The sequence below is a fragment of the Leuresthes tenuis genome, unplaced genomic scaffold, assembly GCF_036924035.1.
Source record: "Leuresthes tenuis unplaced genomic scaffold, fLeuTen1.0.hap1 SCAF_13, whole genome shotgun sequence".
NCBI classification, from domain to species: Eukaryota; Metazoa; Chordata; class Actinopteri; order Atheriniformes; family Atherinopsidae; genus Leuresthes; species Leuresthes tenuis.
In genome coordinates this window covers 15310312-15441734 of record NW_027325367.1, presented here as the reverse complement: position 1 = coordinate 15441734, position 131423 = coordinate 15310312, and the positions used below count along the sequence as shown (strand labels likewise).

The window sequence follows — 131423 nt, the reverse complement described above, 5'->3', positions numbered from 1 at the left end:
TATTTAGCACTTGATGTTTTTGCCAGGGTTTCAAAACGTACTGCAGCCTGAACATTGTTTCACTTTGGTTACTATGGTTAGAAAATGTCAGCTAAATCACTATATGTAAATGTTTAGGAACAGATTGTTGTTTGGACATGACAACGTAACCAAAAGAATGAGAACGGCGGATAGTACATGTCACCCTGGTAAATGGCAATAAGTCAACAGCTGTTGAGACAAAACATTGCATTTAGTTGATGTTGCCATCACTAGAGCCATGCTGACATTGGCTAAAACAGTTGAACCACATTTCAATCAATATATGTGAATTCCATCTGTTGTCCAGAGTGAAACTCCTCATTATAGACATATTCTTAAAAGTTCCAAGTTCCAGACTGCATGGATGGTGAGCCTCATTGGTGTGACTGTGTCTTCGTGCTACAGGTAAACAGCTTGGTGTGCTCCTTTTTATAAGAGTTCTTCCTTCATGCCGCAACGTATTGCTCTGCTCAGACCAGTCTGAACTGCCCCTCGCTAGGACACAGCCGCTTCGGCATCAAACGATATTTTTAATCAAGTGGTCAAAAGCTATTGCACAAACATTCTAAAGTAGCTTAGGTCAACAGTGTCCCAGAGCCTGTTCTGTTAGCTGGAATGCTCCTGTATGCTGCGAACAGGCCTCTCTTTGTGTTTCAGTCCAGCAGCCTCATGCCACACCACACTGCTCTGGAATCCTGTTTGTTTTCTTTCAAATTTCTCAAGCTAGTGCACTTCGATGTAGAAGCGCTCTGTACTGCATGTGTATGTGCTTACTGTGTTTTAAGGTGTGCATCTGTGTTTGTATCAATGCAGCAACAGTGTGGCTCATTGAGCATGTGCTCATTTTAAACCGGTGCCAAAGTTCACAGGCTTTAAAGTGGAACATACTCAAAAGTGAAAAATATTATAAACTTCCAGCCTGTGTAAATCCAGCCAGCCCCAGTAGGTTGTGAATGTGAGGAGTAACAGATAGATGCTTATTGGACTGAGACTTGGTTTTCTGCGGCCCAGGTTTTAATTAGCTCTGGTAATTTCTTGTGTCTGATTGAAATCGCAGGGTTTCTGAAGTCAAGATAGCAAAAAAAACAACAAACTTCTTGCATTGTTGTTTTGCATATCTGTACACCCACACACTCATTTCTAGTCAATCCACTTATCTAACCAGTAATCTGCAATTATACACAATACAGAGTTCCTTGTTAACGTCCTCCATGCTGACTGGACAAGCACCTCAGGCCTCCCCTCTCCCTATTTAGGTCCTCCTCCCCCTTTATCCTCATATTTACTGTTGGTTGACCAAACCAGATGAATTCAGTATTCCAGAAATCTCACAGAACAGTGTGAGCACAACAGGCACCTCCTGACATGCAAATATGTCAAACAAGTGGCCCGTTATTTTTCCTTCTGTTAACTACTGTTGTCTGTGCCACATGAACTGTCACCCTGGTTATCGGAAAGCCCTTAATTATCTCAGCTAGCCTGGACCTGCATGAGAAACGGTTTACAGGTTTGATTCTCACTATAAGGCAGATAAATATAATCCATTTAAAATTGAAGACATTGGAATATCTTCATCTTAGACATTTTCCCCAGGATGAGAATACTTAAGGATCCTTTTCATATTTCAGAATAGATTTCTCATGAAGGATATTCTTGGTGAATTACTTTTCGGGTTGGCTCTAACATTGAGATTAGGATTTGCATTCAGGCAGTTTAAAGGTGCCAGTTAAATAAACCTGTGCATCTGTCAATTTGACTTTGTACAGAGATAGGTAGGGATCATCAGATCACTCAGAACAGGTTGGTCAATAAATAGCACAAGGGATATCTATACATAACAATATCAAATCCATCCATTTTCTATACCCACTTTCTATACCCCACCAATCTAGGGTTGCAGGTTGTGGGGGGCTATCACAGCTGCCACTGAAATATACTTACATGGAGTTTAAAAAGTTACATTTTTGAGGATAGTCACTAGTTTCAGGTGCTAGCTGTTGGTATTCCTTCTTCTATTCATCCTTAATGCTCAAAATGTAAAACACTTCCTTAAAGGTGCCATAGGTTTCCCCTGGATGTCATTCTGGAGTGGCAAAATCTCAGTCTGAAACCAACAGCCACAACTAAAAGTTAAAGCTAATATTGTAGTGGTTGTGTTGCATTCTGGTAGTTCTGGTTGATCAAAGTGAACTGGGTTTTCTTTTTCTCAACCTGCCAAAAAAAAAAAAACTAGAAACAGGAAATCAAAGTTAATTTGAAAGGCCGAATGTTTTCTTAATTTTAAATGATTAATTTAGCTTTTACACACATTGTGGTAATTTGGTCCAAATGGGTTAACCATGCATAATAAGATGTTTGCCAATTGGGAAACACAAGATTTTATTTGCATATACGGCATTACATGATCACCACCAGAGAGGACAAAGCATGCAAAATAACTGCAGGAGTTTTGGGAGTAGAGGGTGAGTAAGCAAAATATTTCATACCACTGAAATAAGTGACTTTGGCCAACTAAATGTAACCCTGTTCAGTCGAGATTACAATAATCTTCTCCTCTGAAATGCCCTTGGTGTGACACCAATCCCCACGTGAGGATATAGAACCGTCCCCACAGCCAGAATGCAGCACATGTACATCTGGAGGAATCCAAGTGCTGCGCACCAAGATGCACACAAGGCCAGGCTGATGAGCTCAGATTACAACGTACAAAGAGAAAGAGTGACTATTTCCCCTTGTAAGAATGCCATTACATCACAATATCTGTGTTCTTGCTAGCTGCAACCTTGCTTAAGTTTTAAAATATTGGGTATTTAATTATGACAGTTGCAACCAGTTTGTAAAATGGTTTTCTCTGTCTAATTTAAGGAGCACAGCTATGTGTTTGATGAATGAAAAATTAATAAAACTAAGAAGAGAGGAATATTACTGAAAATATGGTGGGAATAAAATACTTAAGCTTGTTTATGAAGCTGTTAGCTCACATGTTAAGATCTGGCATCCATCCATTTCTGTTGTCATTAAAACATTTCTTACTTTGACTTGTTTGACTCTTATTCAAACCCTTAACTTCTCTGTTTCCAGTAAGGCGAGGAAATGCCTTTTCTGGGCTGTCCCACTATATGCCACATATAGGCGGGTCCTTCTAATACTGCAGGATAAGCTGCTCTAAAAAGCACCTCTAAAATACTCTGCAGGGCGGTGTGCCCTGAATGTCCTGCACCTGCACAAACACATTGAGCCAGGAGAGCGGCACGCCGCCCTGCCACGCACACTAAACCACATGTCCAATAGGCAAGAGAATAACATACCTGGGAACAGTTACCGTGAGAAGCAAAGGTAACACAGGATACAGTTTCCCACAGAAAGGTAGAACTTCCAGTTTATACATACTTAATTAAAGTCAGTTGGTTGAGTTAACAAAATACTGTATGCCAAGTACAAAGCACTTCCCATGTGTGACATGTAACAGAGATGTTAAGAAATAAGAAATAAAAAGCCGGATGGGTGGAGGAGCTAGAGAGAAGAAAAAAAGTTAAATCAGATTGGGTGAGAACAACAAGTTGGAACCTTTATGGATAATTAAGTACATACGAGCATGTGAAGGATAAAAGGAAAAATGTGTTGGGACCAGTGAGAGTGAGCAAGGAGCTCCTGAGACAGGCTACAGATTGACATGCTGTGACAGAACACCTACCTGTGAGACGTGCCCGTAAAGGCTCTTCTCACCAGGACAAGGCTTTACATTCACCCATCACATGACACCCTGTGGTTACGTAACTGTCGCACCCTTCAATCATTGTAAGTGAGACCTCACAAGGGGCCCTGGACACACATACTTTCATAGCACGAGAGCTCAGGTTTCAGCCGAAGGGCCTCCACATTAAATTTTAGAAATGTACCTAAGAAGTGATTAAGTCTAACTTTACGTCTTGTTTCCCGGGACCATAAATATTTACTGTGCATAACAAATCACTTTTGACCTCTGGGTTTGCTGATGTAGTAACCAAGACTACGAGGCTAAGAGGACATCAATGATATCAGAAGCTGCAGTTTAATACAGTGAACTGTGATTAAGAAATGACTTTAAAAGCACTAAAATGCATTACATCAGTTGTTAGAAATCCTAGTTTGCTGCCACCAATTTGACAGATACCTTAGTGATAGTTTCTCCCTGCGTCATCGCATTCTCCACCTCTGCTCTGGTAAATTTATGCCAGAGAGGACTGAATGCAGCTGAACAAATTAGAAAGCTCACAACTGATAATGAATGACACACATTTGGTTCTTGCACATATTGATAATGATGTTTTTAAGTGTCTTAAGAATCATTATTACTAGCAATCCTCAGAGAATAAGGTTGGCGTGTTGCATTTTGGCTGGTGGCTGGCAGATGTCATCATGTTATTGGTAAAACCGCAGATCTATTTAAATGGGATATTAGTTTTTAAGTAAAATTAGATTAAATACATTTGCACAATAATTATTAACAAGCTGAGCGTCTATATAATACAGTGGCCCTGATGTGCAAAATTTAACAACAAAAAATAAAGCCCAACAAAATCTCACATAATGCAACATCATTTTTGTGTTAGTTCTCTCCGGCTACTCCGGCTTTCTCCAACCGCCCAAAAACATGCATGTTAGGTTGATTGGTGACTAAATTCTCCCTAGGAATGAGCGTGAGTGTGCATGGTTGTTTGTCTCATTTGTCTCTCTGTGGCCCGTGATGGACTGGTGACCTGTCCAAGGTTTATTAAGCGGGTATAGACGATGGATGGATGGATGGATGCATGGAAGAAATACTGGCTGCTGAGTCCTGGCCCCTTAGCAAAGCACACAAAGGACACTGAATACATGAAACACATGTCCTATTGAAACACTTTGCTCTAAAAGTCACATTGGGCCCAAAGTCTTCTGTTTTGTGACTATTTCATGGTGTTGTTGCTTCAAGGCAGGGCTGGTTAGTTTAATCATGACAAAAAAAAAACAAACTTTAACTGTTGTTCACCAAGAAGGCTAATGATTGCCAGCATATTTTTCTCAACACTTATTTATTACTACATTAACTTTTACATTGATGCGCTGATTCACTCGAAGCCAGAGTGGAAAACATGTTTCTCGCTGTCTGGACTGAGGTAGCAGAAACATGTGAAACTCGCGTTGTCTGCTGCCGGTTTGGCAGCTTGTTGAGTGATAGCTCCCTCCTGCGTCATCACTTCCTCCTCACTTTGCTGAGGAATTCACCTTCCACTGTTCCAGCTGTGGAATAATCCATGTTGTTGTGAAGAGGAAGAGGATGATGGGAGAATAATATTTTCCACTGTCAGTTTGCAGTGAGCTGGCATGCTGCAAGGTAAAGAGCCCTAAGTCAGCATGGGACAGATGGAATTTTTTCCTTACTCATCCGTTCTTATTTGTTTATGCACCAGAACTTCTTCTTCTTTCTTTAATTATTACAAGTTGAAGAATAAGTGCAGGTGCAGATTACCTAGTTTTTCTTGGTCATCATTTTAGAGACATAAGATAACAGGTTATGCAACAGAGGCAGCCATTTTTAGCAAAGGTGAGACAAACTGTGGATAACAACGGAACCAGCTGTGACCTTCCAGTTCGTAGACACGTAGACAACCAGAAAGATCTGATTGCCACCAGACCGACAGACAAACAGACAGATGTGAGGCGAGGGTGTAGGCTGCAGCCTGACCTTGCAGCTCGCAGACAGATGGAGAGAGGCCTTTCGTTCCAGAGGTACAGGCAGACAGGGAGGGGTCGTGTTAGCCACTGCAGAAACTGCATATCTGGAAACAATTAGCTCCAATGTGAACCCCAGCCAAAAACGTTTCTATAGGGCACAGCACAATTCTTCCAAGAGCTTATTGGGAACAGTTTGCTCTACTTTCTTCACCAAACTCCATTACTCGCAACAGAGCCATTTTGATTACAACGCCATTTCTCACAGCTAACAAAGCTGTTTTATAATCCTTTACTTCATCAAGCACACACTAAAAGTTTATTCTAAGGGAGAGACTTTGAGAAACAATATTTTCACAGCCTTTTATGAAAATGAAGTTGTCCTTGAACTAATCTTTCATGTTTCATCTTTTGTCCCTTCACATTAGTCATATAAAAACTGTGCTCCCTTCGGCACTGTTCATCACTGACAAATCTATCCATTGTTGACTATGAATATTTCTACACTCCAAATGTTGCAAAGATGTTTGTTTTTTTCTCTCTCTCTTCTTCTTCTTCTTTTTATTTTAATGCCAGGTTTTACTGGCAAAGCCAAAAGCCCGACAGTGATGAGCCATTTTGATTACAACACCATTTCTCACAGCTAACAAAGCTGTTTTATAATCCTCTACTTCATCAAGCACACACTAAAAGTTTATTCTAAGGGAGAGACTTTGAGAAGCAATATTTTCACAGCCTTTTATGAAAATGAAGTTGTCCTTGAACTAATCTTTCATGTTTCATCTTTTGTCCCTTCACATTAGTCATCTAAAAACTGTGCTCCCTTCGGCACTGTTCATCACTAACAAATCTATCCATTGTTGACTATGAATATTTCTACACTCCAAATGTTGCAAAGATGTTTTTTTTTTTCTCTTCTTCTTCTTTTTATTTTAATGCCAGGTTTTACTGGCAAAGCCAAAAGCACGACAGTGATGAGAGGCACTTTTCACACACATCCCTAATAAAATAGTTTGTGGCTTGAACATTGTTCTTTCTGTTGGGGGATTTTTTTTCTTTGTTTAGGTGCCAGGGTAGGAAGCTGAAACTGTGTTTGCTGATTTTGTGTCTTAGCCACACACAAAATTCTTTGAAGTTCGAACTTTATGGGGTTGAGTCATAAGTCATGCAGTTGCCAGTCATGCAGTGTTATTAAATTTTTTTGTGTGTTACATAAGGGAAGTAAAATAAGTGTCTGTCCAAAAGGTACAATACTTTTACCTCAACAGTAAAATGTCATTTGAAAGTTGCTCCCTGTTGATTTTCTGCATGAAGGTCAGGATCATGGGGAACACTCTGAGCGCCTTCATCAGTACTGTTGAGACCATGTTTATTATGTCTTCTACGTGTCTGGAGAGGTTTTGTCAAGTCTTACAGAATTATCCCAATGATGATGTAATGCTTATCTCAGCTACAGTTTAATACCAGAAAGCTGGCCCCACAAATCAGAGCTGTGTAGTTAAATGTGGCTGCTGACCAAGCAGGGAGGGTCTAACAAAAATACATAAAATGCAAGACAAGAGAATGTAGGTTAAGGTATTATTTAAAGTTGAACCTTGCAGTACTTGGACTCAACTGTATTACTCCTGATCATTTTAAAGATCAGTTTCATGAACTAATTTTCAGGGTGGATGGTGGGGAGAGGAGAAGGACCATCATGCAGACATGGAAAAGGCAGCGGGTTGTAGAGTAACTTAAGCTGATTTATTTTAAACTATAACAAAAAGTGCAGCCAAGCTGGAACACCATAAAATGAAACTGTGAAAAAACAAAATTTAAGAACTGAAAAACCTGACTTTGACTATAAACTTGGACATGAGCATGTAAGAACTGACATACAAACCATGGAGTTGTGGCAAGGATCTGACAACGGCCGTGAGAACACAGACAGCTTAAATACTGAGGAGAACTGATTGGTGAATGGTAGCAGCTGAGAAGATTAAACACAGGTGAGAGAGTGGTGCTAATGACCTGGACATGGAAACTGAGGGAACTTTGAGTGAGAAATGCGAAACAAGAAACCTACATGACAAAAAACAAGAAAAGACAACAAACTCCAGAAACAAATTAAACAATAATAATAATAAACAAAATAGAACGAAACCCAGAAAAAAACGATACAAAACCACAAACCCTAACACTACCCCAACATCCTAAAACTTTATGAAAGATTGACAGGAAATCGCTTGAGTGCCTCTTAAATATTAGTTCACATCTTAGCTGTTCATGGTCTTTTGGTAATATCCCACCATAGACAACAGATTTATCCAGCTGTCTTGGAGGTGTAAATATGGAAATCCTAATTATTTTTTTGTAATAGTCCAATGCAAATGAGGCTAGAATAATTTTGCTGATGATCGTAAGGGCCCTCGGAAGAATGCATTTTCTGCCAAGATAAATGTCCTATTTTGCAAATCTATGTAAAATTCTGATCCATCCTGAGTTCAATGTGTTCTTCTTCAACTCACCACCAAGTTTCTGGACATTCAGCACAGAAGAGTTGGTATAATCTTGATGACAAATAAACAAACTGTTGTTTGATGGGAAGACTTTTTATACCTGATTAATCATTAAATTACTTTGTAAGCAAAACACTGAACATTTGATACACAATTCTCATTCCTGCAGCAGCTGCTAAAATCTGCTCAATAGAAATGTTTTGTACTTGCATTTCTGAAGCTTCTGTCCATCTTAACGATGTCAAACTAGTTTGACATCTCAGGTACACTCAGTGTACCAAAAAAAATTGCTTGAACTTGAATGAAAGCCTTTAAAAGTCTAATGACAGAAAAACACAGTGAGTTTCATTGATGTTGAGAAATGTTAAGGTAACATCTTGACCTGGATTTCTACACATCACAGAGTGAAACACCTGTCTGGGAAGCAGTAACCCACATAGAAAAATTTCTGTTTTTTTTCTCAGCTTTAAGAAATATTTACCTTGGCAGCGAATGAGACAAAGCAGCAGCGTGTGATTAAAGCCCATGTTTTTATTCAAGGCTTTTACAGGAAGCTAATTAGCTGAGGTATGCAGTCGTGTGCCAAGCTAATAGGGGGGAACTGCCATTCCTGCAGGGAAGCAGTGGCCTCAGAAAGCTGCATAATATGTATTTACATTCAGGGCCTGCTCTGTTTGAGCCACAAGACATTCAATTCAAACTACTCAAAACTCGGATTGAGGTACTGAAAAAAGTTAGGGTGTGGTCAGGCACACTAGACCGCAGGATGTGCAAATTTGAGAACACAGAATTTATGCCCAGGCATGATAAAAGTCACTTGGAAATGAAAATAATACAGCACAAATAGATATGAATCCTAGAGTTCCGTAAACACACTGCTACATTTAACCCATCCAGGTAAAGTAAACCTCATTGAGTGAACTTACTTGACTAGTTTAGTGATTTTAAAACACAGGCTTAAAAATTCAGGTGAAATTCCTGTTCACAATTGGAAACAAACTATGCTCCTGATTAATGTAGCTGAATGTTCAGCAGCATATGGTATAAAAAACTTCTGAACTCTGTCACAGTGCATAGATCTGAAGACTGCAGACCCTCCTTATCACAGTAGGGGGTTCCTTCTGAAAGGAAGTGTGAGTGACCACAAATGGCCCAGATACTGGCGTATTTACCATGTGAAAAACTCAAAGCATACTGTAAATGAGACATCAGGAATTGCATTTTTTTCATAGTCCTGCTGCTAGTTTGTAACCTTTTAACATGCCCCTAATGTGTTATGGTTACAAGATATATAGTGTCTGAGGATTAGCTGCTACGCTAGCTACTGTAGCCACGAGGAGCCAATCTCTTCTTACTGGTTGAATTCCTGGAGGAAAAGGGATGATGATGACTCATGAACTGCATTACTACAGTTGCTGGCTAGGAAGCTATGACAACATATGTACAAGAAAAAACGTTGTTTTCATGTATACAGAATGTTTTCATGGTTTCAAGCATGACAATACATGAGATCCAACCCTACATATCGAAGCCAGAATCTGATCCTGAATATCAAAGCGAGCAGCCTGATGAATCATCACAACAAAGATTACAGCCGGCGTCTTTGTGGTAAATATGCTTAGTACCTGCAATTGTGCATTTGCTTGCGTAAGTAACTCAGAGTTTCTGAACAGTTGTAGAAGCAACAAATGCATACTTTTTGTTGTCTTGTGTACACAAAGTACCGTTATCCCCCTTAGCTACCATTCAACTCAGTGTAACAATGACATTTGTACTAAAATAAATTCTTCCATACTTCTAATGCCAACATAACAGAGACATTTGAAACAGTTTCCCTTAGACTCGGTAACTCCGGTCGTCAAAGGATTGTCATCTAGCAGTGCCTACAACACACACAAGACAATCCAGACTCTTTTCATGTGTTGTTCCACGATGGTGGAATGACCTACTGAGTGCTACAAAAGCAGGGGCGTCCCTATCTATCTTCAAGAAACTCTTGAAGACCCAGCTCTTCGGAGAGCATCTCCTATCCTAGCACTTACCCTGTACTTCCCTACCCCGTCTGTTACACTTTCTATTTCTGTACTTCCCTCTATGCCCACACTCTATTTCTACAGTGTCATCCCTGTCACCTCTGACAGAGCATGACTAGTGTTTTTTCCTTCTATCTAGCTTATTGTTAGCTTTGACGTTCAATGTAATGTTATATCCTCATTTGTAAGTCGCTTTGGATAAAAGTGTCTGCCAAATGCATGAACATAAACATAAACAGTGCCTGCGGTTCAGACTTGAGGCCTTTTAGTGTTGGAACAGCTTAGATATGCTTTAGTCTCCCCGCAAAGCCAGCATCGAATGGGGTCTTGTTCGTATGTTTGTGCTGCTGGCCAGGAAAAACTAACCACATCTACTGATCCAAGATTGCTAGATAATTGGGGAAGCTGAAAAGGATCAACTTGCACTCACAATCAAAATCATATTGTCTTGAAGACATCTCTGAAGAAAAAACAAAGTACTGTGCTCTGAAAAGTGCTAGCAAATCGTTTGTTCTCTGTAGCACAATAATTTCTGATTTATGTGTGGATAATACCTGGAGAACTCTACCATAAAAGGAAGTCCTGCCTTTCACTCACTGACATGCGAGTGAAAATGCAGGAGAAAAAAATTCTTGCGAGCGAGACTTTGAGACTACTGGATAAGTATTAGTTATTTTATCATAAAAATACCAAAACATGAGAAAACCTTTTTTTTTTTTTTAGCTTTGGGTGACGTTTAAAGTGATATTACATTATTCCAAGAAACAAATAAGTGCATTTGACAATTTCTCAACTTTTTTGATTAAATAAAGATATTCAGCAAGCTTCTAAATGTTTCGAACAATTGGAGACCTTCATTGTATGACACAGCCCATATTATGATAAGAAGCCATCTATCCCTCCATTTTCTATACCGGCTTAATCCGTCGGTAGGGGGGCTGGAGCCTATCCCAGCGGTCATCGGGCGAGAGGCGGGGATACATGACAGGTCGCCAGTCCATCACAGGATAAGAAACCACCATTTGGAAATTGCAGACCATCTTTGGGGACATAGACACACCATATGTGTTTAAGAGGTTATTTAGCAGCAAGCTTATTTGGATTAGAAAAGTTGGAATTTATCAACAGTGATTGTGCAAGGATGATATACAACTTGCTCATTGAAGAGGAACCATTATAGTTCAGTGTGAGGTCCAGAGGAAGAGGTTCCTAGTGTGAACCACGCAGACAGTGTCCAGGATTAGAAACTTCTTTGACTTCCAGTTTAGAGGTAACGGAAACAGAACCAAGGCTGTTGTGGACCTACATGCAGTAGTGTTTAGGAAAAAAGACCACCTGACTTCCATAGCCATGTGTGTGGCAGTAAATCTACAGCTGAGATGAGTTTCTGTTGTTTGTTGAAAGAGTTACGGCCCCAAATTCTCATCAGTGTCTCTAGTCTAAACAATTTCCAGGACGCAGGATTTAAATAGGCAGTTTCCACTCTCCCTTTCTGCTTTTGACAATTCAGCCACCCATCAGTCCCCCTCATTATATCTGTACAGATGTTCCTAGGCTTTCAGCAGTCTATAGCTAGTTTCCACCTGTGAGCTTCTTTTACAACCAGTCAAAAAAGGCTTTGTCCAAAGGAGATGAAAGTGATATCCCCCTTACTTCCCCCTAACTAAATGATTTATGTGAAAATTTGGCCAAAAATGCAATCCTCCTTTCAACAATGCCCCTCTAGCAACAAAATATATAATACCTCAGCTCATTAATCCAAGTAATCTTATACCCAACTATTTTGCGCAGGCTGCTCTTGAAAAAGATTGGATCTCATGCATGTTTCCAGGCTGAACATTTTCCACCACTGTGGGCTTTAAATAGATGCACTTTCCATCTTGACAGTTCATCTGCCCACCAACCCCATTGTTAAATCTCAACAGATCACCCCAGGCTCCAAATCCATTATTAGTTTCCACTGCTTGTCTCTTCATAGACGGGACTCAGAAAGTTTCCATCAGCTTCCAAACCTTTCATCTGTCTGTGACTGGCACGTCCCTCTTTCATTGTTAAATGTCCACAGATCATCATCCAAAACATTAAAAAATTTTCCCCACAAGTGTTTTTGCAGACTGGCTCCAAACTGTAAAAGAAAGCAGCAGTTCACTTTCCCAGCATGTCTTGATTAGCCTGTTTTGCTTTGCTGATCAAACTCAAATATTGCAGATGACACAGGAATGTTATGAGCTTATTCTACTGTCTTGGCAGACCTGTTCACTCATTCTGCATTCCTTATGAGTGGTGGGTTGCCACACTGAAACACTAATAAAGACAACTGAAATGCCTAACATATTAATAAATTACAAAACAGTAAATTATATGCTGTTTGCAGCCATGTTGTTTTCAATTTTTCCACTCTTACCGTCTCTCAGCAGGCAGCCAAAAAGTTCAAAGAGGCAAAAATATGCAGGCAGGAAAATCATTTTGAGATCTTGGTTTCATGTTCAGTTTGCACAGTGGTATATAGATGGTTTGTTTGAAGCCTAAAGCCATGGAACATTCTTCAAATGGCCTGCCAGCTACCACTAATAGAATTCAGTCTAATTCGTCTGAATATAGGTAACACTACTGAAGCTTCAAATTTGGAGCCATTTAGTTAAACCCTATGATACACATAGACATATACCTGTACATATACATCACATATACATCTACATCTGTAAAGGAATCAACAGTAGATCACAAGCTTGATTAAAACTAGATTTATTGCAGAACTATTTTATTAGACTGCCTTCGATTTCGCCAGATGTATTAAATAGATTGGCAACAGAATGCATGAATTTCACTAAGTACTTCTGCATGGCTTGGATAAATGCATCTACTAAACCGCATGCTTTTGCCAAACAGCATTAAATGGATATTAAACAAAAGTAAATTAAAGACAGATGATTTCTGGGGAGTTATTTTTACTAAAAATGCCCACAGAGGAATTCAAGTCTGACCTAGTGTTGAACAAACATACAACATCAGAACAGAATGTTTGGAGCGACTTTTAATTTCAATGTTTATCTTGCTGTTTAGTTCCGAAAGTGATGGGAAGGTATGACTGCAGCTCTTATGAATACAGGCAGTATACGGGAACCATGGAAACGGTGACAAGATTCCCCCTGCCGGACACAGAGGACCACTCTGTAGCATCAGCATCAAGTATGACATCATCAGCCATGCTGTGATGGAACACACACACAAGGTGTCTGAGAAAACTGTGAGTCATTTCCACTCTCTGAGCCTGAAGGAGAGACTAAATGAGGAAGGTGTTGTTACCAGGTTCTGACGTGGGCATGTGAAAATGCAGCCTGCTCAGACACTGAGTCTGTCTTCTCCACAAATCCTAAAGTTGGAAACCTCCCAGCTCACAAGCTTCTGTGGGCTTGTGATGTAACACACTAACTATGGAAGGAGTCTAATGTGATGAGGCTATAACCGGCAGGTAGTAACTGTGTAAATATGGACTGGAGAAGGAAGCTGGCCTTGACCTGCAAATGCTGTGTAAGTCATATGACCTCAGATGTCACTATGACCAGACAGCTTTATTAGGAATATCCCTCTATCGGTTTCATCTCTTGGTAAGACTTCAAGTGTTGAAGATCATTTTAATATGGAAAAATAATAAAAGCAATGAAACCAAATAGAAGCATATTGTTTTCATAGATACTGCGGCAGCTAACAAGACAGATGCCAGTGTTTAGGCTTACTCCAAACAACAAGTAAACTCTTGACCCTGTCGAGGGTGTATTGAACCAATCCGAAAAGACTTGGTTTCTCACTATTTGAACTTTTACTTGTTGATAGAAATTTCATGAAACTTAATTTCAAGTAATACAAGGACATTTCAAGTCCATCTATCCATCCATCCATCCATCCATGTGGACTGTCTCCACTGACTCAGGTCAAGAGGCACAGAAAAAATCCACTCTCTTCCTTATACCTCAATTTAGAATGAATAATCATCCAATATGCAAACTAATGTGCTTTGTACAAGTACAAAACTACATGTGCTTTGTACCAGGGTTCATTGTTTATATCCTATATGGGAAGATATCATTTTAATCGAGCCTTTGTTGGCAGAATCTGATCTGTTGGCATCTTTAGTTTTTATTCAGTCTCACCACTCTTGCCAACTGTCTTCTTATAAAGTAATTAAATCGCTACATACACAGCACCATATGACAAAGTTTCCATAAAGCCAGTGAACATCATGTAGATTAAAGGGCAGATATACTCCTCGGAAGTGGAGAACAAAACACATTTCAATGTGAGTATATCGGTTTCAACTGTTTCAAAATTAGTTTGTCATTTCGTTTGTCATACTCTGTCATTTGATCGAATGTTCATTTATCTCATATAATGGAATTGGTTTATTGGCTTTTCTTTGTGAGGGCTTTATTTGTATTTGCTCTAAACTGAGATTTCTTATGCACCCACTGGAACAAAACACTAAAGTTGTAGTTTCACACGGATCAGATGAAGTCACATGCTGCTAAAGAAGTAAAACTCTCATTAACCACATCATCATGTATACAGCTAGCTAACAAGGTCACACAACAATTTTGATCTTCTCTGTGACTGTAACAGGCCTACATAGACGTAGCACAATGAACAACACATTTTCCAGTATGTTAAGAGGTCAGACAGTTAGCTCACACATGTGTTTAATAACACTGATGCCAACAAGTACAAAGCTGAGCAGACTCCCCTGATATTGTAACACCACCACAGCTCCATTACTGATTTTAACCCGCAGCAACTCTCGAAGACAAACATCTCTGTCTATACTTAGCCTTGACATATCTGAGCCTACCACACACAGAGCTTTATGTTTCCATTGGCCACAGCTATCCCATCCACACATCCAGATCTGCAAAAACAGTGAGTATGCAGCCAGTCTGCCTGCTGATATTCAGCACAGGAAAGCCTGACTCGCACAGGCAAAGCTTAGTCATTCAGTCTGACAGCAAAACAACGAGCATCACAACAACATCCAGGGAAACGCTGGCTTGTAATTCAGATGCCGAGTTTTCTCTCGCAGACAAAACTGACCTCAAAGTAATCAGTATTCACTTTGTTAGAAATCAACAGTCTGAGGTGCAAAGAACGGCATAAAGGTGACATTCACAGAAAATACAACAATAGAAGAGAGAAGACATTGATTTTAGATGAAACAATGGCACTCGTGAAAATACAACAGCAGAACAAAAATGTGTTTTGTTTTTTTTTTGTTGTGTTTAATGAAATCCTCTAAAGCTTTCCAGTGGTATTGTGTCCTGCCTGTTAAGGGGTTACGAAAGAACATTTTGAATTAGCCATTGCACAAAACAACAGGATGCCCCTTTTATCTTTAGATGACATTCACTAAAAACCTTCTGGAATTTTCCTGTGATGGCAGATGAATTCATTTCAACAGCCTGACTACTGTATTTTACTCGACTTGTGACATAACAATGTCAGCTATGTTTGAGTGTTGTTTGCTGTGTGGCAGGAGCACGTTCCTCCATCAAGCTGTTTCCGTTAGATATCCTTGAACTTAACTTTGGGTCAGAAGGCTGTAATGACAGACAACACACACATTTTTTCTCGTCAGCTCTGAGACATAGGACTTAACACACCACCACCACACTTTCACTCACTGCTGTGGTCAGATGGTCAAGCAGGAGTTCCTACTGTACTGAGCCAGCATAGAGAGAACATATCCTTATTAGGAAAAGAGCGTACACCCTTATATGGGGAAGCTTCCTCTGTAGTAACAACCCAGTCTGCTGGCTTCTCACTCACATTCCTTCTGCTCCAGGTTTCTCTGGGAGTTTTTCATTTCCGATTTGCTGGCTAGAGAAGGAGCAGGGCCGCCTTTCATAAGAGTCTAGCCTGGTGTGTGATCCCCCTTTTTTTTCAGAAAAAAAAATATACACAAACCTCCGTCTAGCCCCTTTCCTGCAAACCTCCACTTTGGGTTTGATGTTGTAAAATAAGCCTGGCCAGGGACAGGGCACACCTGGCCTTTCAAGTCCATCATAGACTAAACCTCATTAGGCAGGTGAGAAGTTGAAGAACATGTAGGCTTTGTTCTCATCATATCTGCCCCAGATGCTTTCATGGGTTGGGCTGCACTTTCACTGAAGTCCACTCAGAATTTTTAATCATCATTTATTCACACCAAGGCTTGACAGAGTCAAGATGTCCTGTTAGATGTGAGATAAGATATGCTGTCTTTCCCTTAGACAGAACCTTTTTTTCTTTTGATAAGTAAGAAAAACTGCCTAATTTTCAAATCCCAAGCAATCATTTGGAAAAGTAAAAACATTCGTCTCTAGTCGGTTACCGCAGTGCTGGACATACCTTGGCTGGGCTGCTTATTCAGTTCAGCAAACTCGTGAGACATTCTACCATTCGTGTACTGTAGACATATACTTCTAGTGTTCTTATGAGTTAGGTGCAGATCTCCTTAAAGTCCAAAAAAGTCGTGAAGTTGCACTTTAAGTAGACCTACAGTACCTTACAGTAACTCGAGCTTTATATTAAATACACATGAAGAAAACTTCAGGGCGTTCATGCAGTATAGTCATTGTACTTTAAGTTTTCTGAGAATATACAAAAAGCATACTTTTGTGAACTAAAAAGTAGCCTAAAAGTACTAAAAGCAGTACCTGCTGATTTGTGTATTGTATCATTCATAGTATATCATATAATTAAAAAAAAAGAACTTACAGGGCTGCACGTTGGTGTGATGGTGGTTAGCACCGTTGTCTCACAGCAAGAGAGCTTCCAGGTTCTCGGCTGGGGCCTTTTTGTATGGAGTTTGGATGTTCTCCCCATGTATGCGTGAGTGCAGCTTCCTCCCACTGTCCAAAAACATGCATATTAGGTTATTTGGTCACTCCAGGCTGTCCCTGGGTAAGGCTCCAAAAAGTTGGGACAGGAGTCAAAAACCTCAAAAAGTGGAACATGTTCAGAAAAAGGTCCCTCAATGTAAAAAATTAAAAGGACTTTTAAAAGGATTATTTAATTGAGAACGGCACATAATATCATCACAAGATCCAAAGAATGTAGTGATATGTCTGTGTGCAAAGCACATCAAAACTGTCTGCCAAAGATCTTCAGGCTCTCACTGCATTAAAAACAGGCATGGTTCAATCAAGGCAATCACTGCATGGATTCAAACACTTCAAACACTTCAATGCATGCACAGCTATATCATGCAAAGAAGAAGTCATATGTGAATGTGAACCAGAATAATCTTTTCTGGAACATTTAAGATAATTCAAAATGGATTGAGGAAACATTGAAGACTGTTCTGTGATTAATCAAAATCAGTGCTCTGTTCAAATGTTTGAAATTCTAATTGCATGGGGTTCCATTAGTGCCTATTAAACTGATCATTTTTACATCTTGAAAGACACCATGCTGGAATGCTGGAAGGTATAAACACATTTTCTCCCATCCAGGTGCCTTTTTTAAGAGAGGGCCTTGCATATTTCAGCCAAAGAAACAGCATGGCTTTGTCGCAGCACAGTGTGATATCGTATTACAGTATATTCATGCATCTGTTGTAAAGTAACAAGTAGGTTTTACTTTAACCATTTGCAGTGGAAACTTTTAACTTGTCATAGAATATTGTTTTATTTTGGGGTAACACCCAAAATACTTGAAGTCACTTAAAGGGGGCATGTGTAGTGTAAGATTTAGTAGCCCCTAGTGGGGAACTTCCAGATTACAGCAACTGAATCCTTCCTCTTTCTTCCCTTCCTAGCCTGTTGGAGAAACGTTGGTGCTCATGAAAAATTTGAGAGTCAGTGTTTGGCTACAGAAACATTGTGGATCTAATGGAAGAAGACCTATTTGTAGCAAAAACAATTACTCTTATTGTCATGGGATCCAATACTAATGCAAACCATATTCAAATCATATATATGAACTTTAAGTAAAGAATCTAAATAGCTCTTCATTTTATACTTCTTTGATGATAGTCTGATAGTCAGTACAAAATAATCTAAATATCTTGTGCATCTCATTAATAAGCATTCATGCTCAGAATGCTTCTCTCATGTTACAGAGATCATAATGTTTTCATAATGTGCTTAAATGAGGAAAAGTCAGTGCAGAAAAATGCAACCGCAGTTTCCCAGACATAAGCACACAAGAGCAAAATACAAAATTACAAGACCACAGTTGCCAAGTCTCAGTGCTGGAATGAGCACCTTGATAGATAACCAGCTCAAGTTAATGACTCTAATAATTTCCTTTTCCTAACCGCTCACTGTTAATTTACTAAAGTACATACTGTCTGTTCACCTTTGAAGCCAAGGCTGTGGAATGCTGTTGTGGGCTTAAAGTCTTAACCACCTGTTACACATCAATCTGTTTATTTTATGATTGTGTGCATTTTAATGAGCTTCTGCATTCTGTTTTCTTTTCTTTTATGTAATTTGTAGCTTAACTTTCAGACCATGTTGCCTTTTCCTCTTCTTTCATTCTTTTTTTAAATTTAATATTTATAGGTACCGACTGTCTGTTTGTGAAGTCAGTCTTCAGGAATTCCCAGTGTGGGGTCCCAGGCCTCTAACCAGACTTAACCTTCCTTTCCAGATGAAAGCTGCTATGAGAGAGAGACGGTGTTGTTTGGCCAAGCAGCAGAGCCTTGCCTTCAGACAGCAGGAATGCGGGATGTCTGGAGTGGGGGTCAGGAAGCGAGGAAAGAATGCCAACTATGTCCATGTTTGTCCAGGGCTGGCTCTCCATTCAGCCCCCAGTGACGTGCTGCGAGGACCAGCGAGTATAAAGGGAGCTCGACTCTGCAGTCAGAACTCAGATCAACTCCTCTACTGAAGCTAAACTCTAGCTTTCACCAAGAAAGAACAGAAAGACTCTGACCGGAGCAGCAGATTGAAACTCTAAGACGAACGAGACAAGAGATCAACTTGATCAGAAGAGTTCTCAAGCTCAAACTGTGAGACTAAAGGAAGACTTTCTGCACGACGGTTTTGGAAGAATCTGAATTTATTACTAAAAACTAGAAAAGATGTCTGCTGGAATGAAAAACATGATCTTGCTGCCTCTGCTGTGTGTCATGCTCTCATACATGGTAAGCCAAAAAGATTTCATTTTTATGCCTGATCCTAAGCTTTAATCATACCCTAATTTTATAGATAATGCTTTCAGTCTTTATTCTCATCAGAGTATAATTTCTACTCTTAAATAACATTGCTGTCAGTGTGCTGGGCGTATATCTATGTCTGTAGTACACTATGTGTGCATTATATTTACCCGGGCATGTGCCTCTGTGTGCCTCTGTTCTTAGGCTGCAGGTCAGGAGTGCAGCAGTCAATGTTCGTGCCCCTCCACCCCCCCTCAGTGCCCAGCAGGAGTGAGCTTGGTACTGGACGGCTGTGGCTGCTGCAGGGTGTGCGCCAAACAAATGGGGGAGCTCTGCACTGAGAAAGATGTTTGTGACCCACACAAGAATCTCTACTGTGACTTCGGAGCACCCAGCAACAGACGCATAGGCGTGTGCTCAGGTGAGCTGCTGACAGTTTCCTCGTGCTTACCCTCCATCACTCTAGATGTCTGTCTTAAATGTACTCAATGCATGAGCCAAATTGTGACCTCTAACCTGTAATTTGTGCTCAACAGCTCAAGATGGAGCCACCTGTGTGTTTGGAGGCAAAGTTTACAAGAGCGGAGAGAAGTTCCAGAGCAGCTGCAAGTACCAGTGTACCTGTCTGGATGGAGCTGTGGGCTGTGTCCCACTTTGCTCCATGGACATTAGACTGCCCAGCCCAGATTGCCCCATGCCAAGACGAGTCAAAGTACCTGGGAAGTGCTGCGAGGAGTGGGAGTGTGAGTCTCCCTACAAAAACACCTTTGTGGGCTCCGCTTTGCCTGGTGAGTGTGTCTCTTGAACCAGCAAGGAGAGCTTCTCTTTTGTTGTTCATACAAAAATAAGATGTTTACAGGATAGTTTAAGTAATCATGTGCATCCTTCTGTATTTACAGCATTCAGACAAGAGGAAATCTATGGCCCAGATCCAAATATGATGAGAGAGAACTGCCTGGTTCAGACTACTGAATGGAGCGCCTGCTCTAAGACCTGTGGCCTTGGGATATCTACAAGGGTCACCAATGATAACCGCGACTGCCGCCTGGAGAAACAGACCCGGTTGTGTATGGTGCGGCCATGCGAGTCACAGCTGGAGCAAAGCATTAGGGTGAGTTCTAGTAAATCAAAATTGCTCAGAAACTGCAAAGATAGAATAACAGCTTGCAATTATCAAAGACTGCCTGCTAAAGTCATTGTTTTTTCCCCCACCGTCTCCCTGCAGAAAGGAAAAAAGTGCATCCGTACCCCCAGAGTTTCCAAGCCCATGAAGTTTGAGATCTCTGGCTGCACCACCACAAAGTCCTACAGGCCAAAGTTCTGCGGTGTCTGCCTGGATGGCCGCTGCTGCACCCCCCACAGGACCACCACTCTGCCCATGGAGTTCAAATGTCCTGACGGGCAAGTCATGAAGAAGTACATGATGTTCATCAAATCCTGTGCCTGCCACTACAACTGCCCCGGAGAGAACGACATCTTCGAGTCCATGTATTACAAGAAGATGACAGGCGATATGGCGTGAGCCACTGAGGAACAATCAGAGCTTATGACTTGAAAACAAACAGAACTCCATCTCAATTTGCAGCTCAGTATATATATGTATTTACGTTTGTCATTTTCTCATTGTAAAAGTAGCCCAGACACTTGTCTGTGTATTTTTTATGGCTGGTGCACGTCAGCCACATAGACTCAGACAGAGGGTTGTCTTGCAGCCCCAAGAGATTCCTGCACTATAACTTTTTTTTTTTTTTTTTATCTTGACAAACCTACTGTCAGGTTTCTGCCCATTCCCCCTCAAAATCCTTTTTGCAAACTCGTCCATTTTACTGTACGAATTTTTTTTACACCGTATCTAAACGCTGACCTCCTCTCGAAATGAGGTGTCTAATTAATCCCTCCACCCTGAGTCCAAGACCAGACCTGTAAACTCAAAGCAGCTGTAAAAAGGGAGAAGGCAGACCACAGCGAGCCAGTGTTTCACTGTCCAAACAGGTCTGAATGTGTCCTTGTGTTTGTGTGTGTGTGTGTGAGTGAAAGCGCGGGCCTGAATGTTGGCCTTGTCTGTGTGTATGCTGTCCACTCTGCTTACAGAGTAGAGGAAAGGTCAGAGTTTCCGTCCAACATGTGGATGAGAAAGCAAGCAGCATGCTGAGTTTAGGGTTAGATATGGAACACAGTGGGCTTTGCCATGGCACTGAGAAAAGAAGAAAAAAACATGTGTGTTGACTATTACCAATTCAGGTCAGAAAGAAAAAAAAATCTATTTTGTACAAAAGTAGAAGAACAGACTGTAGGAATTGTAATTTCATTCCTTTTGTATTGTTGATATGTAAATTGTGTATATATTTGTACAGCTTAAGTTAATTTAAAAAGCCAAGTTTGTTCTGTGCTTCAAAATGTATCAATAGTGTTTTTGTTTTTTTTTGTTTTTTTTCATCAACAGTATTTTTTACTATTTTATTGAGAAGTGTGACAAAAAGCGTTACATGTTTCAGTTTGTAGCTGGAAATAAAATCTTATATTTTTATACAAATGGATTTTCAAGCTGTTTTCTGTCCTACTTTTGAAACACACAATAAATGATTGAAATGTGGCCCCGCACCCACTTACAATAAAAACTGCAGTATTCATATTGCCTTATTTTATCACTCTGTGGGGGAAAAGCATGTACATGTCAAATACCTGCATCGTTCCATCATGTTTAACCTGACATTTTAAAGGTTTCAATTAATTAACATGAACTGTCTCAGAGGAAAATTACGATGCAAAGAAAATCACAAGTTCTTATACATTAAACAACTATTAGAATATGCACAAATGGTGTCCAATGACCAAATCCATTGTAACACTGCTATAGACATTGTGTATGCATTTGTATTTTTCAAAAATCCTGAATCTTGGTTGCAAAGAACAAAAAGTTCTAACCTAACTCTGGTGCTCTGTGTCCGCTCCCCTTTTGAAAAGAGGACTGCGATGGTCTAATGTCGCCATCTTGTGCCAATTCTATGTCATCAACATGAATATTTTACACCTCCAGCACTGAAAAACATCCCTTTTTTTATTTAAGTAAAGATATAAAAATCTAACCTAATCTTTAAGATAACTGATATCTACACAACCTATTGATAGTATTTTAGTAGTTTGTTGAAAGGCTTAAAGATTTGTTCCAAACTGTAAGCAGTGTAACCACTATTTGATAGAAGTGTCCACTGTCCACTCTAAAATACCCACTTTTAAATACAAGGTGCTGAATTTGCTGTTGTGTGATACAAAACCAACTAAATTGACATTTTCTACCTTGTGTTGCTGCTTGAATTTTCCAGCTTTTTGTTAAGACAGTAGCTGCCTGTGTCTCTGCCCATCTTTACAGTACACACTGACAAAGTCTTCAATTTTTAACCACTCTCTTGCTGTGCTCACAGTTACTATATTTACCCAAGCTGCCAAATTAAGCTGAACTCTTGGACTTCAATATCTTTTCTGCCCACAGTGCTCAAAAGCAGAGGCTCTCCACACACAGTTATTTTGGCAAAGCAAGAACTGTCAACACTATGCTTTCTGATTGAAATATATGCGTGACCTTTCCAAATACTAACAAACACCAGAGAATTCTAATGTTGATTCCAAAACTACGGTATGAAGCCTGTTTTGGAGCTGAATAGATTGTGTCAACAGCAAATGTGTCATGCCGATGATTCATATTGTCAGCTTTCTCGCCCACTAACAAGTGCAAACTGCATCTACACTTACAAGTTTTGTGTTTTTCCAGTAAGACACTAGTTTCACTGTGGACCATATGAGTATATACTGTATAATGTTGGAATACAGTGTATACTCTAAGAAAATCATACAAGTTAAAGGGCTCATTAAGCTACGGTAAGTTTATTAGTATGCTGAGTTTATTACAAACATAACTTGATTTACAGGGATTAAAAGGATTTACCAAAAACAGAGATTCCCAGACACAATTTGTTTATTTTCTTACATAAATTCAGTATAGCTTTAGATTACAACCCAGTCATTAATCTGCTAAAAATGTTCACTTATTGCCTTAGGTTGATGAGAGTCAACTGTGTCTATCACAACAGGCAAGCATCTACAATATGTCTTCTTTTTCTTTAACTTTGTAAGCAAGTGAGCATCCCAGAAAGAGCTTTGTACACGTTTACATGCGGTTACTGTACAACCCCACCCCGATGGAGTGTTTATATACCTGGATTAGCCTCAACCTTTCACTTAAATCAATGTTTAGTGTTAAAATATTCTGAAAAACAAACAAGACACATGTGCAGAAATGGAGAGATGATTGTCAAAGAACAGAAATATTTCTTAAGCGATCCTCACGTGTGTTCTCTATACACATGAATGCACTGCCCTGGTGCATTAGTACGGCGTTACTATGCAAGTCTAGCTGCAATCTAATGTATTCTACTCTATGTGAGGGACATAATGTCACAATAGAGGCCGCGGCATTGTGGCATCCTCGAGAGAAAGAGCGAAAGATAAAACCTTGTCACACAATCACACAATCTGTCTGTGGAAACCGGGCATCTGGTCAAGCAGAGGAGGACGAGGAGGCAGAAAAGGCTGCGATGTCAAACTCATGCCAGTCTCTGTCTCTCTCTCTCAGCCTCGCCGCAGCTCGTGGAGTTTCTGGGCAACATTTTCCAGCTCTGACTCGATGGCTGCCAGGCTTTCAATTTCAGGCTCCTGCAGATATAATGAGAAGACAGCATGTCAAGAATGAGATACCAGCAGTGCTAACAATCTCATGTACGGTGTGTGCTGCTTCCATACATCTCTGTCCAATGCAGCATTATATTCAAAGCAGCTTGTTTTGACCTCGTCTTTATAATGGCTGCTAAAATTGCAGCATTTGGTATCTCACATGAGCCTACACATACATACATATGGATATATGAATGTGTGCATGTATATATACATATTTTTATATACCAGCCCAAGTGGGAACAGGACCCCATTATGTCTTATATGAAACTAGGAAAAACAGGAACACATAGGACATCAAAAATCCGTCACTTAAAAAATAACAATACACTTATAAGAAATGTAAAGCACACCTCTGATTTTCTACTTGCACTTCCTTCTTCTTCAATCCCCCTCCTCTCCTCTGGTTCCCTGCGAGCAATCATCTGCAGCTCCTTTTCTTCTGGACTTCTCTGAGCAACTCTTTTCTTTTTCTCCTCCTTCTCCTCTTCCTCTATGATCTCTTTTGAATGATGAGGCACTTCATGCGAGCTGCTAAGCTGTTGCCCCTCCTTTCCAGACGCTTTTTTCTTTAGTTGCAAAGACTTGGCCCTCTTGGCCCACCGCTTTAGGCCGTCTCTGCTCCCTTTTTTCATCCCCTCCTCCTCCTCCTCTTCCTTGTGGCCCTCGTGTTTTTGTGAGAAGAGTGCAGATCTTTTCTTGTTCTCCTCTTCCTCTTCTTCATCAAACTTCTTCTGTTTTGATTTGTTTCTGGAAGCATCTCTCTCTTCATCAGACCCATCACCTTTAAGTATAGAAAATAAAAGTATGAGGCCAGACCAGGGGCAGAACAGACTCCACCATCAGCAGGATTCCACTTCTTGTAATGAACTATTTCTTGCCAGCTGGCAGCATTGGCCCCAGTAGTGCTAGCTGTGCTTTCTGGGAATTAACAGCATAACTGAAGCAATCAGATGACTTGGCTAAAGTTCCTTTTTGTAGAATATAGCCTGGGTATGCGTATTTCATTGTACTCAGAAAGTTCTGGATATAGAAGCTACATCTTCACTGCAGTTTTGATACAAGTATGATTTCCAGATTCAAACATGTGCACCAGCTCATTTGAATTTCAGGGCGAGCAGGTACTTAATCACTTCTGTTAGTGTGCTGTCAGTATGCCAGCTATATTGGCTACAGTCTCCCTCTGGGGAGGGCCGAAATTCATCATGTAGATGGAAGTACTTCCATCAATCAGCCAGTTGTGTAGTGGCAGGCGATTCCATTTACAAGGCAGTTTTTATGCACTCTCCTCATCTAAAGATTCAGCTCTCCACTTTTAGTCATTGTTCTGACTTTAAATTTGAAAAGACGTCCCTTATTCTTTTTAACCAAAATAAATCTTAAAATAAATTGAGTGAGTGCTAAAAAAGACAAGCTCTAAATCTAAGCATGCATATTTCATAACATCTGCCATTTCATAAAAAATGCTAAACTGATACGTTTCAAACACAGATAGAAATATCAGCTTGCCTTTCTTATCCTTGGTCTCATTTTCCTCCTCTGAATTCCCCTCTGAATGTGCTTGTCTCTTGTTGTATTCCTCTTCCTCCTCCTCCCTCATTTCAGCCTCGCCCTGGTCCTCATCTTTTTCCCTCTTCACTTGCCCCTCTTCAGCTTCACTGTCCTCCTGTGACTCTCCATCTTCCCTGCTCTCTCCCTTCTCTTCGCTTCTACCTCCATTTCTGGTCCGCTTCCTCTCGGAGAGGATGGATCTTTCACCCGGGCCTCCCAAAGCCTCCAACATTGATTGATCTGAAAGCAGAGAGGGGCTGGAATTTAATTTACTTAGAGACATTGATTTTCCACTGATTTTAAAAGACAGTGCTTATACAAAAGCAGAACAGTTTATTACTGGGCCAATCCTGTGTCATAACAGTCCAACCTGTGTGTTTTTGATGGATAGAGAGCGTCTGGAAAAAATTCCAGCACTATGATACAGATTTCTGACAGCTGGTGCATTTAAACGTCTTGGCTAGATATCACATGTCGAGAGTTCCTTATTAATCTAAGTTTGTGAGAAGACTCACCAGCATTATCATCTGCACTGTGAGGAGCTTGTGTCATTGGGGTTGGAGTGTCAATGGGTCTCTGCAGCTTGGCTCTCTCTTGATCACCTTCAATTGAAAATAAGTTGGTCAAGCTTTCTGTTCACTCCGCCTTCTTCATCTGCACGTTTAACCATGCACATTCAGCACACAAACAGCTCTGAGTAATCGTTGACTCACCTTGAACGGCAACCTCCTGCAGCTCCCTCAGAAAGTTATGATGACGAAGGATGCTAACGAGCCTGTCATCTGCACAAACGTACAAACACACGTTGAAATGCAAGCGGCTAAGTAGCTCACTAAAAAAAGAACAGATGAAAGGCAATAAAGCGATCCTGCAGGGGTTTCAGCACAGGTGCGTGTCTTTTCCCCTTCACGTTTTTCAAAGGACTCAGCGATTTGCTTCATCAGAGTTAATTGCTCTGGAATTTACTGCTTTCAAGGCAAAAGCGAAATTAATCATTTGGCTCATAGTGACTTCCCCCAGTAAATTACAGCAGCAGTGAGCAGTGGACATTCTGCTGACCCACAAACAACATTGCATACTGTAGGAGCAGTGGCAATAGATGTCTGCTGTACTGTTCTGTGCTCTTATGTCATTCATTTCTTTTCAGCTTTACTCCCCCTCTCCTTTAGTTCCATCCATCTGATGGTGTCCAGTTTCCCTCTTTCTCCTACAGCACCCGCTCAGAAGCAGACTACGAATACTGTTCTGATTGATTTTATTATTATTTTTTTTTATTATAGCAAGGACAGCATCAAGGTAAAGCAATGGCTATGTAACTGAATAGTCTTCGCTAAGTGCTACCGACCCTGCTGTAGATAATACTCTGCACCAGGTTTTTATCCAGCTGTCACTGCACCAATCCATTAACCTTATGATGAGAGCATGGTGCGCTCTTGATGCCAGTGTGTAGAGGGTCTCTTTTCGAAACACAGTGTCAGTTCAAGTTTCTGTTCCAGCACGACAGTGATAATGATGAGGAAGATAACAATCTGTGTAGAGGCCTTTGCAATGGTGTTTCTATGACAATTGCAAAAATCAATAAAAAAATAAAAATATTTAGAGAATCGTAACATTTGCTGAGTACAAATGCAATTTAAAATTTTTAAGAAAACTTATGGCTGTTAATATGCAGTTTATATGCTTATAGTATTATAAAACTAAATCTAAAAATAAATCAACAACTCCCGCAGGAGCAAGCACTTGGCACCAGTGGTGAGGAAAGTCATTATATCTGATTATATCCTCGGATTAATAGAATTTATGAGTGGAAGTGTACAGACGCAAAGGAAACTAATCAAACAGGATGCCATCAGTATTATCCACAGTGACGTGTCAGTCTAACTGTCAATAAACTTTAGCTTGAATATTTTATTTTTACTGCAAGTACTACAAGAGCAGAGTTTTAGGTGAATAGTGGGACTATTTTAGCATAAAAAGAGGAAAACTGTCATTATTATCCTCCAGGGCTTGCCTAAGATATCTTGGTCTGTGAAATATTTTAGACAGAGAGCAACATGGCAAGGGAGACTCATTGGAAAGAAGTTAAGTATTAACGCATAAAGTCTCTCCAAAGTCAAATGTTTCAGTAGCTGGCTGTGTAACGTCAAATAGTCCTATTAAATTTGCCAGTTTAAAATTAATCCATACTGTAAACGCCAAACGATCAAGCTCCATGACATAGTGTTCCCTGTGGTTTCCTTATCCTGAGGTTTCGCACATATTATCTTGTTGAGTTTTGTGGATTTGGCACATTCAGTAACAATTACACACACAAACACATTCATTAGACATTGTAATGCATTCATAAAGCATTCTACAACTCCATGTAAGTGTTCTGATGTTTACATCATGCATGACAACTTCGAACAAGGTTTATATAGCAATGTTTTCCTGAATAATTGCAGTACTCATGATGCTAGTTGAGGCGATAACAGTGTTTTATGTCTGTGAATCTTGTAAGACTGTCCTCTTGGTGCTTACCTGTCTTCAGTGTGACCAAGCACTCCTGACTGATGGGCACAAGGTGTGGCCTTGATAACACATCTGCCAACGCTTCCACAATGCATTTTATCACCTGAGAACACAGACAACGCAGAGAGGAGCTCAAAAACCTTTACCACCTGTGCCAATCTGAATTTTTCAACGATTGCCTAAATAATAAGGAAATGAAAGAATCAAATTACTTTTACTGGTCGAGTCAAGTCAGTGAAACTCTCTAAGCAAATGAGAAACACTCCTGGACTATTAAAATATGTGTGCTGCTCTTTGGACGCAGCTCATTGGATTTGCCAACTAATTCAAAGATATGAAAACTCCTTGGATGAGAGATCAAAATCAGCTCTGATTCCTTTGTGCCTTCAGAGCCAGCAAATCCCAGACGCTCAATGTTTTTTTTCACTCCTGTTTAAAAAGTGTTCTCATATCTGCTTGCCAGACCTTTGAAGTTCTCACTCGTTCTCATTTCACAGCCTGTCCACATCTCCCCATTTTGTGCTTGTCTACTTTTTCTAGAACAGTCTCTCGTTCTGTGAAATGGATCCTGCTGCGCTGAATCCTGGAGGTCAAGGCGCTCCACTGCTCTCAAATTGGTGCATATTGATTTGAACAAAGTCAAACTGAAACAACCCCCCAGTGGAGAAGACACTTAGATCTAAAATGCAAGGATCGAGTATTCCTAATCACAGCTTGGCTCTGATGTGCAATAAGTAGAAAATCTGTAATTTGTAAATGCATTTAATTGATCAAATTTGGAAAAAAAACATAAAACAGAAGCAGCTTGTCTAATATTAACCACTGTTTCTTCTGTTATGATATTAAAAACAAGAAAATCTTACCTCTACGTCTTCATTCTCCAGCTGACCTGAAGTCACTGGCAATGAAAGAACTGCAAAAAAAGAAGGAAGAAAAGAGAAACATGAATTTTCCGTTGTTTGCCTGCTGTATTATAATCGCCCCCCCACCCACAGCTCTAGTGTTTCTTTTTGTCCGTGTTATTAAAAGTGATAGTGACAGGACTGAATGTGCCAAAGGGTACAGGTGCATTAACTCCATCCTTCGCCGAAATTAAAGATGTGCGTGTCGCTGTCCTTGGTGCTGAACCTTCGCAGTCACATCTCTTGATGCAGATTTTTCTCATCCCAGTGTCGGTGCCGTAAAAGCGCTAAACTTTGACAAGGTTTGGCGTTTTCTTACCGCAGCTGGACAAAATAGTCAAAAGGATCAGTCCTCTCCCGATCATCTTGGAAACGAGGCGAATCGAGCTCTCCAGGAATAAAACAAAAATAGCCAAGCTTTTATCAGAAGGTCGGATTTCCCCCCTTTTGAAGAGAGAGAGGTGGATTATGGGCGCATTCTGAACAAAACTTCGCCGCCTTTCGGTATTTCTGGAGAGCTAAATCTTCTGCATCAGTGACCCGACAGCCTTCGTCCTCCCCGGTCTCTCTAGCAAGACCTCATCGCATCAGCACCGTTTTTATAGGGCGAGGTGGGGGGAGGAAATGACATCATCCTGGGACAAATGACTGCTACTATACCTGATCAAACGCTGGTGGTTGTCAGGGCGTGTACAGGTTCAAAGTAGCTCAGGTGAGGAAGTGGATAGGTTTGATTCCCGTGTTTGATCTTTCATGTCATTTTAACATGTTTGTGTACAAGTTTCTTTTTTTTTTATTTCTTTTTTTTTTTCAATTCAAACGAGGTTTACATTATCATTAGTGAAATTAGAAAACTACAGCATAAACAGTCACTTCAAAGAACACCAACTCCATTCCATGATAAATGCTGGCTTTGTTATCACAAACAGGAACACTTGATACCATTTGGTGATAAATGTGATACATGCAAATAACCCAAGATGACATTTTGCATTCAACTCCCAGCTGGGTCCTTTCTGTGTGGAGTTTGCATGTTCTCCCCGTGTGTACATGGTACTCCGGCTTCCTCCCACCGTCTAAAAACATGCATTTTAGGTTAATTGGTGTCTCTAAAATTGTCCTTAGGAGTGAGTGTGAGCGTGTGTGTGGTTGTTTGTTTCTGTGTGGCCCTGTGATGATGGACTGGCGACCTGTCCAGGGTGTCAATTAATCAAACAGCTGCCTGTTTGTCCAGGACTGGTCTGAAATCTTGAATTTATTCATATTATCTGCAGTTAGCTCTTGCAGCTGTTGATTGAAAGTCTCAGGTCTACAATCAGAAAGAGATGCCAGGAAAAGCTCTTGGGCCAGTCTTCATTGTTCATTGGCGACATTAACAAAGACATCTTTCTGGATAAGAAGCTAATTTCAGATATGATAGTGATGCAGTATGAAAAACTTATTGAATATAACATGAGACCACCTGTCTAAAAGCTGGTGTTAACCAGGGAAAACAAATGGTTAATGATCCTTAACACAGTGACAAATTCCCAGAGGAGTGGATAAAAAAAATAAGTGAGGAAACATGAAATGGCCAAAACCCACATTTTAATCTCACTGAAATGCTGAAGACGGTTTTAATGGACCTTATCTGTAAGAAAATCTGTATGAAAACCAGAGCTAAAGACAGTTTGCATATCATATAGTATGCCTTCAAAAAAAAATTCTGCCCATTTCTGAGTAAAGCTGGTTCCTGTCAACAAAGATGTACATCATTGCTCTGCAAAGACATATCTTTGGTATTTTTTCCACATAGATTCTTTTTAACATGAGTGTATGTTTCATAGGAAAATGTATTCACAACAAAGGGGCTAGACTGAATAGATCCACAGATTGTATCTTTGCCTCCAACACGATGCGTTTCTATGCAGTACAAAGCTGTGTCATCGTACTGTGTTCACCAACTGTATCTCTAGATGGCCTGCATGTGTTGCTAAGCGACAATTCTTTTAAAGTTATTCTTGTGATTGTCATAGCCCGTTTTGTATGATAGAAGCAGCATAATTCAAAAATAACTAGTTAATAAGAAGCCGTTACTGAACAGACATGACATTATTTTAGAAAGCCTTGTTGCAGGTATGATTGAGGACAGGCAGAGAAAAAAAGTGCAGGTAAAACTTCAAATATAAGCTTAAAACACACAATGACAGCAAGACATGATCATAAAGTATTTGCTAACCTTTATTAAATGGTCACACTAACCCCTGCTCTGATAGAACATTGCCCAGAAATGTACCCTCCTGACATTGGTGAACAACTGACTTTTCATACAGCACAAGTTTCACTAATTCTGTTAAATATGTTTAAACTCAGCAGGAACGACTGACTCAAAATCTGGTGCAGATGTTCTTATTTTGCAGGATTATGATGATGGATGAATGAATGAACGTGAACCACGGAACACAGTTGAGAACAGCTACATGACCCAATGAGCTTCATTCATGGCACATTTGTATCCCATTTACAAGCCAGGGGACGTGAGCAAATATTTTCATCTTCCTTCATTACACGCGTTTGCACCCTGGTCATAACTACAGTAAATATGACAGCAGTTTCATTAAAAGTCTTTTCACTAAATTAATTAATACAAATACATTTCTGAATCAATTTAAACAATATCATTACATCAGGGCCTCTCTGTTTGTGTGGAGCAGATGTATAAACTGCGAGGCAATCTAGAATCGTTTCTCCTCTTGTACCTTTCCAAGCGCTGACTCACAGGTGTACAAGGGACTATGAGGAAAGTCTCTCTTTTGTTAGCGACACATTCATTAAAATAAATTACAAAGAGGTTTCCTAGGTGGGGGGTGGCCTGTTTTGCCCGCTTCGTGTTTCGCCCTGCGCCATCCATTGAGATCCCACAGATCTCATTATGCTTTCAGGGAGACAATAAAGACCAATCTGCGTCAGAGATGGATGCATATTGTCCGGCACAAACTGAGCGACAGCTTTGTTTAAACATGAAGAGGGTTTTCTTTGAACGCGATACGAAGGTTGTTATGAAATTTGACAGCCACAAGGATCGATTGAAATTCATCCTGCTGAAACATCCAAGAGCGATGGAAGAAAACGGGGACAAAGGAAAAATATATTCTAGATGCCACAGTGTATCAAGTGATAACCAAAATGTTCTGATTCACTGAACAAAAGACATAATCGATGGGGGCTTCTACCATTCAAAGTCAGTGTTCAAAACAATTTTCAAGCATTTCTTGTTGTAAGACATGTTTACTTTGCGGAAAAACATCCCATTCTTCTCTTTATAGTTCAGCTGTGGCACGCTAAAGGCATAATGTATGGTTTTCTTTTACATTCGGGAGCTAATGTACAATCTCTGAGCTGAGCCATGTAACATGAGATAAGCTTTAAATAGCTTCCACCTGCCTTTACAATAATAACCATTAAGGAAAATTAATACATTCTGCACTGTGTGCTCTGTTTACACAGAAAAATAATGGATAGAACAGTCATGTGTAGTAGAACATTAAATACCACAGCTATTTAAATAGCTGAGTATAGAGTATATAATGTGGGCACAGACTCAAATGTGTATAATCAAGTAGCTTGTGCTCCTACTCATTGTAGTGGCTGGCTTTCTGTTTGAAAGAGCTCAGTGCAGGTACCAGAGGAGAGAGAAGTGAAAGTGGGCCGGCAGCAGCTTGAAGATGACGACCAAAAGTGTGACTAAGACGACTCCTGCTTAAAAAGTCAAAGCCCTCTGGGGAAATATACGGTGGATGAGATGAGTTACACATTTCCATATTCAAATAATTTTTCCATTCATGAGAAGGTACAAGATCTCAAAAATGGATCAGAGTATCGGAAAGAATCAAAGATCAGTGACTGTGCCAGCGAGCAGAAAGACTGATCACATTCACTAAGCTTCAGGCTGAGGTCCAAATAGTTTATTATATCATGAATGTATAAATTTTACATATAACAATTCAAAATTGCTTCTTTTTGCTTTGCTAATTACAACATCTAAAATGGGTGTAAAGTAATAGAAATAATTTATGCTGCACAAGGCAAGACTTGTAATTAAAATATGCACATATACAAGCAGTGTGGATCCAATGTTTGAGAGAAGAACAAACGATCGTCCCTTTTATCACGAATGTGTGGTGCATCATTGAATCGCAAAAGCAAACTGTAATACTTTCTGCTAAAGATAAACAGTCATCTCCCAACCAGCAGTGACTAAAACTCTCCACCACCTCCATCTCTGACAGCTGCTAGAAATTAAATGTTTTGGATGCAGCTACTCGTCACATCATCTACACATCTTCCGAGGGAATGCCTCCGTGTTGGTTATTTTGGGCCACAGCTACTCACAGTATAGAAATGACTCACTCGTGGCTTCTGCGCTACCTGCCTCAGCAATAGCCAGAGAATACAGCAGCGGTGGACTTGTTCACTAGAAGAGCAATGCCAAAGCTACATGCATCTAAGGTGTGCTAGACCCACATGGAGTAAAAGCAGCAGGAGGATGGCTGCCAGAACTGGAGCATCAGACTGAAGGGGAGGCTGGCCTGACATGGCTGCAATCGGGCGAGTGAAGATGTATGGGTGTTCCTGCAGGTGGGGCACATAGAATCATCACTGTGACACGATGAAAACTAATGGAGGACAAATTACTGTAAAAGTATGTGTAATACTGCAGACCATTTTCCAAAGCATGACACATGGCAGATTTTACTACTCATTTCCATTGATTCAGAAAGCTCTAGATTGCTACGCAATTAAAACAGATGATTTGGCCTGGTAAATAATGGAATTTTTAATATTATAACTAAAATTGGCAGTTGCACCTTTCTAAGCCAACTACATTGGAGAATGTTCAGAAACAAGAAGACTCACCAGGATCTCTCGTTGTATCTGAGTCACTGGGTTTTTCACCGCTCAAGTGCCCCCCAAGTTACACGATCCGCATATTTTCTGTACATGCTGATTTCGAATAAGTCACTATTCAAATGAGGATAAAATCACTGTTCGAGAACCTGACTGTGTCTGGGTAGCACAATCTTGAGAGATCTGCCAACACACATACTTCTTAGTAAAGGAAATTATAGATATATGATGCAAATAAAGCCTACCTGTACTCCGATTTATTCATCTTTCCAACACTTGTTACAACTTCTAATTACTAATAACTGTCATTTTGTGTGTAGGGGTTCTTTGACTAACATTCTTTGGGGCAATAACTTTAACTTCATTGGCAACCATCAATTTACAGTCAATATTACATCCTGAAAGCTTTAAAGATGCCGTTTCCATGTGCAGCTCTGGAGTAAAAACATGACTGTGCTTTATTGAGACTTACCACTGGTGGACAGAGGAGAGGGATGGGATCAGAGAAACTGCTCACAACCATCTTTGCTCCCTCAGGCTGAAACTGTGAGCAGGATACAGAAACAAGAAGTCAATTTTCAGAATCACCAATTGTTTTCCAGCATTTGGGACAATATTTACTGTAGCTTTAAATATTGAATGATGTGGGTTCGGAACAAAATGTCCCGATTTTAAAATATTCTCCCAGTATGCTTGCATTCTATGGGAGTTCATTCTATTTCACTCCTTTGTGAGCACTGGGGTTACATCATCCCCTATCCAAAGTAAACTCTTCTGAATAGTTCGTTGACCTTTAAGCTATTGTGCCTTTAATTGTCAGCGTAAGTATTTGTTCACCATGTTGTTCCACAGTCCCTTGGCCAGCTCCTCATGACCCTTTATGGTGAAGTGGAAGCAGTCGTGGGTGAAAAAGGTCATGTCAATCTTCCCGTTCTGCTTGGAGAGATGAAACAAACACTTTGCAGATTTACTAATGGAGTGTGTTGTTGGTGACACGTGACTTTTCAGTGTGTCAGCCTCGTGTCAGCAAAGCCAAAGGCTACAGCTGTCACACTAGGGATCCTAATGAATCAATCCTGACTGTGCAAAGTTTCACACTGATTCATCTCCTGAAAGTCAACACTTGCGCCACATTGACATGATCATATAAGGCCTTTGCAGAGAGAGAGATTACCGGGAGGCGAGGAGGGTCAGCGTGTTTCAGAAAGGGCTGGAGAACAACGGCAAAGTCTCTCTTGAAGAAACGATCGCTGTACAGCAGCTCCTCAAGTCTTGTCTGCACGTGAAAGCAACATTTAAAGAAATCAGTCTGCCATTTTACTCATTTCTAATAAGAGCAAATACCAGCAACACAACCAGGCATTATTTATTGAAAGAATCATTTATCTGTCAATTCATCTTGTGAACAGTAAAACTGAAGCACAGGTGCCTTTTTTCCCCCAATTCATTGTTCCCAGTGGAAATGTCACTCTCTATGTACTCTCTGTTGAATTCCTTTTTGTTGATGCTGTTCATTTAAAAAAAAGAAGGGGTTTAGTTGAGTTATCTTGTAACAGAGATCATTCTGTTTGGTAGCAAAGAGAAGAGGGTCAGCATTGGTAAATATCTTGAGACTCGGGCCCTTACAATCACTGACCAAGTTTGTAACCTTGGAGTGTTGATAGACCCAGATCTGACTTTCAGCAGCCACATCAAAGCTGTCACTGAGGCAGCTTTTTACCAACTGAGAAACATCAACAGAATTAAAGGTTTTCTCTTCCAAAAAGACCAGGAGAAACTCATTCATGCATTCATCTCCAGTAGACTCGATTACTGTAATGGTCTTTCAACTGGACTTCCCAAAAAGAGCATTAAACATCTGCAGCTGATCCAGAACGCTGCTGCTAGAGTTTTACCAGGCGTAAGAGGTCTGAACACATCACACCAGTTTTAAAATCTTTACACTGGTTCCAGTCAGTCACCGAATAGATTTTAAAAGCCAGCTGATGGTTTACAAATCCCAGAACGGTTTAGGCCCAAAATACATCTGTGATATGTTCAGAGAATAAAAACCAAGCAGAGCTCTTAGATCCAAGGACTCAGGTCAGCTGGTCCAGTCCAGAGTCCAGACTAAACATGGAGAAGCAGCATTTAGCTGTTATGCTGCAAACAAGTGGAACAAACTGCCAGAGGAGATTAAACTGTCACCAAATGCAGACATTTTTAAATCCAGGTTAATAACATATCTTTTCTCATGTGTCTATGCATGAAATCTGCACAATAGCTTTTATCTAGACTGTTGCTTCCTTTAATTATATTCTTTTACATATTTCTAATGCTTCTTTCACTCCCCACTGCAATGCCAATAACAATTCTTTTGCACATGATATGTGCTATACAAATACATTTGACTTGACTAACAGATATCAATGTAACAGTCTAAAGAACTACATACAGTTATGTAAAGTGAAAGAAATAAAGGGCACCTGAAACTCCAGATTGACCTCCACCAGCTCCTGCAGCTCAGGAGATTCAGCCACTGGCTCTATCAGGCATGAGCAGAAAGACCTAAAACAGATTTAAAATTCTTCTAATCAATTAAAATCTTGAATTTACCACATCCTCAGGGATCAGAACATGGCAAGATAAATGGTGAAGATACTTTATAATACTAAACCTTTTAAGATAATTGGCACAAAAACAGATCAGACTGCACACATTCAGTGCCATGTGTATCTGTTGCAGATTTCAAAGTCCTCTCTGGACATATAATAACAGTCTAAAAGCAACAATATTTTTTGGTTGGAGGGAGGCCTTTAAACCTCACATTGGTGTCCCTGCTGACTAAGACAGGCTCACCTCTGGAGGAGACACCCCGGGGTGGGCTTCCGCACCTCCCTTAGAGTTTTCATTGGTAGAATCTGAACCACATTAACGATCATTCGGGGAACCTACAGCATGGAGACCCACAAAGTGACATTTTAGGAGTATGATGAACCCTTGCTGTGACCAAATCCATGTAATGTTTTGTTCCTTTTTTTTTTTTTCTTTACCTCATTCATGAGCATTTCCAGAGAGAGGGTCACATAGTGAATGAAGTTATCCACTGAAAAAAGAGCCTAGAAGGAACATGAAGACTCAGCAAAGGTAGGTAGAGAAAGCTTGTCTGTCAGCACACACAAGAGAGGAAAGCTGACCTTATCTTTGCAGTAATCACAGATGTCATTCATTCCCATGAGAATAGTCAAAAGTTTCCAGTCCTCCTCAAAGTTCAGACCCTAAAGACGGGGAAAACAGAGGGTTCTATGAGAGAGTCCATAAAAAGTCAGTCCCATTGACACTTTTCATAGGTCTGTATCATGACTGTACATTTCTGAAGCACTACTGCACCTCATAACCTCTCAATGTGTCAATCAAGTGTCTCGTCTGGCCAGGGAGGTTGCTAGAAAAGAATAACATCTTTCAGAAATCTATCGCTTGTCAACAGCAAATCACACAGCATGATGTCTTGGCCGGCCTGAAGCCAAAGAAAACCTTCAGTGAAACAAGGCCGTGAGTCATGCTTCTGAATGAGAAAGACGATCAGATCTTACAAGGTGTTGTGTCCGGTCACAGCCAGATTGAAGCCCGTTTCACTGATATGAGCCTGCATCCCATGAATAGTCTTTCCAGGAGCAGCACCAAGCAGATTGGGGTTGAATATCTTTACAATATCTAAAATGAACAATAAAAACAAGTTTAAAAAAAAGACTGCAAAGGGTTTAAATTTGACTTGTGTGAAACGGTTACGTTAAGAAATAGCCGACATCTTACTTGCCAAAGTTATGACATCTTGAAATGTCCCGTAGCCTCCAATACTTTAATTAGAGAGAAACATAACATTATGTCTGAAATGTTAGCGTGTCATTTGTCATAAACAAACTTTAAAGGCCTGTTGAATAACGATTATGAACCGTAGATGTGCAGGAGCTCTACAACAGACTCGCTTCACATTGTGCGCGACTTCCCTCACCTCCATGACACATGTCGAAATTCAATAGGGATGCCGAGAACAGTGGTGGCATTTGCACCTATGGCTGTCTGAAAAGAAAGGTCACAACAGCGGATCACTTTAACTGACCTCAACGCATTTCCGACATTCTTGCCAATGTTTTGAGGACCTTTTGTGTCATTAAAAAGGCCCAAAATAAGTCAGTGGGGATAATCATGGTGACTAGACTTCTGTCACCCCGACATCTGGCTATCATGATTTCAGTTTTGTTATTTCCGGGACTAAACACATATCTTAAATGAATGATTTAGAATTCAAAAGATGGACATTTCAAATTCTGAACAGGTTTGATTTCAGATGTAGGAAAATTGAACTCTTACCGTTAGAGAATCCCCCAAAGCAGCGATGACTTTGATATCTGCTGCCTTCACAAATTCAACTGAAACACATGGAGGGAAGGAAACGCAAACACACAGTCAGTTGAATCCAGTCAAGCTCCAATTCATGGACAAATAAATGGATTCGGGTTGTTTTGTGGGACCTGGACAGACCTGAAGAGGGGACAGAGGGAGAAGGGCTCATGTCAGGGCACTGGAACTCAGGATGTTTGAAGCTCACAGGACGAGTTTTCTCTGGAAACTCCTAAACCGGTAATGAGAGAAATTTGATGAGAAATAGTCAACTTAATTTTCCTAAATTTGCATGCCTTCCCACAAGGACTCGTTAACTTCAACATCGCGTTTAGCTTCTTTGTTGTAAACTAAGTTGCTCTCGTTTCGCTTGAAGTTTTGAGTGTGTTCATCATGCTTGTTCTGCACATTGTCTGCATGCCTTCTGCATGTGGCGTGTTTTGTTGTCACCGCATGGTGAGCCTTTCAGTCTTTGAACAGGGTTAACTGCTGTTCATTCATATAGCTTTTTGTTGCTCATTTGTGTCTGTTCAAGCAGTATGTCAATCAAGTCCTGTTTAAACATTTAACCACATGTAAATACCACAAAGCTGCGGTTTGCTAATAGCATTAGATTTTTTTTAAGCTTCTGTCGTGACAATAACAACCTTAAAATAGTAAAACCAGGTGCACTGTACCTTATTGAGGGCCTCCTTGCTGTAGTGTCGTATGCCTTCTTCATACTCCAACCACCAGTTGTTGCCTTTGAGAGATGGATTGTATTCTAAGCGTCCAATTGATGCTCTTTAAATGGTCACACAAGCCTCACCTTTATTGAGTTACATAAGTACACTTCCAGGAGTACACAGTAGGCTTTCAATCGGTCTTTATTTTGGTCCTATGACGTATATTTAATTTTTCATAAATGCCTATCGGTTACAAGTTAATATCTGAAAGCATTATTTTAAAAAAATGCTATTACAGGGGCTGTTGTAACAACAAATACAGATTCACCGCCCCTCGTGTGATCTGCCCTCCTGCTTGTTCTAGCACTTACCTTTGACAGAGCAGGACGCAAGCACACATGTTGCCACGGCGATCCAAAGCCACTCCATAGTAGAGCGTATGGACCAGTCAATAGGTCACCCCCCACCGACTGCACAATGTGATGTTGAGTTTTTACAGCTCTGTCACTTTGTCTCATTCTCCATCAAAAGCTGAGTGACAACACGCGGGTCCAATGGGAGCCAATATGACTGTATCAACATCTGCTATGTGTACTATTTCATCATTAAATGTTGGCAAGTAAAACACACACCTCAATTCTCTTGCCAGCTATAAGTCTACAAAACATTTGACACATATTTTGGCGATTACTTCAGAGATTCAGAACGACAGTTAAAGATCCAAATATCATTTATTAATTTCTTTATAAACCTGTATTTGGGATGGTAAAAATGCAGTCTCCTCCACCTTGACCCGATTATTAGTCGTCTGTGCGTCGATGTGTAAATCCAGGGGAAAAAAAATGTTCTTATAAACCTGCTAACAGCCCTGTGAGTTCATACACTTCATGCAGATGTATGCAGCATTTGAACTTTGACAATGAGCCCATGTCGTGGAACTGAACAAACCCTTTTAGAGAGTAAACTATGAGGGGGAAAAAAAAAAAAGTTTAAAATTCTCTTGGATAAACACTATATGGCCCAACCAGGGCTTGATTTTGTTTTTTATTTCGGACTCCGATTAACAGCCATCTGAGCTAAAGAGCGCGGGCAGACATCCAATTTAGCCTTTTGGTGCGGGGGTGGACATTTTCACAAAGCTGAAGTTGTGTAACATCCATTACATGTTTGTAAGATTGCTCTATTTTCTGCCTTAGCTAACAGATGAGGGAAAACTAGTGGGTTTTCTTCCCCCCAAAACAATTCAGTCTCAAACCAGGCATGTTGATGAAAGTATAGGACAAAAAAAAAAAAAAAAAAAAAAAAAAACTGAAAAACTTTCCACTTGGTTTCATCGCAGTTTCCCATCTGTCATTTATGATTTTCTAAAAAATAAAAATTTAAAAAAAGCCGTTGATTATGATTTCAGCATCCTTAGAGTGAAAAGAAAGAAAGAAAGAATTCTCAAACAGGATTTAATTTTGGTGCCAGCTAAGTTTTTTTTTTTTTTTTTGACCGACTTCAGAACTGTAACAATCATCAACCTGCTCAGAGTGAACTACAGTTATTATCCAGTCCAGTTTCTCGGCCATTTAAAATCCAACTACTTCACACTCCTCTACTTATTACAGCACGTGGTTTTAGTATATCATAGCACTGTGACTGATGTCGAATGAATTACAGGTGGGCAAAAGGTACTGCCCTGACAAAATGTCTACTAGACAAAAAAAAAAAAAATGAATGAAAAACTGCATAAAAAATGAATGCAAAAATTGTTCACCTTGTTCAAAAAGTGCCTAAACTGAAAGTCTGCATAGGATCAGACAACACATGCAGAATCGTGACTGTCTTCAGCAACTAGATAAGATAAAAATAAAATTACTTCAATTCACATTGTTGTGCCTTATTCTTTTTTTTTTCTTATTATAAATACTGCAGTAAATTAGGATTCAAGCAGTTCAACTCAGTGTAATTTTCCCCAAACACACAAAAAAAAAAAAAAAAAAAAAACAGAGGGTGGGGGTGGGGACAGCTGACAAGAAACAAACGCACAAATCAGATTCCATCCCTCTAAGCAGAAGAGTCTGAAACGCCTTTGATCTGTCAACTACGAGACCGTTTCCATGGTGACGACACAGGTGCTTCTGGCGGTGTCCCGAGTCACAGACTAACCAGTCCCAACGCTGCGTCATCAAAACAGCTCTGTGTCTTTAAACAACTGCAATGTCTTGTTTAAAATCACCTTTCGAATGGAGAAAGGCAGTTGTGAGACTGACAGTTGAGCAGCCAAAAAGAGTTTTCTAATATGTGGAGAGGAGCAGGCAGGGTGTGAGAGATGCTTCGAGTTGCAGGTTTTCAACCAAGCACCGTCTGCTTCATGCAGTGGGGCGAGCAGAGCCACTTGTCTGTCTTTTACTGCCCTCACCCCCTCCGGTTTCTCCTCACTGCTGCTCCTCTTCCTCCTGGGCAGGGCCCTGGGCTGGCGTTTCTTCCTGAGCCTGGGGCTCAGCCTGGGCTTGTGGTTCTTCCTGAGCTGGTCTGGGAGCAGGTGCGGGGGCAGGTGGGCGGGGTGGCACTATGATTTGGTGTTGACGCTGTCGGTAAGCGATGACTGTACCGAGCAGCAGGGCGATGACGGTCATGAGGTAGAGGTCCCACTCTGGGCCCAGAAGCTGGTCCAGGTCTACCTGAGTAATCAGCTCCTTGAGCTGACAGAAGCCAAAGACACATATGATTATTAGAATTGTTGTCTTTATGTAGTTTTATTAAAGGCTGAAGTGACAAATTGTAGCACTCACATTGAGATCCTGCATGTACTGTAAAGTGTACATCAGGCCCAGCTTGCACAGGGCAAGGAAAACTGGAACCTGAGCATCAGGACTGGCTTCAGCGGCCATGTCGTAGAAACGCTTGGCTAAATGAATGTCCTGCAGAAAACACACAAACATTTCAAATAGCAAATAATCAGAGCAACCGGATAAACGATAGAAAAATACACTGTCCAGGAAGTAGTCCAGACCCACCTGTTTGATACCCAGACCTTTCTCATGCATGTAGCCCAAATTAAACATGGCCTGGGCACCGTTCTGCTGCTCTGATGCCAGTCTGTAGTGAATGACAGCTGTCTCATAGTCCACATCTGTTCCATATCCGTAAAAGTGATAGTCTCCTAGTTTTATCCTTGCCACAGTGTAACCTTAGGAGAACAAGTAAATATATGGAGGTTATGGTGGGAAATTGTATTTCTGACCTATTTTTCCATCACCTTGTAATACATTCTGATATACATGACAATAATTTGCATTACTTCTGATCCATATGGCAGAGAGGCTGCGCTGTAATGACCTTTTTTGTTTTATTGTATACCATCTATAATGGATTCAACACCAAGTGCTCCAGGTGCTCGATGTATCCAAGAACTGAGGGGCACGGGCAACATATTACACAATCCTGTGTGGGCATAATTAGCCCTGCTTGGCTAATGTTAACAGGAGCAGAGAGCAGTGCTTAAAGCACAGGTATACATCTCCACAGCATCACAGATTCAACTATAAAATCAGCCAAAAATCATACCTGGGCTGGACCAGGACACCAGTTGTTCAAATGGATGGTGAACATGCTAAAAATCCATTCTGCACACATTTAAAACAGATGAGAGAGTGTGTGGACGTACCCTGTGCTGCAGCTCTTGTCCAGTGGAGAAGAGCTCGAGGGTAGGTCTCATTCTCAGTGAAGATCTTTGCTCCTTCTGCTTGTTACAATCCACAAAGACAGAAGGACACATTCAAGATGATTAGAGGTGATCCACATTAACTCATTGGTCAAAGTTAAAGTCTCGCAGCCTCCTGGTTGAGACGCGAACATCTGTTTTCTTACTCTGATCCAGAATAAAGGCGACGTTGCTCTGAGCCACCTCGTAGCCCTGCTCCGCCAGCAGCAGATACTGAACCAGGGCTGCGTCCGTCTCCCCCTCCTTAAAGCTGCTGTAGGCCGCCATCAGACGTTCGGACCAGCGGCCGCGCTCACACACGTTCTTAAAAAGCTGCAAACAAGATCGAGATGCACTAATGAAACTGGAGCCGCTATAAAAGGTTTGGAAACTTTTACAAACATTTTCCAACTCGCGTGTCAAGAAATATTACAACAAGAGGACAAGAATCTATTATGTTAGTTTAGAAGCTGTCATGTGTGAATCATTTCTGAACAAGGACAAAGGGAATGTCTTCACAGCTCCTCATTTTAAAGGTGATGCAGAGAGAAAAGCAGCAGCTCGGGGGTGGCTCACCTCCACTGCAGTGTGGCAGGAGCGCATCACACCTGTTCCAGTAGCATGCATCTGAGCCAAGTTGTAAAAAGCCAGGATGTGGCCAGCTTGAGAGGCCAGGTTGAAGAACTTAAGTGCCTGTTTGTAATCTCGCTTCACACCAATGCCATCTGGGGAACAAGAAGAAAAGGGACAGAAATGTGATCATGGGGTCGAGAAGGATTATGAGCTTGTCAAAAAGAAAAGTCCTAGATGGCATATGCTGTGAGACAGTGAAGGACTGTATGAACAAGCCCACTTTGTTTCACAGTGGTGCTTACACACCCTGCCCACAAGACTCACTGTAATACATGGTGCCCAGCTGGAGCTGTCCATCAACCCAGCCCTGCTCTGCTGCCTTCTGGAAGTATTTCAGTGCCAGCTCGTAGTTCTGAAGACAAAAAAAAAATCCTTTAAATGAAAGATCCAATTCAGCATGACTGAAAGCTTTTAATCTGCTGCGAAAATAAAAGCTAAATGGCCTGTTTGCATTAGTTTATTTCAACTCCTATGTTTAAAAGCTGAAGCTGCTGTGTTTACAAAAGACAAAGAAAAAAAAAAAAAACTATGTGGAGATTATTTAAAAAGCTGCGCAGAATGTGTCAAACAAGTTCATTACCACTGGGACGCCCCTTCCGTACAGGTAAGCCATGCCCAGGCCGCTCTGTCCCACTGGATTACCCTGGACAAAAATGAAAAGAAATCATCCCTAAACAATCATTTCAATTGAAGTTAAACGATGCTGAAAAAGGACAAGGTGTCAGAAATCTTACTCCGGGAAAATGCGCCGCTTGCTCTTACGAAAGAAATGCAAAGAGATGATAATAGAATAAATTCCCCAGCTGGGATTTGTCTTCCACTTCATACTTACCAAATCAGAAGCCTTCTTAAAGTACTGCAGGGCTGTCTCATTGTTCTGAGGGAGAAAATCACTGCCCTCTGAATACATCTGAGGGGAGGAAATTCACAAAGATAAAAACTTGACTGAATGCCTCAAACGCCTCTGAAAAAAAGGCAATGCCAAGTTATCGGCTTTATTTATTTTGGATTGACTGCAGTACAGCTCTCTGCTCTCCAATTTCATGACAGGATGGACGACATGTCTATAATGTTTGTAAACCATAAAGTAAAAAAAAGAAAAAGAAAAAAAGATGGAAATAAAAAGAAATCCAAGTCTTTGTGAAATTTAGCTGGGCTTCCTGTATACAGCAAGCTGATAAGTGGAAAATGAATGAAAGAAAGAAAAAAAAAGAAAGATGTGCATGACAGCAAACTGCGAGATATCAGACAATGAATAAAGCTCATCTTCCCCACCTTTCCAAGGAAAGCCATAGCGTGAGTGTTCCCTGCATTTGCAGCCTGGTTGAAGTAGTCGTACGCCCTCTGTTGGACAGGAGGAGCACAAGCACATTTAAAAAAAAACAAAAAAAAAAAACAACCTCAGGAATACAACAAAAAGGAAAACGGGGTAAACGTCACCTGGTGATTCTGCTCTACTCCACGTCCTCCGTGAAGGTGGAGCTGACCCAGACCCACCTGTCAACAGAAACAAAGCAGACAATTCCCTTTAGTCCTCATGACAACCAAACATTTCTCAAACATTCAAACCACTTCCTGTTTCGCACGAGGCAAAGTGGGCAAACAGAAAGTGCGACGACATGCAAAGAAACCTCAGTTCATTCTTAAATAAATGTTCATGTTTCTGTGCTGCAATTTTATATGCAACTAAAGTGCTTTCTAGACTGGTTTTATAACTTGTTATATATTAAGAACTGTCCCGGTTGAAGCTACGCTGTCCATGTTTTTCAGGTATATCTGTAGGAAGGTGATATCTTCTCCTAATACTGGTACTGACACAGGTTATAAATGAGGAAAAAAAAAAAAAGTTTACTTGAGCTTGAACGTCTCCTTTCTCAGCCAAAAACTGGTAGTACTGGATGAGGTCCTCCTCCAACATTCCACTGGTGGAGCCGGGGTTTTCCACCTCATCCAGCAGTCTGATCCTCTGCACGGCAGAGCCTCCTGTGAGGGACACGTCACTGGCCACTGGCCGTGGTGAGGAACAGAGCGCAGTGAGAAAACATAGAAAGAGAAATAACCTTTGTTTTTGTTCTTCTTCTTTTAAACAAGTCATTTGCAACCAAATATAACCAAAGCATAATCCCTTACCGTGATTTGCCACAAGTCTATAGTGTGTTAGAGCTGACTCGCAGCTTTGGGGAACACCAACACCTCCCCAGTATCTATATCCCTAATTAAAAATAAAAAAATTAATTATTAATTCATTCTGCAAAAACAAAGCATCTATCAGTAAAACAATGTCATCAACAAGTAAACCCACCAGAATCATATGAGCGACCAAGTTTCCACCCAGTGCACCGAATGTGTAGTAAACTAAAGCCTGAGAATCAGAGAACATGGTACAATCTGAAAAGTCACTGGCAAAGCAGACGTGCGTAACTTTATGATTAACCGATTAGGATTAACATATCTGTAGAGTGAAATAAAAAAGTACCTTAGCTTGACTTGAGTTTACTCCAAGTCCTGCTGCGTACAGAAAGCCAAGAGCCTAAGGAAAAATAACACACAGCTGATTTTCTGCACACAACTAACCTGCGTGTTTAATAAGACATCAGGTCAACAGGGCTTCCAACGTTCTTCTCAAGTGACATATTGTAATTTTAAGGGAGATCTTTACCATCTGAGCTTTAGGTGAGCCCTCCGTGGCAAGTTTCTCAAACATTTCTTTGGCCTTGGTGACATTTTGGCTCATGTAGTCTCCAAACAGCATGGCGTACGCCACCTTCTCTATGGCTTTCTGGTGGCCTTTCTCTGCTACTTTCAGCAGCTTTTCATATATTCTGAAAGAGAAACGGCACAGGTGAAGCTGGACTTACAAACGCACGATTAATAAAATGCCAAAGAGTGCCCTGATGTCTAAAGCAAATAAGGATGTGCAAAGCAGCGTCACATGAGCACAGGCTGGTAATAAAATGCAGATGGAAGTATGCTGCCATACTAAAGCCACATTTACTGTCATTTCAGATCTCGCCTGTTAGGTAAACACGAGCAGGGAAGCTGCAAGATAAGTGGACTGTCAAACGTGGAGATTGCTCAAGATTTAAGGCCAATTATAAAGTCTGTGTGAAAACTGATTCATTTTAATCACATAAAGAAATAAGAACAACAACGACACATCGCCATCGAAGTACTTTCTGACTAAAACACCATCTTCTTGACAGGAGTCTGAAAGCAGGATGGCAATAATCCAGAAAATAAAGCAGAAGTTAGAAGCTCACTCTTTTTTCTGGGTCTTCCTGGTGGTGGCATTGAGCATGCGCAGGATGTTCTGATACTGCTCCTCAGCCTCCTCAGCCTGCAGTCTCTGCTGTGCCTGCTCCTCCGCTGAGGGAGAGACGGGGGAGAAAAAAAAAAAAAAAAAAAACAGGAAATAAAGGTTTCAGAACCTTAGAGGAAGTTGTGGGTGAAACTAATTCTGGATGTGAAATCATGATGCATTTCCATGCTGGTATTCATCATCCCTGTTAAGTTTTACGGTGAGAGTGTATCTTTACGTTTGTTTATGTTTTCCTTTTTCATCTAATAATCTGTCTTTTTGTTTGTATTATTAAGTTGATAAGCGAGATCCATAAAATATTTAAATCCTATAAGTAATATACACATTACTCCCTATGATTACAAACATAGCTTACATGGAATGCCAGATACCGAGCTGAAAACTTACTCTCACAGAAACCCCATCGCTTATCCTGGTCATAGTCATAGGCTGTAGCGCACCACAGCCGACCATCCCCCCTTCCGTCAGTGGTACAGTCTGAGTACTCCCTCCCCTGGAATAAGAAAGGGAAGAGGCAGGGCTCTCCGTGGGCTGTGCCTCCATTCACCACAGGAACTGAAAATAATAATAATAATAAAAAAGAATCCATTAACAACAAAAAGCCAAGTAAAAACAGCAAAATACTCAAATTGGATTTTTTTTCTCTGATAAAAACAACGACGTTGCATTTAAAAGTGCATACACAGGTTTTATTCGTCTCAATACATCTCCATCTTCATACAAGATGACGACAATGCTAGTCTGAGTAAAGTGATGTAACTGACTGCAAGAGAAGCCACAGGTGTAAGACGCTGCTAATCTCTCATGAGGTTTAACCGTTAACCCAATGAAACCCCACCGCACTGTAACCACATGAGCCTTGGCTCAGAGTTGACAAAAGAGAAAGCAGGTCAACGCTGAGAATCAACTCAGCTTACAGCAAAGGGGAGGAAATCATGATAAAAGATGAGGTGAAAACCTGATGACTCAGTAAAGCACATAACAGATACCCTTTCTGCTCACTGTAGCAAACTATAAACGTAGCTTTTCTTATGTTTGTATCTTCAGAATAGATATCTTTGAAAGAAATCTCTAAAATTTCCAACCATTTAAACACACTGAAATGTGTACTTCTATGAGTCACATAGAGCTGAACAACAAAACATTTAAATGACTTATAACACCTACTCTAAAAGGGCCAAAGTACAAACCTTAACCTCAAATCCCCCTTTTTTTGTATTATAAAGTCCTTCTACAAATACTATTCCTGTGGCGGCTGATTTACCTTTTCTACCCACGTTCTTAATGAACCTGTTATAAATCCATTTAAACACTTTGTTTAGTCAAATGATACATTTTGTGTGCTGTACCGCGTGGAAAGAAAAATTCTAAGAAAATCTAAAATAAATTAAACCTTACTACTTACCCTCTTTAGCTTTCTCCTCAACAGGAGGAGGCTGCTCAGGGAGGTCCTCCTTCTCCTCTCCTTCCAGAGGCGACTGCATCTCCTCTTCTTGCTGGGAGACTTTGTGGTGAGTCACCGAGGCACCCGCCACAATTTCTGATGCAATACGAACATCTTCCTCTTCAGATTCAGGGTCATGGTAGGACTGCAAATAAATAATAGGTTATTGTGAAGGAATAGTTGATTGAGCAAACTGACGTACTTTATACTATAAATCTACTGAATACACACACAGAATGCAAAACTATGGGCAGCTGACTTGCAATCTTGATACGTGTTGTACTTCTATTTACCAGCTTAGCAAGAAAATACATTGTAGAAGGGAATGAGATGACAAATATGCTGAAAATACAGTCATGTCTGCTTATTCTAGTATTGTGCAGCTCTATTATAAACATAGCATGTGGACACATTTAACTGTGAACTAGGCCAGGTTAAACTAGTCACACGAAACACTGCAAGGCAAAGAACAGCAAATGAATGAACTGAATTAAACTTTCTGTTTTTAAAGATGCTATCTTATGACACCACGCACCTTCAACTCTGGTCCTTTGTCGTGGTGTTGCTCTTCATCTGGAAAAAAATAAAACATATCATATTGTAGCAGGAAAGACACTGCTACCTTGAAATGAACAAAAATGTCCACCAAGTAGCAACAGCTGCTTGCATCAGTTCAATACACCGCTACAAATGTAAGCCCTGCTATAAGAAAGCAATGCAACAACAACGACATTTCACACTTACCTGCTGATAATCCTTTGAGGAAGACGATGAGGAGAATGGCCACAAAATAAAGCTTTCCCGACGTCTTCAAACCTCTCTTACAGTTCATTGTTGATGTTTCCAAGCTAACCATTTGCTAGCTGATGCTATTTCTATCACCACACATTAAGTTACAGTCTGGTCACACTACGAAAAGTAGCATAAACAAACTCACAGACGCAAGCGCGACCAAACGGAGCGATATTCGCTCTGGATACCAACCTGATTAATATTAGCAAATGTAGCTGTCAAACAAGCTAACAAATTCCAGTGCAAAGCTAAGCTAGCAGTGTAGAACAGCTGAAATGACGTAAAGCTAGCAAGCTAGTTTTACACAACCACATAAGAACAACAATATGGCGCGATATCCACCAAAGTAGCACTTCCTTGATCTAAATATACAATTTACGAGTAATTGCAAGTACGTTAAGACGTTTGACTCAATGGACGAGATTCTGACGATCTATATTTTGATGTGATATTACCTGCACACTACTTAACGTAGCTAACCATGTTAAGCTCTCACTACTGATAGACACTTCCTACTCTAGCATTTCTACCAATCACAGGGCGCTCAACATGACAAGAACCAATGAGAGTGAACCAAATATCCTTCAGCGAATCAGATGCATACACAATTATATTTGCAGTCGATGGGCTTGTCCACGACACCAAAGCATGCAAAAGAAGATGACAGTAATCTGCAAGGTAGTGGGTGGCTGCTTCTTTGTCATGTTGGTTTTGCAGTTACACAAGTAAAGTTGCACTGCTTGCAAACGTGAATGATATCCAAGCAAATTATTCAATAAATGCTTTACTTTTACAACAAACGATGTATAAGTGAAGCATGGTTTCTGTTGATAAATTATTATGTATTACTTTTTACATTCACTGGGTCTTATAAAATCTGGGGGTTATAATTATTAGTAGGATTAACACAGAAAATGTCCATTTTTTTTACTGGATTGAGAAGATATATTGTACATATTCTCCTCCAGTAAAGTATTTCTTTTTTGTTTAAAGACTGCTTTGGCATGGCTGGCTTTTATTGTAGGAACAGAGCAGGTGTCATAACATGCAACAAAGTGCGGCACAGGTTCAGGCTTGAACCTGGGCCAGGTGCAAAGAGGAATTGCAGGTTGGCTGTATAATTACATAACTCCAGCATAACATTTAACAATAACACTTAACTAAATAACTGAGTCCTGAACTTTAAAAAATCCCAAACAGTTAAATCGTTGAATTGAGAAGGCTTCCGAAAGTGCTGTTTGAAGCCAGAAAACATATTGCATAAGGATATACACCAGATTACGTTTCTTATGCATTTTTAAAATTGATATTCTGCAAAAGTATAATGATTAATATAAAGATTAAGAAAAAAAAAAAAATCAGCTGTTACAGTGGATGTTAAGAGTTTGTTTCCTGAACTGAATGAAGCTGTATCATTGTTGGATGTTACTGTATTCATATTATTGAAGACTTCACATTCTGCCACATGAAGTGGTGTCTCAGTTATGTTTGGTATTTGTATCTGTCTGGTATACCCTGGCTGAAGCCCTTTAACTATTTCTGAATGACTGCAGCAAGATTACAATCAAATTTAGTTAAAACAGCAGTAAAAGTGAGCTGCATTCAAATGAAATCTTTACAGTGTGCACGCTCTGTGTTGGAATGTATGCATACATAAACCTCATACCAGCAGATGTGGTCATTAATAACTGCATGTTTATTTACAGGCAGTTTTAGTGGTCATTTCACAGGCAGCCAGACAAAGATATTGTTATTTGGAAAAAAATCACAGTAAACAAAACAGTACAAGACAGGACAGGAAATGACAGTGCCTGTTCAAAAACAATTTGAATATTAAAAATAATTCAACATTAATTTGTGGTTAACACTCCAGAGCTTTTCAAAGAGAAACATTTGTGAAGCTTAACTTTGCAGTGCAGATGACATCCTCGACAGGATTTTAAGACTGAGAAAAATCACAAAGAATCCTGTTAAGCTTTTATGAAAGAAGCAAATATGAGACAAAAAGAAAAAAAAACAAGCAGATTTTCTTCTTCTGGCTAACAGGAACTTTTGTACTATCAACATATGACCAGTCTGTGAAGGAATGCTGAGCCAAAAAACAAAAACAATGAAGCCAAAAGGATTAATGTCCAGATGGTTTTTGAACTCAGTATGTGCAAAAGTATAATCTCTTAAGGTTGGAGTCCAACTTAATCTTTACAATGACGAATACACCTGGCACAGAACTACTTGATTTATTCTGTAGTTTGTGTTCGTGCACCCGCTACTACTGTATATGTATAAAAAAAAAGATGTGAGGTTTGGTAACATTTGTATAGTGATGGAGCAATTTCCGTGTTCACTCATTACAACACTCAAACATGCATTGTTTAATAAATTTACAGAACATGAATGTACCCAAAAACCATCGGCGGCAGCGTCACCTGCCCACATTAGTGACAGCATGATCACAAAAAACCCCAGGGAATCCATGTTGATTGGTTTACGAACAGTTATACTTCAGATGAAATAATGTGGCCATATACTCTCCTTTTAGGACTTTTAATAAAAATGTGAACAGATGGATTTATGTGACTGATTAGGGATTTAATCATTGTTATATTTCATTGCACAACACTATATTTTAATCTAATTGTAGACACGTTAAAGTGATTAAATGCAGCAAATCACAGTTTTAAAACAAGGATAATTTTTCCACCAGTGCACAGAGATGAAAAAGTCCTTGAAGAAGTGGTTTTCTTTTGCCAGACGACCTCACTGGACTGTTCTTTAGGCAGGCTGTACTTGAGGCTCAGAATTCCAATAAGCGGCATAAGGCAGCTTGGGCAAAGTTGATTAAGTTTGTATTATACTATGTTGGTTTTGTACACATCCTCCTAATTCTCTTTTTCTCTCTTCTTGGAATTCAAGTAATGCAATGCACTAGACAGAGATAAACTTGCCTTCCATCAATTAAAGTTGTTATAACCTCCTTTTGGACTCCTTGCATTTTCTGATAAGATTTCTGGAAACAGTAATTGTATGTTTGCTACACATTAAACAGTCCAAATGCATCCAGATACAGCAGAGAGCACAGAGAACCAGCTGTCGTGTCATCTCGGCAGGACACAGTGTTGAACATTTGGAGCAATCTAAGATCCAGCGGGGCATGATGGGAGATTATTGCTGTACAGCTTTGATGACCCATTCCGCTGTCGGGTTCAGCTGAAAGAGGTCTTTCATATAGGTTTCCCCATCTAGGCATCTCTCCTCTTGGAGAGAAGGAGGACAGGAAGAAGAGGATAAAGAGAGAGACATTTAACAGATGCTCATCATGAGCTGTAGTAACAATGACTATGAAGGATCTTTTGGCTTTTTACTAGCAGAGGATTCAAAATCTTAACTGTGTACATTCACTTTTTGTGGGGGGGACTTACTGATGTTTCCACCAATCTCATAGAGACACAAATCTTCTTTCTTCACTGTCAGCGAACTGTGAAGACAAAGAGAGAAAGAGCACGGGAGAATGCAGAAAGAGAAAGAGTTAGGGAGACATGGCCAGCTGACAAGTCTTAATATAGCCAAAACATTTGCTTATGCATGTCGGCATTACCTGTCTTGGCTGAGGAAGCGTGCTAATACATCAGCAGCTTGCAACTCTTCGGTAAGCTGAACTGCCATGGAAACTTTACTAAACTGAGGTGCTTGGACTCGAATAAATCCCTGCGAATTCTCCTGGTTGTAAACACAAGCATGCGGACCCAGAGAGGCGAGAAAAACAGTCAGTCACACAATTACAAACACTTCAGTCAAACAAGGTCATCATCCTGAACACTGTCATCACCAACACACACACATTAGAATGTGGACTTGAATAAAGCAGCTCATGTGTTTAAAAAAAACCTCAAGTCACTGTCTGGCGTCACAGCGCTGGGGTCGAGTGTTACTGTAGTTACTCATTCACCAATAATCTGTTAAGAGGAACGGATCCATTTCAGGATGCTGACTCTGTCTATAACATGGTCAAAAAAAGTAAAACATCCTTCAAAGTATTCCTCTGTTGGCAATCAACCAACCATATTACAGACACCTGAGCGGACAACAAACAGGCTGCTAATCAGATACCCATCCTGTTCTGAAGAAAGAAAACCACAATTTATTCCAAGTGTGCGAAAATTTCAGATCATTCTGGATGTTTAAAAATAGCGCAAATCACTTCACAATATGTACACGTTCTTCCATGTATTCTTACACAGCACCACTCGATGTCATCTTTCCTCAACAGACTGAATATACTGTAGAGAAAAAAAATGACCGCAGCGGAAAGATCTGCTGCAATCAAATTGTGACCATACAGATTTTCACTGTGATTTACTGGAACGTAGTGGTGCCATACGGGATTGATATGATTAGTAAAAGACGTGAGGAGCCGTTTTGCTCCACTCTGACAGAAATGCTGTTGCTTTAGAAAAAAAACATCTGCTTATTTTTGACTTGATGCCAACATCTTTTAACAATGCTGGAAATGAGGCCTGTTTATCACGGAGTCCCATCAGGCCTTCTTTTAACAGCAACCTGTAAGCATGTCGGTACATTCACTTGTTTCATTTTCAAGAGTACGGTGTTTTCCCATTCTTGCTATATATATATATATATATATTATGTATCCTGTATCAAAAAGCTTTTGGTGAATATTTCAACTTTATATTCTGACCAGACTCTCCTGGGGGTCCCAACCTGAACTAACAAAGTTTATTTAGTGTTTTTGTTCATTTCTTACTTGTGACTGATTATTCTCAGGGAGTAACTCTAGAAGGTTGAGAACCACTGCTGTAACCGATTCAGCTCCCAAATTCTTAGTGTTTTTACACTGCATCACAGGCACCACACAACACTTGCAGTATCTATTGTCCCATCTATTGTCCTATTCATTGTATCCAACTTTTTTTAAAAACTTGTTGCGTGCATCAAATTTCAATTAAACAGAAAGTTTCAACATTTGATATGTTGTATTTGTGCTGTTTTCAATTAAATATGAAGATTACATGACTGCAGTCTGACTTCGCCCACATTTTACACAACCTCCAAACTTTTAATGAAAATGGGTTGATGGACTTTTAACAACAATTTCTCAAAACAGGTCACTGACCACTGCTCAATCTGAAATTTAAACCTCCCCTTACCTCCGAGACAGGTTTGTCAGTTGCTTTGTCAGTGGTTATCTTCTTCAACAGCTTCCTTACAGCTCTCTCTTTATTTTGTTTCCGCTGATTTTCCATGTTTTGATGTCTGACCTGGGTCAAAATGAACTTGGGGATCTAGGTGAGATGGTGACAGACACATTCAGTACACGCTTAGTACAAACTGCACCGTTCACCATGTTCCCTGGAAAAAAAACATTGTGGTTTGGCGATTAACCAGGACAGATTCAGAAAAAGTGTCTTCTACTGATTACAAATGAGTTTATCTTGTTGTTTTGTTAGCTAATATCTCAGGGTAGAGCCAACTTTTTGATCTTACTGTCCACAGAAGATTCTGGTATCTAATCAGCAGCCGGACAATGTTGGCCGTTCTGGTTGCCATGGAGAACTCCTGCTGCTCTGTAATCTTGGACCGAAAACCTTTGAACATGAAGATGTTGGGTGCCATGACAACAGAGACATTGTTCAAAGTCATTTTATTTTTGGCCTGATGGTCAATGACGCGCTGGAAAAACTCCACCAATGCCTGCAAACAGAGATTTCAATTAACACAAAAATGACTGCCAGCAATGATTTACTGACGGGAGAAAATGTAACGTATATCAAAGGGAATGCGCAGCTACCTTCAAAGTGTCCCGATTGGCCTCAGGTAACAAAAGGACCAGCAGGTTCAAAGCCTGTAGCTGCTGTTTTTTTGTGGGGAGCTCTGTCATTACATACACAGAAAAGCAAAGTAAAAAAGTAGCTCAGCTCACTGTCTCATAATATTTATGTCATATTAAACATAAAAACCCCATGAAACAGATCATATACATACTGTTGACAGCAATGAATGCATTGAGGTACTCCACAGTTAGCAGTGGATGGGGCAGCTCCCTGATGAACAGCTTCAAAAGGCTTGCAGCATCGTGCTGCTTCAACTGTTGCCATGGAAACGTCCCATCATAGAAAGAGGTCTCGAGCTCCTGGCACAGTGACTGGATGGGGAGCAGATTCACAAAGGCCAGCATGTTTCAGGAGCTGTTATCAGCTTATCAGTTTTACTGTTTCACAGTGTTTGTTTGGGGGACATACCTTCACTCGTGTGGCTGCTCCAGGGATCCGTAGCAAGCCCTCTGTTTCTAATCCCTCCTCCTCAATGTGACTAAAGAGCTATGATGATCAGAGGCATAGACTGAGGTTAGGTATAACTCAACAAGCACAAAGTGTAACTATGACAAAGTCGCACATAGTGGTAGCAACTGTCGGTCTCATGGTCGCACAGTGCAAAGTACATAAAGCTATAATTCAGCACATGGCTGATTTTGGATCAGTTATTATTACAAGATCCCCCTTCATCAGCATTTGGACTTTGATATTGTCCATGTCTCAAAGTGACAATGTGACTGGCTGCTGTGCTCACCCTCTGCAGTATAAATGGCACTTTAGTACCAGGAGCCCGTCTCTGGTCTAGATCCAATAAGGTGGGAAGAGGAACGCCAAACAGACCGCTTTCTGCACACATAAAAGTACCGAGTGAAACAGAGATGTCTTCACACACACTTTATGAAATGAATATCTTTGTATGAAACAAAGATGCGTCTGTGTAAATGCTCTTGTTTTCATTTCTTATTTGACTACCTTTGGTTTTAACTTTGACAGCTTTATGCGCCTTCAGGTCGATTCCAGCGGTGTCAAATAGAGCAGTCATCTCCACAAGCACGACTCTACGCACCTAAAAGGTCATCAAAACCAGTCAAAAACTGTACACAGAATGACATGAAATCGTAAATAATTTTATGAACAAAACCAACTTATCTCTTATACTGTAGGTTTGCACACTGACATCTACAGAATGTGTTGTCACAGAACTTTACCTTTTTCATATCCAAAGGTGACAGATCTCCTGCTCTGGTCTGACCTGTTTTATCTCGATGGAGCTTAAAGTTCTACAAACGAAAAATAGAGCAGGAGAAGGGCAGAGGGCTGTCGTGAGAAAACAGTTCAATTTGGCACTACACCAGATTTTTTTCTGCCCACATTTAAATCAAACTGTGCAGCCTGCAGAAAAATAAATCGCATAATGTGAGATACAGATTTTAGTATATTTAAAAAGGAGGCAAGGAGCTGTGGCACTCATCCGTCATACCAGCTCATACCACTAGATGTCACTACAGATCATCACTTCTCCCAAACCACAAACAAACTCCCTCTCTGCTAATAAGCCATGCGGTACATTTCTGAGGTTTAATCTAAATAGTGCGTTCTGGATATTTTTTTTACGCAGCCAAAATGCTTTTTTTGTGATCACATTTGTGGAAAAATTAAACAACCAAATTTTCCACCAAACTATGACGTAAAACACAGCCTACAAAAACAGGCTGTAAACCAATCCTGTAATCACAATATAAAGAAACTCTGATTGGGGAGCAGTGAAAGAAAAAAAACCCACAGTGCTGTTTAATTCTTATCGCTGCATATATCCCCTTACTATCTCTGTCAATAACCGACTGCAACTATTCCGAAGACAGCAAATCAAAATGGCTTCAAAACATTTTTGCATGAGAATGTGTCAAATCATTTGCTTCATTCACCACACCTCTGCTTATTGTTTCCTTGTTCAAGTATAACGCAAAAAAATGTGCACACCGCAAGCCTTTATGTACGTGTGACTCACTGGGAGCTTGTCGTCTGTTGTATTAGAGCTGGAGGTAACCTTTAACCTTTGATGGTTTTCCCAGTAAGAGAGCGCCTGCTCTGAAAACGCCACTTCGACGTCCAGTTCTGTCTCTGTTTCTGCGGAGACAAATATATAATAAATGAAATATGACACTGCAGGTGGTGCGGCTGAAGCCATTCAGTGCTGGCAAAGTGCAAGTACAAGGTAAAGAAAATGACAGATACATGTGTTTTACTGTTGTTTAGGCCCACAGTGTATTAGTCACTGCAGCAGAAAAAGGAAGTCAGAGGGGACTGTTGAGTTTTTTCGCTCATTTAAATAATCCGTTGGTGAATGAACCCACATTTTTAGGATTTACCTACCTACCTACTTCCTCTAAAATTCTGCAGAAACTGTTGCTCTGTTGTTTCATTTGTAGTGTTAGAACTTCATATCAAACTAAATAGTCTGCACATACCGGCTGGGGTCGAATCTTTTGGCCTGTCGTCGCTTCCCCCTTTAAATTTGTGAGGCTCTTCAACCTGTAATAAACAACGAAACACAGAGAGTGTCCAATAAGTCACAAATTTACAGAATACCTTGTTACATATTATCTTGTGTGTTAATTAGTGGACAACAGTGTGTTTAAGTGAAAGACTCTTTGCTCAAAGAGGTTGGACAGGCAATATTACACTTAAATCTACTAAAATAATAAAACATTTTTGATCTATTAAATGCAAATCCAGTAGTGAAATGAAACATATCGATGAGACGTGATTTTGCAGTAATGACATGGAACTTAGTGGTGTAATACCTAAAGCTCAGTAACTGGTTCCTGAAAACAACCAGACTGTTACTGAAGCGAATACAAAATTCTGACAACTTCCTTTGCGGGAAGGAAAAAAAGGGAAATGTTGAGGTTGTTCTGGAGTGCTGTTAAAGTTAAGTTATCAAAGCAGACAGAAAATACAAATGTCAGAATCAACGCCCCAATGTTCTTTGTCGTGTAAGTCATCCAACAAGATAAAACTGACTGCTTACTTGCAGTATATTCTGTGACAGACCGCAATTAAAACTACACTGCTGGGCAAAAGAAAGAGGAAAAAAACTAATTCCCCGCTTGGATTTAACCAGGAAAGTAGATGAGAGCCATCCATTCATTTTCTACACCCGCTTAATCCAAGTCAGGGATAAAGTTGTTTAACCTTGTTTAAAACACGTCCTGTGGTCGAAGAAACCTTACATGTGGAATCATTGGTCTGCATCAAGCAAACAAAACACCTAAAGACACTGCTGAAACTAATACATTTGTTTTAGGGACATTATCAAAACCTGGAGGGATTGTGGGTAATTTTGAGGTAGAAATGTGGTTGGAAATCTGAGCGTATTGTAGTTTATGCAGCTATTTATTTGCATTATAGTGAAAACAGTTCTGATGAAACAGTAATAAAATAAACAAGTGTTAATTAGTTTGTGTTCATCTTCGCACCTTTTCAGGAGGTCTAAATATGTCTCGAACATCAGGCAAGTGTTGGCGGTTGCGTCGCCGTTGCGTCTGTTGCACTGTTGTCACTCGGCGCTCCACAGCTGCGGCCTGCGCTCTTGTGAGGGTGGACAGGAACACTGCGCTGTCTTCTTCCTGCCAATCGATCAGGATCAGACATGAAGCGATAGGTTGATCAACTTACTATTAATCTGTCCATCTAACTACTCCATTAATCTGTCATTACAGACATGGAAATCAGTAAATGTCTCAATCTGAATTCACGTTTCACATAGAAAAGAAAAAAGATATAAACTATTGAGACCTGGTCCTGGTCATCAGCGGCCACTGAACCATCAAACAGCCGTGCTAGCCCTGCCTCTGTAAGCCACGCCTCCTCGTGCTCTCCTTCTGAATGAAGCAAACAGAAAAACGTGACTGACAAGCAAAGAAGGTTAGTGTTTTCATATTTAGCTGCTGAGATGATGGATCACAAGCCCAGTTTGTGTTATGAAAGGAAGAAAATGATCAGTGAAAACAAAGAAAAAACTGTTTGAACCTCTGTTTGTCCCCAAGCGAGACACTTAAATAATTCTTCAGGTGCATTAAAAGGAAAGGGAAGTGTGGGACTACATACAAAAGTGGACACAAAGGTTATACAGGAAGAGCATGTTTACGCCAGAGAACAACAGCCTTTACAGAGAGGCTAAATATAACTTTAAAAAAAAAAAATCGTACACAGTAATTGCGTTATTAATGTGCAATGCAATGGAGGCACAAGTCCGGGCTGGCTTTGATTCTTCTGATAAACTGCATTTACATGTTGCAAGCAGTCAGACTTCTCAGCTTCAAAAAAAATGTGGCCTTAAAAGTCTCCCAAAGCAAAGAGACATCTGACATCTGAGGGTCCGACAAAAGCGTTCAGCCGCGGTGTGTTTGTTCACTAAGCAGAGCTGACGGACTACAGAACCCATGCCCCCCCCCCTCACACATGCCCAACTTCTGCTACTGCAGACATCTTTCTAAATCCCTCACTCTGAATCAAGACTGATAGGTAAAGGAGGATCTTTCCATAGATACGGGGCATCCCACCTTCAGGAGTTTTCTGCTGCTCCTCTTCTTGAGAATCTCCTTCTCCCCTGCCTGCTTCTCCTCCTTCACTCTTGATATTCTCCACCTCCTTCCAGAAAACCATCTCCAGGTCATCCAGAGAGTCCTGCAAGATGTTTGGGATCTATTCAATTGCAGTTCCATGTCCTCGTTCTTGATTCTGCACTGGTCTTCAGTTTATGCTCATTAGTATTTTCCAAAAAAAACCCAAAACGCTGAGGACATGATGCCAAGAGATAATGAATAACAACACTCAGAGCCCGTTAGGACAAGTCTCAAAGGCGGCTAGAACTGGCAGTGCAGTTTTCTCAGAGCCATGAATCACTTATTTGAGGGGCAGCCATTGTTGTTTGGGGTCATTTTTGTTTCACGCTTCAGCTGCTCATTGCTATTGTTATCTTATGTGTGATACATACAAAAAAATAACAGTGAAAAAGTTAGGTCCAGCCATTCTTCATCGCATCCTTCAGAGCTTACCTGAGAATTGCTGCGCATCGATGTGGGCGATGGCCTGGACTTGATATTCGGAAGTGATGAAAAGCTGCTGGATTTTGGAGTACTGGCGGCCGATGGAGAATCACATTCGTCTCCATGTCGTGTGTTCTGGTTCTGTTGAACAGTGTAGTGGCCCGTTCTACGGCTTAGGAAACACACAATAACGGGTCAATCAGACGGTTTAGTATTCGTCACCATCCCGAGAAGTTCAAGCAACGTCTCCCAAGAGATACTCAGGTCATTAAACTGAAACTGAACTACTAGTTTCACTCATGACGTGATTTTGTGATTGGTGTCTTGTGCATAAAGTTCTCATACATCTTTTCCTGGATTATAAATACTGCCTGAGAACTGTTTATGCTACAGTAATATTTAAATGGCTTTTAATAGCAGCGCAAGTGGGAGATGACACAAGTATGTGAGAGTGAGTCAGACAGACACAAGTTGGCCAAAGACTCTGACTAAAGACAAGCCAGAGGCATGTTGAATTCCCAACCAGTTGGCTAATGAGGGCAACATCTGCCGGGACTAAGAATAGCAGCTCTCCTGCACTTTGAACTTCACTTTGCGAGATAAACACGTTTAACACAGTTCATGACGGCATATTGCTGCTGTTTGATTAGCAGAGAATGACTTCATTCAGTAAGTATAATAGACTAAGTATATATTCTGCTGATTGCATGACAATAAACTGCGTAATAAGGATCTGTGCAGCCATGATGTACTTCTAAAACTGAGAGGGCACAAATGCAAGACAGCAGTTTCAGGCAAACTCAACTGGGGAAAACAGTGACAGTACATTTTATAGGCAAACCACCAACAATTAATGCCAGTAATAATGAATAATTCTGAAATGGTGTGCTATAGTCTGATATTTACCTGTGTTTCAATCCCACAAAAAAAATAAATAAAATGCTGTAGAGAGAGGTGCATCGAAACTGACTCACAGGTCGTTTCACATATATGTGCCATATTTTAAGACACAGAACGTATTAATCCTTTGTGGTGCGTTTAATGGCTCTACACCACAAGTCACACGTGGTGACATCAGGAAGTGACACTACTGCTGCAAATACTGCAATTACTATATCGTCATATAACTGCAAATAGCGATGGGGGTCTAAGTAGTTCAGCAGGTCCTTCTTTCTGCTGCAATTGGCTCTTATCATGGTGACAATGTGGCTGTAAGTAGGTTTGTGAAATCACGTATATTCTTTAACAGTCCCAAGATAGTGTGGCGAGTCCACGCAGCACGTTTGGTGTCAACACATGGAGCAGATGCTGATAAGATGATACGATTCCGCTTCCTGTGTAGCGGATAAGCCATCAATTTTGTGAGGCTTGAAATAGAAAGCTGCCGATGCAACTTCCCTGCTTGTCCCTCAGTCGTCACAAACCCAGAAAAAGTGAAAGATCACACCCCCAATAGCAGTAAGGCTTTGGCTTCGTAAATCAAAAGATTTACCTGTCTCTCAGTCTTACTTTCCAACTTCAATGTGCATAGATATAATGGAGTGAGCCGCTTCAGTTTTGGAGTAAATGGCAAAGAAAGCAGCTTCTGCTGAACTTCTGCATCCATTTGCGAATCATCAGAGTACTGTCACACATCTAAGCACATCGTCAGAATAAAGAAGCTCACAGAGCTGTCAACTTGTCAGTGACACTGTGAAAAAGGAAAAGACCTGACGCAGGAATAACTGACACTGAACGCATCAGTTAGACTCAAGTCACTACTGCAGAAACATTAGAACAAAGTGACCCATGCAAGCATTATATGATGAAATGGAACAACCGTCAGGTCAGACCGAGCAGCTTTGACCAGACGTACTTTATTAATTCATTTGGAATTAACAGCAGAGAGCATTGACTTGAAGGCCACATACCACAGCAGACTCGATGCCACACACACACACACACACACACACAAACTGAGTACATGCTGACAGAGCAATGAAAACACTGCTACACACACACACTTTGATCAGGCTTTCCAGCACAACAATTACCTCCACTGCTCTCTCTTTTTTTCTTGTTTCTCTCCCCTCAATCTCCTCTTATCTTCCTACCTACTCCTCCAGTCCCACAACCTCACGTAGCATTTCGGCTAACATTTCTTCTTCGCCTGACACTTGGTGTCACATTCTTTCCCTTTGCATTCCCATCTTCTCTCTCTCTCTCTCTCTCCTTTTGGTAAGCGAGTTTCAGCTCGATGTGACCACACTGAAAACCCTTCCTCTGAGCGTACACTCTCCCCCTGATCGGCACTCTGGAAACTTCGCCAGCTGAAATGATTTAACTTGTGTGGAATTCTAAAAATGTTCCTGTTTGACTGATTTACTTCAGGAGGTTTGGTTGAAACTAAGCAGACTCACTCACTGATGAGTTAATAATTGACATTCACCTACAGTTGGAGAGTGAAGAATAGCTTGACTAAACATAGATTAGCAAACCCGTGTTTGTTAATGTAGATTATTAAACTTACTGAAGACATCAAGTAGTGCTTGTTTTCCACTCAAGTACAGGAGATACACATGTATTCTACATAAGCCTGTAGAGATTTGTCCTAATGGATCTGGTGATCATCTCGTCTTTCCACCGAGACTTTATGTAGTTTATGTAGACTTTTTTTAAATTATGATGAAGGGAAAAACTGTTTCCATTTGTTAAATATTCAGTTTTGACTTGTGATGACATCTTGCAATATCTGAGAGACTTCTAAGTGTTTAATGCCTTATAGTTGCTGCATACTGTCTTTTTGGTTAAAGAAAGAGAGCTCAGTCAGCTAATGACCAGCTAATGACGAGTCACCAGTAATGACTCACTCACACAATGCATGTGTCTTCAGTATTCATAATGTCTCAGTTGCAAAATGTTGCGTTGAGTGTTAATGTTCAGATCACTTTAGAAAAATGTGCTTTTAAAGTCACAAAAGCCTAGACTGTCATCCGTGGTTCTAACAGCTGCTGTTCTAAGTGTTTTCTTTGTTTGTTTTCCGATGCTACCTGCCATCTAGGTCTGAGATAATGAAATGTGTTTAATAGATTACGTGTTTCAGGCTAATACCATAAATGGTTGCGTGTTGTTGGAACAAGAAGCCCAGCAGAGCTGGTATGGAGTGACCCAAAAATGGTAGAGATACAGAGTAATGCATTGTTACCACTGTTTACTCATCCGGCTAATAACAGCTTGCCTGCTCAGTGAGCACAACAATGTGCAGTCTTACTGGTTTTCGGACTTACGACCAGGTCAGCTGGGATGCGACAACATTTCCTCCAACAAATTCCAACTTCTGAGACAAATGGAGTACAGCATGAGGCCCCGGTACCACAGGCACCTATTCTAAGAGATCTGATTAAAAGAGAGACTCCAGAAAATAAATTAACAACCATGTTAAAAATTAAGCTTTGCAGCATCAATGATTAGTCTTTTTTTATTGACCACCCAGGTAACCTGACTTTCTCTGAGACTCAGAGAAACGCACGAGTGCAGGCGTGTCTCCATAAGTGGAACTATCCCAGTTTCTAAATGTGAAAGTCAAGGCAATAATACCCACACAGCAATAATGCAAAGCTTTGTGCATACATTGTGACCGCGCTGTCTTCCACACACGGCGGAGGGCTGTCCTTGTGAGTAAAACAAACACACTGTCTTACAAGCAGGCACGGACGACCTTTCAATGGAAAACAGAGCTGCAGCGTCATGTGCAATTGTTCTACTCTTTGTACCCTCGTGTACACGCCTTTTATCAGCTGCTTAGAGCCGCCCACAAAGATGGAAGGTGTGAGGTGTCTGAACGTTAAACAGGTTTACAAAATAAATCCAGCACTGCAGGGAGCAAACAGGAAAAGGGGGAGACAGTATCTCCCAGCAAAGAGCAAGTTCAGCACAGATGAGGTGAGCATGAGTCAACATCTGAGGAAGTGGACTCGACCACTTGAGCTCACATGATCATGTGTGTGTGTGTGTGTGTGCTTATTGAGTGTGACACCTGTGACAAAAAACACAAACTATAAGCTAACAGTGTGGATTTACATCCAAAATCATTAGCACTGATTTTATTGTTGATGAGACTGCATGGGAGGAAATCCTTGGATTTTATCTCACTATTCTTATCACTTTATTTCTCTAATTCGCAAAATTTCAGAGGGAAGTATGGTTGACATATGGTTTTTATTCCACTTCGTCTATTCGCCTGCACAGACATTCCTATCAGGATGGAGATGTGACACATAAAGCGTATAATCAACATAGAAAATCCAACCCGATTTCCAGAAAAGCTGGAAAATTTGCTAAAAATGCAATAAAAAATTAAACCTCTGACTCATCAGTTGGTTTAAAGTCCAAGGAGAAGATGATTTTTACTGTTTTCACTGGCCCATCTTCTAAATGCCAGCAACACAACTCAGAAGAAAAGAAGAGTTAGTAGAAGAAAAGTTTACAGAATATAACACCATTCTTGAGGATTCTACACTGTGCAGATTTTGGGGTGTCAGGATTGGGTATAAAAGGAGCAACTTTTCTGAAAATAAACTTTGTATAGTTTATTGTTACATACCACAGGCCTGCTGCAGTAATAAAATGCAGCGAATACATTAAAGATCTCACCAAACTCTTTACTTTAGGTGACAGCCCAGATACATGACTTATTTTTACATGGCGGTGTTAGGAAGTTATTTTCTGAGCTGTGTTTCGTTGCTGAGGGTGAGATAAGAAGCGAGGAGGTGCGGGTGGAGAACAAAACAGAGAACAATGGGGTCCACTTAGAAATCTAAAATCACCACAAGAAAAAGAAAGAGGAAGGGGATGAGAGGCGTTTGTGCATGTGTGTGAATGTGTATGTGTGGCATTTCCATTCAGGTCTACAGATGTCAGCTGGCCTCTCACAGTTACTGCTCTCAACAATGACCCACTGGTTGAATACATTGTCTGCCCTTTATTTCTTATGAATAAACAACATGCAATACACCGCTGTCTGCTGGAATATTCCTCATCTGTCTCTCTTGAGTATGTTATTTCATGTGCGCCTGCTTGTTCATCATTTCCTTTTACGGTTTCCTGGCGTGAGTCTCCTTCGCTCTAAAAGCCTCCAAATCAATAGGAGTAAGTTTGCTCGATGTCGCACAAACCCCGCTTTTTTTGTTTGGTTTTTTTCAGCCGGAGAAGCAGCAGCTGCAAACAGGAGCGTGGAAAACAAACCCACACCGCAGAACCTCTGACCCTCCTTCCATTTGTAATACAAAGACGTCAGTGTGCAAGACTCCCAGCGAACACGCAACCCAAGGTTCCTGAGGTCAGATGTCCACTTCTGGTTATGAGGCCAGCACCATACAGTCTGTGTCTCTCATTTTCTGACTCGGGAGGAAACAATGACCACAAAACCGAGCCGGCACAAGTCAACCTAGACAGGATGCACACTCTGCTTTTGGAGGTGAGACAAAGGAAGACTGTAATATGATGCTAGCTGTTTTTTTTTTTTTTCCTAGCTCGCTGGACAAGCCATCTGGAACACACGCATCAACAGTGCATATACCACACACACACACACACAGACACACACAGTGTGCATCTGAGCACCAAGCAATTGGGGTTATTTACCTTTGGCACACCACAGCTGTTTGCTGCTGCACGGGTCTCACAGCAAGCTGAGCCTGGACGAATACACAAATCCACTATGTTATAAATAAAAGGGTGTAACTAAACAGTCGCCCCACTTTGAGGTACGTTTGCATTCAGCACTGTGTCTGTGACGGCGAGGTAGAAAATGGGTCTTCTCCACATTATAAGAGCCTAAAAACAAGGGTGTAATGCCACAGAAAACAATGAGTCTTAAACAAACGTAAAGACAGCAAGCCGACTCTTTCACTTCGATGAAGTAATCCAGGTAGAATGTCTCTTTTGGTGGCATTTGGTGCATAAAGAGACAAAAAAAAAAAAGCTGAGGAAATGAATGGACAAACTTAGTTTATAAATCACCAGATCTCAAGCTAACTCAACTTAAGAAGATTTTAGTCTGCTGGCTCTCTCAACACCCATCATCAAAACACCCAAACAAGGAAGTTCTTTGGGACTGAACATGTTCTTCCTCCAATGAGTGGATCTGGAGACACGAGAGAATCTATTCACTTGACACTTGTGTTGTGGTGTGTGTTTACCTTGCATGTGGTCTGCGAGCCAAATGAATCATAGTGTGGTTCTGCTAAAGGAAGCTGTGTCTGCTAAAAATGACTGTCCTTTAGACTGGCTGTTTTCTTGACACCTCTGAACAGACAGCTTTTTTCCAGAGATGCAAATTCATTAGCCGGTCAGGAAATAATGACGCCAAAGTCCAAAAGCTCCCACGCATATCCAGTCAACTAAACGCACCAATGAGAAATAAAAGCGCTGTCTGCCTTTAACAGACACTGGTGTTATTCTGTGCAACAAAAGACAGAAAACAGCTTATTCTTAGATCTCCATTGGTGCAGAGGATTTACGATTTAGTCGCCAGTGTAAAATCTGAGCTGGTGTAACAAAGGCAAGGTGAATCTGCTGATTAGTAAGGAGGTAAAATAAATCATAACCCAAGGCCAAGGGTGGAGCTCACCCCACACAATAAGATAAAGCTGCCCTCCAGCTGTTACCGCTTGGTTTTAGTTCCACTGCAAGATACGGTTTCACACTCAGGGGAGTGGGTTTATTCAACTTTTCTGCTCTGTCAGCACAGTCACACAGCTCATGTTCAAAAGTGAGGAAAAAGTCATGATCACTGTGACCTTTGCCCACTTACTCATAAACACACACACACATACACACACAACCTCGTTTAGTTCTTGTTTATCCCATTTTAGAGGTGCTTTTTAAGGCGGTATAACACGCACACACACACAGCTCGACACTCCCCACCTGGGCACGGCGGCCTCGGGGTCCGGGACCGGCGGACAGCTGGAAGCACACAGCCCCGTTTGCGACAACAGTTCTGCGTTGCTGTGGTAACCCGTCAAAACCACTCCCTGGGACTGCTGCTGTCGGCTCATGTTTCTCCTCCTTTTCTTCTTTCTTCTCTTTCACTCGCGACTGACATCCAAGCACTAATCAACGGGCAGTTTATCAGTCCACCCGTGTGTCTCTCTGCCTGTGGCTTATTTCCATCGCTGAACTATTACGTTACCGACTCATGCTGGCATCAAACTCTTCTCCCGAGTTTCGCTCCGTCCCTCTTCCTCCCGTTCTCGTCTTTCTCTTCAGTTTGACGGAGTGCTGAGCCGCACACTGCAGGACAGGGGCTGGATTACACGCTGAACGCAGCCCAGGGATTGGACCAAACCGCAGGTCAAAGTTTCAAAACTGGCAGCGACCTCAGCTGTTTTAAAACGGTACTGACTATTTCCTGGCGCAAAAAAAGTAAATAAATAAATCCCTTTCCCAAAGTCTAAAGAAATTATGAAAGAGTCCTTGCATACATTTTTAATCAAGCAGGTGGTGTCATTTGGCGGATATGTCAGTTAAATTGCATTTCTTTGTGACGTTAGTAGATACGGAACCTTTGATTTTAGTTTTGAACTCCAGCACAGTGCATTTAAAATCAACCAGTGACTGTGGTTAAAAATGCTTGAGGCCTTTAAACCCTCAAGTTATTACAAATGATCAGTAGATTTCTACCTGCCACAGATTATCTGTAATACATCAGTTATAGTAATATCATGAATATTGCTTCAAAATACACTTTAAAAATTTAGATCCACCGTAAAGGATAACTTTATGAATTACAGATCTTTAAAATGTATGTATATTTGGAAACTGGTAGTCAGAGGAAGTCTCGGCTCAAACGAGGCCATTATTAGGCTGCAATCGAGCCTGTCAACTTAAAATGACCTGGACATTCAGGGAAGGTAACAGTGATGGAAATTCTCTTGCATAGAAACGAAAAACCCTCACAGCTTCCAACCAAGTGAAGAACACTCTCCAGGAGAAAGACACGGTGTCACAGTGCAGGTACACAGCGTATACCCACTTATTCTTTTAGTCAGCTTTCAGTATTTCCATATCTAAATCCCCTCTGATGTGCATCACATTGACCTATTGATTTCTGCCTGTGGCTGTTTACAAGTTGTCGGGTGGCTGAAGCAGACTTCCTGATATCAAAGAGGGGAAGTTACACACATGCAAATACAACCTGCCTATTTCTGAGTATACTAAATATAGCAGAGTAGTCTGAAATGTTGGACAGACCATTTAAATAAATCTTAGAAATGATAAGTATACCTAACTTCTCATGAACCATAATGCCACTGGGTAGACATTATTATTCAAGTCTAGCATAAAGCGAAGACTTTAGACAAGCACAAATACAGAAAGTTTACCACAAGGAGCAAACTATTAATGGTGTGACTGAAACAGAGAATGAGCACCTGCCTCTCACTCTGCCATTTTCGACCAATTAGCTGCCCACTCAGTTGGCCTTGCCTGCCAGGAAGGAAGCCTTAAAGAGAGAAGAGCTCAAATGAAGAATATTCTGATGGAAATGGATGTGTTGCAGAGGTATGAGGGGAAAAAATGTGCTTTTTGACAACCACAGCAGGTACATCTCTTCTTATAAACCCCCAAAAACAAAGCCACGTTTACTGATTCATTTACAGAAGACAGATGCAAGTGGATGTCTATACAGGGATACACCATCTGCTCAGATTAAGGCAGTCAATTCAAGGGATTTCATAGCACAGATAGACCCAAAATATACTGTAAAAGCAACCAAAAAAAGCTGCATTTTGCGCTGTGATGAAAAACCAAAGGGGGCAAGACCCATAAACCCACAACAAATGAGGACAGCTCCAGTGAAGCTGCAAAGCATGACGGCCATTATTCTAAACTAAAATACCAACAGTATCAGAGACCCTAAAAGTGAGGACTGTAGATATTAAAGAGCTGTCATTTCTTAAGAAAAAAAGTTTGTGGTAACCTGCTGCAGTCAAGAAAAGGAGTACAAACCCTTGCTTTAAGAATGAAACGGCTCCAGTATTGATACTTTGTGACAAAGTTTCCAAATAGTCTGTAATCCTAAAATGACGAGATAACAGCGACACGCAGCATGTGGGTCAGAAAGAGCACAGATATGTTCTTAAAGTGAGCGACTCCCACGCATAACAATGTGCCGACACCATCTTTAACACACAAAGATAACAGCTCAGCTCTCACCCTCCCACTTCCTCACCGGAGATGAAGGTACTCTGCTATTCTGGAGACCATCGTGTCCATCTCTTTATGTCCAGTTAACCGTCTTTCCCAGTGCATGACCTGCTGGCCATGTGCTGGGAGATCATGGTGAAACACTAACACACTGGGACAAGTGGATTAGCCAGTGAGGTCAATAAGATTTTTTTTTGTCCCTGCTCCTCCCCACCTCGGATCCCCTGTCATCCCACTCCTCTATCTGTGCCCATTCTCCAGCTTCACTGGAATCATTTGTGGCCTCCTGCTTTTGAACAGCTTGGGATCTCAGTCACTTGCGTACCTTCCAGTAGAGTCTTTACTGCACATAGTAAATAAGAGGACAGCAGGCTCGGAATGCTCCATGCAGCGGGAGACTGGCGGCTGCCATCCGTGGCTCAGGATAAATCCAAATTAAAAGGAGATTATTCACAGTGGGTTTTCTCATTTTCCCAGTTTAGTATTAAAAAACACCAATATCTTAGGTACTTCGAGCACCATTCTGTGAACGAGCAGGCTACTGTAGTTAATGGTGTTTGTTAGCACACTAAACAGCTTCTGAAACTTGTGAACTCATCTTCAAGTGCACCACCTACCGTCAGTAGGGCTTGATTCCGGGGTAATTAGGTCAAGTGAAACAAACTACGTACAAACTTCCCCCACCCATCTGTAAAGATTAGATTAAATGAGTGCAGGCTGGGTTGTTCAGAGAAAAGACACAAAGTCCATCGGCAGTTCTTAGATTAAATCACATATTTGAATCCTCCTGCTCTAACAATTGTGCATTTTCAAACATTAAATGTAAGATACAACAGTTTCGTATCTTATAACCCCAATGAAAACGGTGCATTATTAAAACAAAACAAAGATTTACAAAATCAAATAACTCCCTCTGATGCTAGTTTAAATGGTTGGAATCAGTTTTTAATCAACACAAAATGCAGGAACAGTAAAGTTCTTACCATAGAATATTTTACCATAAAGACCAACTCAAAATCAAACGTTTTCCAGTCAACCAACAACAAAGACTAGACTCCTCACAAGTGAGAACTTTTTCATCATCATCATCATCTCCTCCTGCAGCGTGATCAGAGCCCATGTTTGAATCAAGCAAACACAGAAGCTACAAAGAGAATCCAAGGAGAGAGCAGAAACCACATTATTACACATTGGAAAAATAGTTCTTAAAGAAATTAAGAATACATCAATTGTTTCCTTTCAGATAAGGAGAGAAAAAAAAAACACTTTCAACATTGGCAGCAGTAGAAAGAAAACAAGCTGTTGGATCTTGAAACCTGCAAAACAAAGATTTCATCATTAAAAATCAGGATTTCAGTCAAACTAAGTTAAAACCACTGAAATTACTCAATGGAAAAAAAGTTTGTGAACTCTTTGAAATTAATGATTTTATTCTAAAACTACAGAAACAAACAAATAAATCCTATTTCCATCCTATGTGCAGTGGGTGCTAAAGCATGCAATAAAGTCATATAGACGTTACACAATGCCGCTCGTATTAAACTGACAAAAGACCAGCTGAGATGTTAAATATTTCTGGTGTAATACGCTGAACAGAGTCAACAGGAGATCAGCTTTTTGGCAAGGAAGTAAAACAAAGAAAAAGAAAGGACATCTCACACCAGCACCTTGACCTCATCCCAGCAGGGAAGCATGGTGGAGGGAGCATCGTGGTTTTGGGGAAACTTTGCTGCTTTAAGGCCTACTCACTTTGCCATAATTAAAAACTAAAACCAATAAACATTTAAAAAAAAAAAAAAAAAAAAAAAAAAACTTTGGTTGAAACCTAGCAAACATAACATTAGATTTCCGGGGACTGCATTAGGTCCAGCTGACAGTAGAGCGCCCTCTGCTGGATCACGGAGCGAACTGCATCTAACTGTCGGAGGCATCTGTATATTACATTTCTTTTTTTAATTTAAACAGGTTAAACATGTTGCAGGTTTCTCTGCGTTTGAACGTCAAAGAAAAAGCGTCAGCTCTACTAAACACTCCAGTAAATCATGTTTGGATTAATCAGCAGTGACAGGTAAGTGAGAAACATCATCTTACTTACTAAATCCAATCATTTTGGCTATTTTTGCCTGCTTGAACTGAAGCTTTGCCCAGTCTGTTAATAAAAAAATTAATGTGCAACTGTTAGGGTGTAACCTGTTAAGTCAGACTGGGTTTAGGCACAATGTGACTCAGATTCAGCTGAATAAAACTGTTATCAATCCCAAAATGGCAAACTATTTCTGTACAGAATCCAAACAGTTTTTAGTCATTAGTCAGAGGAATATCAGACCACACTGTACGAGTCTTAAATCCAAAAACCTAGTTAGTATCAAATGATTAATAACCTACACTAAACAGCAAATTCTATCATTGAAATATTTACACAAGTGAGAAGCTCAACCCTGAAGAGGAACAAGTCATTTCACGGCTTTTAAAATAAACTGAGGACGATGCAGCTGACATGCTGTATAACAATGTTTGTCTGTGCACAATATGCTGCACGATAGAGACTGAGCAGAGATTTTATTATATTTACCTTCCAGACAGACAGAGCTCAACAGTTAAAGCACATAAGTCCTTCACTGGCCCTTCAGCTCTCGGAACATCTTCGAGTACATGTCTCTCTCTTTCTCCAAGCTGTCTTTATAGGATCTGGAACAAGAAAATGCGGCCATGAATACCCCTTAAAATAACTGCCCCAAACACAGGCACGACTTTCCAACTAGTGACATTTTCAGACAAGCACACATTTAAAGAGGTGTTGCTGGTGTTCCACCTCCAACAGGCACAAAAAATAAATAAAAAAGGCAACTCGACCACACTCAGTTTAAAAACACATTATCTTCTTACATGGCCACTTTTCTCAGCAGGTTGTTGATGTCACTGTCAAACGGCTTCTTTGCTTGAGCATTTATGAGGCATCCCTGAGCACTTTCATACTCGCGCAGCTCCAGGTAAGCCTAAGAGAAATGGCTTTAGTGTGAAGAACTCTTTGTAGCAGCCTTTGAAAAAGAACATTTAATCTCTTGCACTCGAAGGCCTGCGAGCATTCTTATCCGACAGCTTACAAACAAAAGCCTGGCCTGACCTGCCCGCAGCGGAAAAGAGCCTTTGTGTTGGTGGAGTCCATCTCCAGGGCTTTGCTGCCATATTTCAGGGCTTTGAGTGGGCTGTCCAGACGGAGCTCAGTGAGAGACAGGTTCAGATAGAGAGGAAGCAGAGCCGTCTTGATCTTCTCCGTCTCTGGCTCGCACCGGGATTCCCTGTTTCCAAGCAGCATTACTGCCTGTTTGAAAACAAGAAGACCTGCCACAAAACGCACTCTCACCTTAACCAGCACATAGAAATAAATAAAAAAATATAAAAAAAGGAGGCATGGCACCACATTAACTGATGCAATGAATGCATACTCCCAAAGCTCTTAAGATGTACCTGTTTATAGCGATCTTTGGCATTGTCATATCGGCTCTGGTTGAAGCAGCGGTTGCCAAAGCTGCGCAGCGTGCCGGCGACCTCCAGAAGCGTGGACAGAGGAACGGCGTTCTGCTCCTCCTGAGGACAGAAAAAGTGAGACAGCTGGCAGGAAATAAAAGAAAATCTCTCAGAGGGTAATTTTATGGTCAATTAGATAAGATTTCCTGGGTTTTCTGTGACCACATAAATCATATTAAAGTTAAAAGTTCAGCACAAACATGCAGCTCCTGCTGTCAAGTGAGACAGCCATGTATCAAGCTCAGGATTTTTAATGCCCTCTGGACTGGTTCCCCTACCGGACTCATTGCAATAAAGTCATCCACTTGTCCTGAGTCGAGGAAGTCAAGGATCTGAACCTCATACAGAACTGTGGCTGCAGAGGGGATTAACGGAGGACAGCCCATCTCGCCGTACGCGTACTGGGGCTGGAGGAGGAAACGAGAGAACTCTCCTTTCTTCATCGTCAACAGACCCAGATCCAGTCCGGCCAGCGTCACATCTGTTTGAAGGGGGATTTTTTCCAGTCAAGAAAGAGAGGAAAATGACTGTGAAGCCTGAAAAATGATAAAATTCTCACCTCTCCCCAACTTCATCATCCGGGGATACTTGAAGTTAGTGTTGGTTTCAAAAGGCTGGTCAGAATACTCCAGGAAACCAGAGTAATGAACTGCAGAAGGCAATAACAATAAAGATCCTTAACACTATTTGGAATGTCATAAAAAGGCTTTAGTAAGGGATCTGCTTTTATAGATACTTATGACTGAAGCATTGTGAGGCACAGGTGGACCCTCTCCTGGTTGGATCACCTCCTTCAGGATCCCTCCATCTCCCAAGACGTCATTCATCTGCTGGTGCAGCTGCTCAAATGGACTCTACAATGGCAAAAAAATGACTCCAGGATCATTTAAAAATTTAAAAATCAGCCTGAGAGCTCACACTAGGGACTGGTCAGTGGTCAGTGCAACAGATACCAGTGTTTGTCAAGTCAAATCCTAAGTCATTCTCAAAACATGTGGATACTGGTGAACAATCTCAATTGCTCAGTTTGGCCCTACCTTCCCTATATTTCAAAGGTCAAGTGATCCCTTTAAAAGCACTACATGTTCACTTTGCTTGCAGAAATTTAAATGGCATCATTATTCTTTTAATCAAAACCTTTGAACAACTGTTCAACATGACAATATTTACACGATACGCAAACTTGCACACTTCAGTGGCTTTTTGAGCCCATGTAACCACTTATGTGTGTCATGTTATTTAAACGACATTAAGGAATACTATGTTCGCAGTGTTTCTGTCTTACATACCGTTAACAAAGGGAGTTAACGTCATTTCTACTCTGCTAGCGGCCCACTTTTAAAAGGTTTTAACATTTAGCACCAAAACAGTCCTCATTTGATGGGATAGCTAAGCTAGCTAAATCAAAAACTAGCATGGCGACCTACCCGCGTGCTCGATGCCAGCGGTTCGACGGCGTTTTGCGTCCTCTGGACTACAGATATAAACCCGTTTCTTGACATTTGCTCGGTAGTAAAAATTACTGCCACAGTCAGGAAATATATCTTAGTGTAACAACAGGTAATTCTGTTGTTTGTTTTTTTTTAATGTTCCAATTATGTTATGGTGTCAGGTGACCCACTTAATAAACGAAACTCTCCTGTGGACACTTGTGTTCTTGGTTTACTGACCAATCAACTTTGACTCAGAGTCTCAGCCTTGCGAATTACACAGCGGCCATTGTGCACACTCAAAGTCACACAATTTATTTGACCAAGACGGATCTATTTTACTGCTACCTTCATGACAAGTCAAAATGTCTGCGATAAAAATCTAATAATCATGTTGTCCTCTGTTGAGGATGACTTACTTTGATCTAAAATAAATGTTTTTTTTGTGGGGGCTGAAGCCTATACCAGCCACATGTCAAGAGCCATGTTACACTCCAGACAGGTTGCTATTTTATAACAGGGCCAACACAGACGAAAAACAACCATGCATGCCCACACGTGCTCTTATGGTCAGTTTAGAAGCACTAGTTAGCTTAACATGCATGTCTTTGGACTGTGGGAGAAAGCTGGACCCAGAGAAAACCCACCCAATCACAGGGAGAACATGCAAACACCACACATATAGGCCCGAGTCAAGAGTTAAAAGGCCAGTGCAAACCACTGCACCACTATGCAACCGCTTTTTGGTTTCATGATTGTAAAACAAATTATCCTCAGATTTTTGTCACATTTCAACATAACCCTGAGAGAAATGAGCAATTAGTAATTTTGCTTGACCGGGAAATAAAAATAATGATAATGATTGATTGGGGAAGAGCCTCTGGATTTTGCAAGGTCCTTTAAAAAAATTTAAGGCTTACTTGAACATATTAGGGTTAGGTTAGCTGACGTGGAACAGCCCTAACACATATGACCAACAAGAAAAATGATCATTATATCATCATATAGATGTGATCTTTTTATGGCATTTAGCATAAAAACACCTGGATTATACCATTCATATATTAACTATGTAGAGATAGAAAAAAGTGCTGGAAATTCACCACAAAAGAGATTTTATTATTTCCCCTTTTGTCAAATCAGACAGAAACCCTACTATATATACAAATCTGTCATGTGATGCATTTTAAAGTTTACATTGGTGTCAGACATAAAACTCAGACAAAAGAAGTCAGTGGTTGCTGGCCATTACTATTTTTCCAGAGGTAAAATCTTTCCTGTTTCTCCAAGCACTCGTTTACAGAAGTAAGTGTGTTAACAAACAATACAAAACAATACCTAAACTGTACAGAACAATTTTAAAAAAAAAAAGTGTTGTTGAAGAGACAAAGTTACCAAATATGTACAATTTAAGATCTGCCTATTAGCTAATGAACCAACATTTCAAGTAAAGAAATAAAGTGTGTCGTGTGGTTGCTTTACACATGAACTTAGCAGTGAAATGCAAAGTGATCTGGCATTCGGCAGATCTGGGATTAACCGATAAGCCAGTTAAGAGCTTTCCTGGTTTTCATTAGAAGTTCTGTAGTTCAGCTGGATAGACAAAGTTGTTCCTGAAGAGTTTGTAGGCCAGGAGCTGTCCTCCAAATATCATCATCACCAAGCCTGAGCCTGAAGGGAGAGGAATTAAATAAATAGAAGGGGATCAGTCAAGGGAAGGTTTGTAGACAAGCCAAAGTGGTTGAATCCTGAGGGTTAGAAGCTGGATCTGAATCTTATGAGTCTGTGCAAAGGAAAAAGTAATATATTATCTAGGCTGAGAGGTAGACTGAAAGAATGAGTGGATTTTGTTGGTGTGTGCAAACAGAATTGGAGACACAGGATACACACGGAGACACAAAGAGTTGAACAAGAAAGTATGAATCTTACCCAGAGCAACCCACCAGTGCTCAGCTGAAGGGAAGTCTGACATCACTGACAAAATAAATCAGGATATTGTGTTTAATTTCATGTAATAAACCTAAACATATACAATCAATGTGCTTTCTATACATATTTGAAATATAGTATAGGCCACTATATCCAGTTACATAACCAGGCCTGCAATCCGATCAGCTGTTCCATTGATACACTTGTGTTGGCACGTGTGTGTTTACCTGCTACAGTCATTGCAACATGCAGCAGCGTGACAGTTATGGCGTAATCCCAAACCCACTCCTCCACAATCCAAGCGAACACCAGACCTCCCAAAACATAAGTTACTTCTGTGGAAATGACTCCAACTGTAGGGCAGAGGGGGAGGGGCGTAAAGAAACACATGAAAGATAATTTATCATCAAATAGGTGTATAATGGAAGTGGTATGATGGATTATAAGGTGAGAAAACACTGAAAGATATTTAAATCTGGTTATTTGAAAGACTTTGTCATAGTACAGTTTTATCTGCTCAGATGTTTATTGGCTAAAAGTAGAAATGATATTCTGTGGCTTTATTCATTCCCTGATAAAGGCCTCTGAAATACTCAGTTTCAGCTCCTGTCTCTTTAAGACTGACTCTGACTGTTCAGTTGTCAGGGGAAAAAAAGTAATGGAGAACCATACCATTCTTTGAGGAATGACAAACAACTATTAGTCATTTATTGTGCAAGTTCAGTTCAGTTCAATTTTATTCATATCACGCAGAATCAGAAAAAATATAATCTCAAGGAACTTCAAAGATATAGTCCAACTCAAATCAAATTATAACCCAAATCTATGTAATCCAATCATAATCCAATCATAAATCAAATACATTTAATTCCAAATTAGTCCAAGTCATACAAAGCCAATTGAAAAATAAATAAAAGATTGCATCAAAACTCTAGGATTCAGTCCCTCCGTCCTGAGCATGAACAAGGTGACAGTGGTAAGAAACAACTCAATTTTAACAGGAAGAAACCTTTGGCAGAAACCAAATTCAGAAAGTGTGGCCATCTACCTCACCCAGCTGGGGGTTGACTGTGTCTCATATGGGGAGGTAGATACAAAAAGGAGCCTGGACAAAACAATACGCTCTTTCAGATAGTTGATAGCTGTTTTCTCTTTTGAGGGAGAAAAAAAACCTCAATTTGGTGTGAACAGGGTCTATGCAGACTCTTTACAGTACATGTACAACATAACTAGAAAACATAGCAAAGAAAGGGGTAATCCCCAAAAGCATCATATACGAGTCTGGAGGCCATTGCTTTAAACAATGAAAATGATTGATAATAAAAGAGAACTTCTAGTCGCTTATATTTACAGTACTTTGAATCCACAAGACCTGGTCTATTGATATCTAACAGATATTCATGCCATAATATACAATACTCTTCAATGCAATGCTATATTTAATATAGTATGTAATGTAATAGCAAGATATGCAAGTACAGCCGTAAAAGGTACTTGTTATCCAGAAGTATTTCCTCTCTTATTGTGTTAAGCTAAGAATATTTTATGGTTGGAATATTATGGCAAACGGATTAAAGAGTAAACAGCATTCTACAGTTCACCGGTAAAGCATACCATTTTTTTACTGTGTTGGGTTATTTCTTTGATGGCATTTCATATATTAACTGATCACGTTTTGTATTTGAGAAAAAGTACTTTCTTACTTTAGTGAATGTACTTAATTAATTTAAGTAGAATTAATTTTCTCTATGTTGACTCACCCAAGTATTTGGGGTTCTGCCATGATGGTTGTGTTGTGTAGTCAAATGGAGTCAACAAGCTGTTGATCTCATGAACCCTAAAGATACAAGGAAAGATCAAGGAGTGTAAAACGCTATTCTGTTTGAATGTGAAAAATGCGGAGAGTTTTTCCCACCAGCTGTTGTCAGTGTGTGTGAGTATACCTGAACAGTCCGATGCAAAGACTGACCGCGATGTAGTAGAGAGAGTAGAAGCACACCATGCACATCAACAGATTCTGCAGAACGACCTGAGGACAATAGAGACCCTGAGCATCAGTCTAGCAGGGGCTTTTATCCAAAGTGACATACAAATGAGGAACATTAGACATGGAACAATGTGTGGTTCAGTATATTGCCCAAGGATAATGACATGGTGACTGAGGAAGTTGGGGATCAAACCATTGATCTGCTAATTGAAGGACACAAAGATGGTAGATACAACCACCAATATACCTGTATTTTTTCATAATTTGACTAGCATGAACAGATGATATTAACTCCCTGAGGAGGGAGGAATGTGTGAGTCAATCAACCAACAATGGATGAATGAAATTTTGTGCAATTAGCCTCATGAAAAATTACCATGACCGTCTGCTGGCATTTCTTTGAGCAAACAAGGTGATAACAGAGCAACAGAGAAAACGGGACAGTAAATATCAAGCACACATAAAGCAAAAGATTTATGATGTTATGCTTTATTTGTGTTCAAAGCTAATGGAAGTTATCAGCTGCATTATCTGTTTGTCTCCATGAACCAGAGAAAAACCACCTCCTGACAGCAGCCAGTCAATACATTCTTGCTAAAGCTTTCTTTCGCAGACACAGCCTTTACAGGAAATAAGTTACACAACTCCTCAGGAGGAACGATAAAAGACTTTTTCTCACCGCTGATGTTTTTAGCTTGTCAAACACAGGTGCGACTAATTACTTTCCTAATGAGCTCCATTTCGTTCAGGTGTGCCGGTGCCAGGGCTCACTAGCTTACAGGCAAACTTTAATGGAAGTGGGGTCATTGTTAATCTTATTATTTACACTTGTGATTTCCTGTTGGGACAAGTCCAGTGTATGCTGTGATACAGAGTGTATAAAGGAAGAATAACATTTCTCAGTTAGATTGAGAAAGAAAGAAAGAAAGAAAAAAGAAAGAAAGATTATGAAGTACCTTGATGTTTTTCTGTTTAAGGCAAACAAGCTACTATTAGCACGCTGCCAAATTGTGTTGAATACTTTAAATGAATGTGGTAAACATGACACCAGTAGATATCTCTATGTTGGTGTTGTTCTGCATTGAATGTTGGCATTCTGACATTTTTGTTTAGCTCAAAACATACAGTTATAATAGCTGAGATGTTGTTGTGGTGTTGATGCTAACTGATACTAGACAAATGATTTAACAACTGAAAATAACACTGCATTTACATTAACACTTACAATTTCACTTTTGTATACCCCCTGTTTACTTTTTTATATGTTTAATAGTGACAACAGTAATTGAAAATATGGGGAATTTCAGACTGTATCCTAAGCATAGCCTGGAAATAATTATTATGATGATGATATGGATGCAGTTCCACATGGCCTCAAGACACCTCCACAGGGAACCATATGGAATCTATTTCCTCCTTGTTCCAACTGCCAGAAAGGCGTGGGTGTGCCTGAAACTAGGGAAGTAGCTGAGCTCTTGCTAATACCTTCAGAGACAGCTAAACACCTTTGGCTCCAGTTTGTTTGCCATCTCCAGACTAGGCAGGCTGTGCTTTAGAAATTTGACCTAGAAACCATCTTTAAAACGTCACATCGACAGATGTTTCCTCAGAACTGTCAGTTACTGATGTATTATTTCAAAGACATTATATCACAAACTACACAACTAATTGTTGATTATGAGTGTCATGAAAATGTATCATTTTCACCAAACTATAATCACCAAACTGCATGCAGCAACTAAGGAATGTTAAAGTATTCATCAGTCAATGTTGCAGTTTTAGACAATTGTAATGTGCTATGTTACGTATAGCTGTAATTTGTCAGTTGTTTGTTGTCATTACAATTCCTGTACCAAAGGCAAAACTGAAATAAAACTTCATAAAAGCATACACTGCATCAGTTAGTCCTATGAACATATGCATGTTGCCAGATCTTCCTCTTCCTTTCTCTACGGTCTACCTCTATTCTACAATTTTATACACATATTTTGGTGTCCTTACCCAGGTATCACTGGGTGCAGTCTTGAGGGAGAAGGGTCCATGGCGTTTTATGAGTGTGAATCCACAGCAACGACAGCAGTAGTCCAACAACATGAATGGTTGCCGGTCTAAAGGGGAGAAAGTAGCCTACATGTGTGCGTTTGAGTGTGTGAGAGGATGTTGGAGGGAAGCAAGAAGGGTTGGATTAGACGATATGGGATTACTACTAAGATGTTGGAGTAAATCCCAAAAAGGATAAAGGTGAACACACTGTAGTATAGATTAACACACATTCCCATAACACACAAGGAGGTTGACTTCCAGACTTAATACTTTTAGAAGTGTTGCATAAACTAATTTAGGCTTAGACTGGTATTGGTGCCACATATTTGAAATACCTTATTTCATTTTACCTATGTCAAAGTATCTTTCTCTTTATTTTTACTTAGTTTTTGTTCCTTTCCCCCTTCAATTCTTAAAGATTACAATAATGAATAAGTAAATAAAAACAACCTTCACACTGGTAATTATAAGAATTAATGCCAATCATGGTTTAAAGATAATTTTCCACTGTTAAAAGAAACTGATTAACAACAACATACAACAACTAAACATGTCCTTTACGTGCACCTTGCAGGTGTCATTAAATATCGCAGTTACTGTAATTCCAATCTTTAGATCATCCTTTAAGCCCAGATTTTGAATGCTGTTCATCAAAAACAACAAGAAAGATACATTTGCTAAATTTGTCAGGCTGTTTGTGATATGAACACTAGGTGGTAGCATAGCCTCAAACCTCTACAGAAGTTAATCCACCAATGAGGAACAAACACAAGAGCAAGGGAGCATATGAGGCAAATACACAGTACTGGCGGCAACAAATAAGTTTATGACCACGCAAAGGTGCATTCAAATCTTTCCTTCCATATACATTTCAACTGAGATAGTGGATAAAAATGAAAATAGTCTATATGTGAAAAAGAGAGCTGTCAGCTGCTGCTGATTATCAATCATCTGTTCATGAAAATAAGAAGAATGAAAAAAGAAAAATGGGTAGAGACTGTAAGAGAGTAGGACTTGAGTGCACAAATAGACACATTTATGCATCCCCATCTTGTCCAGAAATAGCTTAAAGGAACTCAACTCTTCGACGTCACAACATGCGTATGTTGGTGTCGGTGGAAAAGCACATGCACGTGCGTCTTTATGTGAGTGTGGGGTTGTCTTGGCTGCCACGGTAACCTGCATCATTGTAACCATGGTGACGGAGAGCAGGGGAGTAGGAGGGGGTTTTCGTGAGGAGTAAGGTAGGCGTCATAACTCAGCATCTCTCTGTGTGTGCTCACAGAGTGTATTCTGGCATATTTCATTACTCTGAAGCTCACAGGAAACTAATCATGTAGTACTCATGTTTTCATGGCTCTGCACGATGCTTTAATTAAGAATGAAAAACAAGGACACAGAAACTGCATGTATTGACTTTTACCTTGATTTGAAGTTGTTTTGATTTTTTTTTTTTCCCTTTTACTTAGCATAAATTCTTGCTTATTATGACTGCAGGAATAAAGGCACATAATCAGAAACAGGAGCATTCAAAGACTGCATATTACTCTACATACATCCATCTCAATAAAAAGGATTACCAGATACAGTTCTGTCTAGAACTGTCTAGAAGATTATCACTTCTAAGTTGAGTCATGCCTTACATCTGCTATTGGTAAAACCTTGAAGACATTTTTTTTTTCTTAGCAATAGTAAAGTAACTAAAAATATCAGCCTATGGCTCATTAATAGACACATTTTGTCTTGTTTACACCTATCAACCCCAGGAGTAAAACCATAGACAGAAGGATGAACTAAATAACTTGAAAACTGATTATATAGTTACAGTGATATCTGTCAATTGCTGTGATATATTATACAGCAAGTGAAGAAAAGGTCCTTAAAGCTAGTCTTACAACCGGGAAAAATGAGCAAGGATAAGTTCTGAGTGACTACAAGCAAAATGGCAAGTCGACTGGGTGAGAGCCCCCTTTAGAGAACAGGTCTTGAGATATTATCTGGCCATGCATCAGCCAAGATGTACTTATAGTGATAAAAAAGGATGGACAACATTAGGCTAATAGATAGCCAAGGCTCAATGGCCCTGTTCAGACCTTGTGCTAACATGCATCCTGGTCGATCTGATCACAAGTGGACAGTTGTATGTACAGGTGTGAACATACTCAGGATGGATTGAGGGTGCATTCAGATTCAAGTGTTGAGGCCACATTCACAGATTCACAGGAAGTTTAATACACTCTGCATTTTTTAGCAGTCTGAACAAAATCAGTCCTGGATCACATTCCTTTCAGTTTTCTGTGAAGCAACTGCTGGTCCCGGGTGTCACCTTTTAAAGGACCACTCCCAAAAACAAGTTCATGACAGAAGAGAACCGGAAACATCAGCATGACCTGTATGTGTTGCTCATCTGATAGCTGACTGCATGATATGGGCTGCGTGTTTATTTGCATATAGAGCAAGTAACTGAGATCTGGTCACAAGTTGTAACTCAGGATGCATGTGGGAATACATTGTAACACATTGTGTGTATACACATACTTAGATTTGTCCGATTGTGAGCCCAGATATCGTGATAATACTCTAGGGCCAGTGATGCCTGAGGGGAGCACAGACCCCAAAGGCTCTGCATGGAAACCTGGGATTCGTGGCATTTATATGGATGTTACAATGGCTAATGTAGATTTTGCTGCAGGATGTAACGTCCCTTCATTGCAACAGTATTCCATGATGGCACAATGACGCTCCCTGCCACTCTAACAAAATTATTCATGAATGCATTCAGATTTTCACAGGCACTGTATATGAGATAAAAGTTTCTGTAAAATAAGCAACACTTTTCAAAAGGTCAGTTTTTTTTTTGTTTTTTTTGTAGAACAAAGCAGTTTTTGCTTTTAGCTGCACCCAAGTGAAGTTTGCAGGTAAATTTCACTGCCTGAGACTAAGATTCAGCACACTTGGGTGCCTTCTGGCATTCATATCTGGTTCAGTAATGGTTGTCAGATTCAGTCAGGTGCGTCAATCTGGCCATTATAAGGTTAAAATTAAAGCATTTAGTCACATTCAGACTGAAAAGAGATCACCTGTGGTCACCTGACTTTAGGCAGCATATAGACCTGGTTCAGTGTCAGCTGCCAGTGTGCTTGTACAGATACTGTGGTGTGAATGAAAACACACTTGGTCTGAGTTATTTCTTCTGGTTAACTGGATTTGAGTTTTTATGGGGTCAAACCACTTCAGCAACCTGGGAGGTATTGTGTATGGAGGGCAAACAAATAAGAATTAGTCATAAAAGGTTTTCTATAAAAAATAAATCCCCAAAATCAGGCCACTGAATGAATATGACAGCTTAGGAAACGCGTAGTCAATTAATTTACGTGAGCCCAACACGGATGTTGTTTTGGTTGAAATGACAAGCCTGCAGCTTAAAAGCATTTAGAATACATTGCAAGACCCCCTATGAATTATTTAGCTCACACTGAAGCTCAAACGGATCCTCAAAAGGCAAACAGCAGAAATTTTATTTCACAAGGAGCACAGTGGGGAAGAAAAACATTGTAAATCTGGAGGCCTGCTTTTGTTAATCCAGTCATAACAAATGAGACAGCTGTAGTATCTTCCTACTGAAGAGATAAGTCTGAAGCATGTTATCGGTTCAAGGCTTGATATGACAGTAGTATGATAAATAGGACTGGCATAGAAACAATTGAACAGGGCGCTCTTGTATCCAGAGGGAGTGTTTACAGCACATGAGTGAGTTTAAACAACCTGTGTTGCACCCTGCCAGGCAGAGAGATAAACATACTGTATGCCTGCTGCTGGCCCGAGCTGTTCTTTAAAAGAAAAAAATCCCTTCAAAACACAGTGAGAGGGAGAGATACTCCTGAGGCTCATTGACCTACATGTCAACAGGGCATGTTGTAGGAGCACAGAGGCTGTAATTAGCATTCTGTGCATGTGTATTGGATGTGACACATACACAGTGCAATATTTCGCACTTTGTTGGAGGTAAACAGGCAACAGCAGCGATGAGAAAAGAGAGGATGGAGACTGCATAAGTAAGAGAAAGAAAAAAAGAAATAAAGAACAAATATTTATTCAACACTGGGAACAATCAGTAGAGATAGCCCAAAGCCATTTGTTTGCATGCTCCACTCTCCTCTTCCCAATTTTTCAATCACTGGATTTAAAACCCTACAAAATCTTCTTTCAGAGCTTCCACAGCTCCAATTTCCTGTCAGTCACTCTCATTTCAAATGACAACAAAAGCTCAAACAAAAACACTCTTTCCACCACCTTTTCCCTACTCCTTCTTCTTCACCTGCACCTCCCAAATGCCCCCCCCCCCCCTTCTCTTTCCAAATCCCCTCCCCCCTCGACGCTAATTACACTTTCACTTCAATTATTTAACCGCAGACTCTCGTCCACAGCTGCTTACAATAAGCGTAACACAAAATGTCAACACATTTAGCGAATCTCACAATCCCATGCAGGCTTGTAAACAAGAAATGCATCAGTTAACAATGTAAGGCTTTGTTTTTGCTCTCCTCTTTCTCCCACACTCTCCGTGTCCTCCTCTCGTTCTTTTCCCCGCTGCCCCATATGTTTTCATTTCGATCCTTCGTGGAATGTAAATACAGAAACAGACTGACCACTGCAACAGGGATGGGACTTCAGGATGAATCTCGACTAACTGCTGATGCTGTCGCAGTCAATGTGTCCAGATGAAGAGGCTTCAGAAGTCCTCACAAAAGCAAAAAAAGCTTCAAATATTTCAAGAATCCTGCGGGCTGCTGTGTGAGGTGCAAGGACAGTGTTATAATTAGAGTTAAAGACGACATGAAGGTCAGACGAGTCAAGGTCACGTTTCAGGACAGGGATGGCATTTACTGACAAACTGAACATTCTATTGGTTGTGTCCAAGAGTGAAATCATTGTAAGTCTTTGTGTATGTTCAGCTGCCCTTGGGCTGTTTCAGTTCTCACAAACCCAGTCTAAGCCATGTGAACAAATAATCTGTCTCTGCCTCACACACACATATGCGCAGGACTGTGCAAAATGAGCCACTGCTCACATTTCTTAATACTTTTCTCCCAAGGAGCCAAAGTTTCTTATAATCTTTTAAAGTGGTCTTGACAAATGGTTCTCCAGACTGTCTGAAGTTCTTTCAAAATTTCTCTTTGGACGTTGGCTGCTTTTTTTCAGTCCAGTCCTTGAACCTGACCAGTTTCAGAGGAATGATTTTATTTCATAAAAGCATAAAATGTGTCTTCACATAACCGTCAACTCTGGACAGAACCCATTTTGAGCAGTACTTTTTGACCAGCAGTCTTTCACAGTCACCACATAATTTGTCCCCATTTCTTCAGCTGCTTCTACAAAAATTCCAAAGACATTGAAATAGTATGTTTGCACCAACAAGGATTTCCAAAGAGCTATTAGATGAAAACCTGTCATGTCCCAGTATGGGATGCTGTGTGTTCCTCAAAAAAATTTGAGGAAACTGGAGGACAAAAAAAGTGGCAGATGAACAGTATTTGAAAGTGATTTCCTTAAGAAATGGGACAAAATCCAGCAAAGACCTAACACAGGACCTAAGAGATGCATCTGACCCTTTAGTTGATCCATCTGTTCACTGAAAGCTCATCAGAAATGGAAGGGAATCAGGGAGAAAAGGCTGAGGTATGCCAAATGACACAGAAACTGGACTGAAAATCAGTGGCAACAGGTCTCATGGAGGGATGAATCCTCCCCAGAGGTCAGAATTCAACATTACGGAACAAACGGAACAAAAGGCAGTCGACATTCAAAGAAGAGCTTCAGGATGTGCTGCAAGAAGCCTGGAGAACTTTTCCTGAAAATGACTTAAAGAATTCACAAGAAAGCTTCACTAAGAGGGTTTAGACTGTGTTAAACAATAAAGGCGGACATACCAAATATTTCAAGCTTGTTAGCACTATACAGTCTCTTTTTATCTTATAATGCATTTCCAAGTTGTGGTTGCACAGGTTTCAATAAATCGCTGTTTCTTTTTCTATTTTTTCCTGGTGATAGATAAAGAAAGTTGGGGCGGCTGGAGACTTTAGTACAGTACTGCACTCTTACAGCTTACCGTTTGAAAAAATGTGCCCAAATGTCTGTCTCACATTCTCTTCACCTCGCCCAAGCTGGTGTATTTTCATTGATTCACTTCCAGCATGTAAACACAGGAAATGACACGCATGCCAACATCTGCAACATTTTTGCTGCCGTCTCGTTCGCGCGCGTGAGTGGGTGTATGTCTGTGTGTGTGGTTAAATAGAAAACTTAAATTGAACAAAAAAACTGGTTTGGTTTGAATTCCTGGATATTGACATTTATGTACATGAATACGGCAGAAACAGGCAATGTCACAATACAACCGAATTTACCACGCTACATTTGTTGCTACAAGTATGTAGAATGTCCCCTACTTTACAAAAGTGTCCTCGTAATTATTCTTACTCCACATATATGCATATTAACAACAAGTTGATCAGATCTAATTTCTGATTATCAAGACTTTCCTCTGCTTTTCTTTCAACCAGACTGCGCCCTACCAGCATATTCTCTTGTTCTCCCTCGTAATTATACTTAACACACACACACACAGACACGATTTCACAACCCCCCGAACGTGCATAGAAATAATACAACCCCATCTATTTCTCTCTCTCAGTCCCTCTCTCTCTCACACACATTCCCACGAGTGTCGAGACGCTTGTAGAAGAACTGCATGGAGCTGCCGCTTCTCTCTCCGACTCAGTGGACTTAAAACAGCTTTACTCGCCAGCACATCGATTTCTTGAAATAAGGCAGTTTCTTGCTAACATTTCTTAAACACAATGTTTAAGATTATTTTATCTGCTTCGGCGTGAAATCAAGTTTTTGGACGTGAACGCCAGGATAGCGAGTTTTACGCGTTACTGTGAGCCAGCCAGTGGGGACATCACATCCTCCTAATAAATCAAGGACTGTTTCTCTGCTTGGGAATCACAACACGAACGTTTGGGACTTTAAAGAAGCTGAAAGAAGCTAAAAGAGATTTTCCTTTAGCCATAATTCGCACTCGGTATGTTGTGCGCACGCATTGTACCTATCCAGAAGGCGTAAAACGTGTTCCGCGCTGAGTAAAGTCATAAAAGAAAGACACTTTGAAGCATTAAAGCTCCAGTTTGACCCAGAAAACTGTCAAAATGACAGTTCATCGTCTATATTAAGGAACACGGATGCGGCTAAAGACTGCTGCCGTTTCCAAACCCTGTACAGGAGCGGAACTTTCCATTTAATTTTCCCCGGCATGGCATCTCACTGGAAGTAGCCTTCAAAGTGAAATATGGCTTTTGACTTCCCCCCTGGTTACAGCCTAACCTCTTTGCATGCCTGATGGCACAGTGACAGTGAAAACTTGGCTTTTGTAAAGGTAAGAACTGAGCTGTGCTTAGACCTCATAACTCCAGATGAAACCATTCAAGCTGACAACGCGACATGTTTTCTATTTTTATTTATATCCATATTCAGTGACGCTTTGTTTATCATTTAAAGAACAGGCACGTCGAACACAAGACAGACTGGCGAGTAGGTACACGTCATATTGTGATAGCACTGGGCAAGATAAGGTTTTAGTTGAGCCTGTTTTATGTATTCATTTGTTCAGCTTGGAAGATAGAGCGTATTGTAATTTATGCCAAGGTTGAAATGATGACTTTAGAGGGCAGTCTCCTTTGTCTTCATTATGACCAGTGAAACAGTAGCCAAAGACGACATGGTGTGAATATTCATTCCTTTAAAGATGCGTCAAATAATCTGTAAAGGGCCAATGGGGATTTCTAGTGCTATTAAATTTGTGATAGAGCTCCACTCTACACAATCGATGCAGTTCATTTTGGTAATGCTTTATTAATTCCCAAAGGGGAATGATATAAATGACATATGAATAACTCGTTGACCTTATATGATCTTCTATATAATGTAAGATCTGTTTTATTTTTTCCTCTGAAAAAGCTATTCTTATGTGAATTCTCTACTCATTTACCTGCTCTTTTCACACATGGGATTGATTAGACCTTGGTGGATTTTAAAGTCCACACATACCCCTTAACAAACTCAGTGAATCCAGACTTGTTTGGGGCCTCACCTTAATTTTGAACCAGGTCTTTGCATTTGCTGGTGGAAAAGAACCATCTCTAAGTAAAATGAAAAACCTATTTAAAAACAGCAGCAGCTCTTTGCTGGTCTATAAGAACTGCATACCTTACAGACTGCTGGTGGGATTATTGTGACCAAAAAGTATTGTTGACTGCCAGATTTAAGAAAAAAAATCTAACAAAACAAACACTGACTGCTATTTGCAGCTGCATTTTAAAATGCCAACTGGCAATATTAAAAGTTTGAGTGGCAGGAAAAATGAAAACAAATGCTGTGATTGCTGGAGGAGACGTATCTCCCTGCACTCTGGTTCATTAGAGAAGTACAGAAAAAAAAAATAGAGACAGACTCAAATAAAAAAAGTGTTGGAATAAAAATTTACTGTGACATAGTGATGTGTCTCTGTGACTGTTGGCCTGACCTGTGGGAAACCAGCTTTTTTCAGCGGTTAAACTCTTAAGAACTGACCACCAGCGCCAGCACCTGGTTTATGTCTGGTTGAACCAATTTGAGTTTGCTTTCACACGTAAAGCCCTTTTAAGGTCATGTTGTGCAAAATTCAGGGCAACAGTGCCTCTGTGAAAATGGCTTTGAATGCTTCTAAAGATCATGTTCAGTGTATATGCAAGATAGATGTGCAAGTCTGGCAAGTTAGGTAATGTTGGCCATGCATGTGGCAGCGCTTGGCTCTCTTTGACTGTTTACCATTATTGCTGCTGGAGGATGGTGTAGAAGTATGAAAAGTTCCCAGAATGAAGAACAGTTTCTTTCCCAGGCCCACCAGAGGCCTGAATGCTCTTATCCTAAGTGCAATAGTGTCACCAAACAATATTCTTAATTTTTATTCAAAATATTTTTAAGTCCAATCAGTGTTTTAACTCTTTGCTGTGTTTAAAACGTTTAAAAAAGTTGTGATTGGAGAACAGAAGGTTGGAAAAGTGGAACTATAAAGAAACAGCTGGATAAACATATTGGATCTTATTGGGTAAATGCAACGGATCAGTAACGCGATTGGTATAACAACAGCACCTTAGAGGGGCAGAGTCTCTCAAAAGTAAAGCTGGGCAGAGATTCAGCAATATGCAAAAAAATGTATCTAGTAATTGTGTCCCAATTTCAGAATTATGTTCCTCAACATGTAATTACAGAGACTTTGAATATTCTATGACCTACAATACTGTATGTAATATCATCAGAAGATTCAGAGAATCGACAGACCGCTCCGTGTTCAAGGGACACTGACAAAAATCAATATTGAATGCCTGTGATCTTAATAACAACAGCATGGCTTCATAGTAAAATAGTCTGGGTGCTGAACTGACCTGCCTGCAGTCCAGACCTTTCACCAACTGAAAACATCTGGCATATCATGAAACCAAAAATACAACAAAGGACTGTTAAGCATTTAGAATCCTACATCAGACAACAATAGGACTACATTCCTCTCCCAAAAGTCCTGCAATTTGTCTGTTAAGTTCCCAGGAGTTAACAGATGTTTGGGGGCTGCACAGAGGTAAACATGGTCCTCACTTGTTTTTAGATATGTTTTAGCTTAGCTAATACTTTCAATTAAATACTTAAATCTCATTTTCAACATTTGATATGTATTCTATGTACTATTGTAAACTAAAATTTCATTACAACATCAATTTTACAGTGGCAATAAAGGTTTTCTTATTCTTATTTTTTCTTATTCCCAGATCTCTCATGAGTAAGTGGCATGTTAGCGTTCTGTTGTCATGTCCCAAATCATCTTATACGTAGGCTACAGTGCATAATGAAAGTTTTGAAGTGAGAATCTTAATGAATACATAGAGTTTCTTGTGTAAAAAAGCTGCATGCACCTCTCCCTGCACAATGAAGGACAAACATTCAAATGAAGCAAAAGACAACAAAACACTTCTGAGTGGAGCATCACTTAAACAACAGATACTCTATCCCTGGTTTTATTGAGCAGCGTGAGTGAAATGATGCGCAATCATGATCAACTTACTCTCACTTTGGAAGTTATTTGAAGACCTCACTGAGCCAAATGGCTTATAGTAAGAGATCTTTTAGCTGCCAAACACTTTATGGAGAGCTGGATCTGCTTAATTCGAGAATCATTGGGAAGTCAAGCGACATGTCAGTTAATCCTGCTTTATAGATATCATGCTAGCTGTATAATCCTGTTTAAATACCTCTCTGGTAGGTCAGCAATTCCCTCTCTCTGTTACTCCAGAGGCCCTCAAGGACGTGATGAGAGCAAGAGCTCTTCTTTGATACTCCGTGCAGAGGAAAGCATTATAGTTGTGTCAAATTTTGCCATAAAGAATTGGTGATGAAATCAAAGAGGAACATGAGACAATCAAAATATCAGAATCTAATTACTGCTTTAAATATCAGGATGGAATTGCTCAAAGGCCCGGGGAGTCACGTTATCACAGCAGTTAAGATGAATGTGTGACTGACTGCCAGTCAAGACTGTGAGGAAGAGAGAATGAGTCATTTCACTGGAATCAACAGGGGACTCTCTGCAACACACACACACACACACACACACACACACACACAGCACGCATGCCTGGCACGAGCGATTGATGATTCAATTCAAAAGTTAATTTAACTGAGTTTAGCTGAATTTATCACAGGAGGCATTGATACTGATTAAGTGGAAAGGATGGGAGATCTTTAGGAGAAACAGTATGTATTGTTAATATAATGAGGGGGGAAAAAACTAAAACTGGATGGTGTGGAGGGTGCAAGCTTTGACATTCGAGTGGTTGCATCAGAAAATGTGCTGCCAAAAGGTCAGCGTGAAAACACAGAGTGGCATATTCTCCAGACAGATGACTCACCCGTGACCATGAGCCTGTAGGAGTGAAGCACACTCGTTATCTGTTTTTCCTCTGCTTGCACTATTTCCTGTGACACTCTCTGTTCCCATATGAGCTTTCGATAACGTAGAAATTAAAATTAAACAACTTTAAATCTGCAAAGCTAATGCCTTGATTACTGATCTCGTAATGACATTCAAGTTTTGTAACAAGAGGATTTGGATTTTCTTAAATCTATAAAATTGAAATAATTTGGAAAGGCCAGAAAAATAATACCACCCTGCAACTCTTCCATTCCCAATTCTGGTTTGCCCTATTTTTGTTTGATCAGTTACCTTCATGTTATTATTGCCGGCTATTTTAAATCTTGTATTTAGACAGTAAGGATTCATAGCTACTGCAGGACACACTGCTGGCTCCTGCTGTACCAGTTCTGTCTGCAAGTGTAAATCTGATCATCAGCGCTGTTGTTACTCAGCCTAAATGACTGGCTGAAGTTGCTGGATTTAGGAAGATATGAGCTCCTCTATGTCTTAGAAACTCTTGATGAAGTGTCTTAATGGCAGATGAAAAGAAGCATGCCATGGGCCATGAGAATTGACCCAAATCAAACCAAAGAGAGAAAAATATTGTACAGTACATATAGCAGCAGGTTAAATGGAAGAAAACCCTGGAAGAACAGCTGTAAGGCTTCTGTGCAGCTGACTCTGACCTCTGATCTTTTAGAAAAAACACCTCAGGAATGAACAAAGTGACTTTGTGGAATGTCTGGCTGTATGATTTGATGCAGCTGCAGGGCACATCATGAGTAATCCACGTCATAGCTTTATCCCGTACGCCAGTTCATCCGTGGCTTCTATTTTCTCTGTCACGTGTGTGGGACAAAGGTCTACACATGGAACACATCTGCCTAATATTTGTAGCTCAAAAACATGTCAAAATAAGAAGAGACAAGGAAATTACGAACAGAGGGCGTTGTAACTGTAGAGAATACATCACCACACACTTCTAGTGGGTCATTAGACAAGAATTGATATTGTTTGTTTTTTCAAAGTTTTATTCTGCTTTGTCGAACTGTGAGTTAGAAAAATGTGTAAGGTAACTGAAATGTGATCCTCTAAGTGATAATCAGTACTAATGATAGAATAATAGGCAATCGAATGAAAATAATAACAAAAACCTAAAGGCAGAATTTATGCCTCTGTAAGCACATTTACATGGCACAAGAAAAAAAGCATTGTGTAAGCCCAAATAAAAAAAAAATTGTAATACTCATGTAAGCATGTCAGCCCGGTTGAAATCATATGAACTCATGCTTCTAAAGCTGGACTAAGAAATCCAGATAATCCAGATAATGGACTAAAAAAGCTGGGAACCAAATCACTTCTGCATGTATCCGCTCAGTTAGACTCAAATTAGCCTAGGCACTCTGAAATGCTTTTGAGTTCAATGTTTTTGTGTCTTTTTCTAAAAACGGAATTGTTTTAGTGTATATTGATACAGCCAAATTCCCCATGAAGCCATTTTCATTTGCATAGTTTTATTTTGTTAGATGGCTAAACACAGAAATTGAAATTGAAAATCAGCTCATTTCCAGACTCTCTGCTCTGATAAAATTGTGATTTTATAAGCACAAGGTCATCTGACAGAGACAACATATGTGGCGTGAATTCAACTGTATTTATGTGTACGATGCTCTCCCACAGAGAAAGTTTGAAGCAGCAGAATGTGTTGAACATTTTCTAACACAGTACACAGTGTTGTGGTGTCAGAGATACCTCAGTCGATAAGTTTGTTCTGCGCCTGAGCATGTACAAGCCCCGGAGAAAATTCTGAAACCACCACACTTGAAGGAAACTTCATTCTGATTATTTTGTTTCGTGAAAAAGAAAAAGAAAACTGCAGATATGACACAAAACAAATAGAACATTCTGGCTCAATCTGAAAATCTATGGAGGAAATTGAAAAAAAAATGGTCCATGACAAGGCTCCACCCTAACAAAACCGATCTGTCAACCACTGTACACGAAAACTGGCACCTGATTGATTAATAATATTTTTTTCATGCCTCAAAGAAGTCAAGTTGTCATAAAAGAGCCACAAAGAGCTAACTGCAATCTTTTGGTTAATGACGTGAATTTTTTTCCTGCACTTGATCTGAAAAAAGGAGAAAAAACCCACATTTTTGGGGGTATATTTCTATTTCGTTCAGATATTAAATGAAATTGTTTTTCTGTCATATCTGTGTTTTGCGTACAGTAAATGTAGCCGTATATATAACTGCTGAGTGATCAAAGCTGCTATGGAGACATAAAGGACCAGCAATGACTGCGCATTTGGCTCATCAGTGTATATCAGTAAGCTCTAGTGGACTATATTTTACTATCTGATATTATACTGTGCTATACTAAAAGTTTATACTAAGTTTCATACTAAGTTATACAATACTTACTAGATGTAACTTAAAATGGAACTTAGTCATTGAGAGACATGGCAGCTTCCCCACTGAACTTCCTTAACACTACAATTAAATTCATTATTATTAAATTAGTCATTGAACTTGCGCTTTGCTTTAATCATGAGTTCTAGTACAGGACTCGATGGTGGTTTATGTGTACTTTGAAGTTCTTAGGTTTGACCGGAACAATAAAAAGCTTAACAGACCCTCGTTTAATCATTTCAAGTTAAAAACTGTGTCAAGGACATGCTGTACAAAACAGTTATTCGCCCTTTTGCCTTTGTTTATGAGTCATGCAGGGTAACTCTGTCAAGCCTTATAAGAGACTAGAGAGAAAACCCCCTTTAACCCTCACACTCCCAGAGGAAAGGTAAAGGCATTAAGAAGACTGAGATTCAGTGGTGTTGTTTTGAGGGTAGTCATGCTCTGTGGTGGTATGGTGGGTGACCTTCACATTAGCAGCAGGGAGGGCGATGTCTGGTTCTCAGGGTAAAAGTTCAGGTAAAAAAAACTAATAAATAAATAAATAAATTTAAAGCATACTAAAAAGTCTGGTCTATTACATAGATCAAAGTAGTGCCACAGTAGTCTCTTCCATCCTGTGTTTTCCCCTCAGACTGTCTCCCTCTGGTCTTACATCTTTTCTCTCCAGCCTAACTTACCTCTTCTCTTTTTCCCCCACTATTCCACCTGCTTTGCTGACTTTCCTCTCCCCAAGTGTCAATCCATTACTCTTCACAAGCGTGGGACTGCAGATCTTTGGAGCTTTAGCACAAATCAAAGACGCAAGATGAATTAACAACCTGAATGTAGATCTCTCACCATCACCCCCTCCCATGTCATCCCACTTGCCAGTTCCTATATGCCTCCATCCACCCCCCCCCCCCCCCCCCCCAATTCCACTCCAGCATCCCTTTTTTTCCTGCACCTCTCAGTCACACCTTTTTGAAACTGACTGAGCGGAGGACTGAAATCATTCCAACACATATGCAACAACATGAATTTTTGTTTTTGCCAGAAATCCCCACCTAAAATTTAAAGTGATACACGTTTAAATCCTGTGTGTTGACATACCTGACATTCCTGTGCACACAGCTGGCAGTTGCTATAGAAACGTGTCACCTAGCAGCAGTACATGTAGTTGCTATAGGGACAATACCTCATGCAACGTCTATTATAGATGAGGAAACTTGCTACAAAATGCACGTCCTTGCGCAAAGACGTAACACACTGAGAGGAATTTCAGAGGAGTTATAACGTAGTGAGGGAACCCTCTGCTTAGCAAATCGTGATGAAGTAGAAATATGGTTAAGGATATCATATTGCTTCAACAGTTTTCTTGCCCTACTGTTAGCCTGCACAGATTAACAACAAGAGCAATTTAGTCATTACTGAGATGATCACAAGACAGCTAATTTATTATTCATCAAACATGGTACATAGAGAGGTGGATTTCGCATTATTTATGAGTTCTTTCCAATCAGAACTGTGAGTTTATTCTCACACAGAAACACAATGTTGTAGCAGAAAACTGCCCATTTATCATTTTAAACACTGAAACTAGAATTTAAAATATGTTTATTATGCATGTCCTTGAAGAGACTTATATGCAGCATGATCAGCCAGCGCAGATGAACTGACTGCCTGTTAGCTGTTGAGCTTGCTTACTGCATATTAATGTGTCATTTTCTTTTGGGCATCACACGCTCTCCTCAGCAGAAAGCCTGGTTGTGTCAGAGCTGGAGCAGTTTTTCATTAGGTTGCTGGTTTGTCTGTTACGACAGCAGTTCATTCGCTCTGCTCCACTTGCTTCTCACTTAAGACTTGTTAAAACTACAGTAGAGATGCACTTGGCTTGTTTCCCCTCATTGTCCTTTCATCACAGCCAGGAAAAGCATTTCACTCTCCACTCGTTTACTGTCAGGCCTATCTATCCTCTTTCTATCACCTTGTGTCAGAGCAGATTTTTTTGTGCACTTACCACCTCAGTTTTGCACCTTGCTATGTGCCACGATGTAAGTGCTCCTTTATTCCCTATTTCTTCCCCTGTCTCTGTTCACACATTCCTGTTGTCATCCATCCTGTCATCTTTCTGTTATTCCCAATGCTTTTGCTCTCTCTTCCCCTGCCATCTTCTCCTTTCTCCCTACTCCTGTCTCAGTAAACGGTGGATCTCTCCCAACGCTCTTGTGTGGGTTCATGTTTGATGCTCACAAGAGCAAAATGAGAGAATCAAGCCAGCATGAGAGGGAGCACAGCAAAGCTGAGGAAAGTGTCTGCGTGTGTTTATCCTTGTGTGATTCACCATCTGTGACAAAGCACTGTCTTATTACCAATAGATGATCGACAGGAGAAATACATAAAAATGTGTGAAGGAGAAAGGAAGGTAGGAGGAGAGAACATCTGGTCTTGTGTGATTCACGGCTACTTTGAATAATAAAAGCTTGATTTTATATATTATAGCAGGTTTTATAGCTTTAAGATATTTAGAGGGAAAGGAAGGAGGAAGAGAAACAGGAAAGTGACCAAATAAGATTAGATTAAAATTAGAGACAGTCTAAAAATAGAATGAAGATTACAGAAGACGGCAGGAGGAGCAAGATCAACAAGAAGAAACAAGATGAAGGGTGGAGAAAAAGGAAGTAAAGGAAGGAAAAATTATTCACTGTCGCAACTAGAAAGCATTTGCACAGAAACTGGGAGAATGGAAAGGGAGAGGTTTACAGAAAGTCTGTTCCTGGTGGAAACAAGACATGAGACGTGGAGGTATAAAGGAAACAGGAAATTGAGGAAAATAGATACATCAACGTCATGGGCATGTTCTTATTCCCATGCTAAATCTGTTTGATCATTTTTACACACTGGAATGTATACTTTCCCACAGGCTAGCTCAACTGTGTGGAAAACTAGGAAGCAAATAGGAGCACTTATGAAAGTTAATTCTTAACATTTCTTTTCAAGTATCACAATGATTTTGTAAATCTCAGAGTTAGTAGTAAAGCAAGTTTACTGGTACGTAAAAGTCAGGAATCCAGAGAAAATGACCCATTTAAATCACATTCATGTCACATCATGTCATACTCTTAACCGAACCTAGTACACTACAGTCCCATAACACTGTAAACACATAAAATGTTATCATGCATGTTCGTGTTCATATAAATTTAGTAAACAAAATTGTATAAAGAGCCAAAAAACTCAGCTTAAGTTATCTGTTTAAAGCATTGAATTTTTTCCCTCAGTAAATCCTTTTTTTCTTGACATACTGGCCATAGTTTATCACATTTGTATATGTCTATCACAGGTTTGAATGGTCATTTTGGAAGACTGAACAAAGCAGTGCAGCAGGGGACAACACAAGAGTGTTTTTGCTTTAAGCCCAAGTTCATTCAAGTCTTTTGGTGTCCTGCACTGTTGGTACTGTCGGACCTCTTCGATGTCTTTTTCAGCTGATTTGACATGCTGAATCAGAATTGGGTCTGTCAGTAAGTCAGAACAGTCTGACTGGCTGTTTAGTGTAGTGAATATGCTCTAAACAGACTATTTAACATAATGATATTTGCCTATCCATGAGGCTGAAATACTTGATAAAAGCATAAATGCACAAAACTTGATGCGTTAATTTAAATTGTGAAGCAGATTTTTGGGTATTCTAAACACATTGAATACCTGTAACTGAGATAGAACAATGCCGGATACAAAAAACTGAGATATTGATAATTAATTGACTTCATGAAAAGACACATTTATTTTCTTATTGATGCTTCTGCTAGTTTTGCTTATTAAAAATAATGTGCATCGAATTCCTCTGTGCTGAAGAGCCCTTTTGCACAGGCTTAAAGGCTGGCAGCTGCATATCAGTATTTTAGTGCCACTTTTAGATGTCGGTTCGGTGTTCTCAAGGCCTTTAAAGGTGCAATACGTAGAATATTTATTTTCTCCAGACGGTCACTATTGTTCCACACCAGCACACAGCAGCTGCTGAGGATCCTAAGCTCTGGTACTGTTGTTTCACAGCCGTTCACTGTTTAATCCAAATGGACATCAGAGCAATTGATGTTTGTGTCCACCATCGCAAGACACTGCTAAAACATGGAAATGTTGCAGCATCCAACCTGCATTATGATCTGCAGGATAAGCTTTGCATCTCTAGCTGGCAGCAGGATCAGGTCTCCAGCCCTCAGTATGGCCTGATGACAACGGCTGGAGGAAGGGAAGTTGAAAGCACATTGCAAGGAAGCAGAAGTATGGCAAGAGGTGCCAGGCTAAAAGCATATCCTAGTCAGTGAGCTCTTTTGTTTATCTTGGTATTAGACGGTCGCTTCCTAAGACCTTCTGCTGCTATTGAATTTTACAGTTTTATATATTAACGAACTGCCCTGGCACATGATTAACATTATGGTAATAATAGACTGTATAAAAGAAAGATCTCTGGGCAATGCTACTCCGTCTTCCTTTCATGTTGCTGCAGTGACTCACTATCCCATTACAGCAGGCTGATTTGCATTACAAGATGCTAAGTTTAGCAAGTATCACTGCAACAAAGGCATCTGACATTATGTGAAGAGTTGTTTCTTCACATCTGTTGATGGATTCGGTTATTTTTGAAAGGTTTAAAATCCTTAATATTGCATCTTTAATTTAAGTGAATAATATAACAACAGCTAATTGAAAGCTATTTGCTGTTCAGTCTGCAGCATCTGACCCCCAACTGCTGAGGATCCCTTTTGTGACATTACCTTTGATTTTTCGTATTTTCATTCAAATTCAATGTCCTAAACCAGATAAAGTGCCAGCAGAGAAATTACTTTGTCAAAATCTGTCGAGACATACTTGATATTTACTTGATATATTTGGTTAATCAGCATCAAATATAGTCGATTTAATGCTCTTATCGCTCAAAATTACAATACTAATGTTCATTTGAGCGCAGATTGACATCTAAAACCAAATGAAGACCCTTGAAATAAGCATGTTTGTTTTAAGTTCTCTCCCTCTAATAACTGTTAACCCTCTGAGGTCTATGATCAGATCGCATGACGTCATTACGGCTCAGACCCCAGAGAGTTAATAACATCTGAGCAGCTGAAAAGCATAAAGATGATGATTCATTTGAAAAGTATGACGTGTGCACCGCCATATTAAATATAGGGATCTCTTTGATCACCCTGTTTATTCAGTCTCTTTCTCATACATACAGGAAGAACCAAGTAAACAAATACCCTGCAAGAGTGACTATACAAGAATATACAACATTCACACAAACACACATGACCATGAGGTTCTCCTGAAGAGAAAAAAAACCTTGCTTATAAACAGGGGAAATGATTGGACTGGCCGTGTAATGTTATGTGCGTTTTCATTTTTTCATTTATTGTGCACTTTACTAGAACTTTAAACTTTCCCTGGAAAAATACACATTGCCTTAGGCTTTAAGAATGCACTGCTGCTTGTGCAGTGACATTCCAGCTTCAGATTAGACAAACAGACTTATGATCATTGGAATTGGTTCAGTGTGCATGACTGTGGGAGATGCTGTACTCTGCATATCAAGTATCTTACATCTCATGTATTTCGAGTATCTTGGAGACTATAACTGTTCTGAAACACAGATGTGTGTCCATGTAATTTATTAAAGCTGTTGGTACTATGTTTATTTTTTTTTTCAATCTGTCTATTTTCAAACCTCTACCAAATATTTGAAGTATTGTCTCCTTTTTAGTGGTATCTTCCTAACTGCGAGTACAATAGACAACTGGATCCCCAGTGTACAGTATGAAGCTGTCTGAAATGGCTCCTCTCTCTCTGATGTAATGTCTATCCAGTAAATCAATGGCCAATATAACCTTTTTTTCCAAGTCCATTGTTTCAGCCCTTGGGAGACAAAAAAAAAGAGTGAAACTAAAACCCCTTTCCATAAAGCTGTTAAATCATTAATTTCATATGATACACTGTATGTACACAGCTCTCCATGAGGATATAAAGCAAATTTTCTGCTCTAATGCCACCATTCCATCATATAAATTGATTAGATACATTGGTGCCATGCAGAAATAGTGGATACACTCATAGGCCCAAAATGCATGTGATTAAATTATTAAATATTAAGTATTTTACTGAATCAAAATTCAGCACTGACACAAAAAAAGGAGTTCCTATATAAGTGTACTTATATGGCAATGCTAAAACTGAGATTTTAGTGCATCATTTTATAAACAGAAATGGGAAATGATTTGCTAACTTGGTTTGAAAAGTTCAGACTGTAGCTTTGTAGGTTTTCCGTCCAAGGTGTTGTATATTAGGACACCATAAAGAATTGACTAAAGAACTGGATCTGGATCAATACATATGGATCAACATATTTACCTGAACTCCCCCAGTTTTGTGTAGGCATACTTTTACTATGATGGCAGAGCCCTCTTGTTTGAGTCAGGTGGATATGAAACAGCTGTCCAAGTTGGTCAATCATTGGTCATGGTGGATGGCTGATATTTGTGGTAGAAAATGATAATTACAACTCATATAAATCTCTTCTCCTCCCGATGTGTGTCTGCAGGTAAAGTATGACTGCAGCAGCAGGTGTGCTTACAGGCCTGGCCAAACTCAAGCGCCAGGACTCCGCCCGCTCTCAGCATCGACCGATTCCGCCTAACTCGCCAGGCTTAGGAATCCCTACGCCTGAGGCTGCCCCCAGGTGACTGTCAATTGGTTTAATTGTAGAAATTCAATGACAATGATAATAGTAAAATTAGCTTTTTAATCAACTTCTTTTGGAAACGAGAAACTGACAATAATGATATGTGACAAGAATATGTGATTTCTGAGTTGTTTTTAGTATTATTGAGGTCAGCATTAACTGTTCATGAAGAACATACTTTGTGTATAGGGTTTATTTTCTTTGCAATCTCTGAACATTTATGTTGTATGCAAGCTGGTTTTACATCAATGTTTGTCATTGATTATTTTTCTCAAAAAAGGGTCTTTTCTTTCCATGCCATTGTAATTCTTCATTTAGAAAGCGGAAGCGGCGCAGCGACGTTGTGGTGGTGCGTGGCAGACTCCGCCTCTACTCGGCCTCTGGGTTTTTCCTCTTCTTGGGACTAATCATCTTGACAATAGGCATCGGTATGGCGACACTAGGTTACTGGCCGCATGGTAAAGCCATACCCACTGGAGGAGGAATAGGAGTCAAGGCAGAAAAGGATGTGGCCAACACAAGCCATGATGTGCAAGGTAATTATAGAGTTAAAGAAATATTTAATTTCTTTTTTTTTTAAGTGAGGTAGTGTGAAGTACTTATGAGCAGTAAGTGTCTTCTCTGCAGCAGACAGCGATCAGAGTGCTCACTTTGTTGGCGAGTTAAAGCTAAAAGCTACACAGAACGGGGCCACCAGCTCGAACCTAAAACATTTCACAGTGGTTTGAGCAAACAGTATATTGTGGATGTTTACTCGTATCACAGTCCAGTGTTGGACCACACAGTGGACGTTCTGCCCTGGAGAAAGTGTAAACAATTGTTTGGTGCAGAAACAGTGTATGATTATGCACTGTGTAAATATTGTGTATATAGCTCCTTCATTAGCTGCTATGAAATTTAGTTTGAATAGTTCCAAAATTCTGCTCCTCTGGTTGCCCCATTCTGTGTAACCTGGCCCATCAGGAAAGGCTCTGATTCTCCAAATTTAGACTGCGCTGACTGTCGTCTACAGCATAAGTTCCTCATACAACCCAACTAAAACAAAAACTTTAAAAGCTGATTTTTATTCCTGTGGCTCATCTCCTACCTGTTTTGGGGATTTTAGGTACGCCTTCCAAGCAGACAGAGGGAGCCTTGATGCGCTTCCTTGAGCAACATCTTCACTCTGAGAGGATGAAGATGCTCGGGCCCTTCACCATGGGGATTGGAATTTTCATCTTCATTTGTGCCAATGCAATACTTCACGAAAATAGAGACAGGGAAACTAAGGTAGGGATGAAATCATCACATCTACACACAGAGTCAAATACCAGATCATACATCAAAGTCTCGCTTGAATCAGACCAATTCATGAAAGACAAGATAAACAAATTAATATTTAGTTAAGAAAAGATTTTTAGAAAGATATTCTATTTAAAAAGATATTTAGAAAAGATTCTAAAGGAATATTTCAAAATAGATATCTCCACTATTATTGCTCCTTCCATGTCCTGTATTCTCTGGAGCTACCCTGTCTGCAAATAGAGGAGCATGTTCACTGCTTTCATGCTCAATATCTAAATATGTTATTCAGATCAAATTTTCCCAAAATGCTTCCACCTTAATCCCTGCAATTTTCTCTTGATCACATTTTCTCTTTTCATATGGCCTATTCTTTCCCTCCTTGATTCAATTAAACCACTCCTCTTCCCGTCTGCCCTCCCTGGTAATTCAAACATGGCTACAAGGATCACATATATTCGAAACTACTGAATTGTAATACGTTGTAATAGAACAAATATATGCAGGTTATCCAAAGATGAGTACCACTGTTGCTACTACTTACCTAATTTTCCTCTGCTTCAGATCATCCATATGAGAGACATGTACTCCACAGTCATTGACATCCATCGGCTCAGGCAGAAAGAAGAACGAGAACACCATCACCGCAACAGCACCTGTGCAAGAGAAGCAGGCGATCTGCGAGCTTTCGGAGTTGATGCTGCAGCACGTTTAGCCAGCAACTCCCTCCTTGCGTTTTCTTCTCGGGCTGGAAGTGGAGCAGGGTCCACAGAAGAGGAAGAGGGACTGCTAGGGGACGAGGAGTTTCACAGATGTAGAGAGCAGGCTAAGTTGGATTGTAGCCTTGCGGGGCTGCTGGCTCCACTCTATAAAGATCGTCCATTTTATGGACCTGGGCTTGGGTTGACTCACTCAGATTCAATGCGCCGCCAGTGGTCAGTGGATGGAGAAGGAGAGAAGGGTGGACACCATGCAGGCTCCATTGTGTCCTCCTCTATCTCTGCATTCACTCTACCTGTTATAAAACTCAACAATTGTGTAATTGATGAACCAGAGATGGAGGCGATTACTGAAGAGGACAGAGGAGGAGAGAGAATAGATGGAGAGAGGTCAAAGCCTCTGAGCTCCATGGAGTCTCTGGTGGTGCCAGTTGCAACTGTTGCCAAGGCCTCAAAACCACCAGGTTTACAACGGAGTAACTCTGCCACCTCTTACTGCTCCTCCTTCTCCTCCTCCTCCACCCTCTCCCATGCTCCCTCCTCTACCTCAGGTTGCTGGCTTTCCCCGGGAGCAGCCAGGAGTGACTTTGGCTCCAATTCCTCTCTGCACATGCTCAACAGCCATTCCAAATCTCTGGACTTGGAGCGGAGGCCGAGCATGCTTAGCGTTCACCCGGAGCAGCGTAAGCACCCCAGCTGGCCTCGACTGGACCGTAGCAACAGCAGCCGGAGTCACAATGGAAACCGGGGCAGCAGTAAAGGCTACATGCGCCTTGATGACAGGGAAGATCAAGGAGAGCGGCTCTTGGACGGGTCGTCATCTGCAGCAGCGAGGTGTGACTACAGCAAGCGCGAGAAGCTGCTAATGATATCCAGGTCGCATAATAATCTGAGCTTTGAGCATGAAGAGTTCAATAGCAGCACACTGAAGAGAGGAAGCTCTGAGACTCGATTCTAAAGTAAAAATTGATGACAGCTCTCCTGTCTGTTCTTCACACGCTGTGAGTGTGTTTCGGAGGAAACTGATGAGATTCACAGATACATCTTTGAGAGAGGAACCTCAAATGTGCCATCAAAGACCCTGCTTTGAACAGAGTGGTAGCAGTAGTGAGTAAACATGGCACTACATGCCTGCTGTACCAAGATGGAGGCCCTGTTCCATAGATGATGGTGTAGAGTGAAGCAAGTGAAAGCAGACATTTCCTTCCAGGGATTAACAAAACATCAGATTACATCTTCTACTTTAGTCTTTAAAATACATTATTACAAACCCAACTAGAAACAAAGTTGGTATGTTGTAGGAAATGTAAATAAAAACAGAATGAAATTATATGCAAATCTCATAAAACAGCATTTTATTCACAATAGAACATAGAAGATATCACATTGTATGCTTCAGTCATTCAATTGACCAAATTTTTTGCCACGTGTTCCTCCAGATATTTCCTTTTAGTACCACTCACTTTTCCAGCCATTTGTTGTCTCTGTCCCAACTTTTTTGATATATGTTGCTGACAACAAATCCCAGATGAGCTAATATTTTTCATGACATAGTTCATTTAGCCATATTCAATACTTGATGTTTTCCATATTCGATTGTGAAAGAAATACTGGTTTATGAGTTTTGCAATTTATTGCATTGTGTTTTTATCTACATTATACACAGTGCTCAAGCTTTTGGCGGGAGGTTGGGGTTGTAGCTCCAGTTTTATGTCAAATCAAGATGATGGTCTGCAAAATACAACAAAGGGGCCCATGTTTCCCTGCAGTCATGCATTACTGCCCCTTCCCGAGAACTTATGGGTGCAAATACTACTAGTTTGACCCCTACTGTAACTCTCTCTGCCTGTGGCTCTGCTACAGACGCTTCAAACTGTAATTTGATTTCTCTCAGGATAATTAATTTTTATGTACTGCCATAAACCCATTGAGTGTATGGAAAAACTCATTCATTCGTAAGAATTACTTACATAATTGATCATTCTGTTACATTTTTCAATAGCCTAATTAAGTTTCAATGCTATTAAACACTCAATTTACCAAAATTATTAATTATTTCTACTAACAATGAAAGATAATGAAAAAAGTAATATTTTATTCATTCGTAAACAGTGAACAGGTCTTTTAGTGCTTCTGATATATTATTTGTTTGTTTAAGAATAAATGTACACATTTATTAAGAAGTCCCTTCATAGGAGTGAGTTGTAAAATTACATTCTACTTAAAGTCACTGTACATCACCATGTACACTTATCTTGTGCAGTTCTCATAAATCCAAGGAGTTGAATCAATGGAGCGTGAGCCACATTTACTATCTCTGACAGGGTGGCTGATTTCTTTTTTTTTTGAAAACCTTGTGTGTCATGGCAATATGTGCTCCTGGTGATCTTTCCTGTAGCAGGAAATACCACAGAGGTAGTTTTGGGTACTTTTGCTTGTGTTTGTATGTCTTAACAGGTGTGTGGTTGAGATACAAATACAGGCCATATTCAGAGATGGGATGGGTCTGATGCCTGAGTGCTGAGTAAAGGTGTCAAAAGTAAGGCGGCCCAGGAATGACTGGCCTTTTCCCGCTTTACAGTCCTGTCCCAGATTCTTTTCTATTACTGTTTTTGTAAATTCCTAAATGAGGTATCTGTATCTGTTATATATAATGTTTTCCAAAATGGGCGCTGTCAATTATCTCACAGATATGGCAGCTAGAGCAAAATGATCTTGTGTTTTGCTCTTTTAAATGAGATTTAGCCTGTCAGGATAATATGGTTTCGATTGAATACAAGAAATCATGATGCAGCTGACACAACTCTTAGCAATCTAAATCGGCTGGTATGATGCTTTTATTTTGCTCAATAAGTCTGTTTCAGGTTCCGTTTGGTTTGTCAGATACTTTGAAGTCTGATCGTTCTTGCTACGTCTGTAGATGTCGCCAGTAGCGTCTTCTCTGCAACTTTTAATGCAGCACAGCTGAAGAGTGACACTGTGTTTTTTCTGAGATCCAACATGTGTGTTAAAGGAAACAACTCTTTAAAAGTGCAGGAATCTTGCCGGAGAGATGAACTTGTTTCTGGCGGTCTAGGGGTCTCTGTCCAGTTTTATTCTCCCTTAGAATAAACTGTATTTTCACTGAGATGTGTTCTGTTCTTAATGTGTGATTGTATTCAACCAATTCTATTTACACATGGAGTCACACATGAGATTCTTTGAGTGCTTCTCCTGTGGGTTGTGAAGAACTGTCACAGATTGTATGAAAGGTGGATATATCCATTGGGTCTAAAAATGAAACCAATGAGAATGCCTGAACCTTTTTTTACCAGTTGCATTGCTAACTATAAAGTGCCTCTCTGTCGCTGTAATGGGTAAATAAATGTTTATTTTCTTAATGGTTCGCAAATGTAACACACTTAATAAGCAATTTCAGTGTTAAGTAAGTTTAATGCTCTTTACTGCCAGCAGCTAATGCCATCTTTGTTTGCCATCCACAATCCAGCTGTTGATATTGCAGTGGCTGCAACTTCTTCTTAATACTGTCTATGGAGGAAAACCTTCTCCTTAGCCTGCATGCAAATACACACAAACTATAAGTACTTTTTCTTTTTTAATACCGACCTCATTGTCTAAAATGGTAAGAATAACAGAATCTGTAAATTGTTCCTTTGTTTGAACCTTTATCTAATAGACACAAATCCAAAGAAATAATTTTGCTGTTTTTTTAGAGGTATATAGAACACACAATAAGCAACGTTCTGGAAGATTATTCAATCAGCAGTGTTCTTGGTGACAGGTGAGGGTGTCTGCACTTGATATAAAAGGAGCATCCACCTAAAGGTTTCCAGAGTAGCTCACCCCATTGAGCTAAACCTTATCAAAGAATCATCACTAAGTTCCAAAAAATGTTTCTCTGTGCAAAAATGCAAAGACCTTAAAACTTTTAACAGCTCCAGCACAAAATACTGTAAAAAAAAGATTTGGGAAGTCCGGTGGAAATATCAGTGCATCAGTGGACCGAGGACAGAAGCCTCTGTTTGATGTGTCATGCACATCCAAGAACACTACAATGTCACTGTTCAGGCATTCTTCAAGCTCTCAGGTGGCACTGCATGGGAAACTCATGCCGCTATGCTCCGTACAGCCACACAGGCTCTGGAATACCTTGGAAAACATTTTCACCCAACGCAGCATGTTGCTCCATCAAGTGAACACACAGCGGACACATGTTCTGTGGCCAGCTGAGTCCACCTTTCAGCTGATTTTGGAAAAAAAAAAATCCCTGTCCTATGTGCCAGGGATGAGAAAGACCATCCAGGGTGCTACCAGTGAAAGATGCAAAAAACAGTTTGTGACAGTTTGGGGGGGGGGGGGGGGCATAATTGTCCAATGCATGGATGACTGATGGAGAGGCGTATCTTGGAATTTTGGAGACCTATGCTACCATGAAGATGACTTGTTTTCCTGGGAGATAAGAAGTTATTTAAGCAGGATAATGGCAGACCTTGTTCTACATAACTGACAGCAACGTGGCTTCATAGACAAAGACTGTGTGTGCTACATTGGCCTGACAATGAAAATGTACGGAGAATCATGAAGAGGAGAATCAGACAACACAACTAGAGAAAGTTGAGCAGGAACCTTGTATTCAGCAAGAATGGACAAATATCCTCATCCAACACTGTAACAATCCAGATCCTCAGTGTCAAAATTATCAGTCAAAGTGTAATTAAGGAAGAAAAAAGGAAGGGTGATGTGAGAAAATGGTAAACATTCCTCTGTCTCAACTTTTTCAGCAAATCTGATCCCAGCTGCGTTGCTGCATCAACGTTGACCATTAGAGACAGAAAATATTTTATTTTGGACATGTGTCCATTAAAAAAGGCCAACCAAATTACAGATTCATATTCTTCTCTCAACTTTTCTTGAAATGAGGCTTGAACATCACCCCTACCTTTTTCTCTCTCTCATTCTTACTGTCTCTTTCCTGCATATAAACTAATAAACGAAGGTCTGGATGAGTCATCACCAATTATCATATGCTCTGCAGCTTCGTGTGATATCATAAACACACACACATACCCAATTTTATGGCTATCTTAGTGAGGATATTCCCATTATACAATCCCTCACGCGTTATCCTAATCCTAACCATCCCCAGCCTCCTTACAACTCAGCCTAAAACCAAGTCTTAATAAACAAACAGTTATGGGAAATGAACACTGGCCAAGATATCCTCTATTTTCCAATTTGCCCTGACTTTGATCATCTAAATCTCAAACTGGCTCTCACAAAGCCAGCATGTGCACATGTAAACAAAGACCGAAATCTTATTTAGATGAAAAAAAGCACACATGCTTGAAGATATATACATACAAATGCACACACACACAATCAAATACACACTCAAAATGCAATTCAAAAGCAGAAGGCTGATGATGCTGTTTCATCTCTGTCTGTGTTACCGAGGGAACAGATGAGAGTTCCAACCTCGGCTGAAGGCAGGGGACATTTATAGGCATCAGAGATGGATGATGTCGTATCCTGTTAACATAAAACAAGTAAACTAAAATGCATTCATTCTGTTCAGACTTCACTTTCTCCCTTTGTTGATCCAATTATGGACTTTAGAATGAATATGAAATAAAGTTGTTGTTTTTTTTTAGAAAACAGCAGCTTTGCTTAAATTATGTAATTTCTATCTCAACAGGAACATATTGTTGCTGGGAAACATTTGGATACAAAAAGACTTTGTGTCTCTTCTGGTCCTCTCACAATCATAAACACTCATAGATCCCTCCAGGTCTTACGTTTTCCATCAGAAAATACGTCTTGTTTCTGTGAAAACAATCTCAAAGTCAGACTTTTAGAAATGCAATGGGACATGGGGAATAGATCTTCCTTCACCGAAGATTTAGTTGTAGAGAACATCACTTACCCTGCCTTGTAAGGACAGACGGTTGAGTGATAATAAAATGCTCAAAATGATTCACCGTGGCCACAGAGACAAATGCTTGGCTATGCAGTCATAGCTCAGCTTTCTCTCTCTGTGGGCTACCGTGACTATCCAGAACAAGGTACTTGGATGTGCTTTATCGCTCTGCATTATCTGGGCATTTGTGCAGCCCTGAGCCAATGTGTTACAGACAGATAGCTCACGCCTTCTCACTTTCCCGGCTGTGCCATACACTACAGCTAGCTGAGGAACTGTAAGTGTTTTGGAGAGACTCAGCCTTTCAATATTACAAGAAATTCAGGAAACTACTGCTACATTCAACATCATATATCAGCTGATGGAAAGTAATAAACATTTAATGAGGTTAAGGGTGGTGATGGTTAGGGATTGCAAACACATGTATGACTCACCCTAAAGAGGATGATAGAAACATGCCTGATGCATATTTTCTATTAACTAGCCGACAGTTGTTGTTGGTCTAGGTTCTTTTGTGGGATTTGTTGGTAATGTGAAAATTGCTCCACATTGCTGCAGAGAATTAAGATGAAATCAAAGAGAGTGCAATTTTTCACATTTACAGTGGAATAAATAGAGTACAAAAAAGCCAGGAAAATGATATATATTCCGGTAATTCTTTAAACAGGAAGTTAAAGATAATAATCCTCAAACACTTACAGTACAGGTCCACCACTATGTCTGTATTACAAAGCCCACACAGACAGAATAACCCTGTGTTTCAACATCTTTTTTACATTGCGTATCTGTGTTTGTAGATTGTGAAAAACATAAATAACAATGGGATGTGTTGTGTTTCATGTCCTTGTGTTTTAGCCAGTAGCAACAGCAGTGACGTGGGCTCTTGACTGACATAATCAGCTAAGAAACAGACTAATTACTATGACACATCTGGAGGGTAAATTGAATGGTTTGCAGATTAGTCTGCTGACGTTTCTGCCAGCAGGGTGTACAGTATTAGCACAGCTGTCAAGGATAATAGCAATGCATCATGGTTTGGGATAAACAATTCTGAATTAGTAATGGAAGTGAGTCATGCTCTCGGAAACATATTGGTTTGTTGTGCAGTCACAAATAAATTCTATATATTTTTATGAGCACTCAAACACAATGTCTATTTTATCAAACTTTATTCTGTTTTATATTCCGAAATGTTCATATAGATTGATGTGTTTGCAGGCTGTAGATTAGTCTTCATCACTTTCAGGCTCAGCTTGTAAACAGATGCTCGGAGGTACATCAGTGAGTTGGCCACAGGTTATGACAGGTTATGTGATCGGTATGTCATAATGGCCAATCTTCTTGTCATTTCCTCTCCCAGTGCAGCAAATCCTTTTTAATTAAGAAGAAAACTGAGTACATCACTGTAAAAGCGTTGTGGCAATTGTCATAGTGTGTGTTCATGCGTCTGTCTGTGGGTTTGTGTGCTTGCCGGGAAGCAGCAATGGGGGTGCCAGCCTAGTTGCCATAGCAGCCCGAGATGTGCTCTGGACCCCTGGCTGAGGAGTAAAGTCATTCGCTCACGCACACAAACAAACACAAATTGGGCATTTTAAACAAAATGATAACCTCCAACAGCCAGCAATTAAATGAGGTAAAAAAAAAAAGGCAAAATAGAGACGTAATTGTGGGTTTAATTCAATAGACTCCTGCATTGCCACAGTGATAACAGACAGATCAAGATAGGTTAGCACTGTTTCTGTGATGCACTAGACCCAGATGTGCCCCGGCACTGCTGCTGTGGCGAAAAGGAAGATACTACTTTGTATAAATATGTTATAGGAACGCATTTTGTTCTAAAGATAGGCAACAAAGACCCCCTAATCCCATGTCATCTCCATGGCTGCTTTGGTATGTCAGAAGTATCAGGAGGAGTTCATCTGAAAAGCTCAACTTGCCAACAAGGATGATGTTCAGTAGGCTTTGACACTTCGTCCACTGTATCTTCAGTGGGAGCAGAAGTGCAGAGGAGATGAACACATACTCAAGGACATCGGTTTTCAACAAAATATCCTTTTAGGTAAATTGCAGCTTTCAAGTTCCACAGCTGCCTTTGACCTTTCAGCTTTGTCTTCAAAGCTTTAAGTGTCTAAACTCTGAAAGAGCTCAGTACACTGTCATTAAGTTGTACACTGTGTGCTCTACGGTAGAGTATTCCTGACCTTTCAAGATGACTTTGAAGACAGATATGTTATACTCATGCAGTCCCATTTCAATCCAAAAGCAAGCTGTATAAAAAATGAAAATTAAAGATGGATGTACATTTGGTCAAAGTCACTGGGTATGTCTGCTGTAGCTGCAGTGGCAGTACACAAAAGTATAAATTCCTCTCTTTGTCACTTTTTGTGTGACAGAGAGTAAATGATGTAATTACTTGTTTAAGTATTCATGAGATTCATGATCAGTGTAGCAATTACAGAGGAATTAATAGCAATAAAGTAAAAGATTTGCAAAGTATGAACTCATGTGAGCCTCCTCTGCTGCTGAATGTTGAAATGCTGTTTAAGTCCAAAGTCAACATGAAGGCGAGTTATTTTCAACCGGAGAAGATATTGCTCCTGAGCGGCTTGAAATGCCTTGTTTGTATTTATCTGCATCACCCTGAAACACATTTGCCTAATCCCTGCTTAGTGGCTGGTTTAGTACAACTCAAACAGACTGGCCAAATCCTTCTCTCCACACTCCCTGACTCATGTTCTTGGAGACTACTTCCTTCCAAGTGTACCAGGGATCAGGGTTGTCCCTGAAATGATCAGGCATGCGAGTGCTGTGATGGTGACTTTTCTGACATTATGCTCCCTTTTGTGTCTCTGTGGGGAGAGCAATAGTTAATAGCAAAATTGTACACAAGTGGAAAAATGTTCACAAAACATGCACAGATGGTCTGGTGAAGTCTATCTGTAACTGACACCTTGGTGCTATTGGCTGTTGTGGATGTTTACTGCACGTCCATAGAATCATTTGTAATTTAGGTAAAACGTTCTCATATGATTTATTATGTTCATGGCTTTCGTGCCTTTCACCTAATCGTGTCACATATAAATGTCAGAGACTGGGAGTAACAGGTGCTAAATTAAAAGACTTATAGCAGTGACTCTCAAAAAACCTACTAGAGAAATGGCTTTCTTTTTAGATTTGTATGTATAATGAAGTATATTGTCCAAACAATATATGCTGTCACATTGCTGAGTTGTGTTCTTCTCCCAGTTCAGTTTCGAACCCCAATGAACCGGCACACTCAAACGCTACAGCTGTGACATCAATTTAGTCTGTGAGGATTTGGTAGGTCAGCCTTGGGGCAGGGATTGCAATTGGGCTAATTAGCAGCTGGCTTGTACTCTGCTGTCAGCCCAGTCTCACAAGGAAACGTAAAAGCATCCATGGCTGTAAATTGGGGGATGGTTGTTGTTTTCTTTCTGGCAGCATCCTGGATATGACAGGTGTTGCCATGTTTGAGTATAAAACTGTATAAGCCGTAACATAATGTGGATTTTTGTAAATGTCTTCCTTCTGTTCTTCTATCTTTTTTACCTTTTCTTTCTTGTTTGTGGGCAACCCAACACTAACCAAAACATGCATAGTGGACATTATGCTTGTTGATTGTCTGGCTACATTTTTAAAATGTAAGAGAAGCATGACCCTGCAAACATGACTCTACTCCAGCATACTTTTTCTTTATTTACCTTCTGGTGCGGTAATATTACCATGCCTTTACTGCAACATATGACAGACTTCAAACATGATTTAATAAAGAGATAAACTCCAAATCAAGACTTTTAGACCTTAGCTTTTAGCTTGATTCTGATTGACAGTGTGACATCTTGTAAACTTGCGTGTTGGCTATTGTCACTTGGTCTGAAAATGCTTTAACAATAAGCCTGCATTACAAACAAGGAAGAAAGATTGTTAATCATGCAGCAAAATATGTTATAAATGGTATAAAGTTTAATCAGTGGAAGTGTGGAATCTATCACGATCAAAGCCTCAGAGACTAAAATAAAGGCGTCTTTTGCTATTGTTTGACTTTATTTTTAGAACATTACCATACTAAGGTCCTAATCAAGTTATCTAGTTTTGTACAGACTTTACTCTGATGGTGCACTTGGGAGACTAGGAATCAGCCTGCTTTAACCATAACACGAGAATATCCATGACAATAATCTTTCCTCTCTTTTAAAATTGTTGGTATTTTGTTTGCTCCATGTCATCATAAATCCCCCCGGACAGATTTGTAGTATCAAGCTAAATGATGGCAGCTGGTGTTGCTGAGCAAAGGAAGCCAAACTTTTCAAAGATGGCTGATGCTGATGCTGAACTGACGAAAATGAAACCTCTTTCCAGCTTGCCACTTTTATTGTAAACATTTTGCCAGTTGTTGATATCTTTTTTCATCAGAGCTATCTTGTAAGCAAGATGGCCTAAAAAGGCTTTAATTCTGCTCTGTACCGAGCCCAATACTTCTGCAACAATGCTGATTAAACACAGGACACAAACACATCCAGTGTGAGCACCAGGTAAGTCACACTGGACTTCACATCTGTTTTATATTACTTTCTAAATTCAGTTTCTGCCTTACCACTTTTCCACCCACCTGTTTATTTTCTCTCTTGTAATTTCCCATTTCATTCCTTTTGTCTCCAAAATGCTCACTTTTACCATCCGCCTCTGTGCGGACAACTGTGTTAACATTTCACACACTCTTCGGCGAGCGTTGCTGGGACACGGAGAAAGAGGCTAATGAGAGAACCTTAGAGTCAGTAATGGGACAAATGACAGAAATGGACAAATCTGTTGGAGCAGAAACGTTGTTGCTGTTAGCTCGATCTGCTGCTTCTCTGCCCTGACAAATGAGATCGTCAATAAAAACTTGTTTTTCTAAAACCATTTACTGGAAGCAAGGATTCACACACACATTCTCCAACAATTCAGTGCTGGTTCACTTTGCTTGATTAAAAAGTATGACAAGATGAAGGATGCAGATGGGAATCTGGACATGTTTTATGTCAATTAAATATAAAAGTACTCAATATCTGGAAGGGCTTACAATCTCTCACTGAACCTTGTACAGTCACTGGAGTGGAGTGCCCTTTTTGTACAGCAGTTTAGTAATGTTATTGGATTAGCCAGACCGACTTTTGAAGTCGTTTAGATTGTGGTCTATAGCTCAGGATGACAATTTTTTTTTTTTTCATTTTTTGAAGGTTAATCCTTTTGGATTTTTGCCTTTATTGAAGTTGACTATGGTGACACAGACTGGAAACATGGCACGAGACCAAGATCTGCCATAAAGCAAAGGTTTGTGACCTTTGGTCTATTTTTCAAAGGCAAATAAGGATGTTTAAGAAATTTGTGCATATTCTTTATTACCAAGATTTATATGAAAAGATTACTACAGCTGCTAGGTCTGTAGAGTAACTGCAAAGCCACTGCCAACAACCTGCAAATATGGCTGGCCCTGACAAAAAAGACAAAAGTGGCTCTGAAAAACGTTTTTTACACATGCACTGTTGTCCTGAAATGCTCTAGAGATGTTCCAGAGCAGTGGCATGTGAGAATGCAAACGTCCATAACATTCTCTCCGGACTTCTCGTAGGTACTTTCCACTCAGCCCCTCTGGTACGTCAGCAGGTGAGACCGTGTTTGAGCACATCAGGACACAACTCGGGGCGTTTTGGGGCACTGTGTGAGTGAGTGTGTGTGCAAGCTGGTGAGAGTTTGTCCTTTCTGCTGGCCTATTTGTTGCTTTCTCCTGGTCTCCCATCGTTGTGGAAACGTACAGATACATGTTGCACTCATATCAAAAACAATAAGGAGCCTAATCTGTTATTTAAAAAGTGCTGTTAAGAAAACAGCAATTTCCACCGTGTAATTGCTTATCACTTGCTCTCTCCTGCTTGCTCTTGACAGCCGTTCCCCTATACCACCTCCTCGCTTGTCTAGCCGGGAGGTCACATCTCCAGCAGAAAGCCTCCCGGTGTTAAGTGCTCGAGTGAACAGCAACTGAAAAAGACAGGATTAAATTAACCCATATTCTCTCAAACATCTCCAGTCTGTGCAAGTCACATCTTTTCTAAGACTCTGATGAAGTCCTTTCTTGCGTTTGGAAAACACATCACATGTCGGAATGGTATTGACGAGCGCAGCATGGAGTACAGCAACAATAACCTCAATTAGACCCAACACAAACAACAGCAGAAAAATGGACATGGTCTGGTGAACAGGAAACAACCTGCAACATAAAAGCAGTCCATACTTTGGAACACATTATAGTGCTTACAGCTTTACAGTGACAAAAAATGCGATAACAACAAAGAAATAATTGCAATGCATACTGTGCCAATCTTAGTCCATCTTTCATCTGCACCATCTTCGACATGCACAAAGGATTGTGGGTGCTTTGAGAACACAGAGACCTCCTTTAAATTTTACCTAATACAAAAGACTAAGTCCTTCAAAGGATCCCTGATCTATGAATAATCTTTTGGCAATATTTTCTATAAGGAAACACCGCTGATAGGGATCCTTCCTTGACTTTGAGAGGCACCTTATATCTGCTTGTGAGCGCCTTACAGTATATGTTCACTAATCAACATGTTACATCTCATTTGTTTAAGTAGGAGAAATTACTTTAGGGACTTTCCTTTCCTTCATTTTGTTCTGTCATTTTTTTGTAAGCTTGTAAAACATCTTCGAAGAGAAAAATCCCAAAGTCAACACCAAAAGGTGTGAGCATCGGAATCCACCAGTTCTTGGAATGGCCTTCCAAATGCTACAGCCATTCACAAAATTGCTTATGAGTTAACGAGCCAGGCAGGAAGTCAGTAACAGAGCAGAGTATTTGTCAAAATTAAAAAAAAATTCAAGATAAACAGCAACATTAATAAATAATTCCTAATCGTACATCAAATCAGTAGATCAACACTAATTGCCATCAGGTCAGAAATTTACCAGCCTCAGGATTTTCACCATGAATGACAGAAGATGCTAATTATCTACCTTACATAATGCACCCACATCATCTACTGTCAGCCCAACTAAATGCTCCACATGTGAAATATTTCCAGTGAGAATTGACGCTGCATGGAGGACGAAACTGCTTTGCTAACAAGACATTTCAGAGGTACACAGCATTATCCTGGAGAAAAAAAAAACGCTGCTTCCTTAACTGCTTAAAACACCAGAATTTTTTCCCATTTCTTACCCACATCCCTGTGAACCGCATTGACTTAACGCCTGACTATGTGGAGCATCTAAAATCAAGATTGGACAGCTGAAAGGCACTTTACCATTCCTGACCAGTCAGAGCAGACAGAGAGGCATTATGTGACAGGAGCTGAAATGGAGAGTTTCAGACATGAAAAGACAAGAGAGGCTGCTCAAAAAAAGAATGTGAATAATTTAGCCTGGGTTTTTTCACATTTCTAGAAACCCCAACATAAATGCATTACTAAAAAAGTATAATGTGGGCTCTTTAATCCACACACAAAAACTAGACCTTAAAACAGTAATTAACTGTTCATGTTGACATACAATGCTCCCCGCAGCCATTTCCCGTGAGTGATTAATATTGATTGTATACATTGTATTTGGCTTTGATTACAATGGATTTTAATTTTTTCTAAATTACATTCCATTTTTTATCGTCCAATCCAGTTTTACACAAGTGGCATTTTATGTTACCTAAAGTTCTAGGTAAATTTGTTGTGCTGAATGTGAGGTGCACATGAGGGCAAACACTGAACGGGCTACAGAGCATTACATGTTAGTGGATTCGATTTTTCATTCTGAGTAATTGAAAAGCGGAGGACAGGGTGAGTAGAGAGACAGAGGGAGAGAGAGAGAGAGAGGAAGAGACATGGGAAATTGTAGAGGTTTTTTGGATGGGTGTGCAGTGAGTTTGTATGAGTAGAGTGACTGAGAGGTTACACAGCTATCTCTGTTTGAGTGTGTATGTATGTGCGTGTGTAATTTACTTATTTATTTTTTGCTTTTAAGACGTATCTGTGGGACTATCTGACACTTAAGAGTCAGCAAACTGAAAGTGTTTTTTACTACGCACATGCACACGGAGCACATAAGCACTGAGCACTGCAGGCAAGACACACACACACAGACCCACAGCTTGGAAAAAGGATGTTTGGTCTCTATTCTCATTAATAAACTACAGCTCATGCATGACTGAGCATATCTGTGTGTACATGTGTGTGTCAGAGAATGAGAGCGTTAAATACAATACGTGTCCTTGTGCCCTGTGTACATTTATGTTTGTGTCATTGTCCTCATGCATATATGGGCTTACTATGCTGCAAAAACACACACACACACACACATTCCCATTTCCACACAAGTGGGAAGGAATACGTCTATGGGACTGTGTGTGTGTGGCAAATGTGTGTTATAAAATGAAAAGGATTCTTTATTTCCTGTCTTTGTAGGCAACATCAGTTTAACCGACCAATCAAGAGGAAGCAGCCCACATCTTTCTTAATGAGGCAATTACATTAGTTTTACTGAAAGGAATAAGCTCGGGGTGCCGAAAACCCCTCTATTTCATGCCCCTCTAGCCTTTCTCCAGTTTTAATTGTCATTCCTCTTCTCCACTACATCTTCCTATCTTTGACTCCTCATGCTTGTCCCTCCTTCCACTATCCTTTTGGCCCTCCATGCATCTTCTGGTTACAAATATTTTTTCACCCAAAAACTCTGCCCTTCCCATCCCTCGTAATTGCGCCTTTGTGTCCTTTCCACATTTGTCTTCTGAGCGGCTTAATTATGCTCATCAGTCATGGATCTTGTTACAGAGCTGCAAGATATACAAACACTGTTCTGTCTACGTCCATACGGTTAGGAATAGGACACCCACACTGTGGCCGTGGGTTAGGGTTAGGCCAACGCATTTGACTACAGAAGTGTGTATAATGACAGAAATCAGACATGACAGGTAAAAATAGTTTTGTGCTGTGTTAATGTACACAAAGGGCGACTAAAGTATCAGCCGTTCTGTTAGATGTGGGTAAACTCAGATGGTTGAAAATTGTTACATTTCTGGTTTAGACATTCTCTCAGGAGTTCATGGAAATCCAAACAAAACCATAAGGAAAGTGAATATCATCAGTATTTGTCAGATGGCCAGGAATATGATTCATTAATAATTTATGAGGGTTTCATGTGAGTCATTCTAAGGACATTGGATGCACCTGAGCAATTTGTCCACAAAGAGATGAATGTATTACTCATCATAAGCTGTTAAGTTTCCATTAGGGCCCAGGATTCTGTATAACGTATCTTAATGTTGTTCACCATGTGTAATGTCTCAGAAGTGGAACTAAAAAGCCAAATAAAGAGCAAATTTACAATGTTGTCTCAGTATCTCTTCTCATTACCTCAGGTAATGCCAAAGCCTTGGTATTAGTTTTTTTTGGTTTGGTTTGATTGTAATATCATAAGCTGTATGTAAAAACTCATTGATTAAAGGAATATAGAGTTCTTAAAAAAAACATAGTAGCTTCATTTTCAATATCAACAGGAATGAAATGTGTCAGGAATCAAACATTTTTACTTGCATTGTGAAAAAATATGTAGCACTTTCCCATTGAAGGTTAAACAACTGTACAACAGTTGCATTTTCATCCCTCAGTTCTCTAATGCAATACAGCTCCCAGCGCATTACTGATTATTTTGTCACTCCTAATGTTACAACTGTTGAGTGACAAAAAATGAAAAATATGGGGGAGGAAGCGGTTGGTGTTTGGTATTAAACTCCTTGTGTTTCAACTAAGAGACTGCTGGTTAAAATCCACCTGGCACATTCTTTTCCACAGTCCTTTCACTTTTCTAACCCACTCCCACCTGCTTGTGGTCACAATTAGGAGTTAAGAGGACCCGGTTGGGATTAGAATCAATGTACATGGTGAGGTGGAGATGTTCATTTGCTGAAATGCCTTGTCATGGACTTTTCAGTGGTTCCTGTCACATGATAACAAAACAACTGCCTACCAACGCATTGTCTTCTCACAATGTTTGAGCCTGGACTCTCAAACTACTATGTATTGAATGTTTATTTCACCCTATGCAAGACAATAAACTTCACAGGCAGCACAGTATCTGGTTACTACACTATAGTTTTGCAACACCCTGCTGCAGCTGAATAAGTTATTTGTAGATCCAGTTTCAACGAGGCTCAAAAAGGAGAGAAAAGTTAGAAGGAATTCATTAACTCGAGACATACAATATAGATGAGTGATAAATGAAAGGAGAAAGATGCTATTAGAATAGCTTCAAAGCTCCCTGGTGCACTTTGTAGAATTCACTCAAATCTCCCGAAAGGGATAAAACCAAAAAAAACTAAAAAAACACTCCTGAACCTTCTTAGGTTACAATGATGGTTATTTGATTCATGTCCTTTTTATACTCTAACCCTCTCAGTTCCAGCATATTAGATATATCTGATCTGGATTTTCACTGAATGCATTGCAACAACCATGTATGCACCACACATCCATTTAGTTGCCACCACGAAAACAACCCATATCCAATATCCAAAGGAATAGAATGAACACAACACACATTGTTCCAGCCAACAGTGGTTGATCGCGACAGCCAATAAATTCTTGGTAGTATTATTAAAGAGTAACACGGCCTCTCATAAAAAACAAATGGTCGTGTGTTCAGACAGATGGACAGCAGTAGAAGAAGTTAAGAATAAGATGCAGAAATGAGACAACAAACAAACAACCCTCACAATCAGATGACTGAGGGTCCAAACGGACTGACGAATCCAAGTTTCTGTTCCAACATTCTGCTGGTGGGTTGAGAAGCTGGCGCAAATAACTTGAGTCCATGCCTCCAACATAAAGTGCAACCTGTTGCAAATGGTGTTGTGTTTTACTGACATAACCAAGGCAAAGAAGCGTGACACTGACATCTTCTTGAGTTTCAATGTATCCAGATAAAGAGCAGAGCTGCTGATCTGACAGGGGCCACGATGTACTGTATATTTAACTAGGACTAGTCTAAAAGCCTCACTTCTTAGAGGTGGTGTTGTTTCTTTCTGTGAAGAGGGAGCTCTGGGGGATCTCTGCTCAGTGTTTCCTCCCACAACCCGGCCCCAGATCAGCAGGAGAAAATGGATGGATGGAAGGGTGGTTCGAGTTGGATACCCTCTTCTGAAGTGAAAATTTAAAAGGGCTCAAAAGTTCTGTCACAAGTACATGCAATTTCTTTTTCTTCACAAGATCAGAGAAACATTTAATAAGACACAATTAGAGTGCAAAGATAGTGACTGTTTTGCGAGGAAATGTAAATAAGGAATAAGTGACATAATTTTGCACGGCTTTAGAGCCAAAGCCAAGTGTGTTTTTTACACTGAAAGATAAAAGAGGGATGATTAGTGAGTTAGTTTGAAATTGTCTCATTTGGTCAAACAGAGAGCGATATCAAAGATATTTCCGGCTGTCTGCCATAATTACCTCACTTGGGATGATGGGACAATGACTGTTAACTCAATGCTGCATTTCCTCAAACATACACACACACACACACTGATTAAAACAACCACAGTTAACTGTTAACAATTATGTTCCACTGTTTAAAGCTGCATTTAGTGTTCTGCGATATGCCTAACCTACACACCCACCATACATGCTGAACGTACACCATTGTTTACTCACCAGTCATTAAACACCATTAATTACCACAGTTACATCATTATCTACAGCAAAAATTGACAAAAAGTTACACACATGGTAATTGCAAGTGAAAACTGCAATTAGTGGTGAGTAAGCTAACAATGACATCAGCACTACACTGGTGAAAAAAAACAAAACATACAAAGACAAAACCAAACAAACAAAAAAAACATTAGCTATTATGTAACACCAGAAAGCTGTCTATTAGACAGAAAGAAAAAAGATAACCTTTAAAAAAAAGTCAGCAAATGGATCCATTAAATTGTTGTGCCGGCATAAAAAACCCTAAACAAGCCTGAGAGTGAAATACTTTTTTGCTTCCATGGTAATTTGGAACCAACAGTTGTCACTGCTTTCAGTTAAACAGTCCAGTACTGACGCTCAACTATGGTGGTAGTTGTCTGCCTCCTCCATCTCTGCAAAGTGATGCACCGAGGGATCCACTCTAATATGATTCAGCTTATTGTTTCAGTTTGTACAGCTGCAGCTTTATTTCTTTCCAACATAAGCGTAATGTCGTGTTTTCAGCTGCAACAGATTGCTTTTTTCAGCAGTCTTTGGCCAGGTGAGTCAAGGGAAACAAAGTGCAGGATTGTCATTTTTCTCTCGGTTTCTTCTCTCTTTACCTGACTACCTCCCTTGTGTTTTGTGTAACATCACAGAGACAACCTGGGTGCTCCATTATCTCCATTTGAGCAATCACAGCGTTTTACCCTGCAAGCATTGCCCTTTAGAACAGCTTTAAAAGATCTTTGGCTTTATATGCAGTGCAGTGTAGGACAACACTTGTATAAAGTACTTTCACATCAATTATACCCTGCACTTAAGTAACCTAACCTAGTTTCCTTTTGTGCTTAAAGCTGATGCTTGTCATGTTTTTGATTAATAATTTATTGATACATCTGTGTGGAGGAGTGAACGCACCACACTTGGATAATCCCTCTATACTGGGCCACTGAGAACTGTTTATTCATTGTGTCATAGCTCGTGGGGGTACATCTGTCTTGGATCACATGACTAATAAAGTCTGTTCAAAACAAAAGTGTTTATCTAAATGCAATGCTTTTTTCAATCTATAAATTCATGAATCAAACTGAAGAAACAGTCCAGCAGTAGAACATCTGGCTTCCCGGTCCCACTGATGTCATGAGCCGCCAGAGGGTCATTATACAACGGAGTCAAAAACAGTGGAGCATGTTCAAATTTCTGCAGACAAACATGCTAACACGAGCTATTCCTGTTTCCTTTTCTCTCTCATATGGTCTGTCTACATTCTTTCACTCAGAGGCACATGCGTGACTCCATTTACAGTTATGAATTATACACAGAGCAGCCTACACAGAACTTAAAAGCTTCGCTGTGTCTCTGTGTGTGTGTTCAGAGAAGAGGACGAATTAGAGAAGCTGACGTATACACGCAGCAGGCTGAATGCTTTGATTCTGATGAGTGGGGGACAGTGCAATTGTCCTGTTAGGTTCAAGTCAACTGCATGGGAGCACAAAATCCAGATTCAGATACCAGCGTGTGTTCACCTTTTTGTGTCAGTTATGAACAATGAAATTGTCAAACAAATGATCTTTACATTGTAAGGAATAGAAAGAAACTGTGAAAATGAGAAGATGAAGGGAAGCACTTTGTGCACACAGAATAAGGCGTCTGCAGCACAATTATATTTTCGGTTGCCACAAAGAAATACAGATAAAGACTAAAGGCAAAGAAATATCTTTGATACGTTTTCTGCACAACAGCACATAGGGATTTTCCTATTGTTGTGAGGACATTGCGTCCCTCCAGCTCTTAAGCTTCACAGGAGTGCATGAAGATACTTGTGTTGTCTCATGCTGCCAAGAACAGAGCAGCAGAAGGGGCTCAAGAGAGGTAATAAAAATGGCAGACTGGGAGGCAGCTGGTCATTTGAAATGTAAGAGGGCGGATCTATCTACACATGCGGATCTGTTCACCAGCTGGGCAGCACTGGTTACAAACCTGAACACCTCGTTTAGAGACACATTCTGACTAATGGCAGGGTGGTCTTTTTTTCATATTTCGTGGGTGCCAAGAAACACTTGGAAATGTAATGTTAAAAAGAATGAAAAAAGCAAAGAAGATGAAGGCCGCCACTTTTTATCTTTCTGTTTTCTTTTTCACCACAAAGCCTATGTAACAAATTTGGTTCATAACCTTTATGAATAGAATTTCTAGATGCATCAAAGTGACAGAGTTTCCATTTTGGTTAACTTAGGACTGCATCTTTGCTTTTGCTTGCTCAAGTCTGAGGTCATGATCCTCAGTAGAAAAAAGGTAGACTGCCCACTTAGGGCTGGGAGCGAGTAGCTGTCTTAAGTGGAGGAATTGGGGTCAAATGGCGCAGTAGAATAAAAGGTAGATTGGGGCAGCTGTTCTGTCGGGATGAACGTAGAGCTGAGCTGAAATGTGAACCTATGAACACATTTAAGAAGATAACAGAGTAATCTAATGTTTATCAGTTACAATGTTGACAGTATTCATCATCTTTGTTGGAGGTAATGGCACATTTTTAAAATTAGTTTAGATTAGGAGAATCAAGAGGATCAACACAGTTGCGATGATTCATCTTCTAGTGGTTACAAAAGTCTATTAAATCCACCTTACTGAAACTTTTTGTTATCATCATTTCAGTTTGCTTTAACTGCAGCTGGGCAATCTAAAGAAATTTTTATAAATGTGAAACCCATCCTTTTAACAATTCCATGCATTTTTATGGATGTGTCCAGAAATCTAACATTCAATACAAAGTTCAATTTATAACAATAAAATGGCAGCAGGTAGCCACATTAATGGTGACAGTTTTGATATAAGCAGAGAAAACAGTGATGATATTCTTGCTGGAAGAGGCGGTTTATTGGTTAAAGCCCTTCAGAAATTCCTGTTACAAATTCTTCAAATGACTTATGAACAAATTACTTTCAGACATCCTGTTCAGACAAGTTATTACTCCAGAAAAGATGGTGTAGATTCTAACCTTAGGCAAAAATGAACTACTTAATCATACAGTAGATCTAATCTCTGTATGATATAACCTTTATTCTCTGTCTTACTTTATCTTTCTTTTGTTGTCCTTATTCTCTCCAACACGTCTGTCCCTGTACCCTCTTATCTTTGTCTGAAACATTTTCTTGGCCGTTCTTTCTCTACAGATTCATAGAGCATCTTTTTCTCCTTTTCACCCACTTAATTTCTCACTCTGTTGCCTTCTCTACTCAGTAAAATTCTCTCTCCTTCTTTTGTTCTGTATATCTTCCTCCTAAAAATCCCTGATCAGTCCTCTGTAAATCCTCTCCAAAATTTGTTATAAATGAGACGCTGTAATGCTCTGTTTAATCCTCAGTTTATTCTTAAAGGAATCCCTTCCTTATGGGGATACCCTCATATCTGTGTTTGTGGATGTATGTGTGTATTTGTGTGGCATGGCACGTATTCAAAGTATTTCTTTCACTGGGAGCCTCTATCATTGAATACCACTGTAAAGCTACATAAAGCTACATTTCATACACGTTTCCTAATAGCAGCGAGAGACAACTAACTGGGACACTGCCTGGTGTGCAATAAATTAAAGATACCGAAAGGTATGACAGAGGCTGATGAAGTACCGTAACATGAAGAGCAATAATATAAACACGAAAAAGAATTCACTGGAATAATGTGCTGTTAAAATATGAGAGTGAAACTCTTTGACATTTTCGCTCTTGGCGTAATCTTCTCAGAACACTGCAGGCCTCAGTACAATCTCATGAGGAAATGTTTGCTTAAAGATATTTTCAACAAGCATGATTTAATTGCAGTAAGCTTAAACAAATACTTTAAGTGCTATTAGAAAATGTCACCTTCTGTATGTGAATCCAAGGAAAACAAAGTCCGTCTGCCTAACATCCAAATAAGGTCAAACAGGCATGCACAAACATTTGTGTACAGCGTGTGCCTCTGTGTGTGTCTCATGCATGTAATGTACAACACGGCCCAGAGAGCTGGGAACATGCACAACTTTGCATCTAAGTTGTGATAAAATCCCTTACTACAGTGACGTTGTTTATATGCTCACCTAACAGAACATTTACCTGGGTCGGTTCAACTTTAAAATCTACATCTGTCTCTTTTGTTGCGCTCCCTGTCACATAATTGTGTCCTGGTGGATAGTCATGAATGTCATCATGACACGAACTTCCTTTAATTCAACTGCAGCTGCTAAATGCTGTGGGATGACCAGTGGAAAGCAGCCGATGGTTGTTAAGATTATGTTGTGTGTCTCCTTGTGAGCTTACAGTATACTGTATGAGACTTTACCACAAACCTGATATTCATTCATTCATTTCTCCATAACTTCTTATCCAATTCAGGGCCACAGAGGCTGAAGTTTATTCCAGCTGCCACTGGACGAGAGGCGGGATACACAGTCGACAGGTCAACAGTCACCGGGCCAACACAGAGACAACTAAGACATGCTCACACTCACCAAACAGGTCAGTTTAGAATCTCAAATGCTCTATTATTAACACTTAGTGGAGTTACTCACTGTGAATTCATTTTTGAAGCACCTGCCTGTCTGAGGTTCAAGGGCTGCGTACCTACTCAGAGAACTACAGTCGGTGGATGCTTGGTGACTGATTTTTTTTACATAACTGTTAATAACATGTTTTCAGAACTCATATTTACTTCTGCCTCACTCAGCCTTCAGTGTCACTCTTACTCTTTTTTTTTTCAAGAATTGGATAGACTGTCATGAACATAAACATGCTTGTGGAGCCCAGAAAATGAAACCCGACAAAGACATCAACAAGTTTTGCACATTTGCTAAAATATCTCTTATCTGCCTGACCTGAAATGGGATATTGTATAGACACCCATGGTTCTCAGATGCCACTTGTGTCAATGTATGGACTTAACAATCAGTTCTTACAAACAATTCTTTTATAAAGTGGAAAATTGGTCAACATGTTAAGCCGTAGGGGAGGCGCTCCACTGTGCTGTTGCTAGGTTGATGCCTCTCAGCTGGTACCATTGCTACCCATTGTTATTACTGTTCAAAGCACTCGCACTGCCATTAAGCCCATGTTAACATGCTGATCGTTGAGTGTAGACCAACGCACCGCTGTGTCTAAGTACATACTTTAGTTTTATGAACTCATGTGTCTGTATTTTGAAATTACATTAATTATCACACAGGGACTAAAATTAAAGGGAAAAGGGTGAATAAAAATGGGCATTACAAGAAAAAATAGGAAGAAATAGATCATAGACTACAACGGAAACAGGCAAGAACCAATCTCATTTTCCATCTTTGTCTTCCTCACCCTCTTTATCTTTGCTCTGTTTCATTGCAACCTCCCTGACACAACCAGCAAACTCTTCCTCCCTCTCCTAACACCCGCCCCTCTTGCCTTTTGTCTGAGGTTAAATGACTCCACGGTACAAGAGCATCATCAGGGGATAAGATAACCTTTTCGTCCACCCTTTTAATCTCTGTCTCGTGCACACATCCTCCTCTTTGTCTTTGTATTTCTGTTGTTTCTATCTCATTCCCTTTTGCATCAGTCTCCACTCTCTGCCTGCTTTTGTGCCAGCGTGTGCAAATGTCAAAGTGACAAAGAAAAAGATTCAATTATAAGCCGCCTTTTTCCCACCTCTGCGTTCTCCCTCTCTGAGGCAGATTAACGTATAAGGAAATTACATAAAACTTTTGAGGAAAAGCTTTTTTGTCTCTGCTTCACAAAGAGATTGTGGCATCTGGTCACACAGGTGCCACACTAAAGTGCATGTGCCACAAAAATATTTGCGTTACTATGATCCTTGTTGCTGCTCCTTGTGCGCTTGTCGCTTGGCAGCAGTACAAAACTGTGGCTGTACAGCCAGGAGACTGATTCAAATCTCTGATGAGAGCTTAATGTTGTGCACATTACCGCCTCTCCTTAGTGGAAATAGAAACTCATTGTTGAACTGCTTCCGCCAGTAACTATTCCCCTCATGCTGACTCTTTAGAGACAAAAACTATCCCATTTTAAACAGATACATTTAACAGAACTAAATATCTGAGGTCACGGTGGATACCTTAGAATGTTCTCGATACAGCAGGACATTTAATTTCCCCTGTAGACTGAAATTAGCTGACAGTTTCTCACTTGTTACTTTGATCCTCACCTCACAGTCAAACTTGAGGGTGGTTTTAATAAGGCCATATTTATTCTAGGTATCTAAGGACCCCACGTCAGCTCTGTGTTGTCAGATTTGGTTCATCTTTCACCCATCAAAACAAACATCCTGATCCTCAGCTGTGGTGTTATAGCTGTGCTTGGGGCTAAGTGTTGGTCAGATATAACAATAACAATGCAGTTTCCTTTTGGACAGAATGCATTTAAAGCAACTACTAAAACTGACAAGCTGATGGTTTTCATGCAGGATTTTGCATTGAAAAATAAAGGACAGAGGGCTAGGCTTCTTTAAGTTTTGGAGCTACAAACAAAATGTGGTACTAAACGCAGGGGGTTTACAAAACAAATTAATAATTTATTGGATCAAATAGAATAAATCAGCAGATCTGGCCTTAATGAATGCAAGGCAGTTTCTTTCACATTAATACTATAAGTTTGCAGCTAACTCGTAGTGTTAATATGAAAGAAACCTTTGTCGTGCCAGCAGCTGAAATGAGATTTCAATATCGAAACAAAGCTGCATCCAGCCAGTTGCACCAAGATGTTGACCAAATGCCACATGAAAATAAGATGATCTGGCTCTCTGCTTCTCATTTATGAGAGCAAACACTGACGGATCTAAGCTTTAAGTTTCAAAGTGAACGCTTTCTCAACATCGATACAAAGAAGTTGATTACATATTCACATGTAGCCTACATCTCACCAGCGCTGGCAGCATGAATAGGAATAGTACTCTTAGAAATCAAACGTGGAAACAAAAAAATGGCTAAATGAGGGCAGGCGTTCTTTGAGTAGACACTATGAACACGATGAAATCACATCTCATCACAACAGCTATGATATTGTGTTAAAGACATTCAGACTACATGCTTCCTGGGTTTTAAACCAGAAATCCATGTGCCAGAAACTTGGCAGTCTAGATGAATATCAAGTTTTTGGAGTGTTTAGCAATCTCCACAACAAACTCCAGGATACCAAAGGAAACAATAGCTATTGGATGATCGCACTTTCACTTTGTGTTGGAAGAAATACATTCATTTTGTTGCAGGCAGGTGGATAATCAAAGGAAACATAAGAGGTTACGAACAGATGACGTGGCAAGAAATCTTCAGAATATCACAGTGTAACACTTGAAGCTCCAACAGCATAGAAATATCATTCGTAGAGAGAAAAAATATCAGGTGAACATGATGAACTCCACATTTTCCTCAGTATATCAGAGTTTTTGTATCAACCCTTGGCAACGGCCTTGATCGGGTAGCAACACAAAGTAACAGCTAAAAATTTACGAGAAAAATATAAAACTGAATACAAAAATATCTCTTTTACGTGATGGACCAGCACAATCGATCAATCAACTCATCATCAGCTCCTGTTGATCCATTTAAAACAGACGTTTTATCCACGTCTCTGCTGAGAAGTATCTCTCATATCCAGCCGAAACATTATTACTGTTTATCTCTCCCACTGCTGTAATTAATCACAGGGATTACAGTTGCAGATCTGTGTCTGGGAACTGGAGATTAAAGGATGAAACCTGAGTTATGAAATTTTCTCTCTGTGCTACGCGCTGTGCTGCATAGTGAAATGCCTCCACAGTCACAACTCATTCACACACGCAGTTGACAGGCTGATAAGGACCCGTGTTGTACTCATGTTTGTGCATGTAAATTTAATAAAGGATGCTACTGGCCACTCTTATGTAACCACCCTGCCAGATCTGATGCTAAAAACGTTGCCATGGAAACGAGAATTAGCTGGTACAAAGCTCTTCCTTGTCTTCTCAGGCTTCCTCTTGGTTTCATTATAGCTGTTCTCACCTTTGTTCTTTCGTTACTTTCATTAAAATAATCTCAGCTGAAATGAAGTATGAAAGCGTACTTGCTCTCTGTCTTCTTCCTCTCCAGTCTACTTCCCTGACTTCCAACTGTCCTCTCTCCTCCTCAACCGACTCCCCCATCCCCTCGGGTCTCTTTCATCACATCTCTTTCTCTCTCACACATCCGCCCACCGAGTCTCTCAGCCCCTCATCTTCCTCGTCCTCCTTCACTGTCTGGGCCCCTCGTTCGTCAGCCCTCATCCTGCCTCCCATTTCAGTCCATCTCTTCTTGAACAGCAGCTTCATTAACGGATTAATTATTCTAACTCAGTCAGCTTCTCCCTGACTGACAAAGGGATGAACTGAATAAACAGAAAACATTTTTCGGTATGATTTTTTTTCCTATTCTCTCTGCCTTCATCACTTGTTCCTCTTCCACTGTCTCACACTTCCGCCCACCACCCTCATTTGTTTTTCGTCTTGCCATCAGTCTCTACAACACTCATCTCTTTGAACACACTCTTCTTCCTCATTTCCATTAAATCAGTTATAGACATATTATCATGTGAGAATGATGCTCTTAGATTCCCTCAAACCTCTCTGAGACCTCTCACTAGCTGCAGCCTAATTACTATTACAGGTAATGCTTAAATTTCTTGCTATCCTTACCCTCAGGCATCAAAATGAGGAAGCCTGAGAGACAAGACAGAAGCGCTGAGAAGCATGTGGTGTAGATATGGGAAAAGTTAGGGCGGAATAACCATGGCAGCCAGGGGTTCTTTTATTTTTTTGTGCCATTGCTTTCTTTATACTACTTGTGTGTGAGTGACTACTTTGACCCCTTTTGCTCTTTTCAGTTCTGAAATTTGTTCAGTTCGCCTCAGCTCTTTTCTCATCTGTGTGCTAAAGAAATGACCAGAGGCAAAGAATTACTGTGGTACAGTGTGAAATTTTCAAGGAGGACAGCAAATGCACATGCAATGTTTGGGTAAATGTACACAACTGTGCAAAAGTCTTGAGCCAGCTCTCATTTCTTTATATGCTGCCATGAAAGCAGGAAGTAGGTGCTGTGACTTACAGGTGCAAAGATAAAAGAAAATGCAGAATATAAGACAGAACTGAGTTTGTCCAGTAACAGTAAGCTTGAAAGTAAAGATTTGGCATGAGCACCTTGTTCCTCTTTATTTGTACCTCAGTAAGACCTGTTGCCACTGATTTTCAGTCCACTTCTTGTGTCGTTTGGAATACCTCAGCCTTTTCTCCCCGTTTTCCTTCCTTAAGAATAACTTCTTGAGAGATCATTTCTGATGAGGCCTCAGTGAATAATAAATGGGTCAACTGAACATCCAGATGCATCTCTCAGGTCCTGAGTCAGGTCTTTGCTGAATTCTTCTTCTTTGTCTTCCACGTTTCTATTTTCCATTAAATTATATTGTTGAAGTATTCAGTATTATTGAAGATGTGCTATTGTTATAGATACTAAATAAAATTGAATCATTATATCTCTTCACATTCTTTAAGGACATACTTCACATACTCAGTCAAAAATCTTTTTGGGAATCACATTGTTGGTGCAAAATTACTATTTTATGCCTGTCAAGCTGTGTTAACTTTGACATCTTTTGGAGATGCAACAAAAGCATTGGGAACACATTGTATGCAACGGCCAAGGCACAAAGTCCTGAAATTTATCGTTCAAAATTGGTTCTTTGCAAGTTTGTCTTTTATGTGTAGACACAGCAGTGGTTCATCCCTTGAGATAGACGCTTCCTTTATGCTTGAATGACTGATAGATTAGTGTTAAGTGGCACAAAGAACAAAAAAACAAAATTTCCGTGGAAATGATCAGGTACAGAGACTGGACTGAAAATGAGTGAAAAAGCAGCTGATATACCTTCAGACAGTCTGGAGAACTATTGCTAAAGACCACTTTAAAAGACTGCAAGAAAGTCAGGCTATTTGGAAGAAAAATAAAAAGAAATGAGGGGTGTCTCAAGACTTTTGCACAGTACGGTATCTCATGTTATCCATTTTTTTGTTCGACATTTCTCGGAAGTGATTATTCTAATTATTGCATATCACTACAATCATTGTTAGTATGGAAGCGAATTGTAACCATAATTCAAATTAAAATGCATTTGCAGAAATGCTTTTTCATTTTAAGAATGTAGCTGCATTATTTGACTCATAAATGAAATTAGTAATCATTCATCCGATTTGCATTTTAATTTTCTTCTTCAAGAATGCTCAATCTTTGACTTGATTCAAATGAAAAAGAAATAGACATTTGAGATTTCATTTTCAAAATATTTTGATTTGAATTATGGTCAATATTCGCTTCCATATGTTAGTGATGTTGTACACCTAAGTTATATCAAAACCCCTGTTGTGCTTGCAGACGGAAGTGTGAGCAGGACATGTCCAACCCATTACAAGCGAAGTTGAATTCAAATCTCTGATCAAACAGATTGATCAAATCAAGTACTGTCATTGTTCAAATACGGCATTTATTTCTGAGCTGGTAAGTTAGACCGCATTAAATTTTACGTATATGTTCAGAAAAGTGCCATTAACATTTTCAAGATGTAGAGAAGTAATTCAGATTAGATGTCAGAAGAAAAGAGAGAGAAATCAGATAAAGACGTAAGGATGATTTGAGTGATTTAAGGTAATCGGTTTGCTGCAGTTAAAGCTCTCACTGTTGGATAATTAACAAGATGCTGATGAGAGACTTTTGATCGTTGTAAGATAAGAAAAAAGATCAAAGCCACGTTAAAGTAAATTCAGCGAGATCAAAGATGAATGACTGTCTCCAAAAGGAAAACCTAAGAGTGCTATTACAGTGTGTGAAAAGACGTGTTTAATGTGGACAGTTTCGTCATGTCCAAGTCCTCATTTTCACAGCTCAGCCACGTTAGCTTCATTGTGTGGATTTGAAGTAATGGAAGACTTTTGATTTATTTCATGTCATGTTTTATGTTCATTTTATACCATTAGTTTTAGATTAGTGCTATTAGATCTTGTTAATTTCCACCTTTTTGCTGCGCCTCTAACAACTCACCTCCTTCCAAGTTGGAGGGCTCTTCCTTTTCATTCGGTTAAAAACTTCAATAAGCCCAAAGTGATGCTGAGGAGTTTGAATTTACAACTAATTTAATCACAATAATGACTGTTGCACACTTGAATTCATTAGACTGAATATCGGAAGTTAAGCACTTTGAGATAAACTGTTAGTGGCATTAAACAGGGAGAAAATGGCAGAGGATGAAATAGTGGTGGAAAAAACTTTGTTAACTTAGTCTGGCTGTTTTTACTCAGGTGTAATTACAGGATTCATACGATTATGCAACAATACTGCACTCAGCTCAAGTCAATGCCAATCTGTGAGCAATTTTTGTGGTGCATTGTCCTGAGGAAGGCCACTTCCATTAGGTAAAGTTGCTGTTATGGGAGGGGACAGGCCAGGGTGGGGTACAATGAATGCAGGAACCTAAGGTTTCCCATCAGAACATTGTATTACAACAGGATTATCAAGAATATTTTCTTTACTTTTCTCAGTTTTAACTTGTCAAAAGGTGATGGAGAAAAATTTATCTAAGATCCTGCAGGACTTCTAGATCAAGACATGGCCAACCAACCAGGCACCGTGGTGGTCGACAAACTACAGAAGAGAGCGGTAGTGAAAGATGAGGAAATTCCAAGCGACATCAAGACAGAACACGAGAAGCTTGCAAAAGGGCTAAAGGAGGAAGTTGAAAAGGTGTGGGAAGCGAAGGCATCTGTG

At 40.1% G+C, this 131423-nt stretch overlaps 8 protein-coding genes across 10 annotated transcripts; 2 read left to right on the top strand and 6 right to left on the bottom strand.

Annotated features, from left to right (window-relative positions):
• Positions 1–19065: 19065 nt before the first annotated feature.
• ccn2a (cellular communication network factor 2a) lies at positions 19066–21906 on the top strand. The gene is made up of 5 exons (XM_072362197.1): positions 19066–19361; positions 19578–19794; positions 19910–20161; positions 20273–20484; positions 20599–21906. The coding sequence occupies exons 1-5, from the start codon at positions 19299–19301 to the stop codon at positions 20893–20895; spliced, it is 1041 nt and encodes a 346-aa protein (XP_072218298.1). The 5' UTR covers positions 19066–19298; the 3' UTR covers positions 20896–21906.
• A 1422-nt stretch (positions 21907–23328) lies between these two features.
• Positions 23329–29661, bottom strand: chga (chromogranin A). The gene is made up of 8 exons (XM_072362196.1): positions 29385–29661; positions 29027–29076; positions 28173–28266; positions 26366–26434; positions 26168–26254; positions 25611–25892; positions 24455–24885; positions 23329–24083 (listed from the first exon to the last, which is right to left on the bottom strand). Exons 1-8 carry the CDS (start codon positions 29428–29430, stop codon positions 24000–24002), a joined length of 1143 nt encoding a protein of 380 aa, XP_072218297.1. The 5' UTR covers positions 29431–29661; the 3' UTR covers positions 23329–23999.
• Positions 29662–33398: 3737 nt separating this feature from the next.
• LOC140266779 (phospholipase B1, membrane-associated) lies at positions 33399–39397 on the bottom strand. The gene is made up of 16 exons (XM_072361880.1): positions 39369–39397; positions 39010–39115; positions 38474–38564; positions 38303–38361; positions 37944–38011; positions 37745–37788; positions 37525–37645; positions 37322–37373; positions 37129–37209; positions 36985–37050; positions 36791–36882; positions 36418–36499; positions 35127–35228; positions 34790–34885; positions 34425–34496; positions 33399–33676 (listed from the first exon to the last, which is right to left on the bottom strand). Exons 1-16 carry the CDS (start codon positions 39395–39397, stop codon positions 33539–33541), a joined length of 1299 nt encoding a protein of 432 aa, XP_072217981.1. The 3' UTR covers positions 33399–33538.
• A 312-nt stretch (positions 39398–39709) lies between these two features.
• sel1l (SEL1L adaptor subunit of SYVN1 ubiquitin ligase) lies at positions 39710–49383 on the bottom strand. 2 transcript variants are annotated; one of them, XM_072362188.1, is made up of 21 exons: positions 48826–49383; positions 48617–48654; positions 48043–48226; positions 47025–47192; positions 46579–46684; positions 45978–46140; positions 45795–45848; positions 45621–45680; positions 45449–45530; positions 45171–45325; positions 44759–44815; positions 44594–44662; positions 44151–44228; positions 43899–43961; positions 43583–43670; positions 43262–43410; positions 42853–43018; positions 42650–42727; positions 42000–42172; positions 41775–41903; positions 39710–41684 (listed from the first exon to the last, which is right to left on the bottom strand). In XM_072362188.1, exons 1-21 carry the CDS (start codon positions 48935–48937, stop codon positions 41418–41420), a joined length of 2439 nt encoding a protein of 812 aa, XP_072218289.1. In that variant the 5' UTR covers positions 48938–49383; the 3' UTR covers positions 39710–41417. The 2 variants fall into 2 exon arrangements, with proteins under 2 accessions (XP_072218289.1, XP_072218290.1); XM_072362189.1 differs by having other exon boundaries at positions 42650–42724.
• Positions 49384–50546: 1163 nt separating this feature from the next.
• On the bottom strand, positions 50547–67039 carry arhgap18 (Rho GTPase activating protein 18). 2 transcript variants are annotated; one of them, XM_072362191.1, is made up of 18 exons: positions 66665–67039; positions 59765–59927; positions 59270–59393; positions 58503–58585; positions 58184–58333; positions 57173–57236; positions 56713–56831; positions 55913–55984; positions 55677–55770; positions 55459–55550; positions 55131–55208; positions 54874–55033; positions 54680–54762; positions 54376–54582; positions 54039–54173; positions 52469–52590; positions 52293–52348; positions 50547–52127 (listed from the first exon to the last, which is right to left on the bottom strand). In XM_072362191.1, exons 1-18 carry the CDS (start codon positions 66793–66795, stop codon positions 52036–52038), a joined length of 2025 nt encoding a protein of 674 aa, XP_072218292.1. In that variant the 5' UTR covers positions 66796–67039; the 3' UTR covers positions 50547–52035. The 2 variants fall into 2 exon arrangements, with proteins under 2 accessions (XP_072218292.1, XP_072218291.1); XM_072362190.1 differs by having other exon boundaries at positions 58503–58588; positions 66665–67038.
• Positions 67040–71484: 4445 nt separating this feature from the next.
• On the bottom strand, positions 71485–73974 carry fkbp6 (FKBP prolyl isomerase 6). Its single transcript, XM_072362534.1, is given in 7 exon segments — positions 71485–71632; positions 71831–71940; positions 72069–72266; positions 72413–72532; positions 72751–73121; positions 73209–73326; positions 73900–73974. Coding segments are annotated over 7 exon segments (1065 nt in total). The 3' UTR covers positions 71485–71559.
• A 1209-nt stretch (positions 73975–75183) lies between these two features.
• On the bottom strand, positions 75184–102655 carry tmem244 (transmembrane protein 244). Its single transcript, XM_072361879.1, has 8 exons — positions 102492–102655; positions 101933–102065; positions 101083–101160; positions 77775–77860; positions 77592–77668; positions 76059–76184; positions 75832–75876; positions 75184–75573 (listed from the first exon to the last, which is right to left on the bottom strand). Exons 1-8 carry the CDS (start codon positions 102653–102655, stop codon positions 75476–75478), a joined length of 807 nt encoding a protein of 268 aa, XP_072217980.1. The 3' UTR covers positions 75184–75475.
• Positions 86602–107116, top strand: tmem200a (transmembrane protein 200A). Its single transcript, XM_072362185.1, has 5 exons — positions 86602–87299; positions 99855–99992; positions 100314–100531; positions 101101–101264; positions 101841–107116. The coding sequence occupies exons 2-5, from the start codon at positions 99862–99864 to the stop codon at positions 102951–102953; spliced, it is 1626 nt and encodes a 541-aa protein (XP_072218286.1). The 5' UTR covers positions 86602–87299; positions 99855–99861; the 3' UTR covers positions 102954–107116.
• Positions 107117–131423: the final 24307 nt, after the last annotated feature.

Coding starts and splice junctions, on each gene's coding strand:
- ccn2a (XM_072362197.1), top strand. CDS start 19,299: ATGTCTGCTGGAATGAAAAACATGATCTTGCTGCCTCTGCTGTGTGTC. Junction 19,362..19,577: donor GTGTCATGCTCTCATACATG/GTAAGCCAAAAA, acceptor CTCTGTTCTTAG/GCTGCAGGTCAGGAGTGCAG. Junction 20,485..20,598: donor AGCTGGAGCAAAGCATTAGG/GTGAGTTCTAGT, acceptor GTCTCCCTGCAG/AAAGGAAAAAAGTGCATCCG.
- chga (XM_072362196.1), bottom strand. CDS start 29,430: ATGATCGGGAGAGGACTGATCCTTTTGACTATTTTGTCCAGCTGCG. Junction 26,255..26,365: donor GCAGGAGGTTGCCGTTCAAG/GTGAGTCAACGA, acceptor TTTCAATTGAAG/GTGATCAAGAGAGAGCCAAG. Junction 24,084..24,454: donor GTGCAAGTAGAAAATCAGAG/GTGTGCTTTACA, acceptor TTATATCTGCAG/GAGCCTGAAATTGAAAGCCT.
- LOC140266779 (XM_072361880.1), bottom strand. CDS start 39,397: ATGTGTGCTTGCGTCCTGCTCTGTCAAAG. Junction 38,362..38,473: donor TCCCTCTGTCCCCTCTTCAG/GTCTGTCCAGGT, acceptor CATGTGTTTCAG/TTGAATTTGTGAAGGCAGCA. Junction 37,374..37,524: donor GTGACCGGACACAACACCTT/GTAAGATCTGAT, acceptor ATTCTTTTCTAG/CAACCTCCCTGGCCAGACGA.
- sel1l (XM_072362188.1), bottom strand. CDS start 48,937: ATGGTTAGCTTGGAAACATCAACAATGAACTGTAAGAGAGGTTTGAAG. Junction 45,681..45,794: donor TAAACTCAAGTCAAGCTAAG/GTACTTTTTTAT, acceptor TCTGATTCTCAG/GCTTTAGTTTACTACACATT. Junction 45,531..45,620: donor TGGTCGCTCATATGATTCTG/GTGGGTTTACTT, acceptor ATTTTTAATTAG/GGATATAGATACTGGGGAGG.
- arhgap18 (XM_072362190.1), bottom strand. CDS start 66,795: ATGAGCCGACAGCAGCAGTCCCAGGGAGTGGTTTTGACGGGTTACCAC. Junction 55,551..55,676: donor TGTCAAAGTTAAAACCAAAG/GTAGTCAAATAA, acceptor TTATGTGTGCAG/AAAGCGGTCTGTTTGGCGTT. Junction 52,128..52,292: donor TGAGATTGGTGGAAACATCA/GTAAGTCCCCCC, acceptor CTTCTCTCCAAG/AGGAGAGATGCCTAGATGGG.
- tmem200a (XM_072362185.1), top strand. CDS start 99,862: ATGACTGCAGCAGCAGGTGTGCTTACAGGCCTGGCCAAACTCAAGCGC. Junction 100,532..101,100: donor CACAAGCCATGATGTGCAAG/GTAATTATAGAG, acceptor TGGGGATTTTAG/GTACGCCTTCCAAGCAGACA. Junction 101,265..101,840: donor ATAGAGACAGGGAAACTAAG/GTAGGGATGAAA, acceptor CCTCTGCTTCAG/ATCATCCATATGAGAGACAT.
- tmem244 (XM_072361879.1), bottom strand. CDS start 102,655: ATGCTCGGCCTCCGCTCCAAGTCCAGAGATTTGGAATGGCTGTTGAGC. Junction 76,185..77,591: donor GCAGAACCCCAAATACTTGG/GTGAGTCAACAT, acceptor TCTGCCCTACAG/TTGGAGTCATTTCCACAGAA. Junction 75,877..76,058: donor TGTTGCAATGACTGTAGCAG/GTAAACACACAC, acceptor TTATTTTGTCAG/TGATGTCAGACTTCCCTTCA.